Source organism: Hypomesus transpacificus, chromosome 18, assembly GCF_021917145.1.
Source record: "Hypomesus transpacificus isolate Combined female chromosome 18, fHypTra1, whole genome shotgun sequence".
NCBI classification, from domain to species: domain Eukaryota; kingdom Metazoa; phylum Chordata; class Actinopteri; order Osmeriformes; family Osmeridae; genus Hypomesus; species Hypomesus transpacificus.
Genome location: NC_061077.1, coordinates 1,079,331 through 1,221,781, shown reverse-complemented (window position 1 = coordinate 1,221,781; position 142,451 = coordinate 1,079,331). Strand labels below are relative to the sequence as shown.

General features: G+C 45.4%; 6 protein-coding genes across 12 annotated transcripts in view; 2 read left to right on the top strand and 4 right to left on the bottom strand.

Annotated features, from left to right (window-relative positions):
• Positions 1–30,249: 30,249 nt before the first annotated feature.
• On the bottom strand, positions 30,250–34,466 carry c18h1orf127 (chromosome 18 C1orf127 homolog). The gene is made up of 11 exons (XM_047040490.1): positions 34,410–34,466; positions 34,218–34,297; positions 33,910–34,011; positions 33,398–33,525; positions 33,153–33,296; positions 32,981–33,022; positions 32,588–32,725; positions 32,327–32,411; positions 32,011–32,207; positions 31,674–31,791; positions 30,250–31,553 (listed from the first exon to the last, which is right to left on the bottom strand). Exons 1-11 carry the CDS (start codon positions 34,457–34,459, stop codon positions 30,667–30,669), a joined length of 1,971 nt encoding a protein of 656 aa, XP_046896446.1. The 5' UTR covers positions 34,460–34,466; the 3' UTR covers positions 30,250–30,666.
• A 1,970-nt stretch (positions 34,467–36,436) lies between these two features.
• tardbpa (TAR DNA binding protein a) lies at positions 36,437–41,624 on the top strand. Of its 3 annotated transcripts, XR_006957579.1 has the most exons (7): positions 36,438–37,249; positions 37,357–37,538; positions 37,711–37,851; positions 38,189–38,359; positions 38,940–39,024; positions 39,988–40,134; positions 40,947–41,624. XR_006957579.1 is itself a non-coding variant. In XM_047040320.1 (6 exons), the coding sequence occupies exons 1-6, from the start codon at positions 37,009–37,011 to the stop codon at positions 40,080–40,082; spliced, it is 915 nt and encodes a 304-aa protein (XP_046896276.1). In that variant the 5' UTR covers positions 36,438–37,008; the 3' UTR covers positions 40,083–40,873. The 3 variants fall into 3 exon arrangements, 2 of the variants coding, with proteins under 2 accessions (XP_046896275.1, XP_046896276.1); XM_047040320.1 differs by lacking the exon at positions 40,947–41,624 and having other exon boundaries at positions 39,988–40,873; XM_047040319.1 differs by lacking the exon at positions 40,947–41,624 and having other exon boundaries at positions 36,437–37,249; positions 38,940–40,873.
• An 8,277-nt stretch (positions 41,625–49,901) lies between these two features.
• Positions 49,902–56,507, top strand: LOC124480588 (6-phosphogluconate dehydrogenase, decarboxylating-like). Its single transcript, XM_047040069.1, has 12 exons — positions 49,902–49,924; positions 52,133–52,208; positions 52,331–52,510; positions 52,775–52,840; positions 52,951–53,069; positions 53,312–53,516; positions 53,811–54,000; positions 54,293–54,423; positions 54,669–54,802; positions 55,327–55,426; positions 55,779–55,901; positions 56,368–56,507. The coding sequence occupies exons 1-12, from the start codon at positions 49,917–49,919 to the stop codon at positions 56,485–56,487; spliced, it is 1,452 nt and encodes a 483-aa protein (XP_046896025.1). The 5' UTR covers positions 49,902–49,916; the 3' UTR covers positions 56,488–56,507.
• Positions 56,508–59,322: 2,815 nt separating this feature from the next.
• On the bottom strand, positions 59,323–66,533 carry LOC124480934 (6-phosphogluconate dehydrogenase, decarboxylating). Its single transcript, XM_047040611.1, has 12 exons — positions 66,402–66,533; positions 65,863–65,938; positions 65,549–65,728; positions 65,219–65,284; positions 65,000–65,118; positions 64,394–64,598; positions 63,912–64,101; positions 62,136–62,266; positions 61,757–61,890; positions 60,810–60,909; positions 60,328–60,450; positions 59,323–59,945 (listed from the first exon to the last, which is right to left on the bottom strand). The coding sequence occupies exons 1-12, from the start codon at positions 66,407–66,409 to the stop codon at positions 59,826–59,828; spliced, it is 1,452 nt and encodes a 483-aa protein (XP_046896567.1). The 5' UTR covers positions 66,410–66,533; the 3' UTR covers positions 59,323–59,825.
• A 1,656-nt stretch (positions 66,534–68,189) lies between these two features.
• On the bottom strand, positions 68,190–134,488 carry kif1b (kinesin family member 1B). Of its 4 annotated transcripts, none has more exons than XM_047040323.1 (47): positions 134,121–134,480; positions 132,694–132,849; positions 115,355–115,431; positions 114,834–115,013; positions 114,492–114,557; positions 113,224–113,402; positions 112,088–112,199; positions 111,393–111,470; positions 111,131–111,196; positions 110,053–110,128; positions 109,193–109,271; positions 108,749–108,891; positions 104,968–105,101; positions 102,681–102,760; positions 101,424–101,499; positions 99,533–99,612; positions 98,817–98,923; positions 98,379–98,462; positions 98,034–98,214; positions 97,537–97,609; positions 89,583–89,685; positions 88,779–88,927; positions 87,295–87,473; positions 86,811–86,948; positions 85,453–85,704; positions 82,941–83,059; positions 82,297–82,382; positions 81,897–82,023; positions 80,764–80,917; positions 80,449–80,539; positions 80,191–80,309; positions 79,967–80,022; positions 77,811–77,919; positions 77,594–77,660; positions 77,254–77,338; positions 76,903–77,008; positions 74,388–74,502; positions 74,081–74,214; positions 73,887–73,948; positions 73,523–73,668; positions 72,835–73,119; positions 72,650–72,721; positions 72,246–72,367; positions 71,985–72,137; positions 71,564–71,756; positions 71,329–71,447; positions 68,190–71,033 (listed from the first exon to the last, which is right to left on the bottom strand). In XM_047040323.1, exons 2-47 carry the CDS (start codon positions 132,797–132,799, stop codon positions 70,991–70,993), a joined length of 5,361 nt encoding a protein of 1,786 aa, XP_046896279.1. In that variant the 5' UTR covers positions 132,800–132,849; positions 134,121–134,480; the 3' UTR covers positions 68,190–70,990. The 4 variants fall into 4 exon arrangements, with proteins under 4 accessions (XP_046896279.1, XP_046896278.1, XP_046896280.1 ...); XM_047040322.1 differs by having other exon boundaries at positions 81,897–82,026; positions 134,121–134,479; XM_047040324.1 differs by lacking the exon at positions 85,453–85,704 and having other exon boundaries at positions 81,897–82,026; positions 134,121–134,478.
• Positions 134,489–136,412: 1,924 nt separating this feature from the next.
• The window catches only part of ube4b (ubiquitination factor E4B, UFD2 homolog (S. cerevisiae)), a 21,172-nt gene continuing 15,133 nt past the window's right edge, over positions 136,413–142,451 (bottom strand). For both annotated transcript variants that reach the window (XM_047039858.1, XM_047039859.1), the window contains 7 exons: positions 142,372–142,451; positions 141,698–141,842; positions 141,338–141,472; positions 140,292–140,483; positions 139,757–139,931; positions 138,417–138,563; positions 136,413–137,655 (listed from right to left, as the gene is read on the bottom strand). The exon at positions 142,372–142,451 is cut by the window's right edge and continues 47 nt beyond it. In XM_047039858.1, coding sequence (XP_046895814.1) covers positions 137,588–137,655; positions 138,417–138,563; positions 139,757–139,931; positions 140,292–140,483; positions 141,338–141,472; positions 141,698–141,842; positions 142,372–142,451 — 942 coding nt within the window. In that variant the 3' untranslated portion in view covers positions 136,413–137,587. The remainder of the gene's footprint in view (positions 137,656–138,416; positions 138,564–139,756; positions 139,932–140,291; positions 140,484–141,337; positions 141,473–141,697; positions 141,843–142,371) is intronic.

Sequence of the window (142,451 nt, the reverse complement as noted above, 5' to 3'; positions counted from 1 at the left end):
AAACTACAGCTGCAAAGTGTGACGACTGTGTGACTAACCACTCTAACCCTATGCACACATACACCCTCAGACACACACATACAAAGACACACACCATTCTACCACTGGAATAAATAACTTCATGTCAAAACTTGAAGAACGAAAAAATAAGGTATTGCTCAAACTGTCTGGCAGAGCCCCCTCCTACAGCATCATGTGGCTTGTCGAAATAGCAAAGGAACGGGTGGAGCTCTACACTGCGTCATCCCGTGGGTTAGGTATTCATCACCTGATATGGATGTATCCTTGAAAGCCCAGTTGAATATCCCAAACTTCCCTGGTAGGGTCAGAACTCTACATGACTGTCCCGGATAGCCACACCTGCTGTGCTGGCACAGTGTTCTCGTTTAATATGCTGTCATACTTCAGAGAGTCGACCGTGCTGGCAGAATAAAGGAACAAAAAACACAGGCACTCAGACAAAAGGGCAACTTCATTCTTAAAACAACCCAACACATGCCACATGTTTGAGCTGACTTTGCCTTGCCAGCCTCGCCTGTGTTTCTACATAATATGGCACTAAATAGTTGATCCCTCCCCACTCCCCCTTTACCACTTCTACCCCCCCCCCCCCCCGCCCCCCCCCCGGCCCCCAACTATCTTTTCACCCCCTTGCCGCCCCCCCTTCCACACTATTGAGATAGCACCCACTGAAAGTGTTCAGTTTTAGGACACGGAGAGGTCACACCTGCTGTGGAACTTGATAGAAGGCTTATTTATAAACTTTCTGAGCTCTCGATTCCTCCTACACTGAAAACGCTGACATACAAGAGGGAGTGTAGTGGTGGTTAGGGGGCAGGGGGGGGTGGTATGGGGGGTTGGGTCATCTGAAATGCTTGTTTATGAACAGAGCAGCAACTGGAAAATCCATAAAACTCTGAAATGAGGAAATTAACAAGCCATCTGATCAGGTTGCTTGGGGGGCATTTGGGCTGAGGGTTGGGCTGGTTTGTGATTTGGAGTATCACATTAAGGGGCAAAGAGAGGGGGGGGGGGGGGTTCATCGCCAGGCAACAACAGTTCTGGTTCCCTCCGGTTATGACCACAACCATTATCTTGATATTATCTCATTTTGTGAGGTCTGAATTTAGAGGATCAGACAGGACACCACTACAAAGAAAGATGGAGAAAAAAAACTAATTGGTCAACTACAAGCAGCTGTCTCCAATGTGTTTCACCCCAAACCATTTTTTTCTAACTATTTATTTTTAACTACTTGTCTATTTCAAACTACATCAAACACTGAATTCCCAAACACCCCCTTCTGACAGCTGCATCGGCTGAACTACATACGTTTGTAAAAACACTCCTTAAATCATCAGTCCGTTGCGTAAGCAAAGTGACCTTAAACAACGACAGGAGCCGTTGTTGTAATTCGAAGAAAGAAATACACGGGGTGTCCTTCATTCCTCAACGGTTTAGATGCCGAGTTTAGCTCCCCAAAAAAAGGCAGAAGGGGTTGTGGGCAGGGGAGAGGACGAGAGAGGGTCTTAATATATTGCCTAAATTTAGGTACTGAGTTATAGCCCAGAGGGTATTTGGAAGGGGCCATGTGACATATGAAAAAGTTTTGGAAATGCTGAGTGGATTTGTGGTGTAAGTGGGAATATAGGGCAACAGTGGGGGAGTTCTTACGCGTGACTTGATGGCCGAACAGGTGCAGGAGGACACAGAGTTACAGATGAAGGTCCAGTTTAAAAATATAAAGTTGCTGACTTTTAAAGGCTTGCATGCATTGCTTTTTTTGTGACAGGAATGGGCAGGTACAAGAACATGTACTGTATTTAAGAACATGTACTGTATTCTTTTTGACCAGTTGTCAGGTTCATTGTGAGGATAATCTTCACTGTTTACCTGTATGTTTGAAGAGATCTACTTGTACCTGTCCCAATTCAGGAGTCGTACATGAAGCCTTTTAGTATAAATGGTCATTTTTGAAATGCTCATATCATGTTAAATCCACAGCAGTCCTATTACATGGGTCCAAGTTTGTCAATCCAAAACCATCAAAGTAGGAGCCATCAGTTTCAATTCCCCAGATCATGCTTTGGTAGAAGAATTAGCAGGAGCACTAATAGACACATCATCATATTCTGCTGAGCCTGTATCATGCAAGATGTAATGTTGTTCCTTTAACATTTGCCAGGGTTCAAATCATTCCACACCAGTCAGGAAGTTGTATGGACTAGATAGCCCTCAAGTAAGCAGATACTCCAAACTTTATTAAGGACATCTGGGTATAAAATTAGTCATCTCTGCCAATACACGCCAACCTAACAGGCGAACCATGCGACAAAACGCAATACCAGGCAAATCGATGGCACAAAACAGATTGCATTGCTAAGATTCTTCCGCTGACAGGCCAAAGAATTGTTTGGGCTTTAAAAAATAGCGACATCTTTTAAGGTGACCCTCCAGAGTGCTTCTTATAAAATTACAAGAGACAGAAATCCATTTGCCATTGTGCTATATCAGTGAGATTACATTGTTACTTTAGAGCCCAGGTGCCAATTAATTTGGGGTTTGTTTCATGCATTATATAAATGGATGGCAGTAGGAAAATTAAATCCAAGGATTGCACATTTCTATATATTGTTTGATTTCTATAGAGGGTGTTTTGGATCCCTGTGGTTGGGCATCATGGCATCCTCCCAGAGGGAAGAGCAATCAGCATGGACTGGTGTAGTCTTACACTGCACGCTTTCAAAAACTAAAGACGTTTGTTATCTTAAGGTATAGATCCTAATCTGAAGTGTGTGTCTGTTTTTTAAAATTTAAAAGGATCCTTACGTTTCGCCTACGTAACAAACTCACTTATACCAGGTATAAGTCCCAGGTGTTTGACACTTACATACAATCTGGGGGCCTCGTCTTCAGAAAACAACATGCAGACACACAATTAGCATTTTTCATCAGCTACTGATATGCACATGCAAGTCCCATGAGCCCTGGTTAGCGTGGGCAAACACGGTCTGCATTCAACTGATCAGCTTTGTATAACGTCATCCTCACAGAACTTCTTCATGCCACGAACAGATCTGCTTTGAACACTCTCTCGGTCACTCTGTCCCGTAAACCCAAGTCTCATCCAGTCCATTTGCTTCTTACTGCACTCCCAGCCTCTGCCATTGCGTGCTCCATGTTATTCTCCATCAGCACCGGTGGCCATCTTTGTTACGTGTACATCTCTATGGCTGTAGCCCAGTGGAACTGGGCTCAGAACCCTGGCACCTGACATAAGCTACACATATGGGAACCCTGTTCACTAAGTCACCAAGGGGGGGGGGGGTGATGAGGGTTGGGGTGGATTGCCAGGTATGAATATTGGAGCACTTCCTACCTCTGTCTGGGGACCCAGGGAGCCATGTGTCGACATGCATCGCACTGTTAGCTACATCGCCTGGTCATATTGGGGACAGGAAAGGAGTAGCGGAACAGAAGCGCTCCAGATGTTCCTCATCACTGGGCCCGCTGGGGAACTCTGGTGGCGAATGCGTTACAGACACCTGGCTCGGTGTGCTCTGTGTGCTGAGAGAGGCTGGAGGCACAGAGGCGCTTCACGGGGCGGCCTGGCTAGCTGAGCGTGGGATGGGCCTGGTGTCTGGTAGTATACACTGGGAACAGTCTGGGTCTGGTAGTATACACTGGGAACAGTCTGGGCCTGGTAGTATACACTGGGAACAGTCTGGGTCTGGTAGTATACACTGGGAACAGTCTGGGCCTGGTAGTATACATTTACATTTACATTTACATTTAGTCATTTAGCAGACGCTCTTATCCAGAGCGACTTACAGTAAGTACAGGGACATTCCCCCCGAGGCAAGTAGGGTGAAGTGCCTTACCCAAGGACACAGCTTAATTTTGCACGGCGGGAAATCGATCCGGCAACCTTCTGATTACTAGCCCGACTCCCTCACCGCTCAGCCCGACTCCCTATTTATGTAATACATTTTCCAGATAATTCCCACTGTTCCCAGTATACACTGGGAACAGTCTGGGTCTGGTAGTATACACTTGGAACAGTCTGGGCCTGGTAGTATACACTGGGAACAGTCTGGGTCTGACACTGGGAACAGTCTGGGTCTGGTCGAATACACTGGGAACAGTCTAGGCCTGGTAGTATACACTGGGAACAGTCTGGGCCTGGTAGTATACACTGGGAACAGTCTGGGCCTGGTAGTATACACTGGGAACAGTCTGGACCTGGAAGTATACATTTAAATTGACATTTACATAGATTCATTTAGCAGACGCTTTTATCCAAAGCGACTTCCAAAAGGGAGCTTTACAAAAGAGCATAGGTCACTGATCATAACGGCGAGATAGCCCCAAACATTGCGAGCAGCCAAAACATGAAGCTTACATTGTGAAAAACCAAACACGTGCCAAAGGGAAGAACCATAAGAGCATGCAGTTAAATAAGTTACAATTAAACAACATGAAACTCAAAAAGTGCAAGAGTGTACCTGTAGAAAAACAATCAACAGTAAAATAGGAGTCAGATGGCTAAGCGGTGAGGGAGTCGGGCTAGTAATCAAAAGGTTGCCGGATTGATTCCCCGCCGTGCCAAATGACATTGTGTCCTTGGCACTTCACCCTACTTGCCGGATTGATTCCCCGCCGTGCCAAATGACATTGTGTCCAAGGCACTTCACCCTACTTGCCTCGGGGGGAATGTCCCTGTACTTACTGTAAGTCACTCTGGATAAGAGCGTCTGTTAAATGACTAAATGTAAATGTAGAATAGTTCACAGCGAGTACAAGAATTTAAAACCGTTACAACTAACCAACAAGAGCAACAAGTCTCTAAATAAGAGTCATTGTGAACCTGGAGGAAACTAACCTCAGTTCCAGCCAAGCATTCCTAAGTACCCTTGTACTCCCGGAACAAGTTCGTCTTGATCCTTTTCTTGAAGATGGGGAGACAGTCAGTGTCTCTGATGGAGGTGGGGAGTTGATTTCACCATTGGGGGGCCAGACAGGAGAAGAGCTTGTGTTGGGACCAGGCGCTCTTGAGCGGTGGGACCACCAGACGGTTGTCAGAAGAAGACTGTAGGTGGCAGGGGGGGTGTAAAGCTGGAGGAGATACTTGATGTAGTCAGATGCAGTCCCGTTCACCGCTCGGAAGGTCCGTACCAGAGTCTTGAATCTGATACGGGCCGTGATGGGAAGCCAGTGGAGGGAGATGAGGAGCGGGGTAACATGGTAGCGTCTGGGTAGATTGAATGCCAGATGGACCGCCGTGTTCTGAATCCTCTGGAGAAGGCGAGTTGTGCATGCTGGGAGACCAGCGAGCAGCGAGTTGCAGTAGTCCAACTTTGAGAGGACAAGTGCATGGACTAGCAGCTGGGTGGAGTGCTCAGACAGGTATCTCCTGATCTTCCGGATGTTGTAGAGGTTGAATCTACATGACCGGGAGACCGCAGCAATGTGGGCTGTGTGGGAGAGCTCGTCATCCATGGTCACCCCAAGGTTCCTGGCAGAGGATGAAGGGGTCACCGTCGCAGATCCCAGGGTGACTGAGAGGTCGTGGGAGATGGAGGGTTTGGCCGGGATGATGAGGAGTTCCGTTTTGGCGAGGTTCAGCTGGAGGTGGTGCTCGGTCATTCAGGCACTGGGAGGGCAAAAGGGTGCTGTGTTGAACCCCTCTGAGGACACAGAACAATATTTGGAAGGAGGGTTCCATGTAGTACCCATTACAGAACCGTGAGGTGTTGGCTGGAACGCTTGTCGTTACTTTTCTAACCTGAAAGAGGTTCCGTATGGAACTAGTTTTACAATACAAACAATGTATTTGTACATTGTAGCCTTCATACCAGGGTTTGGGATAAGTAATAACATTATTTCCAACTCTTTAATTCTCCTCTGGGCCTTTAGCCATTGTTGGCCAACAAACGTTTCTTTCTACAAAAAATGTTTTTTTTTTATAGATCCGTGCACTCACAGTTTAGGCTATATCCTGTATTACAGTATCCTTCAGCAGATTTTTATAGCTTTTGTTCTATTGTGTTCGGGAAGTTCAGACGCGACAGTTTCTGTATGGTAGCCTAGCCTGCGGCTACCGGGGCCTGTCATGTATCCTATATGTGGTCATTCAAGAACGGGAGAAAAACGGTTGGTACAGACGACCACGGTGGTTAACAACGACTTGTTGATATCTATTGTTTCTGTCTTATGTTAGAAAAACGTAACATCTTACATATTTTGCGCCGTGGCCTAGACAACATATATTTGTTAAATACGGTTACTTTCGATTAATATTTAGCCTACATGAAGCTTCAAATGCGTCCAGGGCTTTGAGATTCAAGTAAGTTGACAGGACGAACCGCACGCGCACGACTCGAGTAGGTCAAAAAGAGACATCGCGCGCTCAATAACACCAATGTTAAATTCTCCTTGACCCGAGGGTCACCCACGAGCAACCCCAAATCGTTTCATATTTTCCCTGCAAGATCAATTGCAGCATAAATTTGGGTTCAATGACAAGAATAATTTAAACCCAATCTATAAACGATAGCATGCAATTCCCTCTGGTGAGTGATGCATAATTCCCTACATTGACTGAGCGATTCTTGCAAAGCTTAGCAAAGAAATCGCGAGTGGTGGGTGCGTTAAACATAATATCCATCAAATGTCTTTGCTGAACAGTAGCCCAAGCAAGAGCAATATGTTGTTGGATAGGCCTTTATCTGGAGAGTTCAAGTACATATCGAGGAATCGATCTTTTCTGAATTTCTTGCGGCATTTTGCCCAGATCAGCAAAGAGAGGAAGGGTAATTTGTTTAACGTAGTCTACTTGAATAAATAATTTTCAACGCCACGTCCCAAGGATCCCTTTCTCTTACCACCACATTCTCCCTCAGTCAAGTGAAGTGATGCTGCGTTCAAACAACATCACAGATGGACGTTATTGGCAAAGGTAGGCTTCTGTTGACAATGGGTTGTATTCACCTTTATGAAAATACAGTTCAGAAATCGATTGGCAAAGGACTGTAAGCTCTTGCGACAGGCTAACTTAAGCGCATTCTGGAGTTTTCCTTTTGCGTCTTGTGATGCAAACAGTAGGCATAGCCTACAGTCGAGATAAATAACATTTATGCAGGCTCTTGATGTAGCGTGACGCAGAATCTAAAACTTCTAACCTTTCAAATTACGGAGAAAACATTTTTGTGAGACACCATGCAAACCACGAAGTTCGTAGGCTACAACAAACAACTGTCATGGTCAAGAGCCAATGGTTTATGAAAGTGCACTCATCCCCCGTTTAAAAATTATGAAATAATAATTCTAATCATAAAAGAGGAATTAGGTGCATCAATAGCCTTTCCTGTCAGATCTTGGAGCATACTGGATGAAGACATGGGAGAACTCCCGATGCTACAGGGTTATCAGAAAAGGACACTGCCTACATCTTTTGGGAGCACAGGAAGCCAAGAACATTACCTTGATAGAGCCGTTAATGCCAAATATATGATCACTGTGGAAGCCATTTCCCTATGCTTAGAGGACAAGATTATTCTAGTTCACGCTAATACTGTTTTGCAAAGCATAAAAGCCTTTCACTGATAAATATTAATTTGAGCCGTCATGATGTATTTGAAAATTCCAGCTAAAATGTCACCACATGGAACATTAATGTAATATTTCAAGGCCTGAGAGCAATACTCATATTGATTGCATTTATTTGACTCTGGGGAGGAGAAATAATTCTTCAATGTGGAGACACATCTGGTTGCCAAAGATGCGAGGCCGGGAATGAGAAAATGCAAAATAACAATAAAAATAATAGGACTTGTATTTAAATGTATTACCCTGGTGTTGTATTGATAGCAATGGCTTAATACAGAATAGACAGATGCATCTCAGTCTTTTACTGGTATCTTTGAAAGGTTTCATTTTCTGTAAAGTGTTTAATACTAAACAAGGAGAATCCCCCCTCTGCCCCCTCCCTCCCTTCTCCTCCCTCCCTCCCTCCCTTCCCCTCCCTCCCTCCCTTCCCCTCCCTCCCTCCCTTCTCCTCCCTCCCTCCCTTCCCACCCCCTCCCCTCCCCCCTCCTCCCCCATCTTCCAATTTCAGGAGGCACACACTCACATTACACAGGTAAACTGCTAATGCAGAGTCCTTGAAGCTTACCTTTTTGTTATATTGATAAAGTACTGTATTCTTCTAGTGTGTATCAGCAGATTGCTGCAATTGCACACTCTCTACCTTTCTTGATTTCAGACTTAAAGCAGAGACAGACAACTTTAAGGATGTCTGTGTCCTAAAAGGATCCTTTCTTTGTCATTAACAATATTGACTATCATTAGGGCAGGCGTCCGTCTGGCTATGTGCGAATGAAACGAAATTCGAGTAACAACACTTTGACCCTGACTCAATATGTCACCATATGCGCCAGCTTATTAATTGTTTAAAAAGATTAGAGCAGCAGAGAGCAGGATTTACATAGAAATGGCCACATATGAAGACATATTTTTGTTAATCTAATTACTGTGCGTAACTCACAATAACCTTGCATACCCTTGCATACCCTAACCGGTTCATTAGAGTGGCCACACAAGCTGCCTCCCCTGCCATGGATGTGGTCTGTAAAGAAGACTGCGTTGCTATGCCATGGCACTCTGTGTCAGTAAGCTGTTGTTGTGTTTTAAAAAGATATCAAGGTTGCATCTCTTAGCCTTTAGTGCAATAAATTATGAAATTACAAATAGGTTTAAAATACTGCTGTGCTAGGCAATGACCCCTTGTAAGTTGTTTATAGTTGAAGCTGCTAAAGTTAGCCTAGCTTACTGAATGTCATACATCTGTAACTTTTAGTAGTACTTTGAAATAAATCAGTGCACTTTTCAGTAAAATATAATCCTACAGGCCAACATGGTTGGCAAATAACAAGTAGATTTGGTTAATTTGTTATTATGATATACACTTACATGTGGTAGAAATAAACCTTTCCTAACATGATATGGCTATGAGTTTAAGGTCCGATATGCATATTCTAGAAGTTGTTTTATCTTATAGGCTAAGAGCGCATGCCTTCCTACAGTCTAGTTTGAATACAGCACGGCTAAAGCGCCCCCTGCTGTTCAACACAAATACAGCAGCTCTCTTACCCTCTACAGTTGAACAGGCCTGTGTCATATTACTGGGCTTGTTCTAAGCTCTGCTTTATTAAAGTCATATTATAGATGTTGTTTCAGGTTCTGCTTTATTAAAATTATAATATAGGTATTGTTTAAGGCAGATAAACATTGATATCGTTACCTCGCGAAAGCTTAAAATGTATTTTGATGTCATTGTGGTTAAGACAAGAAATTTATATTTTTAGGAAATTGAATCAGAGATGTTTGACTCTTCACAAAACACTCACAAAGCATCATCACGAGGGGGCTGTTTACATTCTTAAAACCAAGAACCTGAGATCGTTTTTGAGAAAATTAAATATAATAGAAATCCTGCCAAGTATATCCTAAATAATACATTTAGGAAAACCCCAGGCAACACCTTCAAAAGGCAAATACCTTTTTATCACCATCTGTAGCAGACACCTGGGAAAGTGGTCTTTGTGTGTTCAGAGAGTGAGAAGGGAAATCAAGGTTTTGGCACAAACAATATGATCATTTAAATAAGAAATGGATCATGGCCCCACTGTTTACTTGACTTCACTTTTAATTCCCAGAACACCTCATGAAAGCGACTCAAAAAGAAGCGGAAAACAGAAAGCGAGAAGGTGTTTGTTCGGGGGTGGGAGACAATCACCTCAGGAAACGGCAGGTTTCAGACCATACGGGCTGGAGGGAGCTGGGACACCAGGAGGCCTGGGAGAGGAAGAATAGTCCACGCGCCGTTTGTGAAACTCCGTAGCTCAATGCTCTAGTGGTACGCCTGACACAACAGAGAAAACACACAAAACCACTAACAGACACGTATGGTATACACACATACACACATTCACCCAGACACAAATTCATTTACATCCTACACTGTTTGTAGCGTAACAAAAATCTGGAGTCCCCTTTGTTTTGTCTGTTCTTAACGGGATTACTCTCCTCTTTCATATCCAGCGTCTGAAAAAGAATTTAACACAGAAAAAATCACTGTGTAGTATCGAGTTTACTTCAGCGAGAAGTAACAGTTCACTCTTTTCCTGTAAAAGTTCACTCTGTCCCTGAATAAAACTCAATGACAGAAAATGTGGAGAGTATGGATGCATGAGCCAGTCTCTCACTGTACAAACCGCCAGGCAGCAAAGAGGTGGAACAGTGGCATTAGTATAGCTGCAGTGCTGTGGCAGGTGATTTAATGGTTGTCACAGCAGGAATAGAAGTGTTCAGAGACAGGTCTACCGTCCAAGCTAATATTTTGTGATAAATCACTGTCATACAGGGGGGAAATGTAACACTAATAGACAAGGGGAGATCTACTGTTAGCTGTTGTTTCGTTAATGAGCTTTTCAGTGGAGCTGTGTCCATGTATAGAGAGGGAGAGAAAGTAATTTTTGATAGGCTTCTTTAAATACTCCTCAGTCTGAAGTTTTAAGTTTCAAGATTAATCGCCATTTGTAACTTGTCTACAGTGTAAGGCCTACAGTGCGGTACATTGGATTTCTTGTGCTGTTCCCTCTCAACAGTTTTCACTTCTGGGAATTTAAATCTGAGTATATTCAAGATTGAAATCCCTGTCTTTATGGTAATGCTACTTACAGTAGCACCACTTTTTAATATCTGTCAAATCTTTTTTTATTGTATTTATTCCTGGTATTTCATAAAGTGAAAAAGGCCTCAGTGTGGGTTTATGGTTTTTATTTGATATTGTGTTTTTCAGGTCAGAAGATACAGATGTTCCAAAAATCAATTTTCCAGCAAACTCTTTATCCCTCCACTTACCAGCAGTCTCACAGCTGAACCAGGGAATAAGACAGCGATCCTGTTTGAATTCAGAGTGCTATTGCCAATGTAGATCTACAAATGTGCCTGTAAAAATGAGAGACCACAAAAAAAAAGAACAAGTCAATGATTTCACAATTACTTAGTCCCTTTGGCCGTCCACCCAGGCTTTGAGGCGTCTCTTGTGAGCTGGAAGAGTCTCTCTCCATTCAGGAAGAACGTGCCAAGACCACATGATGTTACTCAATCCATTGAGCGTTCACAGTTACAATGCGGCCCATTAACGCTGGCTGGAATGCTCCCGAAAACGTGGAACCCAATCAAAGTCTGATGGCCTAATTTGTCTTGCTGGGGGTCTCTCACGGTCCTTGGCGTCTGACTAAGACACCGTCCTCCCCCCCTCCCCCTCCCCTCACCCACCCCTCACCCACCCCCTCACCACCACACACACACCAAACACATTCAGCCCAAGTCCTCGATTGCTTGTTTAACTTGACACATAATTACCGTGGAGATATTTGTGTATTTTGTACGAGTGCCACGGTCTGCACCGTAGCCTGCTGCCAAGTCCTGGCTGTTCCCTCAGCTAGCCCCAGCGCCAGAACCCCTGATTAAAACAAGATGGTTTCATTTGGGCCAGCTTTGGAAGAAATCACTCCCAGAGATGCGCCTCTCACTGCCAAATCAAGCGCACTAGGGTCTAACTGTGCACAGCTAGAGTAACATAAAATACACCAAAAAATAAGCCTTTTTTTTTCCTCGCACGTCTCACTCAATTAAGGAAATGCCATCAAACAATTGATTTGCAAAAGGCTGCTGAACGACTCCACTGAGCTCTGCTGTTTGCAGAGAAACAAGCCAAATGAGACAAGGAAGGAGGCTTTCTGGGTGAACGGTGATATATCGCTCTCTCGGAATTCTTTGATAGTTAGTGACAGTTGTAATTAAAAGGAAAAAATGCTGGGTGAACTTCAGAGTCTCAGTGACAGGCTGTGATGTCACACTCGTGTGACAGAAATGAGGCCGTGTTTGGCCGGCTGAGAGCGCAGTTCCAGGTTTAGACAGTCAGCTTTGACTCACCCAAACAACAGCACTCTAGGGTGACTGGAACTAGGTCACACAGTCATGGTGTGTCCTAGATAACTAATCAGACTTCAGGTAAGAAATTGATCCTGACTGGGAACAAAACATTGAGTGTTTAAAGTTTTTATCTTATATCAAATACACCTGGTTATTGTAAAAGCAAAATGCCCACTGAAAATTGAAGTATAAGTTGTCTTTGCAATCGTGGAAAGTAAAAGTCACCAAAACATTTTTTATGGCTGCTGATGGTTGTGAATGTGAAAGTTTCTGAGCTCTGAACGACTAAAGTTTATAAAAGTGCAAAAGTCCTACCTTTTATGAGAAGCATCAGAATATATAACCCATGAATTTTAATTGCAACATTCTATTAACTCCACAGTGTAATTGTGCACAAAGCTTGGCATCTCCACTGACTACACATACAGCAAACGCGCATAATATTCCATTAATCATTGAAATTAATTAACTGGTTGGTGTACATGGTACTTCTGGAGTCTAAAGGGAGTGCTGAGGAGGTACAATCACCACAGGGGTGCAAGGAATTCTGGGAGTTATTTGGAGTATAACCTAGTTTATGGATGGATGAGATTGTGCTAACATCTTTTTTTTCTTTTTTCCTGTCTGAATCTAATGATATAATTTTATGGTATCATTAAACATTCGCAAACTCTTCGAACATATCTTCTGTATTTTATTTTTAAGGAATGTTTTTTTGTGTTTTCCTACTAGACGTGACATGTGGCCAAAAATAACCTTAATACTGTGCCAGCATTCAACATGACTTGTGAACTTTTTTTACCAATGAAAAAAAGAACAAAACGTAACTCAGTTTCTGACACTTCCCACATCACCATGTCAACAGCTTCAAACAGGGGGTTGACGTTGGGCACATGCACAGTGGTGCAAGACAGGAAGCACCCCGCCCCCCCCCCCCCCTCCCCACCCCAGGAAGGAATCCTCACGAGTGTTCTGAGAACTGCCCTGCTGGGTGGGGGCCACTAAGGGGCCTGGAAACCCCTCAGTCAAATAAAACAAAGTGGGCCTGCATTGATGCTCTGTCTTGTTTTATATGAAGGCTTGAAATAAATGAACTTTAGATGGAACCTTGGCAGGGACATGGGCTATTGATCGATCTGAGAAGGAGCTGAAGTTTAAGGGCATAGCTTTCCTGGGGCTGGGGCTGTAACTGGAGTAATGAAATTGATTGGGCATAGGGAGGGTGACAAGCCAGCGGAGTCAAGCCCTTGATGTAAGGAAATAGGAGTGCCATCTAATTGGGGTGTAATATAGGTCTTTAGAGGACATTAAGCACACTCACAGCACGAACGGAAGCCATCTCACCCGGTCGTCGCTGATGGTGTCGCCTGGTCATGATCGCTCTGTAACTTTAGTAACTGTGTCTGTGCTGAGGTCGGGGGTCTGGCTAGAGGGATCCACAACTGAAGGGGTCAGTTTTCCTAAACCTAAGCAGGAATGTTTGAGGGATTGTCCAGTGGAATTGTCACATAAACTAATTCCTCACTGAGTTTTTCAGAAGTCTCTGTTGTGGCGTTTTATGATTTTATCGGAAGGATTTTGTAATTGCGTCTTAGCGAGACTATGTGAAGTGTCCAGGTGAGGGCCATTAGTTGGTTCTGACAGACGTGCTCGTTTGGAAGCTATGATGCTTAGCCTGTTAGTGCTGGCATAAACACTGAAACTGAACTTTGGCTGACGGAATACATTGAAATGTTCCTGCTCGTTCTCCACAGTTTCGTTTTGAGAAGCCACACGTGTGCAAGCAGTCCCATGTCCTCTCCCCTACGCTCCCCCCCTTGCACCCCCCTCGCTCCCCGGTCCGTCCAGTCGCTACTTATCTCCTGGCCTGAACCGTCTCACTCAACGGGATGGCCAGAAGTTACGGTGCATTACAAGCACTTAGTGCAGTGATATCAAGGTTCACCTCTGATTTCCAATCTCGGGCCAGAACAGGGGGCTGGGGGCCCGTCATTAAAAAGCCATTACAAGCCCATATTTCATATTGCAGTCTCTTCCGTGTTTCAAGGTGTTAAAAGCTCAATGTATATTTCCTCTATGTTAAAGCTGTGGGATAGGGAAGTAACACAGGCACCTCACTAGCAGCCATTGACCTTGGCCCAGACAGCCTTCATTAGCTTTTAGACACTTATCAGTCATAACTGGGTTTGTCCTCTCCGCAACGCTTCCTCCTTCACTTCACTTAGGCTGGCAAATAATGGCTGAAATCCATTTATCTGCCATTTCCAACAAGTGCGTGACATTAACGAATTATCTGCTTTTCGCTAAGTAGGTCCGAGGTACCCTCTGAAGGATTCCTTCACTCTCTACGGTCCAAGGTCGGACCTTTTAGAAACAGATTTCTTTTATTATTTTTATTTTTACCTGAACAATTTAATTTCCTGTGAACTAAAATATTAATTTGTCTTTCTAATGCTTGGGTCACGCATCTTTTATTTTGTTTTCATCATTTTAGAGCCCCTCCGACATCAAAACTCACATCCTTAAACCAAGCATTGATCCAGGTGGAAATAAAACTAATTAGTATCCAGTTCCTCTGTACCTCTGTAGGATTAGTGATGAGTCTTGGCTAGTGATTGAATAGTTCTTAACAGTTCTTGAGTAAGCATCAAACTTTGGAATAGACAGTATCCTACTTGAACAAGCTTTCAGGCTGTCTATGTTCCAGTTTGCAGATCACACCAGACCCTCTATCACTGTTGTTTAAACAGTAAGTTAATTTAGCTGAAGCTTTTAAACAAAGCAGGACTACATGCGGGATTTGAACCTGTGACCTAACCTACAGTGAAATACTCCACCTTAAACATCTCTATTATAACACGGGCCCATTGTGACACAGAGTTCCATCTCCCGCCCTCCGACCTCAAATCTCAGCTGAGCTGAGAAGGAAGTGAAATCTCAGACATGCTCTGTCTGTCTCCCCAACAGAGACAACACGAGACGCGCAGATTTACCGTCAGAGGAGAGTCGTTTGAGCAGAGGAGAATCTTAGTTCTTGACACAGTAAAACTTGTGTTCTGTCTTGATCGGCAGAGGAAATGGAGGCCGGGGGGCGAAATGTGTGTCGTCTCGCGTTAGCCATGAGTCCTCTTCCCTGCGCGCCAGGACTTGTTCTCTGAATAGTGCTGCCTGCTTTGGATGTTAAGCATCCTCATTCAGGCATTTCTTACAAACCCGATCCTAAAATATTCTGTGTAGCTGATTTCTATTTAAAATGGTCATGATTATTTTATTTTGTAACATTAATGGAAGTACATTTGGGGTTGAAGAGGGGTGGGGAGACTGGGGGAGGGGGGGGGGAGGCATTTGCGATTCTTGTTCGCCTGCATGATTACATTAAGAGTGTGTTCTGTCATATTTGATTAATGTACCTTGTTTTCTTTAAAACCGGATTAAAATATAAAAACTGACAGAAATGAGGCTATTACAAAGAATTATCAATTTTTTATAATGTACTCAAGAAACTGAAAAGGAAGTGCAGTACAAAAGAACTGCTCAGAAATGCAGAGATCAGGATTCTGCAACATTACTAATCAGTGTTTGGCTACAGAAGCCAGCTTGAGCCTCTTTGTTTTAAGGCACTTCACAGGAACACAGACACAATTAGCATGAAAGCCTTTCCAAGCTATGCTTTCATGTCATGAAGCTGGAATGAGAAATGGTGTTGACCACTGTTGCCAGCTGTACGTGTTGCATTGTGTGTGCATGATACATTTGCGCTAATTGTCCACAAAACTACTCACAACAACGTCTTGGGCACCGCCTGTTTCTCTTCCTAAGAATCTGGCATCAGTGACTGCCTCGGTGTAAGAAAGGCGTGAGATAAAATGTTCATAACAGCGTCAATATTTGTTCACAACAGCCTTTAAAAACACATCTAGACGTGTGATTATGTTGCGTAACTTGTGTGAGTTTAATTTATTGAGCTCTCCTGGACTAATGTTTCCTTGTGGGGAATATTCTATTTGTCGACATCATTTAACCTTACGGGGGAGAAAAACTCCTGGAGAAAAAAACCTTGCCCAGACTCCTTTATCAATGTCAATAGCCATTTTTGGAACAAAGTGTATGTGTACTGGAATAAACGAAGGCCTCCAATTCCGCCATCAGCCATTTAGCCTGACCGTGGGTGACTGTGAATTAAAAAGAGGGCCTTTATGTGCGACCCTGCCGCACCAAAGGCTACAGCCATAACTTATGGAGACAGGGAGCCTATTAGCCGGCTGTGCCAGGCCACCTTTACATAATACCCACCGCTCTGATCACCGAGCGGCAAAGCCACACAAAGTCTACGAGCCCCATCACACGTAAGCAGCGCGTTGTAGAGACACGGCGGTAAAACGTAGATCCAACTGTGATCGTTTGTGATACACAAAGTGAAGTAAGTAAAATTAAAGTGTCGCTGTCTTGTTGATTACCTTACCGACGAGGAGTCGATTCCAGTATTGGTCACGCTCTAGCAAGCTCTCATCTAATAGGATCTGTTTGTGTACGTGTTGAAAAGACAGCCTATTTCTTATTTGAAATCACATCCACATGTTTGCAAAGGATGCTGGAACAAAAAAAAATATCTCTCAAACGCCAATTGTTAGTGCTGAACAAGGTAAAAATTTTTACCGGGGGCGAGTGAAGACGACAAAGTGTGATTTAGGAACAGTAACCACATGGGCTTGGTGAGAATGATGACGAGTCCTGCGGAAGCTCCAACAGGAAATGGTTGTCAGCTGTTCCCCTGGAAGCGGGTGAAGCCTGTGAGCCGTTGGTCTCTGTCTCGAGCCTGATGGGGCCCATATGCATGCCGGCTTGTGTTCCGCCATCCTCTGCTCCACCACCCAGAGTAGATACTGCTACTCTCTGACTGTGTCACATTTGTATAGGCTAATCCTAGTCTTACATTTGGAGGCCTACTACTGTATATGATATTGTTCATACTGTATTTTAATATGATCAAATAACAGACGTAAATTATGATATGTGTGAGGTTTTGAAATAAGGGGGGGGGGGGGGGGGGGGGGGGGGTAACAATTACCCCCCAAAAAACGCTAATTGTGCTGAAAAACAGACACGTTTTTAAATTGTTTCGCTAAACGATATGGACTTAATGACCTCCATATTACACGTCTCCCTAAAAGCCAAAGCCCAGACTGAATTATTGATGGCATCCTATGGATCTCACACACAGTTTCCTCAGACCTCTCAGAGTGTTCTGGTTCATTCATTCACACCAGCTTGAACTGCTGCCGGCCTGCCTTAAACTCTGCATCACTCTCCTTCATTTACTTTTATCCATTAGCTTTCAACTACAAGTAAACATCACAAGCATAAAAACAAACGGCTTCCAACCCAGGACCATGTATATTACACACAGCTGTGTTATAGGAACGTGTAGCTTGGTGAGGATTGTTAGCATAGCTTTAGGAGGGTCTGAGATCATGGTTTGATGGCTGTGATTTGACCTTTGAACCCTCTGGGGTGGGCCTCTGTTGTTTAGTCAGTGTGGCTGTATTTTCCCCGTTTCTACAGGGAATTTCTGGGGAAAGAATATGAGTTGGAAAAGAATACATGCTGGAGAAATGATTGCAGGAGGGTATATTTCGAAGTTTAAAAAACAGGAATCTACTAAGACTACCTCATACAAGGACTACAATATCTCTCAAATGATTTATTGCTGAATTCCAGTCATTTTCAATACACTATAGCTTCTAAATTGTGTTTAAATTGAGTGTAGAGGAGAAGAGGCCATTAGGAGATGCAGAAATGATGATTATATTTAAATATTCATGCACTGGGTACCTTATTATTGAATCTGTACACTAACAAAATCAATATTAAGTGCAGTTTGACATGAATTTATTTATGAATTTCGACTTTCTAAGTACTAGTGTTTTTTCACTCAAAAAGACGCGAGGATAATGTTGTAATGATATGAAAACAAAGTGTCAGGAAGCATTAGCCAGGCAGTTTAGGAACCGCACTGAAAAACTAGAGCGTCCTTACAGAACTGCTTACCGGGCAGAAATGTCGCTTTTTACAAACATCAGTCATTTTCCAGCCCTGTATCACTGGCTGTGGGGTGATAGTTAGAGAAGGATGGAGTCATCCTGTTTGTCCAAATGAGAGCTTCGCAATAAGCCCACTTGTATTAGGGTCTGCGAGCCGGAGCATGTAACATTTGATTAAAATGGATGTCTTTCTTTATCCCCTACCTGCCCCACTAACTTGTGTTCTTGCTTTTAGGCCATGTCCTTGTTTAGGGAGCAACACTGTGTCCCTGACAGTGTGAACAAAGCTGAAGAGATGAAGTTCACTGAGTTGGTTGTTGACAGTGTTTTTACTCTACAGGCCACTCTGTGTGTCTTAGTGTTTGCATTTATAACAGTTGTAAAACGAGAGGAATGTTAAAAATATCAATATTTGTGTGCAAGTTCTCTTCAATTGAGTCTTTGATTGTACTCGGCAGTCTTTAATCAATGTGTTCCTTTAAACACACATTTTGTATTTAAAAAAAAAAGAAAAAAGGGGGAAAAATCAAATGTGTTGCGTCCTCACTCATTCGTATCACGCACAATCGACTACACTCACTGTGTAAATATCTTGGAATCCTGTAAATGTGGAACTCATTTACATAAGTTCTTTTAACAGTTTTTTTGTCCTTTGTTTATAGAAAAGCAAGCAAATGTTAAAAGGCTCTTTATGGGGGTGGGTAAGGAGGGGGGGCGCGTCTCTGGATGCAAGACGATGCCGTAAAAACAGGAAGGGACCGAACGGCAAAGCATCAATCTGGAATAAAAGGGGGGAAGCAGTAAATCAGAGAATCACCCCCCACCTCCCTTCCTCCACCGCCCCCTGCCCACCCAACCCCACCGGAATACGCCTTTAAAATCATTTAAACAGATTCAGAAAGCCTGATTCCAAACTGGTCAGTCTGCAAGAGGCCCTTATAAAGCCTTTATGCATCCTAGATGCAGAGAATAAAACATCCAAACCTCATTGGGAGGTAGACAGGCAGGGCCCTGTTTTCTGAGAGCAGGATACCTAAAACACCGCTATCTTTATTGGGATCGCAATATGGAGATTGTTCATGAAGGATTGCACAGGATGTACATTAACTGGGTTTATGGTTGAACTAATGTGTTTAAAACTTTTTTAAACACACCGTTTTTCTCATAAGCCACCTACTGCACATCAGTATGAAGGTTTGGGCGACTGAGAGCTGTCTTGGTGCCATTGTCTAATGTGTAAGAGTTGTGTTTTCAGGGGGTGGGGTGAGGCGTGGGAGGGGGGGGAGGGAGGGAGGGAAAAGGGGGGATTCATCACTCACAATCTCAACCTCTCAACTCTGCCTGTGAGGGTGAAGTGGACGGAGATGTAACTCGGTGTGTCAGCTCGTCCCGTCACGCCTCGTCCCGTCATGGCCGACGCGGAGCAGACAGGGCCAGGGCTGTCCTCTGAAGACGCTGCATCCACACGGTCGTCAAGACAACAAAACCAGTCTCAGCTTGATCCGGGCAGAGACGGACAGACAGACTTTTTAAGGTTTTATCTTTGATTGTAATGACGACAACAATTGTATACAGTACCTAACATCATGTATTATTCAACAGCACCTGTTTTTTTTCTGTGTTGTAGCAGTATAAAGTGCAGGAGGAAATGACCTCCAGTTGCTTTCACATCCTGTCAGAGCTGCTAGCCACCTTGGTGGTGAAATCTCAGTATGTAGCCTGAGGGCAGGAGCACTTAGCAGTGAAGGTGTGTAGGGGCCCTGAGTTCTGATGCTCACACTGTCTCACCGACGGACATCTTCTGCTGCCGTGACAAAACACGTTACGTCAGAGCGAAAACGAAAATGCTGTGAAAAGGAGAAAGGAACGGAACAGTTTGTTCAAATAAAGTTTGAAATATTGGTGATAACAGCCCAAGATCTTGATTAAGATCATACCTTATGCATAGATGTCTTGTTTGTTTAACCTTTGCCATGATTACATTCTCCTCGGGGGAAATCATGAAATTATGTGTTCGACGATCAGGATTATGCTTCCAAAGAGCAATATTCTGAGGATTATGGTTAACTTGGCACTGATTTAGATTTTTTTTTTGCCTCAGATTCGATGCCCTTTGCCTTAGTTCAGTCACACTGCTCCCCTATCAAGCAGAATGTCTGGCAGCTAAATATTTAATGACTACATACTTGTATATGCACAACAGAAAACCTGGTCCTGAGACAGATTTGGTTTAAATACTACCTCAGGTTGACCAAGTTGGACCATCATTTAGAAACATTTTTAACATGATGCACCTTCAAATCGGCCCAGAAATTTGGAAATCACAGCTGTCCATGGAGCTTCGTAGCTGCAGAGAGCCATCCTGTGTTCCAGAAGGTTCCAGTGTTTTCCAAAGCGTCACCCGTCTCTGTACCCACTATGTGGCTCTCCTCCTCGATCCACCATCCCTGTTCACCGAAGCAATGAAATCATAAAAACTGCTCAAGCCAAATGAAAAAGAGCATCATAAAGCTGTGTCACATCAGAGTACACTCTTCTCTTCCCCTCTCCTCCCTCCATCCTTATCAACATCGCCGTTCGTCTCCTGGCCACATACCTCATCCTGGTCCTCTGGAAACAAAGCATAAAATAGATAGAAAGAGCCACAATCTGTCACTCCGGTAATATAAGATAAAAGTCTTTAAAAGCTAAAGGTCCGGACATTTTTCCTCCCTCAAGCCCGAGTCTTAAAGACTACTCCCCAGGATTAGCAATATAAAGAACTATATATTACTCTCAGAAGAGCTTAGCGAGCAGAATCCAGGGTCCTAAACATAAGTCAATTTATATTAGAATTTCCATACATGCATTTTCTTGTTACCGTCAATATGCAAAAATGGTGCTTACTAACAAATAATGCATAATGTGCTGAAGGCAGAGCATCAATAACAGCATTTGAGCTTTAAAAGAAAATGCAAAAAGGGGCGAGAGTAAAGATGGGCCATATAAATACACAACACATTAAACAGGAAAACGTCAAAAATATAAAGCTGGCTCTTTGCTCAGGAGACAGCCAGTCGTTTATCTCGGGTGGAGAGACTGTGGCTGAAAAGGAAATAAATAGTCTCTGGCCAGAGCTGTTCAGTATTTCACTGACTAACCAAGTCAGCCTTTACAGACCTCTCCCCTCCCTCAGACTGGCAGAGAGACACTCACTGAGAAAAGAGAGAGAGAGAGAGAGAGAGAGAGAGAGAGAGAGAGAGAGAGAGAGAGAGAGAGAGAGAGAGAGAGAGGAGGGAGGGAGAACCAGAGCGAGAAGAAAAGGGGTAAGAGAAAGGGAGACAGAGACACAGAAAGACAGAAAGAGTGAGAAAGAAAAATAGGAGAGAGAAGGAGAAGAAGAGAGAGCGAGCCACTACAGAACAAGTAAATTACAAGCCTTTAAATATTCCCTCCCTACAAAAATGAGAGGGAAACATAATTCTGAACAGCGAGAGGAACACGTCACGTAAAGAGTAGCAGGCTGAGACCTGAGGCCTTGCCGTGGTGCATGCTGGGATCCAGTCCATATCTTCTAACCCTTGCAGCGAAGTACGTTCAAAACTCTAAACCTTCTCACAATACACGCACCTCCTTTGGGTTCTCTGCCGCACACACCACATAACACATGTTCCTCTCTCTCCACTGGCTCTGAGGGGAGAGGATGTTGTGTACTTTGTGGTGAGGTGTACTGTTGCTTCTGCTGCGTTTGCTCCCACTGGTTTGACATTCAAGATCGCTCAATTATGTATGAACGGCAAGCAATACCCTTTACCATCAGGCCCTGCTGTAACATATTTCATCTCGGAAGGGGTTGCCGAGCACAATCATAGATACCCTCCGTGTAATTACGACTTATTAAAAATGATTCCCAACACTTTATCAGTGGATCTGTGGCTCGTTGTCTGGGTCCAAACACGGCGGGCTGGATCGGGGCTAGGGTCGTCAAGGCTGGAATGTATTCCTGTCTCAGAAGTGTGACTTGGCTAAATCGATTGAGGTCTTCCTTGATGAAAGCCACCTGGTGTTTCAAACCACCTCTGTCTTTAGCTCTGTTTAGTTTACACTTTCATTTCAGAGAACATACAACTTCAACTGGCTTTAGTGCATTCAACAGCAGCCTCACGCTCGTTGAGAAAGTAAAAACTTAAATATGAATCCCCTTGTCAAACTATTGACCACGTCTAGTATAATAATATAAAGAGACATCTTTTTACGGCATGAAACTTCTACCACTTAGCTTGTCACCACTTTTTCCTATAAGAAATGAGAGACTTTGGGGAAGGCATATTATCGAAAAGTCAAGTTCTGATGTAAGAATGTCTGTTTTGATGCACTTCTAGCTCGTTAGTGCTGCCAATATACATCCTTATAATGAGAAAAACAGCATTGAGCAAAGAAAATACATTTCCAACAGCATGTTTACCCCTCACACAACATGCAGGGATTAAATATGAATGTCTTCCATCCATTATTTCAACCTCCAAATGGAAAAATCTGTATAAAGCTCTTGAGTCTCCGTCTGGGTGAAAATAAATAAATCAAATCAGCACTTGAGCATTTCCTGGTCTTTTTCAGGCTAGGCCGACAAGATGCCGTGTTTGTTGAAGGAGCATCCTGTTCTTGAAACCGTGATGAGCTCTCGGAACATATATAAAGAAATGAGAAACTTTTCAATTAGTCTTCACATCTTTAGTGTTAATTCAAATGATTTTGTCACTTTTCCGGGGCGGCGCATGTAATATTTAGATACTTTCCTTGCTTTTCTCTCCCAGGTGACTGCTCTCTCTCTCTGAAATGCTCTCATTTGCCCACCAAGTGTTGTCAGATGTGGTTTCGGTGCGGAGTCTGTAATTACATGTCACATCAACGCAATGTGGAGGACAAAAGAAGAAGAAAAAACGTTAAAAATTTAGCATTGCAAGACAAATGGAAAAATGCGTGCTGAAACAAGGAAAAGAAGCGCTACATTCACAGTTTTTCAATTAATAATATATGATTTTCCTGACTAACAACACCGTTCCCCCTCTTTCTGATGCACTGGATGGCTCTCTGCAATGCTCCATTCTGTGATTTTTTGAGATTTGCTCAAATGGATGTGTTGTTGTTTTATGTTACTCCTCCGGCCCAGACGGGCCAGACGGGCTTGTGTGTTCACAACCACTCTGCTCTTTACCCCGAAAAGAACGATTGGGGGGTATTTCTCCACAGCTGTCCACTTAACATCATATAACACTTTGTTGGGCTCAAAGTACCCACACACTCTCCAGATTGTTCTCACATGGGTCTCCATGGAAATGCACGGCTAAAAAGAAGAAGAAGAATAAACCGTTAGATCATTTAGAGTGGATGCTGAAGTTGCATCGCTGGTAACTCTTTGCTCAGCTTCATGTGGTCACTCAACGCATTTCATAAATGTACTTTGCATTTCTACATGCACATATAATGCATGTTTATAAATCATACATGTGAATGTGCAGCTAAAACAAGCCATTACAAGGCATCCTCGCACTGTGAAGACGAGGAAGTGTGTCTCCTGTACATGTGCCACCTTACAAGATGAAAGCATGGTACTTAAGTAGAAACAGCATCGTGTACACCCTGTACACCTCTTGTGGTTGAATACAGCCAGGACTCTCTCTTGCGAGTGAGTGAACTCATATTTGAATCGTCTGATTCCTTTTCTTCATAACCCTTCCTCACAAAAATCCCCTTGGCTTCTTGAAACTACGGTTCTTAATTAGATTACTTGGTTGAAGAAAGACTGAGGAAAGCGTATCAACACAGCCACTCTGCCAGCATTCACTTTCAGTTGGTCATGCACACGGTTTATAGCAGTTAGTCCAGCCTTGTTGACACACAAATGGGATAAACAGGCCCTACTTGGACGAGCCCACAACTTTGCTTAGAAGAAAATTCTTGAATAATTTTTATCATGGCTCATGCTACTTAGTAATTACTCTTCAAATCATAATGTGTTTCTAAGTGTGTTGACCCCATGTAAACTTATATTTACTGTGTTAGAACCATTAATGAAATATCTTTTAATTAGTTCTCATCTTAAGGGTTGGAGATCTAAGGCTTCCCTGTTTTGTTTTGGCTTTGTGGGTGACTGAAGGGGGCGAATCCACTGTTGTGAGATAAAACATTAATATCTTAATTAAGATGTGCTAGGAGAGAGTTTGTAGCCAAACTGTAAACTTTTTTGGTAACTGCTATGCTTTGGATAACACCTGCAGCAAAGGAATATTCAACAATCAACTAATCAATGAAACAATATCATAATTGTCTTTCTTTTTTTTTATTTTTACCAAGGTTGTTTTTCAAGCTTGACTGATTAAAAGTGGTCTGGCTACTTAAGGTAACAGCTGTATGTCGTTTTTTCCTCTGCGTGTGTAAACGCAGACCGTGGCAGCCTCTCTCATTGTATTAAGTACATTAGTACAGAAAATATGCAGTAACTTAAAAATGCACAAGTGAAAAAACATGGAATGTATTAAATTAATGGCCTCTTTTGCCTCAGGGCGTGTAAGAAAAGGGTGCCCCCCTATGAGTTCATTTTTCACGGCTTTGGTTATGCATTCAACACTCTAATTGAATTTCAATGTAAGTTTTACAAAGTCTTTATTCCACTGCCTCTTGACGTAAATGATATGTGATATATTGGGGGACTTTCACCCATTAAGTAATTTATTTGTGAAATCTACTTTCGACGTACCTCATGCTTCTTGATTATTCCTCCTTATGTGGATTGTCAGAATTTTCTATTATTGGCACTGTTCACGGGGCCTGAGCAGACTACTGTGCCTGAGAAAAGGCAACATTCATGAGGACATCCTCCTTAAAGGAGCAATTCCTTGTCTCTCTGTCGCTAAGGACAGGGACAGAAGCAGGAAGCCTAAGTATCCCGGGGGGTGTGCACGCGTCGCTGAGGTTTCCAGGGCGTACACGGACATCTGCACAAGGAATATTTATCCTGGATTTCTTTGGTTATCACATTCTTCTGTTGGATGGGGGACAGAGAAAAATGATACCTTTAGGATGATGTCTTTGTAGAAGTTCGGATGCTATGATTTCGAACCCTGAATGTTTGAGTTCCAGAAGATAACGCACCTTTCTGTGTTTTCACACACTGTCCACGTCCATCTGAGCAGCTGTCCCAGAGCTTGTGTAGAGAAACAGGCCCGGTCAGGTTCATATTCAAACATATGCAAACATCTACATATTCCTCTGTGTTTTCCTTGGAGTTGCCTGCTGTGTGCCTTGTGTCTGGTGTACAGTGTTAGTCCATGTATTTACCTTATGCTGTCTGAGAGTTTATTACCTGACAGCTGTGGGGTTGAACTTGACGGAGACTGGACCCTCTGGCGTCACCTAGTGCTGCTGTTCATTATCTGCCGTGTCTGCCGTCAAACCGTGAGAAACGAACATTTCAGGAAAAGTTACACAAAGTTTAAAAACACAACTGGCTATGTAATACCTTTGGGTGATCTGTGTGTGTGTATTAGACCTATGTGTGTGTGTGTGTGCGTGTGTGTGTGTGTGGGTGGGTGTGTGTGTGTGTGTGTGTGGGTGTGTGTTCCAGCCCTGAGGCTGAATTGACCAGATCACAAGAGCGGTGGAAAGAGACTTGACCTGATATTTCCTCTGTTGTTTAGTCAGGAAAGGGACGTTATTGTAAAAGCACTGTAAGGATAAATAATCCTCCTGTTTCCATGGCAAAGTCACAAACAGAGAGCTGAGGACAAAAGACCAGAGGACAATAAATTCAACCACTGTCAATTTTGTTTAGTTTTCAGAGTGTTTTCGAGGGAAACAGGGTTTCAAAACAGGACTCTGACTCTATTTTTCCATGGAGAAGGGGAAATCAGAACACTTTTTGTTCTTTTTTAAGAACAGAACTGTTAACTGTTTACTGTTAAAAACAGGACCGTTTTATCTTTTCAAGTCTGTTCCAGTCTGTCCTGATAAGTAAGGGGATATTCTGATACGTTATTTTGTTTATTTGGTCAGGAACCTCCATCTACAGTTGTATATGTGCTTTTAATAGACCTTGAATGAAAGGGCATCGTCTCAATAGAGCCCAAGGCCCCTGAGGATTATGGTCCGTCTACCTTCAGAATGAAGGACGTCACAGGGTTCAGTTTATGTTGTGTGTACTGCAAGAAGTGTTGTTGAAGAGTTCAAAGCCCAATTCAGATGCATTACCTATAAGGCTAATGGACCAAACGTTTTTATGTAAAACATTTTTTTTTAGAAACAACACGCAGTGTCTGAGCGTGAGTTGACGACCTTACTCCCAGAAACACTTACCCTGTCAGACGGTTGGACCTTTTGATCTCCACACCGTCATGGCGGTAAACATCTCTCAGACAACTCTCTGCGAGACCCTCCTTCCTTTTTTCCTCAACTCCTCTCCGTCACTTCTATCACCGAATCACCCCTCCACCGCTAGGGGAAACGAGGCCCTCCGAAGCGAAGGCAGAGGCGGCGTTATCGCCCCTAATACGAGAGCAAACACCGAGGTCTTTACCGCACGTCACCTAGGCAAGCAGCGGAAAAAGAGATTACTGGCCTTTTTAAAAGCCCGGAGGCGCGACCCACGCCAAAGTAGTATTTTATCTCGACAGTTTGTGGTGCTTTGTTTGCCTCTCTGTGAAGCCCGGGGATAAAAGAGCAGCCGCGACGAGCTGAGTTTGATTAAGATCTAATTGTTAACATTCACTGTGCCTTTTATCAGCCTGTTGTTGCCATGCACGGAGCAGTCAGGGAGCCTTTTTAGTGTTGGCAAAGTGCTGTAAGAGACTCATCGCTACCTCACTCGTGAGGTACTGAAGTACTAGTTAGCACCGAGGTGGCAGGAGAGGAGCCCTCCGCTCGTCGTCGGCAACAACAACAACATCAACAAACAGGAATTGATGGCGAGCGTTTATTATCTGGTTTAATTGCTCGTCATCTGGAGGATCTGACAGTTGCGGTTAATGAGAGAGAGGAGAGGAACACGCTGATGGCAGCCCCGCTTCACACACAACCGTTTGTGGAGAGGAAGGGAGGGAGGAGGGGGAGCCGGGGGGAGCGAGGTCAGAGCGCATTCCAGCTCAACAGAAGCAACGCCGAACGCCAAATCATTTGTTTATCGAATTATCACAACAGACCCTAAGTTTGAAATTCGAGGGCTCCTCAAGCATCTTGTTAACCTGTGTGTTGTTCTCACACATCGCCACACACACTTTTCTTCTCTCACACACAGACTCTTAACATACACACACTGTCACACACCCAGACCCAAACATGCACTATCGCTGTCACACACAGACTTAAACACACAGTCGCTATCACACAAACACACTACCTCACTCTCACATGCAGACCCAAACACACACTCTCTGACCCCTGCTGGGTCCTATGGACATGGTCCAGTGTCACACACACACACACACACACACACACACACACACACACACACACAGGAAGGCTTCAACAGGACCCAAACAGGGTCTATACAGTACATCTCAAACTCATAGAGCTGTCACTCACTACTTTCCCCACATGTTCAATTCCCCCTACCCTCCCCCACCTCCTCAACCAAACACACACACCACAAATCCCCAGAAACACCGTTCCATTCACAAATCTCCCCATTCAGACGGACATCTCCTCCACAGGGCTCGTTCTCCCCCCACTGCTGGAGCTCTGCAGCCCCACATGGGAACCCTTCGACGGGATACGAGTTTGGCAAGAGTCCCTAGCAACCGGCCGCATCTGTTTTTATTTACCTTTTTTGCACTCGCGTTCAGCGACGCCACGTGCACATCTGCTACTGTGCAACGTAACCGTGGTTACATGCGTGGTTGACCCGTGATTCTGTAATTACCCTCCGAGAGAGATGAAAGGGTCCGGAGGTACAGCCAGAATCCCCCGCTTCCCTTTCCTCCCTCCCCCATCTTCCCCCCTGCACCCCTCTCACCCACTGGCTCCACCCCCCCCCCCCCCCCCCCCCCCCCCCCCCCCCCCCCCCCACTCTCTCCCCTTCTCTCTATCCTCAGCCCTTCCTTTCTCTCAACCCCTCATCCAACCTACCCCCTCTCACACACACTCACACACACCTCCTCCCACATTCCCCCCATCCCACACAGACCTCCCAGTCACACAGATCATCTCGTTCCCCCATCCAGCCCCGGCCCCAGCCCCAGCCCCGGCCCCAGCCCCTTCCCTGGCCCTCCTCATTGTGACAGACACAGCAGCTCTGGCAATATGGACAAGCAGATGGGCAGGTTCAAACAGCGCATGTGTTCACTACGGAAAGGGATGGGGGAGGGGAGGGGGAGGGGAGGGAGGGGTGGGTGGGGGAGGGGGAGCACTTTGGAGTTGTAGAGCTATAGGGGTCAAGCACTTCCAAAATGAAATGTTCAAGTTTTTAAAAAACAAGGACACGAAGACGAGCCATATGCTTCAGCCAGCCACAAACGAACGGAGGAGAGGAGATAAGCACCGTCTAATTTCCTGATTTGATCCTTATCTTCTTTCATTCAATTCACTTGAGATCTCGAGGCATATGGCTTGATCTGCAGAATCAATGGCATTGTTGTAAGGACTCATCTTGACATTAGACTACTTCCGAGGTCTGACAAGGAATGACATATCACTATTGCAGCCATGAATGGTGTCCTTTATGTATGGTCGTCCTTGTGTAGATGGTGTAGTGCTACTAACGTGTACATTAAGAGAACTGGGTCACTGTTTCCACACATTGTAGCTCAGTGCCTGAACAACCTTCAACAACAACAAAAAACATTTGAAAACAAGAGCAATCGGTTATGTTTGTACCCTCACATGTACAGCCACTGGTGTCTGGAAGATTTCTCCTCAGGATGACAGAAGACACTCTCACATTGTCTGAGCTCTCCCAGGGGCCTGAAGAAACAGGGCTGCCAGAACTAGCCACACCAGGGCAGGGAGACCGTTTACATTCTGGGGCCTTGGAGATAGTTTCAGGTGGTCTGGGTATCTTCATGAGACAACACTCTGAATACAGCCGAATGTGTCCACGGCTCCTTTATGATGATAGTGTGTGATTATGAGTGATTATGAGGTGTGGCAGTGTGTGTGTGTGTGGATCACTTCCCAGAGGCCTTGGGGGGGGGGGGGGGGGGGGGGGGGGGGGGGGCTGGGTTCCCTATGATAAGCATCTCCCAGATGTGTGAACCATATGCTTTGACTGAAATTAAAATGAGAGAGAGGAAAAAAAAGGGAAACGCTAAAAGACACATGAAAGAGATTTTCTTCTTACTTTGTGAAGGCAGTTAATATACTATACAGATAGAATAACCACTGGGAGAGGCCACATGAAAGGTCTGGTATGTTGGTGTACTTTGCGGCACTTAACTCTTGTTTCATGCTCGCGAGTTCACAGAGCAGATGGAGACCAAAAGCTCCAGGAAGTTTAGATGTTCCGCCTCGCGGCTCATTGTATATGATGCGTTTAACTGCGTAACAGTGCTTTGTCTTAATGCAGGAGTCTTTGGTGCATAAGAAGAGGGCATCACAAAGGTGAACAAAAACGGAGATTCAAGAATGGGGCTCTATTGAAAGACCATCCAGGCAGTCTGTAATTAAGTCAATAATTCGTTTCAGTATTATTTTTTCACCACTTGCATCTGTTAAATATAAGATTAGTTTATTATTCAACATTCTACATTCTACAATATAGTTTATGAAATTGAAAATCAAAATTCCCCTTCATTTGGTATCAAATACTATTACAGTTTGACCTTTTGGGTCATTGACAATTATTTGAAAAAATACTGTAGTGGATAAAGATACTAACCACGAAAATATAAGGATCTAATATTTAAGAAAAGCTACATTGTTAAATCCTAAACCGTGCCCATCGCATTTTGAGTGTCCTAATAAAACAAGAACAATTGCACCCTCTTCTGGCCAAAAAAGAAACTGCTGCAGCCGTTTGAGTTTAGTCCACACACACCCTGTTTTATTCTGTCTAGTCTGAACCCACTGGATTCAGTTTCCCACTCTCTTCTGTTCAATTATTATGACACAATGTGCCAACAACACAACAAAATATCACATGTTACGTTCTAGAAAATTCTCTTCAAAAGGAGACATTACAAAACTGTTCTTCATAAACAAGTTCATTACATTTTTTTTTCGTTCAGCGGATGGCAGAGGTTCACCTCAAATAATCTTTCCGTCCTTTCAGACGACAAACCGGTGTTATGACGATCTGCCAGGCTAGCAGTGGCCCGGGGGAGCATCAGTGCCTGACGGGAGCTCATCGCTCTCTCCCCCTCTCCTTCCTGCGGGCTGGCAGCAGACATGTTTACCAAAGCGGCTGGTTTGTATGTGTCTGGAGAGCATCGCCCCCAGGACATGGCTGGCAGAGATGGCTAGCAGAACCTATGCTTGTGTAATCAACTCCTCACCGAGATGACCAGCACCGTAACTTTCATGTGTGAAAAGCAGACGTCAGGCAGGTTCCATGCGCTCCGTGTCAGCATATCATCAAAACACCCAGGGCATGGGGTACGGGCTGTGCTCGCTAGGCTGGGCGGGGATCTGGTGAGCTGCAGCTGTGATGAATAGATCACTGGAATCCCACCTGGAACATGGCTTCCGTCACCGCTCTGTTGGATTCCGTTGTTCCAGAGTTGCTATGGAAATCCATGCCCTGTGTTCCATTTCCGACCTGGGGCGAGTGAGACTCAGTCTGGTTTAGATGGCGTGTGCCAGCCGACCCCGGGGTCACCCCCTGGGGCTCTCCGCCCTGGGCTCCAGCACCACCAACATCTGCTGCCTCCGTTGTGTTCCTTGTGGCCTCATTTCCATGCAGATCCAGGGGTGTCACATTGCTTGTGTAGGTGTTGGAATCGGAGGTGGTGGTGGCAGGGTCTGGGGGGTAGCTGGTGGAGATGTGTGTCCAGGTGACAGCCTCCACAGGTGGGTCTGGGCTGAGATGAAGGTGTGTGGATGTTCCTGGGGGCTTGGCAGGCGCTGTTGTGTAGACATCAGTGGAAGAGGACAGGGCAGCCTCTAAAGGGTTTGGGATGGAAATGGTGGTGAGGTCTACGGGAGCTGTTGCAATAGGCATGTCAGTCCCTGAACCTGTTCTGTAGGCCGTGAAGGCCTCACGTGTTGGAGTACTGAAGGGCAGGGTAGGCTTCGGAGTCCTTGTGATTTCATCACGGGTCACAGGAAGTCTTTGTTGATTGGTCACGGGAGCTGTAGTGTAGGCCTCAGGCATGGAGAGGGGGTAAGACAAGGTAGGCAGCCTTGTGGCAGTAGTTGTTGTGATCTGGTCATCGTCCAGGGTCATGAGGACGTCAGTGGATGAGGTAGGGTAAGACACAGTAGGCTTCAGAGTTGTACTTGGATCACCTGTTGTTTCTGAACCTGTTGTGTAGGCCTCAGCAGGTGAGGTACTGGAGGATAGGGTAGGCCTTAGAGTCGGAATGGGAGCGTTGGTCCCTGAAACTGAAAAAACGTTTCAAACAGGATTCAAACACGCTAAATCCGGCCCGAAATAAAAACAGACAACATTGAAAAAAGGAAATGTAAAGATTTGATATTGCACAGGTGAGCGCAAACACTCACCTGTGCATGGAAAGCTGTTCTCCATAATCCAGTACATTTGGTGGTTGGTCTCTTTAAAGGTGAGTTGAACTTTGACCCTGTAGAAGGGCTGCAGTAGCTCCTGGTCCGTGGTGCAGGGCTGGGAGACCAGACACAGTCAGACCCACACAACACTACATGAAGGCCTGTTTTTCACCAGCTTTACAGTAAATGTAAACGCTGAATAACAATTACTGCCAAGTAATGAGTCATAGTTATTTTATTAATAAGTAATAATAATAATTGGCATTAGGTCACGTCATATCAATCAGAAAAATTTGTTTTTCTGAAAAAAACGTGAAAAAAAAAAAATCCCAACCTTAGTTTGTAGGATTAGGGCAGTGGGGATGATCAGTTGAACGAAGTCTCTGTTTTCGTGTACCGTGAACACGTCTGTCTTGTCCACCGAGACGTTGCTCAGAGTAAAGGTGTCGCTCTCGAAGCTTCCTCTCTTCGTCAGGCCCATGCGACGCTTGAAAATGTGCAGCACTGTTTCCTCTGCTGAGATCTGGGATACTGGCAGCCATCATGATCGCAACACAGAACAGGGCGTGATCACTTCGGACACTTGGTGTCGTTAAGAGGGATTTTTTCCTTACGTTTCACAAGAATATTTGGGGATAACTGTTCCTTACCGTTAGGACAAGTAGCTTCCATGCTGTAGGCATACTGCCCACTGACCAGCTTCAAGGCTAGGAACTCCCCAATCTTTTCCAACACCTGGAATTTAAAATCATATTTAGTTAAAAACAGTCCAAAAATGTATGTAGTCAGAATCTTTGCCTCTCTTTGACAAACCTCGGTAAAGTATATGCAGTGCCTGATCCAGCCTTTGTGGAAATGCATTGCAATACTCCTTCTGGCCACAGGATGGCAGGGTGCTTGTTTAAACTTACTGTCACTGGACTCATGATCTCACTCCTCTTGCCCTGCAGGGTAAGACTGGTTCCAATCTTGTCGATGTTTAACTGGATCAGGCTTGCATCCTCAAGGGCCACAATCAGACTACCCCTCAAGGCAAGGGACCACTGAAGCTGTACACACACAGTGTCACACAGTCACACACACACACACACACTCACACAGAGTCACACAGAGGAACACAGTCACACACACACACACACACAGGTGCAGCCAGATACAAATAGAAACACAGAAAGACATACACCCAGAAAGACACAAACAACCACAGAAAATTTACGTTGTATAAGTTCACCTGTTTGTCAAATGCAGTCCTACAGAATAATTAACTAGTTATGTATGTCCCATACAGCATATTCTATAACTACCTCATTGTTCCAGCTGTCTTGTTGTGGAATTTGTCTTGTCACCTGTGGAATATAATTTACAAATTACGATGGCAACAACAATCTTTAGGTTAGACAGCATAAACAGTCACACACCTACACAGCAAACAGTGTACTGTGTATGTTTAGCCATTAAGGTGCCGTTTTAAATGACCTGGATGTAGTCTGAGTCACACTGAATGTGTTCTGTGTTGGACGGTGCAGAAACCAGAGGACACTTCATGATAAAGTTCTGAGTTCGGCCTCCAAACCGTTGTATTCCCTTTGCCAAATTTAGCACAAGGACGTTGTTTCCATACTAGAATAGAAATACACATTTAGACATACAAAACATGATCAACTTGGGCTCAAATTAGCATAGACATAAGATAAATGGCTCTCAATGGGGTTGTATAGTACCTGTTGTTGTACTAAACACCCGGTGTACATGACCCTAAAGATATAGTTCTTGTCAGGGTCATTGTGCAGTGCGAATCCACAAGCAGAGAGCTGGCTATTTAGACGGTCCAAGGAACCAAGGTTGACAACTGAGGATTATGGAAAAACAATGAAAACTGCGGTAAATAAAAACAGAGAAAACACTACGACTCCCATCAGCCATTTCATAACACACCTGACCCTCCACACACACCTGACCCTCCACACACACACACCTGAGCCTCCACACACACACACCTGAGCCTTCACACACACACACCTGAGCCTCCACACACACGCCTGACCCCCCTCCCCCCCACAAACACACACACAAACACACACACACTCATCCACCACACTAAGTCTTCTACCTGTATCACTCATTCATTCATTCATTATTAATTCCTTCATCAACTGTATTCCATCAGTTAAAACTACTAAACTTGTTCAGTCCTTGTTGTGGTCTCTGAGCTGGTGTAAATGGGAGCACTCACCTTGGATTCTCATGGCCCCTGAGAGCCACAGCCTTAGACCCTCAATCCTCATTCTGTGGATCCACATCTCCATGTAGTCTGAAAAGCACTCTAAATCACCTTCTAAAGAGTTCAAAACAGAGAGAAATTATATTTTTTATCAGTGATATCAATAATATTGATACTGATATTCTGGTATCGTGATTTGTTTTCTGTCTAGCACAGCATCACACCAATTTTAACTTTGCATTAAGTTCTGATGAAATATCTCTATTCACTCTCAATGGAGTGTGTATTTAGATATAAATGCTTAGACAGATGGGAAATACCTCTGAATGTCGCAGGTGAGTTATCCATCCAGTCTCTTCTATGACGTTTCAAGATGGCTTCAATGGGCAAGACCGAAATACTGTGGGAAAAAACAACAAATGAAGATTAAATCCGTTCAAATCAAGCAATTTATCTTGCTAACCGGTAAAAAATAAAGAGGTTTTATCCCCAATGCCATGCAGTATACTCACAGAGTTACAACAAAGAAGCTTTGAAAGATCCCAAATCTTGCCTTGGCCATGTTTGTCGTGGTTGTGAGGAAGCTTCTTAGTGAGCGGGTATTTATGTGTTGTCGGGTTTATTGGGCTGTGAAAGGAATCAGTTGTGTTTACTTGGAAATCTAACAAGCAGTAAGGAAAAAGTTGAAAAGAAAAGATCTGAGCTGTTTCAGCGTGCACGTGTGATCTCACCTCTTTCAGTTGAAGGAGGACGTAGTTGGCTATTGTGTACAAAGTGATAGTAATAATGACAATTAAATGGATAGGCTATATAAAATGCACCTGTGTTGATGCCATTTGAATTGGCTATATGCACACGACCGTCATAGGTATTTATGGAAAAAAATAGGCCAAGGTCTAGAACTTTCAGTGAAGTTACAAACGTGCCTTCTAATAATCAGAACAGGTTGATAACCATTAGCTAGTGGTCTCTTAAAAATCCTGTAAAGTGTAATTGAAAATGAATTGGAAGTTCATCACACCACAGAATAAGGTATTGTTAACTACCCATCCAAATTCGAATGAAAAAAACACAGACATGTAGGCTCTGTTAAATTTGGCTTTGAAATCGTGAGAAAATCATCAGTCTTCTCTGAGACATGGGGAGGCGTGCCGCCTTGAAGGAGCTGAAGCTCCAACCCCTAAAATTATTTAATTTAGCAACAACAGCAACACTAGCTAAATTAATTGCAAATATCAGACCTACCTGCAGTCTCTGAGTGTTTTATGTTTTAATTGCTTTGTCTTTGCATGTACCAGCTGAGCTGAGTAACAGAATGCACCCGTCTGTGATTTGACGTAGTTAGGTCGCTGTGACGTTGATCGGTCGGGGTTTGGCTCTAACCTGAGCTGAAAACGGAAGAGAAACTGTTCAACGGTCAAGTATTTGCGCTGTGCACATGCTTTCAGTAACTACTTTCACACCTATATAATGTACTGAGAAGCAAATCATGGAATTTGCTTTACAGGATCTTTAAGTCTACACTGATTGTGCAGCTTCCCGCTTTTTTTCATTGATCGGTAACAGGTAAGTCCTACACCAGCCAGGCAGCCACCAACTCCCTCGCGCTGTTCAGACCCCTAGCCCCCACTCGCCCAGCCGCCCCCACATCATCCCTATTCCTCTACTTCCATCCCGTCCCTAGCCGCACTCTGTGACCCATTTTGACCCAGGAAAAACCTTGAGTCTAAACCTTGCCTTTGTAATCTACGATGTAGCTCGAGACATACAATTTGAAACAATTCTCCCTCTTGCATGAAGAAGGGCAGCAACACAGAATCCCATGTACATCGTTACTTGTTATTTTGGGAAGATCACCCAAACTTAAAAACGGCATTTTGTGTGAGAACTGTTGCTAGCTACCGGAAATTGTTATCCTGGTTTATGCAATATCCGGAAAATAATTTATGTGTAAATGTATTGTCGATGTGGTCCATGTCTGTAACAAGCGTCCCTTTGAGAAACAAGATTAGGCCTATTTGAACCGTTCAAAGGGGATCATTGAAACGGTTTACTGGAGGGGACTTGGTTAAACCATAATATACCTATCTTATAATATCTAGCCTATCCTTATACATAAAAACAACACAAACGAAAACAAGTTCATAAAAAACTGTCCAAAGCACAATAATAAAGGTCCCCAGTCACGCTAAAGCCGCAAAACAACAAAACGCCATCTAGTGGCCGTTGGGCTCAATGGCCGTTGGACGTGAAGAAGGCTCGAGCAGGCCTGGATTTCTCAGTGCGCACTTTTGTTTGTACTGGCTCAGACTAAACTAAACGGGTATTTTTATACAATGAAGGTGTATTGTACGAAATATATAGAAACATATAGACGTGTATATTGTTAACTTATGTTTGATACAGGTATATCTTGCGTGCTGTTTTGAAATATTCCAATGTTTGATACTATTCATTGGGTTGGCTCGTCCCAATAGAATAATCCCTTTATAAACACCCCTATATGCCACTAATGGAACTTTCCAAACCAATGATGTCATTCAGACCAGGTGCCATTTTGTTGGATGACAAGTGATTAGCTAGCCAGCTACATAGGTCCTACTTTCTTGTGAATTTGAATTGTTGTTTTTTTCCGGTGATCTGAATACCAGGTATCTTTTGTTAAGTGCACTGCTTGGACGATATTATCTGTAATAGTAGGGAACTTCATATACAAATCATTCCAAGGCGCGTAAACTCGTGCTAGCTTGTAAATGTTATAGCTAGCAAGCTAGCATCTCATTCATTTTTTCTTGTGTGCGTATATAGAAGACGACAGTCTTCTGTTCTCATGGCCGCCAGCTATCGAATTTTGTAGCAACCGTAAGCAATCTGTAGTTATTTGCATCTTCGTGTTGTCGTAGCCTCTTAATCAATTTTCTCGACCAAATAGACCAGTGCGTTTCCTTTTTATTTATTTTTAACTGAAGCAGAAGTGATTTCAGCGCGTACTTATTTAGCCTGTGTATCTTACAGCTTCCAATCCCCGCGTGCAGCCACTAGCTTTGTGTTCGTGCAGTAGCAAGCTAACTAGTGAGTGACGTTGGCTAACCCCCTGCCAATCTAGACAGAATGGCAGAGTTATACATTCGCGTGGCCGAAGATGAAAACGAAGAACCCATGGAGATCCCATCTGAAGATGACGGGACAGTTTTGCTATCGACAGTAGCGGCGCAGTTCCCTGGTGCCTGCGGCCTACGTTACAGGAGCCCCGCGTCCCAGTGCATGCGAGGCGTTCGCCTTGTAGAGGGTGTTTTGCATGCTCCAGAGAGCGACTGGGGTAACTTGGTTTATGTCGTCAATTATCCCAAAGGTATGTTGGTTTTAATAGCTAAAATATTGCATTTCCGTTGATTTCGAGTACTGCAACGTTATCTAACTTGTCTGCCAGTTGTAAAATTGTAAGTATCTTCTGTTTAGTTGGTGTGATCCTGCCAGATAACAAAAGAAAGATGGATGAAATGGACGCAGCCTCTGCCGTTAAAATCAAGAGGGGTATCCAGAAAACATCAGACTTGATTGTCCTTGGGTTACCGTGGAAGACGTCAGAGCAGGACCTGAAAGACTACTTCAGCACTTTCGGCGAGGTCATCATGGTGCAGGTATCTTATGCCGCTGTTTAACTTTTCAGTTTATACGTATTATTTCATGCAGTCGAGTCTACGGTGCAGTTCTAATGGCACCTGTGAAGTTCTTTGTGACATTGCTTGTTAAAAGGGTTATAGAAATGCAATTGTATTTGAATATTTTTGTTTTCAACGCCGTTTTCTGCAGATTAAGAGGGATGTCAAGACTGGGAACTCAAAGGGCTTTGGATTCGTTCGTTTCACGGAGTACGAGACGCAGTCCAAAGTGATATCTCAGAGACACATGATTGATGGAAGATGGTGTGACTGCAAACTACCCAACTCTAAGGTATTCTAGAATTCCCTTTTTTCTTTGGGAGTCAGTGAAGTGGAAGCATTATTCAAATAAGACTCGTTTCTTAGCAGTCATTCTTGAGTCACTGACCATCACATATTTTTGGAACGGTAGTGAAGTTTATGGCTACTTACCAAAAGTGGCTTATTGAATGGATCCACACCAGCCAATGCTAACTTATAGCCTGGGTGTGATCAACCAACCAACCCTTTCTGATCTGATTACTACCTTTTTTAATTTTATCCATAGATTTTATTTTTCTGTCATACATTTTTACTCATTCTTGCTTGCGAGTTTTCTAACTCGTGGGTGTGTTTGTTTTGGTCCACAGGTGGGTCCCGACGAGCCCCAGCGCTGCCGCAAAATCTTTGTGGGCCGCTGCACTGAGGACATGACCACTGACGAGCTGAGGCAGTTCTTCATGCAGTACGGCGAGGTCACCGACGTGTTCATCCCCAAACCCTTCCGGGCGTTTGCCTTCGTCACCTTCGCCGATGACCAGGTAAGTCCTACACCAGCCACCAACTCCCTCACCCTGTTTAGACCCCAGCCCCCCCTCGCCCAGCCCCCCCTCGCCCAGCCCCCCCTCGCCCAGCCCCCCCTCGCCCAGCCCCCCCTCGCCCAGCCCCCCCTCCCCCAGCCCCCCCTCGCCCAGCCCCCCCTCGCCCAGCCCCCCCTCGCCCAGCCCCCCCTCGCCCAGCCCCCCCTCCCCCAGCCCCCCCTCGCCCAGCCCCTACCATCCCTACTCCTCTACATCCATCCCTTCCCTAGCCCCTCTTTCCAAGCCTTGTCTCATCCCTTCCACCTGTCCCTACAACCCCCACCTAGTCTCTGCCTCTCTACCTCCCTCCCCCCTCCCTTTCTCTACCTCCCTCGTTCCCCCCTCCCTTTCCCTACCTCCCTCGTTCCCCCTTCCCCATCTATACATCCCTCACTCCCCCCCCCTCACCCCTGCCCCCACACGGTCAACAGTCTGAGTGTGCAGCCAAGTGCAAACGACTGCCCCCTTGCTTGGTGTGTGTGTTTGTGTGTGTGGGGTATGTGTGTGTTGCGTCACCTCCTCCCCCCGCTTCTGTCCCCAGGTGGCCCAGGCCCTGTGCGGAGAGGACCTGATCATCAAGGGAGTCAGCGTCCACATCTCCAACGCCGAGCCTAAGCACAACAACAGTAGGCAAATGATGGAGCGTGGGCGGTTTGGGACAGGAGGGTTCGGGGCTCAGGGCTATGGGAGCAACCGGGGGGGGTTAGGCAGCAGTAGCAGTGGAGTGAACTTCGGGACACTCAGCCTCAACCCGGCCATGATGGCTGCCGCTCAGGCAGCGCTGCAGAGCAGCTGGGGCATGATGGGAATGCTGGCTAACCAGCAGGGGCAGACAACCACGGCAGGCACCACCACTGCCACCACCAGAGACCAGACCTATAGCTCCAATAGCGCCAGTTATAGTAGCCCCAATTCAGCTAGTCTTGGATGGGCTGCAGGCACCAACTCTGCCTCTAGCAGTGGGGGCTTCAGTTCTGGCTTTGGCACCTCTATGGAGTCTAAGACGTCTGGGTGGGGAATGTAGGAAGCTGTGGAGACGGGGTTGATACTGTTATTTGGGGGGGGGGGGGGGGTGTTCTTGGAAGTTTATCTAGACATTTTACTAGACTAGTTCTGGTAAGTATTGATAAAAAAATATATATAATTAAAATAAGGGACTGGGAGGACGATCCATATTTAGTCATCTTTTTATATATATATCTGTCTCCCAGCTATTTAAAAGCTTAAATTGCCTTTTGTTTTGTTAGACATTTAAACATGCATTTGTATGTGTGACTAATGCTATAGCGAATCAGTGCACAGTGGTTGAGGTGTTTAGTTTGTTAGTGGTTAAAGACTACACTACACATGTAGTACTTTTTCTGTTTGTTTCTTTTTTTTTCTTTCTTGATGTTATTTTGAATGCGTCGTGACTCAGCATGCGAAGTACGTATATCCGAACCATGCTAGAGTATGACAAGCACCGCCCCTCTGCAACCATGTGCAAATGCTGTAGAATTGGAAGTGATGTTTAATCTATGTGTGCAGTTGATTTGTAAATCTTTCTCTGCTGTTTTATGAACACGCCTTCATGAAAATCTCTTCTACAGTTCAACAACTCTTTTCCAATTTCCCGGGAAGAAGCCCATCGTTGGCAGCAATGTTCGACCGATCTCAATATCAGTACCCCTCTTCTCATGTCTAAATGCTTTGCCATCAAAGAACACAGCTTCACTCTGCATATACTGTGTTAGACGGTGGGTGTTGCCTTTTTCTCTCTCTCTCTCTTTCATGGATTACAAAAAAAAAAAAAAACGAAAAATAACTACAAAACAAAATATGATCGTACCGCTTTTGAAATCATTGAGTGGGGTTGTTGGTGGTGGTCGAAGAGTGAGAGACTGAAAGTGAGCGAGCGGAAGAGGGCAAAAGTGAAAGAAAGCAGGTGTGAAAAAGGACTGTTTGTGCTGAAGATGCCTGCGCGAGTGAAGACCACCTGTGGCTTTGGTGAGAGAGTGTGAGAGAGAGAGGAAGAAGCCGGTACGAGTGTGTCCCTTTTCACCATCACAAGGACGTTTTTTGCAGCATCTCGAGATCTTTAAGGTCTCCCTCTCTCTCCTTCCTCCCTGTTTTTCTATCAAGCTATAGTCTTTGCAACACAGTGAAATGTTAAGTGTTAAAAACAAAAAAAACAAAAAAAAAGTTTTTTCCTCGGATCCCTTTATCTTGCTGTCTGATTTGATGTGAATGCTGTGTGCTTTATTTACTCTTTGTTACGATAAACCCCTTTTTCGTGTGAATATGTGACTGTGCAGTCTGTATGGAGAGCAAGGGGGGAGGTGTGTGATGATGCAAGTGTACTCTTGTTGTTTAGGGGGTGATGTGGCGGGTGTTTGAAGAGTCCCTATTGGAAAGTTTGTTTGAAGTGTTTCTGAATGCATTTTATGTGTTTTTGTGACTCAAGGGAATTCTCAAATAAAACTAAATTTGACTAGGTATGATGCCTACTTGACATATTTTTGCTTGTTAACATTAATTGAACTGCCAACGCTTTAATTCGCATGTGTAGGGACCTTGGACATGGCTGGCCCAGGTTTTCACCAGATCCCAGAGAGAAGTCAATTTTGAAGACGCTGAAGATGGGAGTTTGGTGCACTGTTGGGTGGGCCAAGACAAGACCTCAGTGGAGAAGGATGGAGAATGCCTTACACCTGTCAAGGGACCCCTTCACCTCACTCGGAACAACCCCAAGGACCACCATGTTGAAATTTAGCACGGACCGTCTCCTACTGGGCCAAGGCGTCCGTTGCAGTCCCACGCGTTCAAAACAGGGCCAACATCCCCTTCCATCTGTTTCGTCATTGGTGATCTATTTTCTTTTTTTTTCCCCTCTCACTTTTGTTATTCCAACCTGATTTTTTTGATGTCACAAACTGGCTTTATAAATGTTTTTTTCCACTGCTATGTCCTAATAACCATTGATAACTGTAATTATTACTGGAAAGTTGATGAGTAAGTATTACATAGATATTATTTTCTTGTGGTTCAGATGTACGATTTCAGACAGACCAGATGTGTGATTTCTTTAAAGACTGTACAGGGACAGATTTATGATTGAAGTATATTTTTCAGGGTTTTGGAAAATTGCTGATTGAATATGACAGCAGGAATTCTCACTTGTACACTGAAATTGATCTCTTATTTTTAGTCCTATGGAGTATAAAATAAAGTTTTAAATTTTTCATCATTTGTTGTTTTCTCTATTTTGAAAAGGTTTTTGTTGCAGAGATCTTTTATTTTATGAAGTTAAAAAAATTCCACATCTGCTTTTGTCAATGTTAATATCTTAGCCTGATTTGTGAGGAGTGGTAAAAATGTTTAACTCTATTTCTGTAGTTAGTGTAAGAGGGGTGTTGTTAAGGATGTAGTCTTCTGTTAGCCTCCAGGTGGCGCCACTTTAACAGCATGAAATGAGTCTCCTTGTTGTCCACAGTATCTTCATTCAGTATGTGAAAATGCATGATCTGTTCAACAAGCAGGCTATGACTATTTGAGTTGTATATCAAGATGACAAACTGAGCTCTTTCTATTCATTTGTTCAATTATTTTTCCTGGTCTCAAGATAAGGTGTTTTAAAGTCCTCAGAGGAAGGGACCTGACATTCTTTGAGATCACCCACTCATTGTCACTCCACTCAGAAATCAAGGATAAAACTGGTTTAACTTTATCTGGTTGCTGTTTATTCATAAATTCACTTGTTGCTAAGTATGGACATTGATACTGGTGGTTGGGCTGGTCGATGTCACCGTAGCAACTGTCAGCAGATGGAGTAGGTCTTCCAAAAGAAGTTCTTACAGCGAAATCTGTGTCGGGGAGGTGCTCTGAGTGATCTCTCCTCCTGGTCCCTCTCCTGGTCTCTCTTCTCCTGGTTTCTCTCCTCCTGGTCTCTCTGCAGATGCAGCTGGTTGGAGTCTGGGTAGTCTGAGGACAGCTGCGCTAACATCTGCAGCAGCAAGCCCCTCTGCTCTGAAGCCCGGTCCTGGGCACAGAGTTCAACCCTCTTCATCACTCACAGCAATGTTGTCTCATCTCTCACGCCGCACTTTGTACTTTTTTTCAATGTTTTTTAATGGTTTAGTTTTTAACATTACAGGAATTATGTTCGGTATAAAATGGCAAAATACCCAACATGAACACTTCAACCCATGGGGGAGGGGTAACAAAGCAACTGACATTTGTTCGTCAGAAACACCACTATGCCACCGCTACAATATCAGTCTAACAAATTAAGTTCTGTTTTAGGTTTCTATCACTAACCTGATGTCTCTGTAGTCCTAGTCCTTCATCTAGAGGGAGCGCAGAAGTCTCCAGATCGTTCCACACCAGCAGGAGAAGAAGAACCAAACTCAAATGGACCCTCATGATGAGCAGTTTAGTCCTGCAACCTCTCCCCAGTATCCTACACCCTCCAGCTTTATAGACCCTCACAAGGGGCTGTCTGACGCAGTATAGAAGAGGCAATTAGTGAAATAAGACATTTCCACATCCTCAAACCACTCTGACCAATTTTGATGGTAAAAATGCTCCTAATTAGACACCGCAAGTGAGTGGAAGCTGTTTCCACTCCATTAATAGTTTTACATAAAAGAGCAGGCCATATTGAATCCGAATTTGAAAGGATAAAGTGCTGGTCTTGTTAAACATTAAGTTCCCTGTAATTGACTTCCATAGACAAGTGTGCAGGGCTTTAAAATACATTGATTGGTCACATATTTTGTCGAGAGTTTATGTGACCTCACTATTAAATGGCTGAAAACATGAACACACCAAACCATCTCAGGTTACATCTTTTATCTTTCAATTTTTGACCAAAATACCGACACCGATATGGTCAACAGCTGGACCTACTTCCTTGCATTCTCGATTTTTTGAATGAATGAAATGATGCCAATAAGCTCAGGGGTGGGCGTCGGCGAGAGCCAAGGTTTTCTCAACGCTTCCTTTGCAGAGCATCGTTTATTATTGAGAGATGCTGTTCTTTACTGCTAGCCTGTCGCTAGCTAGCTAGATCTACCTGTGTTTGTCTACCTGTCCCTAGCAACCTGTCCCAAGCAACCTGTCCCAAGCAACCTGTCCCAAGCAAACTGTTCCTAGCTAGCTGCCTTGAGCTACCTAGATATCTGTCTCTAGCAACCTGTTCCTAGCTAGCTGTCTCTAGAATATATTGTGCTTATTAAAGTTATGCATTGTGCTTATTAAAGTTATGTCTTATGAACTAAGAAGTTTGCTTAGGCTTAAACATTGTGTCACAGGGTGTTGGGAACAGGCTGTATTATGTTCTTAATCTCTTCATTTCAGAAGCAATCTTGAAACCGGTCTGAGACGGCACCCGAGCAGGTGGGACGCGCCAACAAGAACAACTCCCTGATGCATGAGAAAGCTCAATCCTCTTTTCATCTTTTTTTTTTATCTTACTGCACTCTGTAATATATGCTGGGGCAGGGACAGATATTTGGACTTCGTGAACCAGCTCAAACTCTGTTGCGGGTAAGGAAACCTAGACAATCCCAGAGCTCTGTACTTGTTGATTTCCAACTGCTGCATTGAAGCTGATATAATCGGACCTCTGCGACTCCAGACCACTCTTTCTAGACCACAGATGCAAGGGTCCAAGGCAGGGTCGGCTCCAATGCCCCCCCAAATGGAATACTGTGCCCCCTCAAAAAACTATTTTGTGAAAGTATAAATAAGAAATACTGGCATTGGCTATAAATTAAATATCAAGATTGCTACACTTTCCTGCAGAATATGCAGGTCTGCTCTTATTTTGACTGTCATACATGCTTTGTAAATGCGTGCCCCCCTTGTGAAAAAAAATGTCGTCCCCCCCCCCCCCCCCCCCCCCCCCCCCCCCATTTAATTCGTTCTGGAGCCGAGTCTGGTCCAAGGGTGGGCAGTATATCCAATGGGGGAACAGACCAGTCCAGGGTGGGACAGACCAGATGGTCTGATGACATCCAACAGCCAGAGGAGTTACATCCTCCACACCCAATGCATCTCTATATCTCCTGATGTTGAGACTTTTACTCTGCAGCGCTGAGGGGTCCACTGTACTGGCACCAGTCCCTGGGCTCTACCATACCATGTTGCCTCCCCTAGTCACCATGCTGACCTTCTGCATTTCTCTTCACACTAAAAGTCACATTCAGCATAACATGGTTCACTTTTCACAGACTTAAAAACATCCTGTTGCATAAGTTCATCTGTTCAAATTGAAGCATTGATTACATTTGGAATATATGTTCAGCATTGTCATTACACATTTAGTAGATCTGAGGTATTGATTGTTCTTCATTAACCAGAGACATAGAACATATATAATAGCAGCATAGATTAGCAGTATAGATTTAATTCCTCCACACTAGATAACTGTCCCTAGCAACGTCTGTAGTCTAGCAACCTGTCTCTAGCTAGCTGTCTTGCGCCATACCGTGAGTCTACAGTGGTCCATGTAACAAGTAGCGTAGGCGGCCTAGCAGATAATCAAGGATTTGAAGTGCATAATTCTAACAATATTTTACCGTGGGTTTGCATCAAGGGTAGTGCAATAGTAAAACATCAGTGTGTCCCTTCCTCTTACTGCTAATTGCTTGTCTTTGTTGCCTGTTTCTTGTTTGAACTCTACCTTATGTGAGTGGGTGATTCATCCCCTTCATCCGCCTGTACTGTCATTTAGAGTTATCCTAGCTTCTCCAGGTTTTTAGCAGAACCTCCAGAAGACATTAACAGTCATTAAAGACCAAATCTCAAACAGCCATTAATTGTAGAGATGTTCTATTAATTAGGCAAAGCACCAGTAGATAAATAACATATATTTTTCAAAATGGAGAGGTGTGTTAGCTGAAGTGTTTTGTCATAAAATAAGGATTTTGAAGTCTGGGAACATGAGGGTCTGCCTTCTATGCGACTGGCACGGATAAATTAATTTCCAGATGTTTTAAAACAAATATATAATATTCTAATTTTGGTGGAGAAGAATACACGGTTAAATGCCAGAACTAGTTCTTTGTAGTTTAATAAGAAATGATGCAAATAAAACAATCAATACAACACACCATGGTGTCTCAATGTTGATAGGCAATACCAGTCAATGTTACCAGTCTCACTTTATAGAGTAGAGTAGACAAAGGCCTTTGTGAGAGCAGTCTTGTCAGGAGTCTTAGAGAGAGTTCTGCCTGAGCCCAGCAGGGCACACAGGTCTTCTATCCCCACTGAGAGGGAGGGGTTTTGACAGATGATTGGTACACATGTAATAAAGTCAAAATACAGTTGATAAAATCAAAGTACAGGTTATAAAATCAAAGTACAGTTAATAAAATCAAAGTGCAGGTTATAAAATCAAAGTGCAGGTAATAAAGTCAAAATACAGTTGATAAAATCAAAGTACAGGTTATAAAATCAAAGTACAGTTAATAAAATCAAAGTGCAGGTTATAAAATCAAAGTGCAGGTTATAAAGTCAAAATACAGTTGATAAAATCAAAGTACAGGTTATAAAATCAAAGTACAGTTAATAAAATCAAAGTGCAGGTTATAAAATTAAAGTGCAGGTTATAAAGTCAAAATACAGTTGATAAAATCAAAGTACAGGTTATAAAATCAAAGTACAGTTAATAAAATCAAAGTGCAGGTTATAAAATCAAAGTGCAGGTTATAAAGTCAAAATACAGTTGATAAAATCAAAGTACAGGTTATAAAATCAAAGTACAGTTAATAAAATCAAAGTGCAGGTTATAAAATCAAAGTGCAGGTCATAAAGTCAAAATAAAGTTGATAAAATCAAAGTACAGGTTATAAAATCAAAGTACAGTTAATAAAATCAAAGTGCAGGTTATAAAATCAAAGTACAGTTAATAGAATCAAAGTACAGGTAATGTAATGAAAGAACAGGTAATAAAATCCAAGGACAGGTAATGAGCTCAAAGTACAGGTAATGAGACTATGCAGCGTTATAACCATGGGGTGGCTACCCCAAGGAAAACCCCAATGATGTTATAGGGAAAACCCGCCATCACTTCCACAGTGGTCATTTGACCCCCATGCACCCACAGCGGACCTCGGCCGTTTCTTTCTTAACTCTTGGGGTGTGATACTGGACCAGTCCCGGCATGAGACTGATCTTTCTCTCTTAACCCCTTCGAGTGTGATACTCCAGAGCCTCTGGTTCCCTTCACCACACACATACAATTGTAGCCAAGCATTTTAACAAAGAAAAATCATATAGAAAAATAATAAAACATATCCCAACACTTCCTCGCAATTATTCCAATCCCAAGCCTTCTTTGCTAGGTCTCCACAATTTGGCTCACCCTCATACCTCCCTCTCTTCAGCCTGTATTGTGGTCGCCATATTGGTTGGCCGTAAACCAGCCGTAGCCGTAGCCATGGTTCATCCGGCCTTGAGGACAGTTTCTGGCCCAATGAGTCAAATCGTGAAACATCCAGGCTGACTTCTTCTGTCCATGCCTCGAGCCAGGCCTCCTTGCCCAAAGCCTCCAGGGTGGCCTTGTTGGTAGGGCAGATAGGTTCCAGGTGCTGGATAGTTCTGGGGAAATACTTGTTGTTGTGCTAGTGGTGGCAGTGCCACCACCTGCTTGATTTTCTACAGGTACATTCTTGCACTTTTGAGGTTCATGTTGATTCATTTGTCATTTGTTGAACTACATGCTCATATGTTTCTTCCTCATGGCACTTATTTGCTTTTCACAATGTATGCTTCATGTTTTGGCTACCCACAATGATTTTGGGGCGTTATTTATGATCATTGACCTATGCTCTTTTGTAAAGCTCTCTTGGAAGTCGCTTTGGATAAAAGTGTCTGCTAAATGAATGAATACATGTAAATGTAAATAAATGTAAATGTGTTTGGCACCATACTGCTGAGCAAAAAGAAGAAAAAAAACAAAAAACATCTGCATTCCACATGAACGCTGGCCACGTCCGGACTAGCAGCTAGCTTAACTGTACATTTATAAAAGGATGTGGGAACAACTGCTGGCCTAAACATAACTTTGCATCGAGCTGGTGGGGGGTGGGGGGTGGGGGGGGGGGGGGGGGGGTTGAGGCTAGGAGTGAGAGCAGTGTGGGGTGGGGTGGTTGAGGCTAGGAGTGAGAGCAGTTGGACATTGCAAGGTGCATCTCTGGAAGCACACCTGAAAGGTTTTCTGGAAGCGCTCAAGAACAAGAAAAGGAATGAAAGTTTTACGTTGAAAGTTTTATTTTTGTTAGAACACTACAAAGATAGTAGATAAAAAATCAGGCACTCCTTTGCATTCAGATGAACCAACGACATACAGTACTTTAAAAACCTCAACCTTAGAATGTTTGACCTCCTAACCAATCAGGACGGCTTGCTGCAGGAGTGGCCACAGGTTGTCCGGCAGCACTTCTGCTCTCCTGGACACTGGCCGTCCTGGACAAAACTCCTCAGTTCAAGACAGGGAAGATGCAATGGTGCCCACAGCCGTTAGAACAGCATCTCTCGTTGTTGGGACAGTCACTGGAGCACAACTCCAAGCAAGGCCCTGCTCTGAACATCCTCAGGGAGGGTGAGCTCAGGGAGGTATTCCAGGAAGCAGGTTATGCAACATAAGCGGGTAAGTTAACCCACCAACTGATTCACAATGTTGCAGCAACCTACTGGCAATGTTGCTACAACACTGGGTGTCAGCTGGGGAGTTAACATACCCGGATATGTCACATAACCTGCTTTCTGGAATACCCCATTAACGCTTCATCTAGACTTTCAGAAAGACCTAGACCTAGACACAGACCTAGTTGGCTTTAGAGGGCTGTCAGTGGGGCATGGAAGCTCCTATTGGGTCAAACAAGATGTCAATCGAAAGGGCTGAGTGTAGCGGCCATTGTAAGACTATCCCCGCGTTTGTACTCGACCCACATCTCCCCCTATGAGCGATAGTGCGTGAGAGACTGAAATACAAATTATTGACAAAGGAAGAATGAAGCAACAAGATCGTGGCTATGTGTGGATATAATTCATTGTTTGGACAACTATTCGACATGGTTAGATACTTTGGACCCTTGGGAATGTAAGCAGATGAGATTTTGATATCCAAAATGCAATTCTTGATATCCATCAATAACATCAATGCGAGCGTACCCCAAAAAATTGCATTAATTCGAGCGCAAATATAGTTTTTTCGTGTAATATTGTTTTTATGTTTTAGTCTAAATAAAATGATCGGTAGTCCTATCATTAGAAACTATCTTTAGTTTTGTAATGTTTTCTTAGCGTACCTTAATTATGTTAGTTAACCTAGCTGATTCACAATGTTGCAGAAACCTAATGTTGCTACTAGGCTGGGTGTCAGCTGGGGAGTTAACGTACCCGGGTGTGTCACATAACCTGCTCTCTGGAATAACCCTGTGGGCTCAAAACGAGACCAAAAGTATTGCAAATGCGTCTAGGACGAACCACAAAAGTAAAACGTGTTTCGCAAATTTAGAACTTGTTTCCTAAATTTAAAACTTGTTTCGCGATTATAAAACTGGTTCCGCAAATGTAAATTGCTTTCCAATTAATGAACTGGATTAGGTTATTTGACAGAGCATCAAATGGCCACCGGCAAAAGCCATGAACAATGATCCAGTTATAATAATATTTTTAATGGAGCATGTTTTTTTCATGTATTGATAGACTTGCAGTGTTGAGTGAGAGACAGGGATGTTCTGCTACTCTGTTAATAAAAGATTAACAAAACATGTATTTGGATGTTTTTATTTGTTGAACTGACACATTGATCCCGATGTTATTACATGCAAACTGTTTCTACTACACTGATGCTTTGCAGTTTAAAAAAGACTATTGTAACAGCAATAATGGAACTATCACACTTCCAGGGGCGACGTTAGACCCTTTTTACTGGGGCACGTGCCCCAGTATAAATCGGTGGTGCCCCAGTAAAATATAAAGTTTAAGTTTTAACAATTTATTTAAAATTAACGCAGTATCCCAATCAACGCTTGTAAAAGTGTTTAAGCAAAAACCCAAACCTACATGCACGCAGAATTCCATGTCAGCACGCTCTTCTGAGCTTGCCCAGTAGCCACTGCAGCACCGACACAGACGTCCAGAGTGGTATTCCAGAAAGCAGGTTATGCAACATAACCAGTTCAGTTAACCCACCAGTTGCAATGTTGGGTGTCAGCTGGGGAGTTCACTTAGGCTAGGTAGACTATCAATATCAGCCTTTATGGGTTGATATTGATGCGACGCAATAAGATTTACGGGGGCCTTGTACCAATCACATGTTCGATATCTCTGATCAGTTTTTTTGTACCAATGAAATCTAGAGAAGCGCATGGGCTTGAGCTCATTTGACGTCACCTGATAGAAATCGCTTGTACTCGTGAACGGGATGTCTCCTCCTCTTTAAGTACCGCGGAAAGTACAAGAAAAGTGCATTGGTGTGCAGCTGCTTCTGTCTGTTGAAATGTCTACACCTAACCTTACCAAAACCATGGCTCAGTAAGTATTGCAATTTACTTATATTCTCTGCGAAACAGACTGTCTGTAAACGGGGGCCTTTCCTTGGGACCAGGGATTATATTTTAATGAACAACTCAATTTCTATGTCCTATTTGTTTTATTTGTTGATTGACAATGGATAATGGTAAACATTTACATACATTTGAGTAACTTAGTAGACATTTACAAACAATGCATGTAAAAATATTGTTACAGTACATGATTGTACAGTTAAGTACATGCTTGATTTATGATTGGATTTTTTTGTCTTTGGGTCATGTGATTTCAAAAATGTATTAATTCTAAACAATCACAGCCAGAACAGCAACTGCAAAAAAACTTTGTCGTTTAAAACAGTAAACTAGAAAAACCGCACCACTGATAATATATACTCATTTTAGCTCTGTATTGAAAGCAGAGGACTTAAAAAATCATTGATAGACGGAGGCATGAATATCGTAGAAACTTGCTTTAATTTCATAACACTTAATGTCAAGATTTAATGTATATACATTTTATACAGTTCTCTTCTACAAAATAGGTGGTTGTTTGAAATAGAGCCATTAAACAAAGTCTCTTAATTGTGTTTTTGTATGTAAGATGTAAGATAGCAGTGATACATTGGTGTAAGTGTTAAGAACATTGGAACACATTACCTTTATTTAAAAATCTAATTTAATACGTAGAAGTACAGAAACCAACTTGTCTGCTTTTAAGCGGTTCAGAAGTGTTTAACATATTTAAATATATTTTAGTAGTATTTTCCATGAATTAAAACTCCCCAAAAGTGTTTTTCCTTTGGCTGTTTTTAAGAGTAAAGAGTACTCTATTTTATTTAGGTTGAGAGCTGCACATCTCTTCTGGTGAGTGTGAAGAATAGCCACACTGTTAAGCCTCTGTGCTTTTGTAGTTGTTCTCAAGTAGTTCTTTAGTCGGCGTAGGTTGGAAAAAGATCTCTCAGCTGATGAAGAGGAGGAGAAATCACTAGAAACATTTGAATGAGTTTTACTACTTCAGAGTAGAGCCGGCTAACCACCCCCAAGCCTCTTATTTCTTTGATAATGTCATTTACAGTTGTGACATCCTTGCCTCCCATTTACTCTGGTAACACAGCAAGCTGATTTCTTAGTATGACAGAATTTACATCTGTGCCAAAGTGAGCAGTCACTAATGCAAGGTCCTTTGAGGGCTGGGTATCCCCCTTTGACGCAGCAAGGAGCACTGTCTCCATGGATTGGTATAGCTTGAAGCATTTTTGGTCGAACCTTGATTCAATTTTACAGAGTAGAGCATCAATAATCTCGTAAAAGCTCATTCTGAAGTATTCATCAGGTGCTTGGAAGCAGTGTAATGTGTAGGAAGCTGCACAGTTTTTTTTGTGTTGAATGACTGGCCCTTGGGAGTCGAGGCTCAGTGATATCAAGGCATTCCAGTTTTTGCAAGCAGTCTTGCCAAAGTTTGTCAAACTCTGTCTCGGACCGCAGGGAAGATAAAATCCCTCTAGTCCGAAAGGCTGCTGTTTTTGCCTCCGCAAGAGACAGTTGAGGTTGTTGTAAGATGACACTCAGTGTCTCTATTGGCTCCAAAATCTTCAGACACAAACTTAGACCAAAAAGAAACTTGAATGTTGACATAACTTCATAAAATCCTTGGGCCTTTGAACCAGAGTCTGTTGTGTCAGTTGATCCAATGTTGTAAAGGGCATAGCTAGGAGATCACTGTGACTGACAGGTGCATTCATTTTGTTGCAGTCGAAAGGGGTGGGGCGGAGCCATACCACTTTGAAAAGCGGTGGGGCAAATGCATGCCCGCCACAAGTGTGCCAGCGGCTCTGCTTCTTAGAGTTTTAGCTAGCTTCATCCCTAGCTATATCTGTCCCATTGGTCAAGCTAGATTGTGGTATAGTAGCTAGACAGTTTGTTGGCTAATGTAGTTGACATTTAGTGAACACGATATATTAATGGACCAATGTTTACCTCGAGTGGTCAGCCACACTACCTAGCCATCTGACATTTAATGGGTGTCTTGTGAAATCAACTGGCCTTGACTGGTACAGTTGACAGCACATTGTTGCAAAGCAGTGGGATCGCTGGGATATTCAGCGATATAACAAATCCCCCAGTATTTACTGGACGTAGTTACTTCCTCCTCAGTCTAAAACCAAATGTCCCTATGTGATTAGTCTCAAATATTATTAAATGTTTTCAGAGCAGACATTGCGTTGATTGGCTTGGGCGTAATGGGCCAGAACATCGTTCTGAACATGAACAACCATGGCTTTGTGGTGAGTCTTGCAGTGGACACACGTAGACCTTAAAAGTTCTAGTTTGTATCTTTACCCATTATTCACATTTCGATCTTCCTCACCACTTTCTGCCGGTAGCCTACAATTTATTGTTTACGCAGGTCTGCGCGTACAACCGGACCGTGTCTAAGGTGCACGACTTCCTGAAGAATGAGGCGAAAGGGACCAAGGTGATCGGAGCAGAGTCCCTGGAGGACATGGTGTCCAAACTGAAGAAGCCCAGAAGGATTATTCTGCTGGTCAAGGCTGGCCAGGCTGTAGATGACTTCATTGACAAGTTGGTGAGTAGCAGTTGTAGTAGTTAATGGTAGCATTTGTTATGGTAGCAGTACTTTTTGTAGTAGAAGTAGTGTTAGTGGTAGTATTATCATTATTAGAGGTAGTTGTTGTATTATTTCTTAGAAGTTGTAGACGTCGCATAAACAGCAATAGAAAACTGCATAGTCATGATGAGTTTGGTGAATGTACCCATAAAATCTATAGTGTTACTGACTTGGATGTGATTGAGGTTAAATGTAACTTTTTTTTTCTGTGTTATTTCACAGGTGCCTCTTCTTGAAGCTGGCGACATCATCATTGATGGTGGTAACTCTAAATACAGAGACACAAAAGTGGGTTCATTAAAGATTGGATGTTTGTGAGGACATGGTTAACTTCAGTTTCAGGAGAGTGTCCTCTAACACGAGTGTGTGTGTGTGTGTGTGTGTGTGTGTGTGTGTAGCGGAGATGCCAGAGCATGAAGGACAAGAAACTCCTGTTTGTGGGGAGTGGGGTCAGTGGAGGGGAGGAAGGGGCTCGCTACGGATCCTCCCTGACGCCCGGAGGACACAAAGACGCCTGGTGAGTTCTAGTACTCGAGGGACGAGTTCTAGAACCCTGGGGTTGAGTTCTAGAACCCTGGGGATGAGTTCTAGAACCCTAGGGATGAGCTCTTGAATTCTAGGGTCTTGTATGATATGGAGAAGTGCTGAGGCCTAGAGAATAGATACACTAAAACCAGACAGAGCTCCAATAGTCCTTACTAAGATTGTTTAGAACTGCCGTTAGGTCTTACCACTGTCTTGTTACATATCCTCATGCAGGCCACACATCAAGGACATCTTCCAGAGCATCGCGGCCAAGGTCGGAACCGGGGAGCCCTGCTGTGACTGGGTGGGAGACGAGGGCGCCGGCCACTTTGTGAAGATGGTCCACAACGGCATCGAGTACGGAGACATGCAGCTGATCTGTGAGGCCTACCACCTGATGAAGGATGTCCTGGGCATGGACCACGATGAGATGGCTCAGGTCAGTTTCCTCAACAACAGCCTGGTGGATTAGCTTTGTCTGTGAGGCTGTGGACTCAATCTGGCAGTCCAAAACAAGCTGGATTTCCATTCATTCAGGCTATAACTGAAACAGGGTGAATCATAAACACGCCTATGTTTGTGAATGACTAGCGCAGTATTCTTGTGACATCATAACCCATGATCGTACTATGCTAAGATTATTCCTAGATGAATCACCGTGCTCATTACCGGGATCGCTGGGATTTTCAGCAATCTAGCATTTCCCCTCGTTATTTCCTGGTTTCCCCCGCAGGCTTTCAACGAGTGGAACAAGACTGAGTTGGACTCCTTCCTGATCGAGATCACAGCCAACATTCTCAAGTTCAGAGACGCAGACGGAACACACCTGCTGCCCAAGATCCGGGACAGCGCCGGGCAGAAGGGGACGGGGAAGTGGACGGCCATCTCAGCCCTGGAGTTTGGCACGCCCGTCACTCTGATCGGTGAGATGGAGCGAGGCCACAGTAGGGCTGTACACTGGCTGGAGAGATACCTCTAGCAGGGTTGGAGTGTAACCCTACAGGAGGGTATCTCTCCAGGAGCAGGGTTGGAGTGTAACCCTACAGGAGGGTATCTCTCCAGGAGCAGGGTTGGAGTGTAACCCTACAGGAGGGTATCTCTCCAGGAGCAGGGTTGGCACTGGGGGGTGGGTGTAGCGCAGGGGGATTCTCTCTTTGTGTCTCCCTTCTCTCTTTTTGATTCTCCTTCCACCTCTTCCCCCGTCCCTCCTCCCAGGAGAGGCTGTCTTCGCCAGGTGTCTGTCCTCTCTGAAGGAGGAGAGGGTGGAGGCCAGCAGGACCCTCTCAGGGCCCCAGGGGACCAAGTTCAGCGGGAACAAAGCCAGCTTCCTGGAAGACATCAGAAAGGTAAGGCTGCTCATTCTGATTGGCCATGGAGAATATGTGGGGGACAAGCCACTGTCACTAGTCAAAATATAGGAGGAAATATATCAATATTTTGCTGAAACATGGTTTGTGCTTTCATTTTCCAGTTGAAAAATCTACAGCTTCCAGCTAAATCTACAGTTTGCGAGATGACGTGTTTATCAGAATGTCCTGTAAGACGGATGAAATGTTAGTGGTGAGCGTGCTCTCTCTCTGGTCCTGTCCAGGCGCTGTACGCCTCCAAGATCATCTCCTACGCCCAGGGCTTCATGCTGCTAAGGCAGGCTGCTAAGGAGTTCGGCTGGTCCCTGAACTACGGAGCCATCGCTCTGATGTGGAGAGTGGGCTCCATCATCCGCAGGTATGTACAACTGACCTACACTGTGACCTTGTCTGACCCCTGTGTGTGGGGGGGGGGGGCTTGTGTCTGACCCTGGATCCCCTGTGGCCTCGCCTCTGACCCTGGCCCCCCTTGTGTGTGTGCTTGCGTGTGTGGCTTTATGTCTGACCTTTGACCCTAGCCCCCGGTGCAGGTTTACAGAGCTTCAAAGTCAACAGCTGTTTGTCATGTATCTCTGTGATGATGAAACTGGGCGACTCAATTCTTAATCCCTTTACATGTCTAAACTCTCTGTCTGTCAGATGACAGAGGTTCTTAAACATGGCTTGGCTTCCTAAACATCTCCCCCATGGGCTCTGGATGTGTAGTACAACAATATTACCCAAATGCTGTCAAGACTAGGAGATTTTCTATTGTAGTACACTGTATGGGGAAGATTGTTTTTTTTCTTCTTCAAAATGTTTCTTTCTTCCAATGGATATGACTACATCCATGTCTGGTGTAACAGGCACGGACCCTCACTAACAGGCTGTGTTCCTTTGCAGTGTGTTTTTGGAGAAGATCAGGGAGGCCTTCGACAGAGACTCTGAGCTGCAGAGCTTGCTCCTGGACAGCTTCTTCAGCAACGCCGTACAGGACTGCCAGGTACAAGAAGTAGGAAGTGATGTCATGATACAGGAAGTAGGGAGTGATGCCAGGTAGCCTACAGGAAGTAGGGACTGATCTCAGGTGCAGTAAGGAGGAAGTTATATCATGATGTAGGAAGTGATGTCATGATGCAGGAAGTAGGAAGTGATGTCATGATGTAGGAAGTGATGCAGGCCCAACCCTCCCTGCCATGCTGCCGAGACAGCAGCAGGGCTCATATTGTTTTGTTACTTTGGCCTATGCTACAGTCTGACATAAAACATCAGAAGAAGTAGGCACTGGAGTGTATGCTTTGTGACTGTTGTCCAGTGTAGTATTATTCACCTGTGTGTGTGTGTTCCTGCTCCAGGACTCCTGGCGTAGGACGATCAGTACCGGGGTCCAGCAGGGCATCCCCATGCCTTGCTTCACCACCGCCCTCTCCTTCTATGATGGATACAGACACGGGATGCTCCCTGCCAACCTCCTGCAGGTACAGCACACTCTCACACACACACACACTCACACACACACACACTCTCACACACTCATTCATACACACTCACACACTCTTACTTGTAAAAGACTTGAACTTGAACTTACACTCTCATATATACACACATGCCTAAACTCACTCTCATACAGGTAAACACACACACGCTCTCACGCCCGTTGTAAAGGGTTTAAGGCTGACTCCTGTGAATATATGTCAAATTGCATGAGATTAAAGCAAACTGCACGTGTTCCGGGTCAGCTAAGGTAGGTGTGTGTGGTGAGGGGCTAGGAGTCCATAAGACTGAGAGCTGAGTGGAACTAACACCTTCAACAAGCACCCATGCTTTCCTCTCACCTTGGAAGAGATTCTTGAAGGAGATACCTATTAATAATACTGTGCAACTGTAACACTGAGGTATTAATAATACTATGCTAACACTGGTGTGTGTGTGTCTCTCTCTCAGGCCCAAAGAGACTACTTTGGAGCCCACACGTACGAGTTGCTGTCTAACCCTGGCACGCACATCCACACCAACTGGACAGGCCACGGGGGAAACGTGTCTTCCTCATCCTACAACGCTTAAGGAAGACACACACGCACGGCCAGTGATGCAACTACCTGCAGGATAAGATGTCTGTTCCACATTCCTTCTACACATACAAGCCTAAATACTGAAGACTACTGTACCCAGCCCACATCCCAACACAAACAAAAAAACAAGTGTTATTTTAATTTGTATTTATGGTGAAATGATCATAGTAGTGTTTTAGTGTTGTAACCCCCCCACTTTTATGAGGTAGTGGATATACGGTTGTTGGGCCTTTATCCACTGTCACAACAAACAGGTAAGCTGTGAGAGGCCCCGCCCTCAGAGCAGAGGCCCCGCCCTCACAACAGGGCCCACGAGACAACCGCCAGTTCCTCCAATCATGTTTGCTCCAGAGTTCAGAGTTAACCGTGGATTAAAGTTAACTATTGCACTGTACTGTATAACATTAACATTTATGCATTTTATTAGGCTAAATAAAGACTTCAATCAATTTTTTTAATGAGCTTTTGTGGTCCTTACTCCCCAGCGTCTCTGTAAACAGTATTCAGCTCTGTGTTTTGGTCTTAATATAACCCGTGGTTTGTATAAAGTAGCTGGTCACAAACCTGGTCTGAAATCAGGCAATGTCTGTTTTGTTGCAGAATCTCTACAGGGTCGGAAATTGCTTTCGATCGAATGTCATATCAATTTTTTACACTTTATAATAGCCAGAGATGGCAAAAGTACACACATCCTTCACTCAAGTAGAAGTACAGATACTCATGTTAAAAAAGATTCTGGTAATGGTTGAAGTACTGACTGAGTAAAAGTAAACGTTGTCAGAAAAATAAATAGTGAAGTTAAGTACTGATACCAGAAAATTCTACTTAAGTACAGTAACAAAATATTTGTACTTTGTTACTTACCATCTCTGCTACCAGAGGCATTGTTAGACATAACACTCTACTGGGATACAGGCCCCTAATTTATATCCCTTTTTTTCTTTCAAGCTTGCTATACACAATTCAACACCAGGCTGTAGAAACTCCCCTTGCTTAACCCCCTATACAACAGGTCAGGGACACAAGTTTGATATCAGCTTTGGCAGGGACATCAATAGTTAATTTAGTCAAAATAAGACGGAGTTATCAAATATCTCACGCCAAGGTTTTTTTTTAAAGTTGGCAACCCTGACACCCATCCAGGCCTACATGCATCAGCATTCCAGCTGTGGTGGCGCACACGGGCACATTCTGGTGGACCTGTCTGGATCAAAGTCCAGAACCTATTTTTACTCCCAGTCCGTCCCTGCCGCCCACAACAAGCATTAAACAATGTTTAATCAACAGGTAAGATGAAGCGAGCCATTCAAACAACAATTTCCTTTTACAAATGCAAACGTCCTCGCGAAACTACATTAGCCAGAGGCTCAGTTACTGATTGCTGTATGGGCTGCTAATAAAAAATTGCAAAATTAAGAGTATACCCACTTCTGTAAAGACCACTACACCACTACAAACTATATTATTTGGTGTAAATGAGTGTAAATGAGCAGCAACAAATGTAAACCTTTTCATCTATGTAATTTTCATAAATAATAAGTAGGCTAATACATACTTTTTAAAATTATTTACCCAAATAGGCATGACTTGTACAATTTAAGTAAAAAAAAAAGGCACCCATCTGCAACCGAAGCAAGCACACCCCACAATTTACACAGAAATGTTACCCTCTCTTGTTACATTGGTTGCGTTAATCAACCAATGCTTCCGACCTGACCCCTTTTGTCGGAACCACCTAAAATCAAAAGATATTAATTAACAATTTGAAAGGATGAAATCAAACAATCAACTTAGAGCATTTGTACAGTATAACAGTGTTCACAAGTCACAACATGTAACGGCACTTACATTACCAGTCTCGCTTCGTAGAGTAGAGAAGACGAAGGCCCTTGTGAGAACAGTCTTCTGACTTCCACACTCTCTGCAGCAAATCATATAACCCCGTGCACCCCTCCCTGTTAGGTCGCTGACTTATCGCAATTCTCTTCTCACGAAAGGAAACATTCTCTTGAGAATGACCCTCTTCTCTCTCAGCCACTGTCACGTCCTGGTGCACAATCATGTTTGGAATATAAATTCATCATTATCATTACTTATTTTATCTGAAGCATTGATTGTTTTTTTTATTAAACATAAGATGGATTATATTCATCATTTAACAGAAGCATAGATTATATTCATCATTTAACAGAAACATAGAACATTATGAAATAGCAGCATAGGTTTTACTCAACAACGAAAAAGAGAGTGCCAAGCAATAGTAGCAGAAAGTCAAAGACTTTTGCCAGTCACTAGATGAGATTTTTTGCTGCTAGGGAAGGTAACTGTAAACGTCTAAAATCCATTGATTGATTGCATCACTGATAGACTAGCGATGTAGTGCATCTGCGATTCAACCCATAATGTAGTTTAAGGCCATCTAGTGGACATGGGCAGTAACTAATGCCCCCAACTGATCCTGACATCAATGATTGAGCTAAAATCATGTTCAGGTCCAGTTACCAGCGTAACACTAAAACCAGTAGTAGTAATGGATACTTTTTACTTTAGTATATGTCAGAGCCCATACTTCTTTAACATCAGTGAGTTTAGTCAGCACTTCAACTGTTACTACATTGTTTGTCGTTATTACACTATTACACGGTTGCAGAAATGATGAGTAACAGAGTACAAATATTTTGTTACTGTACTTAAGTACATTTTCTGGTATCAGTACTTAACTTCACTATTTATTTTTCTGACAACTTTTTACTTTTACTCAGTCAGTACTTCATTCTGCTGAATACTGTTTACAGAGACACTGGGGAGTAAGGACCACAAAAGCTCATTAAAAAGGGATTGAAGTCTTTATTTAGCCTAATACAGTACAGTGCAATAGTTAACCTTAATCCACGGTTAACTCTGAACTCTGGAGCAAACATGATTGGAGGAACTGGCGGTTGTCTCGTGGGCCCTGTTGTGAGGGCGGGCCTCTGCTGTGAGGGCGGGGCCTTTCACAGCTTACCTGTTTGTTGTGACAGTGGATTAAGGCCCAACAACCGTATATCCACTACCTCATAAAAGTGGGGGGGGTTACAACACTAAAACACTACTATGATCACCATTTCACTTCACCATAAATACAAATTAAAATAACACTTAAGAAAAGTTTTTTTTTTTTTTTTCTCTCAATGTTTAAGATACATTATCGTTTTTGTTTTTTTGTTTGTGTTGGGATGTGGGCTGGGTACAGTAGTCTTCAGTATTTAGGCTTGTTTGTGTAGAAGGAATGTGGAACAGACATCTTATCCTGCAGGTAGTTGCATCACTGGCCATGCGTGTGTGACCTCCTTAAGCGTTGTAGGATGAGGAAGACACGTTTCCCCCGTGGCCTGTCCAGTTGGTGTGGATGTGCGTGCCAGGGTTAGACAGCAACTCGTACGTGTGGGCTCCAAAGTAGTCTCTTTGGGCCTGAGAGAGAGAGAGACACACACACACCAGTGTTAGCATAGTATTATTAATACCTCAGTGTTACAGTTGCACAGTATTATTAATAGGTATCTCCTTCAAGAATCTCTTCCAAGGTGAGAGGAAAGCATGGGTGCTTGTTGAAGGTGTTAGTTCCACTCAGCTCTCAGTCTTATGGACTCCTAGCCCCTCACCACACACACCTACCTTAGCTGACCCGGAACACGTGCAGTTTGCTTTAATCTCATGCACTTTACATATATTCACAGGAGTCAGCCTTAAACCCTTTACAACGGGCGTGAGAGCGTGTGTGTGTTTACCTGTATGAGAGTGAGTTTAGGCATGTGTATGAATGAGAGTGTGTGTGTGTGTGAGTGTGCTGTACCTGCAGGAGGTTGGCAGGGAGCATCCCGTGTCTGTATCCATCATAGAAGGAGAGGGCGGTGGTGAAGCAAGGCATGGGGATGCCCTGCTGGACCCCGGTACTGATCGTCCTACGCCAGGAGTCCTGGAGCAGGAACACACACACACAGGTGAATAATACTACACTGGACAACAGTCACAAAGCATACACTCCAGTGCCTACTTCTTCTGATGTTTTATGTCAGACTGCAGCATAGGCCAAAGTAACAAAACAATATGAGCCCTGCTGCTGTCTCGGCAGCCTGGCAGGGAGGGTTGAGCCTGCATCACTTCCTACTTCCTGTATCATGACATCACTTCCTACTTCCTGCATCATGACATCACTTCCTACATCATGATATAACTTCCTCCTTACTGCACCTGAGATCAGTCCCTACTTCCTGTAGGCTACCTGGCATCACTGCCTACTTCCTGTATCATGACATCACTTCCTACTTCCTGTACCTGGCAGTCCTGCACGGCGTTGCTGAAGAAGCTGTCCAGGAGCAAGCTCTGCAGCTCAGAGTCTCTGTCGAAGGCCTCCTTGATCTTCCCCAAAAACACACTGCAAAGGAACACAGCCTGTTAGTGAGGGTCCGTGCCTATTACACCAGAAATGGATGTAGTCATATCTATTGGAAGAAGGAAACATTTTGAAGAAGAATAAAAACAAATCTTCCCCATACAGCGTACTACAATAGAAAATCTCCTAGTCTTGACAGCATTTGGGTAATATTGTTGTACTACACATCCAGAGCCCAAGGGGGAGATGTTGAAGAAGCCAAGCCATGTTTAAGAACCTCTGTTTCATCTGACACAAGGGAACTCGGGTGCTGAATCAGAGCATTGAGGTATAACAGGTCATAACTTGCTCAACGTTCGTTTGAGAAAAGTCACGATGAAGTGACAATGTTTGCTGAAGGTTTATGCAACATTTCTCTCAAGGTTGCAACCGAGAGAAAACATTTCTTCATGCACTTCTCAGCCTGATTTCACAGTAAACCTTATCTTCTCTTCCCTGTGGCTTTGTGTTCCCCTGTGTCACAACGTCAGGTGGCACAACAGGCAAGGTCTGATAACAGACTCCAGCTGAATCAGATCAAATGACACCATCATCCATTGCTTATGATATCAAAAGACGAAAAATATTTGTCGTAACAAGACCTGTAGAAGAGTTTAGACATGTAAAGGTATTGAGGATTGAGTCGGCCATTTTCATCATCACAGACATACATGACAAACAGCTGTTGACTTTGAAGCTCTGTAAACCTGCACCAGGGGCTAGGGTCATAGGTCAGACATAAAGCCACACACGCACGCACACACACAGGGGATCCAGGGTCAGACACAATCCCCCCCCCACACACACACAGGGGTCAGACAAGATCACAGTGTAGGTCAGTTGTATATACCTGCGGATGATGCAGCCCCCTCTCCACATCAGAGCGATGGCTCCGTAGTTCAGGGACCAGCCGAACTCCTTAGCAGCCTGCCTTAGCAGCATGAAGCCCTGGGCGTAGGAGATGATCTTGGAGGCGTACAGCGCCTGGACAGGACCAGAGAGAGAGCACGCTCACCACTAACATTTCATCCGTCTTACAGGACATTCTGATAAACACGTCATCTCGCAAACTGTAGATTTAGCTGGAAGCTGTAGATTTTTCAACTGGAAAATGAAAGCACAAACCATGTTTCAGCAAAATATTGATATATTTCCTCCTATATTTTGACTAGTGACAGTGGCTTGTCCCCCACATATTCTCCATGGCCAATCAGAATGAGCAGCCTTACCTTTCTGATGTCTTCCAGGAAGCTGGCTTTGTTCCCGCTGAACTTGGTCCCCTGGGGCCCTGAGAGGGTCCTGCTGGCCTCCACCCTCTCCTCCTTCAGAGAGGACAGACACCTGGCGAAGACAGCCTCTCCTGGGAGGAGGGACGGGGGAAGAGGTGGAAGGAGAATCAAAAAGAGAGAAGGGAGGGAGAGAGGAGTGAGAGAGAGAGAGAAGAAGGGGAGAGGGAGAGAGAGTTAGCTTGTCATTAGCATGTCATTAAAATACACTAACAGCTGTTATCCCACAATTATATACAGTAAGCAGAGGAGATGAGAGTGAATTGGAGTAGACATTAGCAGTGGACTGAAACGTCTACATCTGCACTAGTCAGAGCAAGGCCGCATCAGTTTCCGGAAACACAAGGAACTCACAATCAGTGTGTCATCACTGTTCTAATGAACGTGTGCTTATGACTGTGAAACACCACAGCCACAATGACACAATGGTCAGGGTTCTGATGACTCAGCTGGGTTCACCTCTGTTGTAAAAGCAGGGCTTGCCAAGAGAAACTGTGCTCACATCCTGATGTGACAAGAGGTTGGGTAAGCATGACTTGCTAAATATCACCACACTAGCCAAGTGATGCAAGGTTGAGAAAGTGAGACATACAGAGATATAGAGAAAGAGAGACAGAACAAGAGAAAGAGACAAGAGAAAGAGACAGAGAGAGTTCACTGAACCAAGCGACAATAGGGATGTGGAATGTTGTTCTATTCAGGGTTGAAATCCAACCTCAACGTACAGGCCTGCTGCTCCACTATTACAAGGCCTTTTCACAATGAGGGCCATTGTACCGATGCCCGCTCCTACATACACACACACACACACACATTGAAACAGGAAGAACCGCTCAACTTCCTCATTGGTCTGACACTACTAGATTTCAATATCTTCAGACGTGTTGCCGTAGTGACAGGGAATAAGGCCTAGGACTTCACTCTCAGACAAAGTGACTGTAATACTTCTGTCTGTGTGTGTATGCGCACGGGTGTTTTTAGCTGGGTGAAGGTGTGTTTAGGTGTGTTCACTCTTGAGTCTTAAACTGCAGACAGCTTTGTCCTGGAATAACTCTACACCACCTGACTCTGGAGAGAGCTACAGCAGGGTGACTGATGACCCAGAGGCAAGTGCCAGAGCAGGAGAGAGCAGCCCTCAAAATCCCCCTTATGTCACTGAAGAAGAGGGGGAGGTGAAAAGCTCCTTATAGCGCAGGGCCTCACGTCCTCCACCACGATCACCTGAAGGGAGTTCACTCTACTGATGCTTGTGGCGATGCTAACATGGCTAACTTCCGTTTGTAGCTAACCCATGACTCATTTATTGATGAAATTAGCAGACACATTTATCCAAAGCAAGGTACAGAGGGGATTTGGGACTTCTTTATCTGTGGTCAAAATGCTCTGCCCCTGCGCTACACCCACCCCACTGTGCTACACCCACCCCCCAGCGCTACACCCACCTCCCTGTGCTACACCCACCCCCCAGCGCTACACACATCCCCCTGTGCTACACCCACCCCCCAGCGCTACACACTTCCCCCTGTGCTACACCCACCCCCCAGCGCTACACACATCCCCCTACACCAACCCTGCTCCTGGAGAGATACCCTCCTCTAGGGTTACACTTCAACCCTGCTAGAGGTATTTCTCCAGGAGCAGGGTTGGAGTGTAACCCTACAGGAGGGCATCTCTCCAGGGTTGCGTGTACAGCCCTACTGTGGCCTCGCTCCATCTCACCGATCAGAGTGACGGGCGTGCCGTACTCCAGGGCTGAGATGGCCGTCCACTTCCCCGTCCCCTTCTGCCCGGCGCTGTCCCGGATCTTGGGCAGCAGGTGTGTTCCGTCTGCGTCTCTGAACTTGAGAATGTTGGCTGTGATCTCGATCAGGAAGGAGTCCAACTCAGTCTTGTTCCACTCGTTGAAAGCCTGCGGGGGAAACCAGGAAATAACGAGGGGAAATGCTAGATTGCTGAAAATCCCAGCGATCCCGGTAATGAGTACGGTGATTCATCTAGGAATAATCTTAGCATAGTACAAGCATGGGTTATGATGTCACAAGAATACTGCGCTAGTCACTCACAAACATAGGCGTGTTTATGATTCACCCTGTTTCAGTTAGTCTGAATGAATGGAAATCCAGCTTGTTTTGGACTGCCAGGGTGAGTCCATAGCCTCATAGACAAAGCTAATCCACCAGGCTGTTGTTGAGGAAACTGACCTGAGCCATCTCATCGTGGTCCATGCCCAGGACATCCTTCATCAGGTGGTAGGCCTCACAGATCAGCTGCATGTCTCCGTACTCGATGCCGTTGTGGACCATCTTCACAAAGTGGCCGGCGCCCTCGTCTCCCACCCAGTCACAGCAGGGCTCCCCGGTTCCGACCTTGGCCGCGATGCTCTGGAAGATGTCCTTGATGTGTGGCCTGCATGAGGATATGTAACAAGACATGGTAAGACCTAACGGCAGTTCTAAACAATCTAAGTAAGGGGGAATGTCCCTGTACTTACTGTAAGTCGCTCTGGATGAGAGCGTCTGCCAAATGACTAAATGTAAATGAACTATTGGAGCTCTGTCTTGATAGAGTTTTAGTGTATCTATTCTCTAGGCCTCAGCAGTTCTCCATATCATACAAGACCCTAGAGTTCTAGAACTCGTCCCCAGGGTTCCGGAACTCATCCCCAGGGTTCTAGAACTCGTCCTCAGGGTTCTAGAACTCGTCCCCAGGGTTCTAGAACTCATCCCCAGAGTTCTAGAACTCGTCCTCAGGGTTCTAGAACTCTTCCTCAGGGTTCTAGAACTCGTCCCTCGAGTACTGGAACTTACCAGGCCTCTTTGTGTCCTCCGGGCATCAGGGAGGGTCCGTAGCGAGCCCCTTCCTCCCCTCCACTGACCCCACTGCCCACAAACAGGAGTTTCTTGTCCTTCATGCTCTGGCATCTCCGCTACACACACACACACACACACACACTCGTGTAAGAGGACACTCTCCTGAAACTGAAGTTAACCATGTCCTCACAAACATCCAATCTTCTATGAACTCACTGTTGTGTCTCTGTATTCAGAGTTACCACCATCAATGATGATGTCGCCAGCTTCAAGAAGAGGCACCTGTCAAATAATACAGAAGAAAAAAGTTACATTTTACCTCAATCACATCCAATTCAGTAGCATTTAAGATTTTATGGGTACATTCACCAAACTCATCATGACTATGCAGTTTTCTATTGCTGCTTATGCAATGTCTACCACTTCAAAAAAATGATACAACAACTACCACTAATAATGATAATACTACCACTAACACTACTTCTACTACAAAAAGTACTACTACCACAACAAATGCTACCATTAACTACTACAACTGCTACTCACCAACTTGTCAATGAAGTCATCTACAGCCTGGCCAGCCTTGACCAGCAGAATAATCCTTCTGGGCTTCTTCAGTTTGGACACCATGTCCTCCAGGGACTCTGCTCCGATCACCTTGGTCCCTTTCGCCTCATTCTTCAGGAAGTCGTGCACCTTAGACACGGTCCGGTTGTACGCGCAGACCTGCGTAAAAAATACCGGACATAAACAATTGTAGACTACCGGTGGTGGTGAGTGAGGAAGATCTAAATCTGATTAATGGGTAAAGATACAAACTAGAACTTTTAAGGTCTACGTGTGCCCACTGCAAGACTCACCACAAAGCCATGGTCGTTCATGTTCAGAACGATGTTCTGGCCCATTACGGCCAAGCCAATCAACGCAATGTCTGCTCTGAAAAAGGACATTTAATCATATTTGAAACTAATCACATTGGGACATCTGGTTTTAGACTGAGGAGGAAGTAACTACGTCCAGTAAATACTGGGGAATTTGTTATATCGCTGAATATCCCAGCGATCCCACTGCTTTGCAACAATGTGCTTTCAACTGTACCAGTCAAGGCCAGTTGATTTCACGAGACACCCATTCAATGTCAGATGGCTAGGTAGTGTGGCTGACCACTCGAGGCAACCATTGGTCCATTAATATATCGTGTTCACTAAATGTCAACCACTTTAGCCAACAAACCGGCTAGCTACACCACAATCTAGCTTGACCAATGGGACAGATATAGCTAGGGATGAAGCTAGCTAAAACTCTAAGAATTAACTGAGATTATCATCCATTTGGCAATGCATGGATCGATTACGGACAATTTCTTTCGCAGAGAATATAAGTAAATTGCAATACTTACTGAGCCATGGTTTTGGTAAGGTTAGGTGTAGATATTTCAACAGACAGAAGCAGCTGCACACCAATGCACTTTTCTTGTAATTTCCTCGGTACTTCCTCGTTCCCAACTTAAAGAGGAGGAGACCTCCCGTTCACGAGTACAAGCGCTTTCTATCAGGTGACGTCAATGAGCTCAAGCCCATGCGCTTCTCTAGATTTCATTGGTCCAAAAAAACTGAGCAGAGATATCGAACATGTGATTGGTACAAGGCCCCCGTCAATCTTATTGCGTCGTTACACACCCACAAAGGCTGCTTCCAAACATGTTGATGGATATTGATTGCTGTGAACGGTTGCTACATTTAGACTCAAACCCGAAGTTACACAGGAAACAACATGCTGATTGGTTCAGTTATTGTCATAATGACGGTCTGATATTCTTTAAATAACAAATGCAATTCTTGTTTAATATAGGTTCATTATACTTGCATAGCCCTTGATTTAAACAAAGGGGAATACAATATGATGACGTTTATCAACTTAAAAGTTATATGTAAAAAAATTTCTATAACTCATTATGTGGTAACAGTCGTGATTGATCATGTTATTTGGGTATAAGAAGTAATTGTTCAGACATTAATGCTGAAGGACCTGCACTTATATATTAATTGTATGAGATCGTAGTGTAGGATTATGATAAATTGAAAATAATTTTTCATATAAACCCCCTAAAAGGTCGTTGATCTCAAATTGTTCACTTCCAACGGTAGGCTATTAATATTGTAAAAAAGTAGCCAATAATTCTCTTTGAATCTGACTTCAAGGACCACCATGAAAGTCCTAAAACTAGTTGTGACAACTTCTTCAAATGATTGTAAATTACATTTCCCATCAAAAAACTACCTTTAACTGATTGAAAATGAATGTGTGTGTGCGTGTCTGTGTGTGGTAAAGGAGGGGCCAAGCGGACTGTTTATTCTGCTAATGCACGGGTCATACTTTATTGTTACCTCATTCACTAAACAGTTCAATGGTGCAAGATTACCATACACAGAATTAGGATATCTGCAGGACACATCTAAGCTATACAGCGAATGGATTATAATTATTACAAATACAGGAAACATATTTACATTTTAATTCAAGCCCCATTCAACACAGATATTTACAAAATAAGTATGAAAATGAAGCCAATCTGACAAATAATGTACAGTGTTAATGTCTTGGTTTGACTTTTTTTGTTTTTGTTTGAGCGAACAAAACCAGAGAGAACGTTAGTAAAGCGAATGTAGTCTTCTGAGAAGGGAAGATTTAACATGTCACGGCTAGTTCTGTTGAGAAGGCAGCGTGGGAAAGCATTGAGGTGAAGACATCCGCAGAAACAATGATATAACTAATTTGTGATGTCTTAGCGTATATAACTACTTTTTAAATATACTCCCTGATATTAGAAATGAAACAAAAGTAACTCAGAAAGTTCAACCGTAACAATCATTAATGATGATGTACGTCTGAAGGATAGCTATTATTGGTACTGAAGCCTACGTTTTGAGATTAAAAGCTAACCAAATTCAAACCACTCTCTATAAGAAGGAAGCTCTAAAGTAGTCCATTAACTGAGCAGCAGTATAACAGACTCGATTTTAGTTGTTTTTTTCCTCCTTTAAAATGATGTAAAAATTTTAACACAGCAAAATCCTGATCCTACATTCAACATTCTATTCAAACTTTCTCAGCTCACAAATGCTGCACGCCTTCATTTGGTTTCATTTGACTTTTTGTGAGAAACTGAAATATTGAGCAGACTTTATTTGATCAGTTAGTTATACCATTTTTTATTATGTGCAAAGAGCTGCAAACTAATATATACATTGCAAAGAATAAATACAACGATCCAAAATAACAGATTAGTGGTCAAGGGGAAAATCTCTGCTCTGACAGATAATCATACCAATACGTTAATATCAGTTCATACATGTCATTGTCCAATGCTGTAAAGTTAAAGCGAGGCAAACTTCGAACTTTGATCGCTGCATAGAAGCGGCTCTGTAATCTTGGAGAAGACTGGTTATCTGTTTACAGGGAATTCTAATAAGAAATCTTAAACTGCAACTTCTCTGGAAGGTAACAATCCAATTGCAAACGTTGAGTTAGTCCCTACAGGCAGATTGACCTGAGGACAGGGCATATCTAAGGTGCTCCCGTTTGCTCAAAGAGAAAGTTGCAAATCATGATATCTCCAAGCAAATCCCACCATGTCTACGGCAACAGTATCTTTTGACAAACCTCTTTAAAAGAGATTTTCCTTTTCTTTTTGTTTAAGAGGCAGTAAACAATTAGCCTCTAAACTCCCAAAGGGTTTAACCACCATGGTGCCCGTCTCTACACACCCAGGACATGTCCTTCTAATGCATTGTGGGCATTCTGCTGGTTGGTTGGCCAGAGTTTCCTAATGCCCAATTACATTTCTTCTTTCTTCACTATCAAACCAATCGTAGAGACAGAGCTACCTGTTGCCAGGCATTTTCTTTTTGGCTCTGGCTATATGACCACAGTTGACCCAATGATGTACACAGCAAATATTTTCCACAAATAATATTTAAAAAACCTCAGAGCATATTTTATCCCTTTCATTCTAGTCATATCAAGAAAACCTTAGCAGATACTCCCAAACGCCACACATATTAAGAACCAGTGTCTACGCTTTGAAAACACGTGCTTTCATATCAATACTATATTCTCATAATTCTAACCGAAGATGCTAACATCCGATCAATCATGAAGTCAGATGTCTGGTCTGCCCTAGCCTTGCTATAGTTATGTCTGTACCTGTGCAAATCAATGGTCAACTTAAACATTGCTGAATAAAACCGCAAAATAAAGGCCCTCGTTCCATTTCACATCAAGCTCCGCTGTATGATGACCGCATAGTATAAAATAATCAACAGTTATGGAAAAAAAAAAAATGAATAACTTATGTGAACAGTTAAGAGTTTAGAGGTTTAAATTCAAGAATGCAAAAAAAAAAAAACAACAAGGGTAATTCTGCCGTGCACCAGTCCCCTCTTGACTACAGTATTGAACTTGTAGATAGATAGTACCTGATGGTTTTTCATGAAAAAGGGGAATAGACCAGAAATAAGAGGCCTACAGCTAACACGCTGTAGCCTTCACCAAGCATCTGGACCAAGGTTGACTACTACCCTACTTCATTCCCTTGCTTCCTTCCCTTGGTTCCTTCTGTGTACAGTATGTTATGTCTTCAGTTCATTTACTTTTGGAAGGTGATGGCAGACACAAGGCCTGGTCCAGGCCGAGGTCCTCTGCAGATATGAGACGACCCCTAACGGGCCACGTGAGAATAGCACGAAGAGCTGACAGGAATGTCTTAAATCCTTAATGAGAGAAGCGCCTGACACTTATCTTGGAACATTATGTACAAACGACATCCTCTCCACAGTATTACTGTCTGTCATCCTTCTCCCTCTCTTCTGGTGACAAGGTCTTTTCTGCTCCATCCAATCAGAGACTGAGAGGAGCAGAACAGCTAAACTGGCAGAGGGATTCTTTTAAAATACATTTTTTTGTGAGAACCGCTCTGCTTTTCAGTACTGTATCGTGAAAGCGCATCTCCTGGGGAAAATTTTGCCTATTTTTCCGCCAAAACAGATTTCTGATATCAGAACGACCAATGGTGATGTGTAAATTTGGATTGGTGTATATACAGAGGTCATATACAGGGAAGTAAACACTATAATAATTGTGTTTCTCAAATGTCGCAACAAAGTGGTTTTTGAAAGGCAAGGGATCTTGACAGTCTGTTCTTGTTTTTGCGGTTTAGTATTTTACACTAGGAACGAGAGGGCCAAGAAGGCTGGACTGTTTCAGGGAAAGTTAAGTCGGCCCACTGGAAAATCTCGTAAAACGTAAAAACCTGTAATATTGCTAGCAGCAATAGTTTTAAAACCAGCCTAGCTTTCTGTAGGAGTTAATTGATATTTCACATGAGGTTTGGCGGCTTTTCCTTTCCTTGTGTAGCCTACTTGTCGTTTTTATTTTCGTAAGTTAGCAAAAACTTGGTCGTCTCCCGAGTCTGCTGCAGTTTTCATGCGGGCAAGTAAAAATCGAACTCCTCCCGTCAGACCGATAACACTGATATATAAGAGACAATCTTCACAGACGATAAGTGGGGGGGAAATCAAAAGACGAGTGGGTCAGAATGTGTTTCAGAAGAATCGTGCACACACAAGTAGACTATTACAACATGCTACTAGTTCAGGGAGAGTCTGGGAATGACAACGAAGCAATAACAGAGGATCAAACAGAAGTCTGAACGAAAACACGGAGGGCCAGGGGATAGAGATGTGGGGAGAGGGAGAGAGAGGGGGGGGGACATCTGGGGTGTAGCAGAGGGCCTACAGTGGGGGGGGGAAAGCAGGATTTCAGGGACTGAAACTTTTAGTTGCTGGAGCAGGAGACTTAAGCCACAGATCTACGTACAAGAGAAAACCATCAAGAATCACAATGGTTAATAAGTATTAACACTTGGTATGTTCGAAGGCTAGTCAGAAGAACAGGACAGAGGTTTCGCTGGTGACGCAGGTGAAGTCATCAGTTCTTCATCAGGCCCGAACGCCTCCTCGCCAACTTTGACCTGAGGGTACACACAAACAAACAACAAATAAACAAAAGTGAACGATGCGTATCTAAAAACCTCTATAATATCTGGATACTCTCTTAGCTAAAACTGTAATGTTGTTGTTGTTGTTGTTGCAAGAGCTTCATAAAAGGCTAAGTGACCCTACAGACATTAGACAACAAATCTCAAATCACGAATAACTACAAATCCACACACTTTCCTACTAAGCAAACAGTTTCCTAACGGTGACTAAGGAGTCCTAACTCTGATGTTCTAATATATCCAGGTGAAACCGTGTCCTCGTCTGTACCGTATGGTGCCGGCCAGCAGGGGGTTGAAGGCGTAGAGCCACTCGTTCATGTTCTTGTCGTTGTTGGCCTGCAGCAGGATTCCTCTGTGCTTCGTACACACAGCAAACGTGTTCGGGGTCTGGAGACACAACAGCAGCTCAACCCTCACATCGGATCAACCCGACTCCTTATCTTTCGTGTGTGTTTACGTGTGTGTGTGTGTGTGTACACGTGTGTGTATGTGTGAGCTCCCACCTTGAGCATGGCCTGCTGGTCCTCGCTGTACTCCACCTGGGCGGTGGACAGGTTCAGCACGCCCCTCTCTACTGGGTCGCGGTCGCTGTTGTAGATGAACACGTACGGGCGACGCACCACCACAAAGTGCTTCACCCACGAGTTGGAGCGGGGCTCCATGAAGCTCAGGAAGCCCTTCTTAGACACCACCGACCTGGGGTCAGGTCACCGGGAGCAGGTCACCAGGGGCAGGTCACCAGGAGCAGATCAGATGAATTCAGTTTAACATCAATGAAATGAGTGAGTTCACAAGGTTTAGCTGAATGATCTCATCTGCTCACAACATGAGCAGTGGGCAGATGGAGGGGGGTCTGTCAGAGGGTGATGGAGGGAGAGAGAGGAGGTGACAGGGAGAGAGAGAGCGAGAGGGAGATGGCCTTACCCTGTCCTCATCTCCTCGATGTCGGGCACCAGGTTGAGGAACTCGTTCTTGCCAGCGCGGGCCAGGTAGGAGGTCTCCAGGGTGGGCACCATGGGAAAGTTCTCGTAGTCCGAACAGGAGGGGCTGGAGGCGCGGGAGTTAGCATCAGGGGTCCTGGCAGAAAACACACAGTCTGGTCAGAACAGGACGAGACTGACGGAGATGGTGTGTGTGCCTGTATGCGTGTGTGTGAGGGTGTGTGTGTGACCAAGTGAGCCTCACTTCTGGTCCATGGAGCTGCAGCGGGAGTCAGCCAGGGAGGGGCAGGTGGAGCTGGGGGTGAGGGTGGCACTGCTGAAGCTGGTCACCGAGGAGTCACGACCCAGGGGAGAGATGTCTGACAGCTGGGGGGGGGGGGATGAGTGAGATGGAGAGAGTGAGAGAGGGGTAGAGTGAGGAAGAGAGAGAGACACACGAGGATAGAGAGAAAGACACGGCAAGACAGACAGACAAAGGAGGAGAAAGAGACGAAGGAGAGATGGAGAGCGATGGGGGGAGTGGGGAGAGACGGAGAGAGAGAGAGAAACGTTAACCATGTTGTGAATTCCCCAACTGAAACATCACACTGGGGAAGCCACAGAGGTTGAGAACGGTGGCGTCGTTTGTTTTCTACTCCAGGGTCTCACCTTGCAGTCGCTGATGCTGTTGCACACCTGGTTGTACTCACTGTTGAAGGTGTGAGTCAGGAGACGCAGGCACTAAGGGAGAACGACATAAGTAAACAAGCGCCTCTATTTGTTGTATTTATTTTGATGTCTAAGACTTTGCTCAGTCCTGTCCTGTGCTATTCCAGTGGGACGTCTATCCTCACCTTGGTGGCCAGCTCCTTTTCCCGGTCCACCAGGCTCTCGATGTCAGCAGAGTCGTAGCCGGAACTCTCGCTGGGGGTGATGGCGCTCTCAAAGGTGGTGCTGGAGATCTGGGAGGAGATGGAGGTGGAGGTGCTCAGGGTCCCACTGCTCATGCTCGGAGACAGAGACTCGCTCAGGGACTTGCTGCCCGGGCAACTTCCTGTCCCCGGACCACTTCCTGTTCCTGCGGGGGCGTTCTCCACCAGCTTCTCTCTCAGCAGAAGAAGGTGACGGGTCTTCTCCACCTGGGGGAGGGGGAGGGGGACGGGGGGAACGGGGGGAGTGGAGGAGGAGGGAGGGAAGGAGGGAGATTGAGTGTGGAAGGGGGAGAAAGGAAAGTATGGAGAGAGGAAGGGAAGGAGGGGGTGGGTGGGAGAGAGGGAGGGAGAAGTGGAGAAGGTAGGGAAAGAAGTGGATGTGGACAGAAGAAGGGAGAAGGGGGAGGAAAAGAGTAAAGGATGGAGGAGAAGAGAAAGAGAGGGGAAGGGAGGGAGGGAGGAAAGAAAATTATACTTTTATTCTGAGTTCCTAGATAGAAAAGATAAGGTAGACATCAAGTCAACATTTATTGTTACAGCACAATGCAGTCCAGTATATTTTTATAGTTCCAGACATTGGTGCAGTCAGGTCCCACTGCTCCAGACAAACCTCGTGCATCTGCTCGATCTTCTCCAGCTCCCACTGGTGCTCCAGGATGAGGCTGTCTCCCCGGGGCCTCCAGCCTGCCAGGTTCTCCTCGCCCCTCACGTACGCCACCGACGTGTCCAGGATCTTCCTCCTCCGCCGCTGCATTCCTGCTCACGCCACGCCGGGCAGAAAATGCGGAAACACACACACACACACATCCCCGGACACACACACACACAGAAAACGTCAGTACACTTTATCAGTAAATGTCCTCATTACTTATTCATCTGCATGCCTTAATGTTATTGATATTATGCCAGTCACTCTGGTTGCCATGGCAACCCGGTACGTCTTTAAAAAGAGCAAAGAAGCATGCGGTTCTGACCTGGACTTCCTGTGTCTGACATCTTACACAGGCTCAGCTCGTAGATCCCCGTCACTCGGTTACTGCAACAGAAACAAGAAGAATAAGAGGCAAGTCAGTCAAAGTTGAATTTTAGACACAAAATGGCTGACGGCTGCAAGTTTGAAACAGTCCATTGAGTTCTAAAGACACAAAATGGCCACCAGCTGCCTCACCAGTCAGGGGTCTTGGAGTAGCCGCTACCAAAGAAGTTCCTTAGCGAGCGGGGAGGCGAGATCTTCGCGTCTCGAGAGTAGAAGACCATGCAGATGTCTTTGGTAATGATGGCGGGCTGGATGCAGTGGTCAAGCTGCCAAATGAGGAAACAAAATGAGCTTGTGTAGCACTGCTCAATGGAGATTCAGCCACTTTGACCCAAAATGGCCACAGAACAGGTTGACCCAAAATGGCCACGGAACAGGTTGACCCAAAATGGCAGCCATGAGACGTGATTAAGTTTGAACCAAAATACATGCAACTGACCTCCAGGTATGCAGAAAGGGTCATGAATATCTTCTCTCCGTAGGGAGTCACCCGGTTGAGCAGGAGAGAGTTGTGCAGGGAGCTGTCCCACACTGCCTCGAAACGGTAGAAGGTCCTAGAAGAAGATACGACAACCTTTAGCTCTAGTCTCTGATGAGAATTCTCTATTTAGATTCAAAGGGAATTGCACTAGGTAAGAGGCTATTTCAAGCCATTTCTAGTTACAAAGTGCTATGCTTTATGTCACAATAGACACAAAGAGCTTAGAAAAATAAGCAATCTAGCTACAACTGTTGGGTTCGAAGTATTACAGTACCAAAGAAAATACTGAAAGTGATTAACTACAGTTTCATATGCAGTTGTGGGTAGGGGTTTTTAAAACATATAATTTACTGCCGTCATTCCACTTCCTGCTAAACGGATACGTTGACAAGACGACAAGTTCGCTGGACTGTGAACATGTCGCATCCATTAGTGAGTCAACAGACTTCTGTGAAGGGGGAACGCTGGATAGCAGTGAGGAGCGGGGGTGAGCGAGCATGCCGAGAAGAAATCTCGACGACAAACGACCGCAGCAGGTGTCACAATCATCAACCGTGTGTGAGAAGCAGCAGGTGAGAGAGTGCCACGTTACGTGTTCGACAGGAAGAGCTAGCAACAACCTCAAGACAAGGGCCCGTTCCTGTAGTTAATGTCAGTTACTTATTTTATTTTTGACGCTTTGTTGTTGTTGTTGCCACATTCCTGACACGGGCGAGAAGCAAGGTGGCTCAACTGACACCAGTCTTCGACATTCCATAACAGCCGCACACTATCTACCGAGTCTGTGATTATGTCCGTTAGTTTTTAAAGGAAGTTGAGCAATCGATGTGATTTCTCGGCGTCACGTCCAATTAGCTGAATAGTACATCGAGCTGACTTGGTGAAATAGTGGATTAGCACAGCGGCTACTACTACCACACCTGCTTCTCTGAGCCATCTGTCAATGACGGCCCCAGCTTTTTTAGATGACTCATCCTTGCAGTGCCGTTTCCAGCCAGCAGAGATCGCTCCTAACTGCAGGCTGCATCGGCTGTCAGTGACTCAGTGGCCGTGCATATTACCGAGGCTGTGCCATAATACAAGACTCACACTGTGTCAACGTTAACTCACACTGGTGTGTGTTAGCGAAAGAGAAAATGTATGTCATCGAGGTGCCACAGAACATCATAACCTGTGTTTTCATACAAGGTTTGAGGAATTTCCGATTGGGTGATATCAAAAGATAGAAGAAAACACACAAAAAGGGTAATATTTCATTACGGTTGCCTTTATAAAGGGTTTTCTTTAAGAAGGAGGTACTTCATGAATCATAGTGGCAGTTATGACTCAAGTCATTAAGTGTGAAAAACAGCCATTGCTTAGCAGGGCTGCACCACAAGCCGATGTCCTTCAAAGATTTTGTTATCTCTCAACAACCCTTTTATAAAGGCAACTACAACGTAATGTATTACCCCAAAAATTAAACTGGCAGAAATGAGAAGTTAGCACTATACTACTGTATATATACATCTGTGTCTATGGAGACTATAAGGAGATCCATAAAGCTCTTCCGTGTGGAAGGGTGTTTATGGTCGCTGGTACCTAGGAATATCCTTATCAAGACAAAGCCTGAGAGTTCCCAATATCCAGCGCAGCAGGAAAGAAGCACAGGAAAAGAGAGAAAGAGGAAGAGAGAGAGAGAGAGGAAGAGAGGTAGAGAGGAAGAGAGAGGAAATGAGAGAGAGAGAGAGAGAGAGAGAGGAAGAGACAGAGAGAGAGGAAAAGAGAGGGAGAGAGGAAGAGAGAGGAAAAGAGAGCGAGAGGAACAGAGAGACAGGGAGAGAGAGAGAGAGAGAGAAAGGGAGAGGAAGAGACAGAGAAAGAGGAAGAGAGAGCAAGAGAGAAAGTAGCAAAAGGAGTCAGGCAAAATAATTAATGGAGCAAAAAACAATAAAATGAACAAAGAATAAAATGATTAGTTTAATGATTAGAGTATGGATTCATACTGTTCCTACATGTACATGCAGTTTCACTCACGCATGAAAACACAAGCACACACTGTAAACAACAGTTGCTAGAAGGAAGGAATCGATGAATCGATTCAAGCTCTATGAAATTACTTTGACATACTTTCAAAGTTATCAGTTTCAGGATATATCTCCCCCATTTTACACTGTATATCTTGTATCTATCTGTGTGTGGATGTGTAGTGTACATCCTGTGTGGATGTGTAGTGTTCATCCTGTGTGGATGTGTAGTGTTCATCCTGTGTGGATGTGTAGTGTTCATCCTGTGTGGATGTGTAGCGTTCATCCTGTGTGGATGTGTAGTGTTCATCCTGTGTGGATGTGTAGCGTTCATCCTGTGTGGATGTGTAGTGTTCATCCTGTGTGGATGTGTAGCGTTCATCCTGTGTGGATGTGTAGTGTTCATCCTGTGTGGATGTGTAGTGTTCATCCTGTGTGGATGTGTAGTGTACATCCTGTATCTGTACCTGTTGGCGTTGTGGGACGACTTGATGTTTTTAGCAGAGATGATGTTGAGAGAGAGTACAGCGTCGGCTGCAGAGTCATCTACCTCAGGCTTGTTCCTGATGCGGCCTGATGGGGGCAGGGCAGGGGGATAGGGGGGGTGGACGGAGGAGAGGGGCAGGAGGGTACAAATTGTGTCAAGTGTTTGATGTACAGCAAATGTTTAAAAAAAAAATCCTCATACTATAAAACGATGGAGAAGTGTTCCTGTGTGACAGGAGGTTCCTGACAGGAAGGGATCTGTAGGAGAGTGTGCGTGTGCAGGAGGGAGAGTGTGTGCAGGCGTGTGTTTGTGTGCAGGCGTGTGGACTCACCTACTACCAACTCTCGTACGTCCTTCCAATGCAGCTCGCTGCCCTTCTCATGAATCAGAGTCACTGTGATCCTGCGCTGGATACCCTGCACACACACGCACACACACACGGTTGGTATGAGAACTACACACACAAACACCTACAAAATGAACCACGTGAACACAGCCTACTTAAAAAAAAACAGTTGGAGCTACACCCAACAGTATAACTCCCTTTCCAGTCTCATGTCTCGTTTGACCTGCAGGGCCGAGAGCTCGTTGAGATAATAAAGTGAATCTGACTTGGTCAGGAGCAGAGGTGAGGCAGAGGTGAGGCAGAGGTGAGGAGGGATGTTCAGTACCTGGTGCAGCAGGTAGGTCCCATGACAGGGTAGACCTCCACTGTGGTCCACCACAGCTGGGATGTACCTGGTGACAAGACGCACAACTATCAGTGTGAGTGTGTGTGCGTCAGTGAGAGAGAGGGAATGCATGTGTGATGTTAAGTGAAGAGAAAATGAGTGTTTGGATGTGTATGTGTGTGTGTACATGTATGTGCTTCCATGTGTGTAGACTCACTCTCCCGTTGGTTCCAGTTCGCTGATCTCAAACCACACCAGCAGGTCGTATTTGCTCACACACTGACCCAGGTTGGACTTGGTGATAGTGTTCAGCTTGGTGGCTGGGACTGGCAATCACACACACACACACACATACACAGAGAGAGAGAGAGAGAGAGAGAGAGAGAGAGAGAGAGAGAGAGAGAGAGAGAGAGTGAGAGTAGGATAAGCAACAAGTCGAGACACAAAGGTTGGTAGGGTCACAAGTAGAGTAGAGTTTTGAGAAAGTGAAGTAAGAAAAAATATGAAATCGAATTTTAAAATAATAATAATAATAGAAACATTTAAAATATTATATTTGTGGGGTTGAAAATAGGGATATAAAGTGAAAAGGAATAACATGGTTTGGCTATGAATACACTGGAGAACCGAATACCAGTGATGGTTTAACAGAGTTACAGTAGCAAGCTTGTGATATTAGCCCGCGTGAAAAGGGAGCTGCAACAGTTTCACCTCAGCAGACCTCAGAATGGGCTCAGGATCGGTTACCTTTCAATAGGCAGCACAAAGACCCCAACAGGGATCCCGTGAGAGAACAACACTATGAAAGAACATCCGCCTCAAAGCATCAGCGAGTTCAGAGCTGCGAGGCGCAAGGCCAGTAGGCTAAATCACAGATTACACATCGCCAGGATGGGCCCCATGCTGGGCTACCTGCAGCCACAGCAGGATCCCCTTCCCACAATGCAGCAGCTGTCTAATCTCTGAGTCATGCAGCAGGAGACTCTCTGTTCCCTCCAAGCAGACCGTCATGGTTGTCATGGAGACATGCGTCACTGTCTGGGCAGGGCCCAGTCAGGTTTAAAGGTTACAGTTTAATTCACGATAAATTAAGCTCTTTGTTGGGGTATAATCATTACTAAAACTAAAATAGTATTCGATCCCTCGGTCAGATAGTTTACTGTACATTGAAACTTTGCTGAGCAGACGGTTGTTCTGGAGGTGAATAGAGAGGGGTTTAGAACTCATCTCAGAACAGCTAGTAGCAGACTAGTTCAGCTTCTAACACACCACAACAGAAGCACATTAAATCACGCTGGACCAGGGAAAGCTAAGGTACAACCACCAGTCACAACAAGCACAGCAGAAGCACAGGGGAGGTCTACATCAGCATGTCTAGCCTGAGGAGTAGACTGTTACCCTGCTCCGGTGCTAGGCTACGTAGCCACCCTCCCTCCGCTGCAATGCTACGCTACGTCTCCTGCTCCGGTGCTAGGCTACGTAGCCACCCTCCCTCCGCTGCAATGCTACGCTACGTCTCCTGCTCCGGTGCTAGGCTACGTAGCCACCCTCCCTACGCTGCAAGGCTACGCTACGTCTCCTGCTCCGGTGCTAGGCTACGTAGCCACCCTCCCTACGCTGCAATGCTACGCTACGTCTCCTGCTCCGGTGCTAGGCTACGTAGCCACCCTCCCTACGCTGCAATGCTACGCTGCGTCTCCTGCTACGGGGCCGCGCGGCGGCGCCCGCTCTACCAACCGTGGTGCCTGGGCATGGGGAGTGCGAGGCCAAAAGGCACGGGGAGGAAGGGGAAGTGGGAGAGCTGGTCGGCTCCGTCCTCCAGGCTGGCCACGGCGGTGGAGGCCAGGGCGTTGGCGTGCTCAGACAGCGTGTCCAGCACCTGGCCGTGGACGTAGCCAGTCATCAGGTAGCGGAGCAGCTCGATCTTACGGGCGTGGTCTGGGAGGAGGAGGAGGGGGGGGGGGCGGGTGAGACCCAGGGGATTGTGGGGATTGGTGGAGAGGAGGGCGGAGGAGACCAGGGATTGTGGGGATTGACGGAGGGGGAAAAGGGTGGGCGGGGTCAGAGGTCATACGAGACCAGAAACGGTGGGGGTTGGTGGAGAGGAAGAGAGTTGTGTGGAAGGATGGAGGTAAAAAAAATCCAGAGAATGCAGGAAAGAAAAGGAAGAAGGGAAATGAGAGGCATGCACATGTGACCTAAAACACGACTGAGAACGCTGATGATGATGATGATGATGAAGCACCACAGGCTGACTGTAGTGCTGAGAGAGAGAGAGAGAGAGAGAGAGAGAGAGAGAGAGAGAGAGAGAGAGAGAGAGAGAGAGAGAGAGAGAGAAAGAAAGCGAGGAGAGAGAGTTGGTACTGTCCTCACCTGGCTTGGACAGAGGCATGGGGATAGGGTAGTACTTCCTGGATGGCTGTGGAGGACTACGAACAAAACAAACAATAAACATGAACACGGTATAATCACTTCTCTTGATGGTTGTAGTACTATCCCTCAGTACTAATCCTAGATTTCCAACTGTACATTCTCCATGCACCGTTTCTACATAACTCTTGATGAGAGCTAAATGACTAAAGCGTATGGTGAGTTACCTGATGAGGTCCTGGCCGTGCAGGTGCAGGGGGTGCTGCTGGTAGTGGCCGAACACCTCGAACACGATGGGCTTGGTCTTGATGTACTCTATAAAGGACTCTGTCACCTCCACCGATATCTGAACACGAAGTTGGACATAAGGTCATGCTACAGAAAAGGCTCTAGCCATGGTTGGTGTGTCTGTGTGTTAAAGTGTGTGTGTGTGTGTGTGTGTGGGGGGGGGGGGTAAGAGTGTGTGTGTGAGAGTGTCCCCTTACGTTCTGGACATGGTAAAAGCCCAGAGGAGATCCTTTTCCGGAGTTCTTCAGGGGCTCAGTGGAGAAGGCCTCGTCATGACGATGCAGGAAACTGAAGGGAGAACAGTCTAGGTCACTACAGGATAGACTTCAGGGTCTGGATTTGCTGTGCGTCTGCATGTGTTTCGGATGTATGTCTACGTTCAGTACGTGTGTGTGTGTATGTATCTGCGTACAGTACGTGTGTGTGTGTATGTATCTGCGTACAGTACGTGTGTGTGTGTATGTATCTGCGTACAGTAAGTGTGTGTGTGCGTCAGATCCAACAGGACTCACTTGAACTGGCAGAAGATGTCTGCGTACTCAGGCAGGATCCCGCTGGCCTGCAGGACGGTCACTCTGAAGGTGAAGATGCTGCCCACCTCCAGCCTTGCCGCCAGGCCTTCTCCAGGCCCCAGCTTGGACTCGCCCAAGTCTCCTAGCTTCAGATCTGCCCCCAAACACAAGTCACATTACCAGGGCGGCCTCGATCGCAGGACAAGTTCACCTGCAGTACCACGAGGACTTACAGCAGCGGCCTGGGTTCGAATCCGGTCCTTTTAAGGCTCTTTTTGCTGCCTGTCAACCCTCTCTCTCTTTCTCCAATTTCATTGTACATTTTTACAGAAAATCTGCTGCGAGTCCAACATTGCTTTGCAGACCGAAAGTAAATGACAAACAAAAGCATGCCAGGTGTCACTTTCTAAAGACTATCCCCTCTCTAAAGACTATCCCCTCTCTAAAGACTATCCCCTCTCTAAAGACTATCCCCTCTCTAAAGACAATCCCCTCTCCAAAGACCATCCCCTATCCAAAGACCATCCCCTCTCAAAAGACTATCCCCTTTCTAAAGACTATCCCCTCTCTAAAGACTATCCCCTCTCTAAAGATCATCCCCTCTCTAAAGACTATCCCCTATCTAAAGACCATCCCCTCTCAAAAGACTATCCCCTCTCTAAAGACCATCCCCTCTCTAAAGACCATCCCCTCTCTAAAGACTATCCCCTCTCTAAAGACTATCCCCTCTCTAAAGACCATCCCCTCTCTAAAGACTATCCCCTCTCTAAAGACTATCCCCTCTCTAAAGACTATCCCCTCTCTAAAGACCATCCCCTCTCTAAAGACCATCCCCTCTCTAAAGACTATCCCCTCTCTAAAGACCATCCCCTCTCCAAAGACTATCCCCTCTCTAAAGACCATCCCCTATCCAAAGACTATCCCCTCTCTAAAGACTATTCCCTCTCTAAAGACTATCCCCTCTCTAAAGACTTAAACCCATTTACTATTCCACTCCAGGGCATAAGCCGAAACACCTTAGGAACACCTGCTGCCATGTCATCCCCCAGCCTCTCTCCCTCTGTCGTGGGGGGGTGGGTCATGTTTACGAAGGGCGGGGTGAAGGGCCATGGGTGGGCGCTGCCTCTACTCACCCATGTCACTGATCCTGTGGAGCTCTTCCGAGGGGGCGCTGATCTCTGAACTCTGCCCCTGACCCTCCACGATCCGCAGCTCCTCCAGGGAGACGCCAGAGCGGGTCATGACCGTGCAGGGAAAGTCCTTCTGAACAAGGGAGGGATAGAGAGAGAGGAAGGAGAGAACAGGAATGAACATCTAGCATGTGGTAGATATGAAACACTCAAACAACCTATGAGTAAATCTTGAAGATAAAACCATCCTTTATTTTATATACTGCTACTTTAAATGTTATATAAACCAAAATATGATATTGTTATGTTGATTTATTATTGTAAATTATTATTATTTTTTTAATATATTTTGGGTTTTAACCTAGACAAAATCTAACCAGAGTAAATTGTTCTGGTTCTCTACCTTTCTAAAGTACTCGTCATCGAAGGAGATCTTGGCGGTTCCAGACTGTCTCACCCCGGAGCCGTAGTCAGGCGCCTCCTCATCAGCTGGGAAACGACGAGTTGTCGTTATGTCACACACGTTACATCACACACACTCACAACAATGTTTACAGACACACACTGTCCTCTGTCCCCGGGACTTCCAAGGAACCTAGATTCTTAGAAGTCTCAAAAACATTCAAACCTTTAGCTAAGTCAGGTCTCTGTTTCCAGGATGTGGAGTCTAGAACACTTCAATGTTTACATTAAAATGGGTGTGGAGAACCTATACTATAGGGTGATAATCTAGAGAATACTCTAGATAGGAGTATTCACTATCCTCACCCACAATAACCTGTACCCCCAGAGCAGGGTAGAGAGAGAAAGACAGAGAGACAGAGAGAGACAGAGAGAGAGAGAGAGAGAGAGAGACAGAGATAGAGAGACAGACACAGACAGACAGAGAGAGAGACAGAGAGAGAAGGAGAGACAGAGAGAGAAACAGAGAGAGACAGAGAGAGAGAAGGAGAGAGAGAGACAGAGAGAGAAGGAGAGAGAGAGAGACAGACAGAGAGACAGAGAGAGAGACAGACAGAGAGACATCGCAGTAGTTCTGGTCCTCACCAGCGATGGCCTGCACCCCCACGCGCAGGAAACCACGCACTTCGCCTTTCTCCGTCACTATGGCAACGCGGTGGACCAGGGGAACGGGGTACAGCAGGTTGCTCAGGTACACAAAGGCCCTGGGGGGGAGGAGGAGGAGGAAGAGAGGTGAAGATCTAGAGATGTTCATCAAAGCACATCGTCCTGGATATTCAAATCCCAAGTTAAAGTTCAAGCTTCGATGAGATAAAGAGCATATATGAACCGGATAATATATGCGTTTGTTACATTACTTATTTAAAATGTAAATGGATAAACTGCTATTGGAACTAGGCAGTGCGGAACCCTTAGTAAGTCTGCCTTCTTTCTTGTGACATCATTCCTACCCTTCACGTGGATGATGTCACAGGATTAGTGCAGCTCTGACCAGTTACAAGGAGGCAGCAGGATGAGTCATGTATGCGTACGCGTGTGCTGAACATGACTTTATCTTCCGTCCCACGTCCCACAATCACGCACAGTTAAGCAGAAGCGTACGTGGTTAGTCACGTCATCTGTGTTTTTTGTTACTAATGACACAAATCGGGGCCGATTAATATGTAAACAACACGAACAAAACAAGGTTGAATACCAAATGATGAAAAGAAACAAAAGGCCGTTTGTGAGCGAAGTTCAAGGAGCGGGAGGTTGGAGAGCAGAGCCCAGCAGGTAACAGACTGGCGTCGTGCTGAAGAGGTTCGTTCAGTCACAGTCACACCACGACGTGTCGTCTTGTGGGTGGTGATTTGCAGCATCCCCTTCCCCCTCCATCCTTTCCCTCCCTCCCCCCCCTCCCCCCCTCCACCCCACTTCTCTCCCTTCCCTCTCTCCATACTTCCTCTTTACCCTCCCTCTATCATTTTCTCTCCCCTCACTACTTTCCTCCATCCTTCCCCCCTTCTCTCCCTCTACTCACAACTTCCCCCCTCCTTTTCTCCCTCCCTCCCTCCCTCTCCCTCTCTATTCTTCTGCAGAGAGAAACCAAGGCTGACAAGAGAAATGTCAGGCAGACTGCTGAGGTCACAATGACGCAGGTAGTTGGAGAGAGCACTATAAAGATGACACCTCAGTCTGGCTGGGCCTGCATCAATCTGGCCTGATTGGTGGGCTGTGTTTACTTGGCTGAGCGTAGGGCTGATGCAATATGAATAAAGTGTGTCAGTATCACTGGTGCCATGGATACTGGACATCATTAATACGGTGGAAAGACTATATCATGTAGTCATTTAACAGATGCTTTTATCCAAAGAGATGTACTGTACAGAAGGGGGATTTTGAACCTGACAACTCCTGATCTGCAGTCAAATGCTGAGCTATACCCTCCCCTATTTAACTTTCATCTAATTTCATAGTTTATAACAAAATTATTTGTGATCAGTAACGGTAAGAATTAGAATCATTAAGATTCTACAATTCTACAATGTTAAACCTCATAGAAGAAAACACAAGTTGAACACATTTTACAAGGTCAATAAAAAAAACAAAATGAAAATAATAATAATAAACAAAGACAGATAAAACAGGGAACAAAGTAGAATCAGAGGTAATACAAGTAACCAGACAGATGATCGTGTCTCCACTACCGGACACCCCTCCAGAGGCAGGGTGGAAGTTAGTGTGGTCAGCAGTGAGATGGGGGTACCTGGGAGACGACAACACAAGCCTGGACTAGAGAGGAGAGTAGAGACGCTGGACACCCTGGTCTCTCTGCGCACAGATGCAGAGACACTTAAAACTTCATCAGGTTACATTAACTACCGTGGGACTGCAGAGCAACACCAACACCGAGAACATTTGCGATGTATTGGGACGGCAATAGTTACAGTTCATTGTGGTTTGGCACTAAAAGTTAGTATGAGGTTCAGTTGTTAAATAAATACATTATTAGTATTCTACACAGACATTTGACAGTTCTAACTCTTCTACTCTTGGAAGGGATTAACCAGAATCAGCTTTACTGGCCAAGTACGTCATTTGACTCTGGTTTTTGACGTTTCTCTGTTATGAATACAGACCCAGTGAGAGGAGGAACAGGGGAGTACCAAGGAGCGACGTCTCAAAACTAGGGCAGGACACTCAGACTAGGGGATCACATCTGCTCAGACGCCTTTGTCTGTTTAACTCTCCACATCAATAAGTGATGAAGCCATTTCTATCTCTGGCTGTGCCGCAGCCTGTTCTGAGAGACTGTTGCGTTTTAGATCCCACTACTTCAGGGCTGACTAAGTTAGCTTTGAGCGTTAACCAGATAACCCTCCGACTGCTCTGGAAGGTTAGGGGGGCTCGGTAAGTGACTTGGTGATCTTAAATATCAGAGTTTCACATGTCGAGGCAGTGCAGCCTAGCAGTCAACTAGCAGACGCTAATAAAGCTGTCATTGCATAAGCTACACAGAACAACAGTCCAGAGAATGACCCCTAGTCTCCCCTGGCCAGGCTTGTGAGGGGGGGGAGGGGGGGGAACCCCGGCTACACCGACATGGCTGGTCACCAACCTTCCCACCAGTATGAACCAGGGGGAGCGGTCGTAGAAGGGGTCCTGGCCGTCGCTGAAGATGTCTGAGCCCTCCTCGGTGCCGGCGTCGGAGCTGGTGTCGTCCACAAAGGCCTCATCATCCATCAGGTCTGACATCTCGCTCTGGCGCTCGTCCGCCAGCTCGGTGATGTCAGAGTCGGCCGTGGAGAAGGTGGGCGAGGGCGTGCGGTCCGCCAGGTGCTCGTTGACGCAGCCGTGGAATATGGGGGAGCTAGGGGAGGGGAGGTAGGGAGTAATGAAGGGGGGAGGGGAGGTAGGGAGTAATGAAGGGGGGGGGAGGGGATGTAGGGAGTAATGAAGGGGGGAGGGGAGGTAGGGAGTAATGAAGGGGGGAGGGGAGGTAGGGAGTAATGAAGGGGGGAGGGGAGGTAGGGAGTAATGAAGGAGAGGGGGGAGGTAGGGAGTAATGAAGGGGGGGGGAGGTAGGGAGTAATGAAGGGGGGGGGAGGAGTTAGGGAGTAATGAACGGGGGGGGGGGGGGGGGGGTAGGGGAAAGGGAGTAATGAAGGTGGAGTGAGGGAGGAATAGAGGGGGGAGGTATGGAGGGGGGGGGTGGTGGGGATGCGAGGAGGGGCAAGCAGCGAATGAAGGTAACAATGGAAAGTGTTATAGAACCAAACACAGTTCATAGAGTTTGAGTTTTCTCCTGAAGAGTGAAGAGTTGGAAGGTGTGGTTTGTATCAGTACTGAGTATATGATCAACGTACATCAGAATTGTAGAGAGAAAATCATCATTATTGCTTCATTCATTGTGTGAAATGTTTTTTTAAGAGCAAATATTGTCAAATCTGTTTCCAGAGAGGCTAAGACAAAGTCAAAATAAACTAAATAAGCTCTCACAAAATTATCACTTGAACAAAAGACACATCAACACAAAATGGTATAGATGCATAAAATGAAATGAAGTAAATACAAAGTGAAAATATCAAATGAAAAATGAAACCCTTATTGGTCAAACTGAGCAAAACAAACTGAAAAAACATGTTCAAACTCACGAGCAAGTGGAACGTAAAATGAATAAATCGAAATGCTCCAATGACAGAAAATGAATCAATCCAAAACCACAACCACATATAAACATAAATAATCGAATGGATGACAGTGTTAATGGAATGAAGTGTTCATATAAATCTCCTCAGCTGTACACACCAAACAAATACAACCACAGATGTCGGTGTCAATGTATAAAAACTAACAATACTGTTAAACCGACAGAAAAAAAAAAAAAATACAACGAAAACCGACAGACTGAACACAATACAAGTCGCTTCAAATTGCTGTGACACAGAACAGGATGCACAGAGCAGGCTTGCGTACCTTCCCACCAGTTTGAACCAATGAAAGCGGTCGTAGAACGGGTCATTTCCTGTCAGTGCGCCCTCGTTGTCGTCCTGAACGGACGAGGCCAGTTCTCCGGCACGGTCGTACATCTCCCTCATCTGCTCCAGCCTCTGCCTGCAGGGACGTGCCAAAACCACAAAGTATTATACTTCAAGTATACATTTAGACCTAGTTTCCCCAGACATAGATTAAGTCTCGTCCTAAAGTAAGAGAAATATTCAGTGAAAATCTCAATTGAAAATGTTTTTTGTCTAGGACAAGGCTTGATTGATGTCTGGTACACTGAGCCACAAAGTATCCTACAAGCATACATATTTTAAAAAAAATCTCCAAAAGTATGTAAACATACAAAATCACAACATTTTAACTTCCGATTGTGTGGGGAAAAAGTCAAACACAATGAAAATGTACAACACCATCTAAAATAAGTGGTGGTGGTTTGGGTCGGTACGGAGCGTACTTGAGCTTCTCCAGGGACCAGTAGTGCGTGGCCCCGTTCTTCAGGTCCTGCACCTCCACCGCCACCACGGTACGGGGGAAGGGCCTGGAGTCACGCTCCTTCTCCGGCTCAGGGGGCAGCAGGTCGGGGGGCAGCGGGGAGTAAAGGGTGTCCGTCAGCAGTACGAACTGGAACTGGACCTGAGAGAGGGAGGAGGAGGGTGAGGAGGGAGGGAGAGGTGGAAGGAGGGAGAGGTGGAGGGAAAGAGAGGAGGAGGGAGGGTGGGGGAGTTGGAAGGAGGGAGAGGTGGAGGGAAAGAGAGGAGGAGGGAGGGTGGGGGAGGTGGAAGGAGGGAGAGGTGGAGGGAAAGGAGGGAGGGAGAGGTGGAGGGTGAGGAGGGAGGGAGAGGTGGAGGGAAAGAGAGGAGGAGGGAGGGTGGGGGAGGTGGAAGGAGGGAGAGGAGGCAGAGAGAGGAGGGAGTAACAAATTCAAGTAGGTGGCGGAGAAAGAGAAAGGGATAGACAGAGCGACAGTGAAGGTTAGAGATAAAAAGAAAAAAGGAGAGGAGGGGAGGAGAAGGAAACAATAACAGAGATAGAAAACAGTCACAGGTCATTTAATAACCGTCCATTCTCCAGCTGTGTGATAAAAGGACCATGTCCATCCTTCTCACACACAGCCCTTACCTCCCCGGTGGACGTGACAAGGTTAAATAAATCATATCAATCCATACGTTCGTCCGTGGTCAGCCCTGTGCTACCAAGGCCTACTGAGATAATATCCATTCCAGCAAAAAGCAAACCAGGATATAAATAAGAGAGCAGAAACTGTAGATAAATAAAGGAGTCATGTCAAAGGCACATGTGTGACAGTGGACTCAACATTTATGACCCTGCTCCTACAGCTTGACATGTCTATAATCAGAGGATAAATCCAAGGTCTCTGGAGGGACCAGACAGACCATAATAAGACCCAAGAACAGTGGAGCCATCGCATGTTAGCTGTGATTTATACAATATCCCCGTGTTGGTCCCTGACATATAAATACCACCGCCGCCTGGATGATCTGAAAGGAGTCGAGCTCAGCCTTTTTCCTGACATCCCCTTAGGTCAAATGTTGTGTTGTTGTGGAGAATGTAGAGATCAATCAAGTCTCGTTGGAAATGTTCATCAAACTTGTGTTGTCCTTTTAGATAATACAACAGTATGCGGGTGTCAGGATTTACACCCTTCCTGCCTCCATCCCTCCTTCCTCCCCTCTCTCCCTCCTTCCTCCCCTCTCTCCCTCCATCCCTCCTTCCTCCCCTCTCTCCCTCCATCCCTCCTTCCTCCCCTCTCTCCCTCCATCCCTCCTTCCTTCCCTCTCTCCCTCCATCCCTCCTTCCTCCCCTCTCTCCCTCCTTCCTCCCCTCTCTCCCTCCATGCCACCATCCCTCCTTCCTCCCCTCTCTCCCTCCATCCCTCCTTCCTCCCCTCTCTCCCTCCATCCTTCCTCCCTCAGTTACCTTCTTCTTGAGCTCCACGCTGATGGCGTTGGCCTCCTTCAGGTACACGGCGTTGCCCCACAGCTGGTCTCTGAGGGAAGTGAACTGATGGTACCTCCACTTCCTGAATGCCCACTGGGCCAGCTCAAACTCATGCTGGGTCCAGGGCACTGGGGGTTTAGGGTTAGACTGTTTAGGAGCGACACACACTCAGATGCATGCAGGCCTAAGAACAGACACGCACACTATATCTCTACCACACACACACTCTTTCACATAAACACACAAACTCTCGGACACACAATGACTATCACAAACACAAACTCTCTTTCTCTCTCACACACACACACACACACACACACAAACCAAGCAGATTCTTCACAATTGTGACGTTAACTACTTGTTTGATTTGATACCATACTTTTTAGATTGTTGTGTTGTTCTGGATTGAGATTTTTTCCAAACAAATGACTCTTTTTAGGTGTTAGCATAATTGATGAAGGAATTAATAGTATGGATGTGATTCTCTAATTAGTGGACAACAAATATAATAAGAATTTCTTTAAGAATATTTATTTTATTTTGACTGTGAATTGCATGTAAATCTTAGTATTGTCGAAAATGAGCACTTGATGTTATTGAAATAGGCGATACGCACATCCCAAAAGATTCGGTTCTGTATAGAAAAAAAGGTGACAACACAATATAGTTTCACTTTTCAAGAACTCCCTGACACAAAATGTATTGTAGAGGGGCCTCAAATGCATTTGACTCCCTCCATGTTTTGGATGTTGGCACACACAGTAGCAAATGAATCTCACACACCTTCCTCCTCCTCCTCCTCCTCTTCTTCCTCGTCGGGCGTCTCCGCGGCCAGCGAGCGCGTCTCCACCTGTTTCTGGAGTTCCTGTAACTTGCTCTCATAGACCTGCACAGCACGGCAGAGGAGACAGTGGACACTGCCTGTCAACAGACAGGACTACAGAAGGAGTTAGCCTAGCCTAGCCTGAATCACCAGAAGGAGACAATGGACACTGTCTGTCAACAGACAGGACTACAGAAGGAGTTAGCCTAGCCTAGCCTGAATCACCAGAAGGAGACAATGGACACTTCCTGTCAACAAACAGGACTGCAGAAGGAGTTAGCCTAGCCTAGCCTGAATCACCAGAAGGAGACAGTGGACAATGCCTGTCAACAGACAGGACTACAGAAGGAGTTAGCCTAGTCTAGCCTGAATCACCAGAAGGAGACAATGGACACTTCCTGTCAACAAACAGGACTACAGGAGGGGTTAGCCTAGCCTAGCCTGAATCACCAGAACAACAACAACATCAGCCATTCAAGTTACTACTTCTGTACTAGGCTGAGTGTGACTGTGAGTGAGTGAGTGTGTGAGTGAGAGTGATTTCAATGGGAGTTCAGGGCACAGGGTCGCTTCCCTGACGTAGCCTATTAAATGTGCAAATTAGAAAATAAAAGTTATGAAACCGGTTAAAAAAAATAATAATTAAGAATCAACGAGGGCACAACCGTATCTAATCTTTCTAACCACGACACTGCTGATGTCCGCGCTGTCAAATAAACAACGACGTAAGTTGTCAAAACTATGTGACGGCTCATTCACCAGACTGGAGGGAGGTGACTGCAGAGCACTCCACTGAGGGGAGCTGTGAAAGCAGGACACTCACAGCAGACAGCGCTGCCAGTGACCTCATCCTGTTTGTTCAGGGTCTTCTGGAGGGACAATGCAGCCTTTCACATCATTAACTCCTTCCATCCCTCTGCCCTTTTGGCTCAGGGGAAACACAATCTTCATGTAGGAAGACAATCTCTTCACGGCTAAACTATACTAAAGTTTGTGGTAACTCAATCCAACGATGGGATGAAAATGAAATGATCAATGATGATGTTTATAAAATGACAGGCAATGCAGAATTGTTTTTTTCCCCTGTCTTTTTCAATAAGTTTGAATTAGATTCAGTCTACCATATTGAGAAACTAGAAAATGATAAAATATTTCAATCTTAAATAATTATTACTGGTTTAAATTGATAAACTTTAAGGAAAGGATATGATTTGAGGCATATATTTTTGTATCAAACAATGACATGGGTACCAGTTAAACCGCTGTAGCTGCATTTTGAACAAGTCATTTTTATTTCAGTCATACTTTGAAAATTGATTTCCAGCAACACAAAGTGATTCATTATATCCTAGATAAACCAGTAAACAACAAAAAGTTCATATATATTTGCACAAGGTGCTTGATTCAGCCACTCACAAGGCAACACAAGGTGGTTTACACAGCCTAGCAAGGCACAGGTTCCAGATATTAGACTGACACTGAAACACTCACTAAAGATCTTAGACCTGACATAAAATTCATATATATGTTATTTGTTTCTCAAAAGAACAGTATACTCTGTACATTGTCCATACATATAATTTTGCATATTTTTCCAGCTCTCCTGAAAGTAAAATGTGTAGTGGCACCAGTATATAGTTTAATTAACATTCTATACTGAAGCATGTACATATGGTCATAAGGCATGCAAAGATAGTCTTATAGGCACTAGCTGTTTAAAATGAAGCGAAATGCACAGATAGAAGATATTATATTCATGATTCTCATTTGGTTTATAACGCGGTAAAGCAGAACAGGCACTATACTATAAACTCTACATTCTAAGCACTGATTGTTATTCTTTTGATTAACTCTCCAATGTTCATAAGATACCGATATATTTTTCTCCAAACATTTAAATCATTCAGTTTTTGCACCTGAAACACTATCTTATAACTGTGCTGTTTTATAAGTCACAGGGTTTTGTTAAAGCTACAGTACTTGATGCAAGCAGCCAGGATCATAAGGCAGACACGACTTCCCACTTTGTTTGATGCAAAACAGCGAGGCAGTGTCTTCACATAAGTATAGTCCAGCTTTAAGGTTCAGAAACTGCTTACTCAATGATTAACACGAATGCTGGCACCAACAGATTCTTAAATCGACAGGAAGAATCGAACAACTATTGTAACGTCACTTCTAAAAAAAATTTGAATGGATAAATCACTTGATATATGCAAAGTCCTCAAATTCTCTGCTTTCCTTCCAAGGATTCTTTCGGGTGAGTCTTCTGAAACCATAGCAACACTCTGCTGGACTCTCTCCTCAGGAACTGTGTTTTGTGCACAAACTCGGTGAACCATGAAATAATAAATGCAATTCTAATAGATTCAGAGGACTCCCAAAGAGAAAGGCAACACCCCCGTGGGAACAGAGGGGCATTAAACTGTGTGCGGTAGTGTTAGAACAGAGGGGCATTAAACTGTGTGCGGTAGTGTTAGAACAGAGGGGCATTAAACTGTGTGCGGTAGTGTTAGAACAAAGAGGTTCGGAACAAGTGACGTCTACATTTTTCACATCCATGAGTAAACCACCTCCAAAGTTGCAGTTTGTCCACGAGAAGTTTGAAATCAGCTTATCCACAGACTTGAGGAAGTGCAGCACTGTTAAGGTCATAGGTGAGAGGGGGCATCTCTCTAGTCTTTTACATGTAAAAGTTTGAAATTACTGGCTAGGCAAGAACAATTCATATTTCATCCCATTTTTGCAGCTCCCCAAGATAATTTTGTTAGTTTCCATTAATGGCAGATTTTATGGTAATTTAGTTTTTTCAGTTAGCAGGCTCTCTGTAAGCAGGGGTTAGAAACCAGGTCAAAAGGGATTGAATGGAGAGAGACAGTGAGAGAGAGAGTGCGAGAGAGGGGAAAATAGAGAGAGAGAGAGAGAGAGAGAGAGAGAGAGAGAGAGAGAGAGAGAGAGAGAGAGAGAGTGTTTTTGTAGTCTGGGTGTAATTGTAGGGAAATGCTAATGTTGGGGAACCATTAAGACACTCTTGAAATCTGTACCAATCATTCAGTCTCTTTGCTTTCAAACGGCAATCAAGTCTGATCAATGGTTTTTAGGATAAATGAATATTCTAAATACATAAAGTCCTTTTTTCTGAAACTGACATGTTTTCCTATGGCAGGTAGTTATGATGAGATTGTTTTGTGCATTGTGTCACCATATTTCCAGATGTTATACCAATTCAGGCATATCCCACCTTAAAACTCAATAGTAAAATTGTTACACTTAAAACAAAATGTGAATGATAGTTTAGCACTTCATAGGTTTGTAAATAAAAACCACTGACTCTCATCCAAGAGTCATGGCAGATTAAACATTGTAAATGAGCCAATACTGCATGACCTAAAATGTAAACACAGGATGAAAAGCCACAATGAGGATCTGGCAAACAAACAAATGATGATCTGTGTAAAACGGTGAACAATGTGAATATGTGAAGATGTATGGACTTCTCCTCAGTCAATCCTTCCACCTTCAGTTGGCTTCAATGGCTTCCTGACAGCCTTCCCAAAGTGTTGACAAACAGTGCAACGCACCTGACACACTGGTATCAATCATACGGATGAGGAAATTCAACTGTTCTCTCCTTAATTACAAGTTTTGGATCAACCAACAACAAACCAAACACAATGTTCAACACAAGACCTCTCATTTCGAGCTGTTTTGACTCAATGTGGACCAAAATGATTCGGAGCTTGTTGTGATCTGTAATGTGTTTGTCTGATCCAAGTACATCCCCCCCACCCCACCCATTCCACAAGGTCCCAAATCTACACAGCCGTCTCTCTGCTAGCCTTCAGGTTAGGAGCGGACAGCTGTCTGCGCATTCTAGGTGGGGCCTGAAAGCTGGTTTGGTGGTTTGGATGGTCAGTTTGGTGGTACCGTTGCTGGTGACTTGAGAAGCCGGCATCTGGATAGGGCATGGTGTTGTAGTGGCAGGGTTGGTAGGGCTGGGGTTGGGGGTAAGGGTGGGGGTATGGGTGTGGCTGCGGAGCCTGGTTTTGGTAATGGCGGGGCGCATGGAAGCCCTGAGAATGCCTCCTGTTGTCAGGCTGCTGCAGAGACTCCATGGAGCCAGAGGATCTCTGGCGGTGGTTGAAAGAGTTGCTGCGTCCTCGCTCAAAAGGTTGTTGTTGCTGGTGGTTGTTGTTGTTCCTGTGGTTGTGTCTCTGGCCTTGGCCTTGGCCCTGCCTCTGGCCCTGCCTCAGACCCTGGCCTTGCTCTAGGTCTTTGCTCCGGCGTAGTACGACAGGGCTTGGCAACGGATGGGAAATCTGGACCACGGGAGCGGGCGGCCTCTCTCTAGACTCTCCACCCCCCTCCTCCGCCTGGTCCTGGCCGCCCTCCTCCTCATCCACGGCCTCTTTGGGCACCTTCAGCTCTATGACCTGCTGGTCGGTGATGATGATGTGTGTGCCGGGGCTCCAGGAGTTGCGGTGCGTGGGGTTGCTCCGGAAGGGGAAGCGGAGCTTGCGGTCCTCGGGGGGGATGAAGCGATGGGGGCCGTTCTGCCTGCGGAGCTGCTTGGAGATCTCCTGCTGCTGGAGGTTCTTCAGACGCACCTGCTCCTGACGCATCCACCGCATGTGGCCCCGACGCAGGGTGGAGCCCTCCTCCCCACCAGCCATCTGATGCTCTGGGTGCCCGCTCTCAGCTCCATCCACCAAGAGGGGCCTGCCCTCTCTGGGGCTGGGGGTCCGTGCGATGCTGCTGGGGGGGCTCACACCAGGGGACTTGGAGTCGGGGGCCTCCGAGGCAATGAGGGGAAGCACCTTCTCCATCTTGACCATCTTGTTTCTGAGGGCGCGGATTTCCACGTCCTTAATGTTGTTCTGCTTCTTCACCTCGTCCAGGATGTCCTCCAGCTTGTCGATGTGGACTTTGAGGTCGTCCATGTCGGCCACCCCTCCCCCCCCTCCCCCTCCCCCTCCACCCCCACGGGGCCCGCTGGGGACGACGTCCTCGATGCGTTCGTCCCCGACCCCGACGGTGTCCCAAACGTCCCGTGCGACCGCCCGCCACGAGTCGCGTTCGTTGGGGTCCTTCTTGCTATAGCTCTCGCAGAGCTCCTTCATCTTGACAATGGCCAGCGCTTCGATTTCCTGCCGTGACTGGCGGAAGTCGTTCAACGCCACCTCGTAGCAGATCTCCTTCACCGCCTGGATCTTCAGGTCGGAGATGGTGACCCACTTGGAGTCTTTGGTGATACGGCGACGCTGGGGGATCTGGTACATTTTGATTGGCTCTCGTCTTTTCCCGCTGCTGGGTAAACCGCACTTTTTGACTATGGTTTGCATCTTGCTGGGAGGCAGTTTTTCTCTCAGGGAGGTGATCAGTCTCCAGCTCTCCTCACAAGACCGCTTATCTGAGTCATCCCCACTATCAGAGTCTCCGTCCTTGATGGGGGGGAAAAAACAGGACACGAACCAAAAAGGTTCCCAACAAAATGGGAGAAATTAAAAGAGGAAGGATGGCTTTTTAAAAGGATGGATACAGGTATGAATATGCAACATGGGAACTGATATTCAAGCTTTGAATTATTGGGTGTTTCAATCGCGGCTAACTTAAGACTTCCAATTCATTTCTTTTTGGATACAACCATTTTATAGTAGTACAAAATTATGATAAAAACCATTTCTGGAACATATATCATTATTCTACATAATGATGTATGACGAACATGCAGTTTTGAATCCCACAAGTATAAATCCAAGGTGGAATTGAATCCTTGGAAAAAACATTAAATTAAATGATACTGACAGTGGCTTTCATTGACTTTCATTTTATGTTTTCTGATACCCTGACATTTACTGATGCTGTGTAAATGTGTGTTTAGTGCATGTTCCACTGATGCAAAAACTCTCATTTGATGATGTTCCTCATCATAAGTTAAAAATAATACAATCAACCAAATAGAGACATCTAGGCTGGTATTGTTCCAAATGTTGCATATTGATATTAAAAATGGTAAAGCATGACTATCATGATTAGAAACAAAATATAAACAGAAAAGGGGATAGGTGTTGATCTAGGTTCTTCTGACATATATCCCAATTCCTCCTCTTCATTAATTTTAAATCATTAGGGCACTTGATAGCTGGATCCCAAACATGGTGCGAGGCATGCAGAAAAGCAGCTGAATTTTGAAGCAATTTCCCACTCGAAGTCCGTGGAAAAGTATTTGTTTAGGAGTTGCTCTAGTATTAGCAGTAGGTTAGAAGGAGACAGAAGTGGTCTTGCAGTTTTAGAGGAAAGCCAGTAGACAGAGGTGACAGGCAGAAGGGAGGTTAAAGTGTTAATCCACTACACGAGAAAGATGTTAGAAGAAAATGCAGTTTCTCATTTTGGCAGACAAAGTACATTACAGATCACAACCAGTTGCAAAAGATGAAAGACTCTAAAGTGGACTGAGATGGTTCACTTGGTCGATGTCCATGGGGGTAAAAAAAAACAAAAATATTCCAACATCCCAAAGAAATTCTGCTTATTTTTTGCTTCGAAACGCAGACTTTCTAGAATGCTCTTCAGTATTCTGTTGTTCTACATCCTCTGGGAACAGAGTCTTCAAAAGGCATTGGATGACTGGATGTTTGTGAGTGAAATAGGGACATGAGGTGACATGCTTTTGTATGAGGTGAGTGAGAGTTTATCCTACATTTAAATCACCTGAGAATATAAAGCCTTTTGTGACTGACTGACTGACTGCACCAGGAGCAAATCCTGAGTGTGTGACATCAGCACAGGTGAGGCTAGCAGAGAGAGGTCGCCAAAGAAGTCAATGAGAAACCACATTGTCGCTATCCGTCGGGAAAAAATTAAAACTACGGCAAGGTATCTTAGTTATTACAATGCATTGTACATGACCAGCAACTGCATTGAAGAGCTGATTACTCAAGACACAACAGGGCAGGAAACTAGAGTCAGAATCTAAACCAAGCAAATCAACAGGCGCCACAACATTGACCATTTCAACAGAAAATCACGGTAACTTAGTCTGAGGCCTGCATTGAATGAGTTAAAAAAAATACATGCCAAACCATGCAAAAGCAGCAACCTTTCACCCCAAATAGAACCCCGACTGATTCAATTACTTTCTTTTTTTTATGACAAGCCAATTTTGTTGTCAGGACTTGGGAGTTGATAAAAGTGGATGAATTCAATCTGAAATCAACCTTTTATTTCACATTATGCTCTTACAAGTGCTGTTTTGCAGGGTTCAGTTACGTCTAGAAGGGAACGTGGGAACAGGGAAAATAGGAATTTAGAAGAGGGAGGAAGCTCACAATCTAGTTCTTTCTGATTCAAATCGTCAGAATCAGGAATAGGAAATCATGGGGTAAAATATCTTTCTCTATGTAGAACTGGGTGAAGAAGATTTCAAACCTCCATGCAAGAAAAACAGTCATGCGCTAAGAGTAAAAGTGCTTCTCACAAACAGACACACGCACACCTGTGAGAAATTAGTGCTAGTCAGACTTTAACGGAGCAAGCGAGAAACAAAGGTCCCTCAACACCTAAACTAGCTACTCTTGGTATGGAGGCTAGATCTAACCATTGGAGAACCATGCTTTAACATTTTGCATCCCAATACACAAAAACAACTTGAATGGCTGTTAACTTTAGGATATCAAAGTTCCTAAAATAATCAATAACACAAATGAACTGTCCCAAAAATAACCCCTAAGGTCAACCCTATAGTTCCAATCCTCTAAGACAAGTGTTGTGATTCTAGAATCTTAAGAGGGTGACTGAGGATTATTCTAAAATCTTAGGGGGTGTCAGTGGACTATTCTAGAATCTTAGAGGGTGGACTGTTCTAGAATCTTAAGGGGCAGACTATTCTATAATTCTAGATAAACGAGTACCTACCAGTCTTTGCTGCTCCAGAAGCTGGTCTGCTTCCTCCTTTTCTTTCTTGTACAAGATCTCCATCTCTGTCAGTCTAGACAAATGGCCCATAGAGGTTTGAATTAGATAGATGGATTGATGAACAGGAGAATGTGTCCCCTTTGCAAGGAAAGTAATACATTATATCCACTATCCAGGTATTTTATTTTTTCTGTTTTGTACAATATGTTTCAATGGAATTCATTACCAGAGTTTATTCAGAAGTCAGAATTTGACCAACTTTAACCTTAACTAATTTAACCTTCAAACTGACTCAAAAGTCAAACTTTCTTGTCTCTTGGGGTCTGTAGACCATCCACCTGACATCTGATATATAAAAAAAACAAAAAAAAAAACTGCCATTTTGTCCACAACACCCACCTATCCATTTGCATCACCGGGTCAGTCAAATTATTATATATATTTTTTATGTAATTTAATGTGACAGTGTGAAGGGCTCCAGCGTCAGAGACATCTACCTTTTCTCCATCTCCTGCTTCATGTCGATTCCCTGCTTCTCCAGAAGCTCTCGCTGGGCAAAGGTCCAGTCCACCGGCTCCACCGGGGTCTCGGCCGACGGGGTCTTCTCCCGCTCCGCGCGCGCCTGCTCCGGGTGGTTGAAGCGGAACACGTGGTTCTTCCCCATTATGATGCGATTTCCTGTGACGAGATAAAAAGCGGGAAAACCATTCAACAGGAGGATGGCGCAAAAGTAGGATTCACGGATGAAATTTGGATTTTAAACTAAACTAAAACACAACTAAACTCAAAGTTGACCTAAACTTGAAATATACTTTAAAAAGAACATCCGAAGGGATACACACCTGAACGCAGCTGAACCGAAGCCCCGACACGCTTGCCGTTAACGTAGGTCTCTGACCCCTCACAGGGCACCAACATGACGACGACTACGGCAACAAGGACGGACACACACACACACACACAAACATCCTTAAACTGAAGGAAAAAAACACCACTCTGGATTCATCCATGCCAACCAGCAAAACCCACTCCAATTCACAAAGTTCTAAAACATTGAATTAACTAAAGGACTACAGACTGACAGTTTATCGATCGAAAGGTATCTCCTGTAGAATCTACGGCATTAGGCCGATGCAGCAGCAAACGTTGCATTTCTGAGTGGATGGATGGAAGTGCTAAAGAGTTATTTACATCCTTGGCACCAAGCTCTTCATGGCGCATGCGCACGCATGCGACCACCAACGAGCGACCAAGCTCGTCTGGTTCACGGCGCTACTCACCATGACCGTTGGCGTTCCTCTCACTGCAGAAGATGCAGTGCTCCTCCTTGATGTGGGCTCCACTCAGGACGATGTCCTGACGCCTCTCAGCGTCCGCCTGGCCAACCCTGCAAGCACGGGGGAGGAAGCAATTTTAGAGAGGGCGAGAGAGAGAGAGAGAGGGCGAGAGAGAGAGGGCGAGAGAGAGAGGGCGAGAGAGAGAGAGAGAGAAGACCCTCCACTACCCTCGCCTCCTCATCTTGACGGCGGCCATTTTAGAGAGAGTGAAGATCCCCTTCCGACACTCTAGCCTTCTTGGCGGCCATTTTAGTCAAGTAGACAGGTCCTCCCTGAGGATCTGGCTGGGTGTTTTATACGCCCTGCTAGCCCCACTTCAGAGAACTCCCCCAGAGCAACACCTTTCATCTCAGCTCCTGCCTCTCATCGTCGTCACCTGCGGCCAATCAGGTAACTCAATACTTAACAGCAAGACGACACAGAAGGGACAGGGGAGGGCAGGCAGGGAAAGCAGCTCGATGTGAGAAGAAGAAACCCCCTAATGATCAAAGCCAGATGGTCTGCCACCTTTGCTTGACTTCATAAAGACCCTCTGGCAGGATATAAAAGGAGGAGGGTTTCTGTGAAGTGGGCTCCCTAACGAATTACTGGAAGTTTTTCTAGCACCTCCTAGACTATTGGAGAGAAGGGTGTCAGTGCTTCACGGCTACCACGGTTACCTGGTGATTCCGTCTTTGATGTAGTACAGCAGACATTCCGACATCAGGGGGTCCTCGTTAAGGTTCACCAGGTGAGGAGTCTAAACAAGATGGGGAAATCGAGAATATATATTTTTATTTTATTACAAGAATTCCGCTAAATCCATTGTTACGGCGTCCATAAACTCTCAGCTATCGTTTGTTTAATCAAATAAATCCTAGAGAAAGTGCCGGAAAGACATTTTAACACAATGACGTTCACTCATTAAGACATCAAGTTAATGAAAGGGTACTAAACTCTAAAACGGTCACATCACTAAACTCGTTACACATCTAATGTCTAAGTTCAAAACACTATCTGCCAAACAACCAACCTTCTTTGGTGAAAATACCCCATTTAAGTCTGCAAAGAGATCACATGGCCTCTCTACGAATAGCTAACCAATGGAGAGGCGGCAGAAGAAAGGAGAGAAAGTGAACGAAGGAAAAGGGAATGAGTGAAATGAGAGATCATGCAATGAAGGAAAAAAACCAGCAGTTGTGGAGGGAAGAGGGAAGCATTTAGAGGTTGGCTCAAAATTCCTAGTTCCTGAAGTTAACATCTTGACAGACAGCTAATCAGCTATATAGGGTGAATAATTGGTAAAGTGGGACACTTTCACAAGTTTTACTTGCGTCTTGAGCAATACACAGGCCGATTTTCAACTTCATAAGGTGCCTGATTCTCGAGATAATCAACATGCACACACACACAGAAAGACAGAGATTCTTGCCTTCATAGAAGTTTTAAGCGTAAGCACACTTTAACAATATTCACCCTAGTACATTTACAGAAGCCAGAAGTACTAAATGCCAAATTTCCCTCCTCCTCAGTCGTGGCTCGATCTGACAAGATCGTTTTGACGTAATTCTTGTTCTTTTGTATTCTTGGCGCTGTGATGCTGCTACTGCGGGGGAGGCTAATCAGGAAGGGGGGAGGGGGCGGGGGGGCACCCACTACAGTCCTTTTCAACTCTCTCTCTAGCTGTGGACTGGAGGGAGGAGGGAGCAGAAAAACAGGAAATTACACTGGAAGTCAGACCAGGGTCCACGAGGCGTTCTATGTCACAGCAACACTGTCTTTAACAGTCGTGTGAATGGCGGGATTTAATGGAAGCCACTGTAACTAGGTTACGGTGAAGGTGTGCTGTCATAAGACGTGACAATTGCTGTGGAGGTTCCGTTTGTCACGATTCAGTGTCGCTACGTCATATCTCCCTGCTGAGAGGATTGTCATGACAACACTCACGACTACGAGGAACTACGAAAACAAACAAGGCTCATTCCTAACGATTAACAAAACGGCTGGGTTTTGGGACCAAAAGGGGTCTTGTAGCTGCACTTGGGGTCATCTCAAAGTGGAGAGAGAGGAGGGGAGGGGGGGGATTCATCGCAATCCCCATGTGATTCAACAAACCTTCTTGGTTGGGAAACTATCGAACTGCTCGTCCAATAAGGACGCTGGCATGTCTGGTTGTAGCTGAGTGTAATCATGGAGAGGAAGTAGCAGACAGGTGGGGAGAGGGAAAGGAAATAAAAGGAAATACAATGTAAATGATTAAAAGTGTGTGGAGGACACAGACAGAATGCATGTCCCAGAGACTGAGCCTGCACAGGGTGGATGAGGAAACCATGGAGATGGCAGGAGAAGTCTAAACAGAAAGAGAGCACAGTGTGTGTGTGTGTGTGTGTGTGAGTGTGTATATGTGGGTGTGTGTGAGTATATGTGGGTGTGTGTGTGTGTGTGTGTGAGAGAGAGTATATGTGTTTGTGTGTGTGAGAGAGTATATGTGTGTGTGTGTGTGTGTGTGAGTATATGTGTGTGTGTGTGAGTGTTCGGGATGTTCCCCGTCTAAACTCTGCCAGGGTTTACCTTTTTAGGAGAGAAAACTCCCAGAGTGCCTCCGTCCTCGCGTATGGCCACGCCCATCTCCGCCAGCAGGGCTTCTCTGAGGAGGGAGAGCAAAAACATGTAGATTAGAGGCCCATTTAACGTAACCATAACACAGCCCTCTAGTCCCAGCACCGTGTCGTCGCTTCAAGCCCTCCGACACTAAACCTACCATTTACACCTGTGACAGCTCCCAGCTAAACAGTGAAGCGCAGACTAGGATAAGAGGGCAGGGCGTGATGTCCGGTGAGACTGTGGTGTCAGCTGCTATACTAAGGTGCCACAGCGTATCTGACGACAGGTAAAGACGAGGCTTCTGGCGGGAAAACAGACGTCACGTGGCGTGTAGCAGGGACTAAGACGGTCACCTGGCGTGTAGCAGGGACTCAGATGGTCACCTGGCGTGTAGCAGGGACTAATATGGTCACCTGGCGTGAAGCAGGGACTAAGATGGTCGACTGGCATGTAGAAAGGACTAAGATGGTCACCTGGGGTGTAGCAGGGACTAAGATGGTCACCTGGCGTGAAGCAGGGACTAAGATGGTCACCTGGCATGTAGAAGGGACTAAGATGGTCACCTGGCGTGAAGCAGGGACTAAGATGGTGTGACCAGCCCTGCTCCCGGAGAACAGACTCCCTTCTCACTTTTTTAGGGTGAGGAGGGCAATAGGATGATGCAGTAAGATGATGCAATAAGCTGTTAACTGAAGTAAAGACTACTCCTGTACTGCCAATGCACTTCAAATACAACCAAGATAACAAGATCATGTCTAGAGGTATGCTGCATGTGGTGATATTCACTGTCATGGAGGTACTGTGTATAGTATTATAGTGATATTCACTGTCACGGAGATACTGTATATAGTATTATAGTGATATTCACTGTCACGGAGGTACTGTATATAGTATTATAGTGATATTCACTGTCACGGAGATACTGTATATAGTATTATAGTGATATTCACTGTCACAGAGGTACTGTTTATAGTATTATAGTGATATTCACTGTCATGGAGGTACTGTGTATAGTATTAGGTACATGTACAGGTTCCTATGTAGATGGAATGATCCCGTACTGACCTCAACTTTGACATCCATACCGTGGCCTTCCATATTGACCCCTCAACTTTGACCCTGTACCCTAACCCTCCATACTGACCCCTCACCTTTGACCCCGTACCCTAACCCTCCATACTGACCCCTCACCTTTGACCCCGTACCCTAACCCTCTATACTGACCTCTCCATGCGAATCGCCTCAGTCTTCCTCAGCTTCTCCTCCCAGGTCTCATTGAGCTCTGCAATGATCTTCTCTGATTCCTGGAAAAAGACGTTTAATACAGTAAGTAAATGTCATAAATGCATAACTTCTTAAATGTCCTTATATATATATATATATATATATATATATATATACATACACACACACACGTCAATATTTATATTGCATTGAAAAAACAATGACATGTGCTAACAGGCCACAGTATCAACACTGAAGGAAACACCGGAAACAAGAGTATTGAGTGCGTTCCCTCCTCCTCTGATAATCTGACATCGTCCTGAAGCAGAGTGTCCTCTGCTGACCATCTGTCAGAGCATGCAGGAAGCGCAAGCACTAAGCTGTTCTCCTGGCCGAGTGAGGGGTTAACAATCTGTCCATCTGCTGTTCTGGATGTGGACGTCGTCTCTGACTTGAGGGGAAGATCGTGCTCACCACTGATGTCCTAATAAGAGTTGTGTTAGACTGGATTGATGTTGAAGTATGCAGGAGATATTGGATTAGTTCTTCTTAACTTGTTGTTATTGTGTTATACTGACAATAATGGTTAGCCTGACCCAAGTTTACATGAATACGACCCTGTTCGACCTGGGTCAGAGGATAGGAAGACCAGGAGATTTTACAGAAAATACCCTTTCCTCTCTGACAACACAAAATAAAGCATTACTTTGTTTGAGTGAAACACAACATTGAAAGTTCTCAACACTGCTGGTTGGATGAATGTAAATAATGGACAATGCATCAAAGAATTGTGTGTAAATGTAACTGCTGGGATTCAAACGGTGGTGCGTAACAGAGGATATTCTTAAGCCTTACGCTTAATAGCCACGGAGACAAGGTCTATTTTTGTTCAATTTCCTCCCTATCTGCGTCGATTCCTGACGTCATTGGATGACAAGATAAACTGGGCACCACGGTAGCCATGGAAACTGGCTGCGAGTTACCACCCTATGTGCTCCCTCATCAACAGCATGAGAGGATGTGTGTGTGTGTGTGTGTGTGAGAGAGAGAGAAACAGTGAGAAAGCATGCTAGTGATAATAATACAACGTAATAAAGACTGATAGTTTTGTAATAGTCTATTTTGATAGCATTAGATTAGGATATTCTGATAGCACAGCATCTAGATGCCAGAACAGAAACCCATTCACTTCCTTAAAAAAAAAAAAAAACATATATATATTATATAGATTACATTTTACATATCCTAACAGGAGCACTACCAGGGGTCGCAACTAACTATTTTCCTCACTGTCCCAGTACCGTCCCAAAGTGCAAATGAACCGTCCCAAACTGAACTTGACCTGTCCCAAAGTGTTTGTGCATATTGACATTCTGGCATGGGTCTAGGTTATTTGCAACACTATTTAAGTCATCCAGTTGTGGGGCTCAAATCAATTTCTGAATTTCAATGTGAATACATACACAATAGAATAGACCATTTTCATGCTTGTTTCACCAATTCTTGGTGTGGCTGTAGAAAAAAAAAAAGTTTCTAAAAGGTCAGATCATGGCTGAGCGGTTAGGGAGTCGGGCTATTAATCAGAAGGTTGTTGCTTCGATTTCCGGCTGTGCCAAATGACGTTGTGTCCTTGGGCAAGGCACTTCACCCTACTTGCCTCGGTGGAATGTCCCTGTACTTACTGTAAGTCGCTCTGGATAAGAGCGTCTGCTAAAATTACTAAATGTAAATGTTTTGTGAAGAAAGTATCTAAAGGTTGAAAATGTATTTTACATTTTAATGTAAAAAATGTAAACATGTTTAAAAACATGTAAAAAAAAAAAAAAAGGTTTGAAAAATATTTTCTACAAAACATTTTGAAAGGTTGAAAATCTATTTGCAATTTTTTTTCTTAAATAGGTTTGTATAATTGATGAGTACTTGATGAGGACTCGACTGTAATCTATTGTACTCAGCTTTACTCTACTCTGTTTTAGGCTTCTCAGTTCCCTCAAGTGGTGTATGAGAGTATTCTATAAGAGGTGGTATATGAGAGTATTCTATGAAAGGTGGTGTATGGGAGTATTCTAAAAGAGGTGGTGTATGAGAGTATTCTATAAGAGGTGGTGTATGAGAGTATTCTATAAGAGGTGGTGTATGAGAGGTGGTGTATTCTCCACTACGCCACCGATGCAATGTATTGCATCGACAAAGTTGTCTGAATCCGAACGTGAGAGTTCTTCAGGTCTCTGCGACTACACCGCTGGGCGGTCGCTGCCGCGGCAACTAATGGGTGACGTTCTCGTACCTTGAGTCTCTCGATGGCTTCTTCTCCTCCGGGCGTAGACATGATGCGCTCCTGGATGCTGGTGACAGACTGCAAGCCCACCTGGCTGCACAGTGAGCCAGAGGACGGGGAAGCAGTCAGGGAGCCAATAGGGGCTGTGGAGAAATGGCCAGGGCGTTGGTTCTCTGAGGATAGTAAGTATCTATGCTTATTGTTGTGTATGTCTTTTAGGTCTGAGCGAAGAGAAGAGAAGGGAGAGAAAAGGGGGGGGGGAGGGAGTGGAGGCAGGAGAAAAGGGAGATTGAGAAGGGAGGGGGTTGGGAACAAGGGAGAGGTAGAAGATGGAAGAAAGGAGGGGAGTAAAAGGACAACATAACGAAATAGGGAGGACAGAGATGGGGGGGGGGAGGGAAAGAGGAGGAAAGACTAGTGTAAGACACACGTTGCACATCAAAGGTTTACGACAAGAAACCACTCAAATGAACAGTTAAACACGGAAGGGCAGTTTTCACTACAGGCTTGTTTAAAATCGAAATACGTCTGTTTACAGAGTCGTCGAAGGTTTTTATCTTATACGGTATCTTTACCCTTCATATATTTGATAGAGTTCGGTCTATAACAGAAGGTAATATTAGGATTAGAAGTACCGTTTGAGCCATCTTTGATGGCCAAAATCCGTAAAATGGTTTCATATAAACTGAATGTATTCTTGGCCGGTGAGCTAAAGATACACAAAGGCCATACTTGGACATTAAATCCATGGGTGAAAACTGCTCTTATTGTAAGGACTGAGAGAAGGGAGAGAGGAGGCTAGGAGGCAGGCTAGGGAGGGTATTGGAGGCTAGGAGGCTAGAGGGATACCAAGAAGCTAGGAGGCAGCTAGGAGGAGGCCAGTAGGAGGGAAGAAGGAGGACAGGCAGCGTGAGGTGATGGAGACACATGCTGCCAGGGTTCAGCCACAATGAGTGAGACTTTGACTTAACCTTAAATACACGCTTATGAATGCTATGATGCACACACTCACTCAGAGCCATAGAAGCCTTCCTAAATGTTGGTTTCTTTTGAGAAAAATGGTAGTTTAGGTGAGGAGAGAGTGCTCTCTTAACCTTGAAAAACAGCCAAATTAAGCAGATCCTAAAAAAAACATATCTTGAGTAGTTACTAATGGAACATAAATTATTTGCAGAAATGATGACTGAATATTCCTAAAATCAGCAGAAGTCTGGATGCTTACATTTCCTTGAACTTCTACTGCTGGTCCTTTTTTAGTGATTTATAATTCATAAAAGTAAGGACACATCAGGGTAAGTCTCTAGGTTCATTTGGTTTTATGATAACAGATTCATTCAAAATCAGAGCCAAATGTGGCTTGGCAAATATTGACAGTCTCAGACCGAAAATGTGTAGTTACCAGGCAGCTTATGATAGGGTTTACAAACACCATGTAGAAGAGGAGGGGAAAGGTTTAGAGAGGATAGTGAAGGGACACCGCTAAAATAAACTCTAGCCACTTCATAACAACCAACAGCCACTCACTGCAAACCAACCGTCTAGATACCTATAGTCTAGGCTGGCTACTAAGAAATGTGAGGGCATGCACCTTTCCACTTGTTGCTCAAAGCTTCAGTTTGAAATAGTAGCTGCAATCTAAAGTCTTGAACATTGTCACCTGCAATTGATTATAAGTGAAAGAAAAACACCACAAGCTTCATTGTTAAGAAAAGAAGAGAGGTTTCAGAGAGACAGGTAAAGTACAAAGATGATGTGGTTGTAGAGGAGGAAGACAGACATATTATTCAGATGACTTAGGAGTTAAGGCCCGTTAACACCAAAGATAATAACTGTATTTGCGCCCACACCAACCTTGACTATCTGCTTCTCGTAACGTTGTCTACCATATCAAATGCGCGGTCGCTTTAAATTTGGATGGATTCTGATTGGTTGTCAGTGTTTATAGTTTCGTTTTGAAAGTGATACAAACAATATTGTTTCGCTATATAGTTCTCGTTATCGTCCTTAATGTGCACGGGCCTTTAGTTATAATATTCCAAGCAATTCCCAACCTTTTCAACTTCGCGGCCCACTTGCTCTAATATTTTTAGGGCCCCCAAACACAGTAGGCCTATCCGTTCACAAAAAAACCCCATATCTTTTATTTTTATTCTTTATCAACCGATAACAGATCGCCATCACGGACATCTCTCCAGTTTCCAGATTTTGTTTAGAAACTGAGAGAGACATGTTAGATTATCCATAGGAAACAAATATGACAGACCACTTATTTATGTGTTAACATTAACGACTGGCAAGCAATGTGACAATCAGATAATGAACGTACATTATAGTAGCTAGAAATGGTTAGCTAGCTAGCCTAGCTAGTTTAACGTTACTGCTCAAATCCGGCATTGGGTAGCTAGCCTAACAAGTAGCTAGTTGTGCTAGCTACTTTTACTGTGTGAGTCAGATAAACTTTAACTTCATAATTGTCGATGTAGCTCAAAACAATTTGAACCCTTTTTCCTTCTTGTTTGACGGGGAGCAACATAAAATCCTGTATACATCGCTAATTGTCATTATGGGAAGATAACCTGAACTCCTCGTAAAAAAATGTAGGATTTTGTGTGCAAGAACTAACGTAACTGCTAGCTACCAGAAGTTGTGGACATGGCTTGTGCAATATACGGAAGTGATGCGTCCATAGTGGGCGTATGCAAGTTAATGCGAAAATGGCTACCATCAACGTGCCAAGCGTAACTATCAACGTGCCAAGCATAACTAGTGGCGTTTCGGTCATTATGATTTTAAGGAAAAGTGTCGTTTTAAATTGTGTACGAATTTTGATAATAATTTACCAACAGTATATATAGGCCTACATTCATATTAGAGTTTTTATTAGTTTGGCGGCCCACCTGCATTACCCTTGCGGACCACTAGTGGGGCACGGCCCACAGGTTGGGAATCCTTTTTATGAGGATGTGAGCCTGCAAACGATTCTACCTCCCTGCCATCATTAAAATCAATAAGAAAACCAAGCTTCAAGCGCATGCTAGGCTAATGACATGCTAACTCGAATTAGCATTTTTCCATCTTTTAACGCGAGCATTTTGTTTGTGCATTTACATGCAATGCTGGGGAAGCTGATTCAAAGGACAGTATGGGGGAAAAAAGCAATGATTAGCTATGAGTAAGCGTAAAAGTGGTATTAAGCAATAGGTGATGCAAGGCCACAAATACACACATTTGCTTCCACTTCCTGGGCTATCATCTCCCATAGAGTCAACTGAGGGGAATCAGGAGAAGATTAGGAGGGTGAGAGGTCATTCTGTACCAGGAAAATGGTACAGGGAGGAACATTTTTACACGCATTTCTCACAACGCTAAAAGACAATGATGAGGATGCGACAAAATGACTGAAATTAGTGCAAGGTTATTAGATTCTAATTAGATAGAAGCATCAGCTAGGTAAATAGTGATTAATCGCACATTACGTTATTAATGTGACAATGACTTAAGCCTCTATCTTACTTAATGAGCAAATTAGGTGCTCATCTTCAATCTTAAGGTCATGCCATTCCAATTACACGGCATGTGTAAATTCAATACTCTGGTTGTCTGTTCATATTTTCTTTTGAACGTTTCCAATAAAGAGGTAATGGACAGACATGGGTGGATGAAAGAACGACAGAAGTAAGACAAGAAAGAGCGAAAGAGAGATTGCTTGTGGTGGGCACCAGGGAAGAGAACAAGTTTCCTGGAATGTGGACTCCGTGACAGCAGGGGGCGCTGTGGCGTGCTGACTTACTGTCCAGGATATCGCCCAGGCCCTGAGCTTGAAGCAGCTCCTTCAGTCGCTGCACCTCGTCCTTCAGATCGCGCACCAGCTTGTTGTTGGGGTCCTCGTTGATCACAGCGTTACACTTGATGTTCTTAGCCCGGTCAGCATAACTGCAGGTTAAACGAGGGGGCAGAAAATCATGTAGCTCAGTGGTTACAGTATTTGACTACAGATCAAGAGGTTGTAGGTTCACCCCCCCCTCCCCCCTTGGATAAAAGACTCTGCTGAATGACTCTGAATAAATACTATTATTAATACGATAAGCCAGCCACCCAGTTGACCTTTACTCAGGTGAGTTGACCTCTATTCAGGTGAGTTGACCTCTACTCAGCTGAGTTGACCTCTCCTCAGGTGAGTTGACCTCTATTCAGGTGAGTTGAGCTCTACTCAGGTGAGTTGACCTCTACTCACCGTAGCGTGCTGAGGGTTTCGTCATAGTTGATGTCGGCAGGACTGAGGGCCGCCACCATCGCCGTCCGGGAGTTGCCACCTGGGGAGACGCGGTCAGCGGAGGGTCATTCGTGTGACCCTGAGAGCGCTAAGGTCGCACGGTGGATCAATAAACAGGGCTTAACTGAGACAAAACGGCGTGCTTACAGAACAGGTCTCCGATTGGAATTTACTTCCGTGAAAGCCCCGAAACAAAAACAATTTCAAGCTGTGAGGCTTCGAGCGAGCAAACAGAGCATACACCGTTTGATCTAAGAGTTGATTCCGCAGAGTATGGGATTGTGTGTTTACAGTGATATAGCAGCAAGGGGAATTAATACATATATATGCACCAAGACCAATGGGATCCTCTCGACTTCAGAATCCCTGAGAGCCGAGATGAAGAAGGGATGGTCTCTCTTGTCTAGTTACTTTGATGTACGGCTGGCTGCCACAGCAGCATCTCTTAGTCTGGCAGTAACATCACTCCTGTTTCTCTCCTCCCATGGATGTTCTCGTCTTCACAGTCATTCAGGCGGACATATGTGGGGTGCCAAACCGTTCACATGTAAATGTGTGTCACCTGCATCCTAATGTCAGATGGCTGAGCGGTTAGGGAATTGGGCTATTAATCAAATGGTTGCCGGTTTGATTCCTGGTTGTGCCAATTCACGTTCTGTCCTTGGGCAAGGTACTTCACCCTACTTGGATCGGGGGGAATGTCCCTGTACTTACTGTAAGTCGCTCTGGATAAAAGCGTCTACTATATGACTACATGTACATTTAATGTTTTTCTCACAACAGACGCAGGAAAAGCATTTCTGTGAATCGGAGCGTCTTACCCAGGTTCTCCCTCAACAGCCAGGTCAGAACCGAGTCTCGGTACGGGATGAAGTCAGACTTCTTCTTCTTCTTGCTCTGCGACCGGCGGAGAACAGGCGTTAAGACCAGAACTTCAATCAATCAATCTTTATTTATAGAGCTAGCTTTAAAACAAACATGGTTGACCAAAGTACTGTACCAGAGGCGTAGCCACGGGTAGGCCTGGGTAGGCACAGCCTACCCAAAAAAGAAAATATCTCCAAAAGATTTTCGAAAAGTATATAAGTAAAAAAACTGAAAAGATGCCTATACATATTTTTCTAGGCCTACCCAAAAAGATTATTCTGGCTACGCTCCTGTGCTGTACAGGAAGCAAAATAACAGAAAACAAAGCAAACAATGGAGGTTTTAAAAGATTTACAGTAAATAAATAAAAAAGAGTAAACAATGGTTAAGAAATATTAAAAGCCAGAAAGAAGTGGTCAAGTCAGTCATAACTCATGAGAGCCGTAACACATCGGTAACCCATGTCGACAGCAGAGGAGATGTGGAATGAGACTGAATGGAATGTTTTCCTGCTTAAACAGTCGAGGCTTCATATTCTATGGAGAGTCTCTAAAAGATTTTTTTTCGTTTCATAAGTGTTTTTAATAAGCCTGATAAGAGTTGATGTCTTCTACGTCTCACGTAATATATGGAAGACTACAGCATGGAAGGGCGAAAGAAAAAAAAATGGTGACTTGAAAAAGATCAGTTTTGCGCTGTTCGGGCGGAGGCATGAAAGCCCTGGCTCTTCAAGTGGATTAGACGGTTATAGTTGATCTTCCAAAGAATTTACCTTGCTGGTACAGTTATCCTGGGTAGGCAAGCATTATCAGGAAGAGAGAAAGAGAGTGAGAGAGAGAACAGAAGGATAGACAACATTATGAATGCCCTGCTACAAACACACATTTCTTGAAAGGAGAGGGAGGGAGAAAACAGGAAGGGGAGGAGAGAAAGAGAGAGAAAAGAAACAGACAGTGGAGGGTTGCAGAGAAAGGGAGGGAGGAGGGACGAAAATTAGAGAGAATGAAGAAGCTGGAGATGAACAGTACTCACCACCTCGGCCAGGGCAGATATGACTTTCCCTAACGTGGTCAGAGACTTGTTGATGTTCGCTCCCTCCTGGAACCCAAAGAGAAAAAGGGTTTAGAGAGTGACAGATATTGGGATGTCCCCCAAAATGTATATGACTTTTTGAGAGAATAAAAAAATTAAATAAAAAAATAAAAAAATCTTAATCTCTACAGATATCCATTCCCAGTGTCTGGTGACCAAGTGGATCACCTGTTTGAACTTGGTTGCGGCACGGTCAACGTACCTTTAACCTGGTCCCTGTGGCCCCAGTGGAGTCGGCTCGCTCACTGCCTGCCAAGTCCACCAGGCTGATTTTGCTGACCTGAGACAAAACAAAGTAGAGACAGCATTAATATGAACCCCACAAACTCTGGTTGAGAACATGACTGATGACACTACTATCGATTCTCTTTATCTTTAGACTGCTTTAGCTCATAGCAGTTCCCAACATACATTTTTAGACGTGAACGTGAGTGACAGGGAGAGCAAACAAAAGAATGCTAAGCAATTTAAATACAAATTTCAACTGTTGAACAAAGGAATGTCTCCACTGTGAGATCGGATGTAGTATCGCACAACAATAGCCCTGTGTGAACAATAACAAGAGTTTTCTTTGTGTCTTCCCACAAGCAGAGGAAACTGAATCCTAAAAGACCTTTTCTTTCCCCAGACCTCAACCAGCCCAGAGCAACGTAGCAGACAGAAGCCTGGGCATGAGGAGGGGGTGCTGAAGGGATTAAACAACATGCAGGTCCGGCTGAATGTTATTTCTCACTGAAATTCTGTGAGAAATTCTCACTGAACGTGCAAAGACATTTATGTGTTATCGGTATCGTGGCCAACCAAGATGACTTTTTCTCTCTCTTGAATCAGGAGAGAGACGTGAAGCAAAGTGCCCAGCCTAAGTGGGACGCACACTTAAGTTTGGGTTCCACAAACCTTTTCTGTGGACACTTCCGTTTCATTGTCGTGTTTCTTCTGAGTGAAGACGATGGTGAACACAGCGTGGGACCTGCTGCTGGTCTCGTTCATGTTGGTGGCCGCCACCGTCCTGAACAGAGTTTACACACACACACACACGAAGATCGTAACCAAGTTTAATTTAAGAGGTGGGTTTTGCCTCCTGAATGACATAGGACTGAGGGAATATTGGTTATACTGGTTCAAATAATCTAGTCAAATGTGATAAACGCTTCAATGTCCCCCACAAACGTGATGTGTCTTAGCAATACGGCTATTTTTCCATTACCTGAATATACAACGCACACAATACTGGGGACAATAAATCAAATTGTGTAAAATAGCAAGGGGTTTCTTATAGCTTTCTTACCACAGCATATACAGCGCATTGACAGGAAATTCTCTGATTGACACTTCCACAACTAAGCCTTAGTGGTTGGAATGGAGGTGAGTGGCACAAAGACTAATATGAGGAGAGGTAGGCCATGCCGACAAGGGCACAACCACACAGGCGTACGGCCAGCCCAGGAGGATACACACTGGGGAGAGAGATGGGCCTTACACGCCAAGTTCCACAAATAAGCCTTCTGAGTCAGCACAGTCCAGCAGATTAAGGCAGAGTTCACTCCTTAGCATGAGACTGTGCACTCAGGTTTCGCACACCTAACTGACACACAGCAACTATACACACACATCCCAAAGGAAAACCCTCAATCTGTGTAGCTAAAATTAACCTTGGCCAAGCAGCCCTAATGACAACCAAACGGTTTGTAGTTCCACCAAACCAGCCATGCACCCTAAAGTAGGACTGAACCCATCAACAAACAAACTTAAGATGTCATTTTTCTGAACCAATCATTCTCCTTGACAATAGAGATCTTGTGGATGTCCTCATGCACTGGGGATTGGGATGGTTATAGAACACCCTTGAGCCAAAGAACCTTTCTCCTCTACCCTCCTCCCCCTCTCCTCTCCCCCCTCTCCTCTCCTCTCCTCTCCTCTCCTCTCCCCCCTCTCCTCTCCCCCCTCTCCTCTGCCTCCTCCCCTCTCTCCTCCCCCCTATCCCCTCTCCCTCCACTCCATCCCCTCATGAGTGGACCCTTCCAGAAGCTAACCTGGCCTTGTTCCCGGCGTCCATGAGGTCAGCGATGTCTGTGTAGGAGGTGACGGCCAGCTTGGACAGGTCCTCCACGTAGGGCCCCAGCAGGGGGTGCTCTCGCACCCGCAGGTTCCCTTTGTTCTTGGGGTTGAGTAAGTCCCTCACGCGCTCACAGTAGATCTCCATGTAGCTGACCTAGAAACAATCGCGTTAGGGCATCGGAGTGGACACTGGGGGAACAGCACACTGAATGGCTGAAAACGAACCCAGACAGGTGAACATTCTAGAACACTGACGGGTGTCCCTTCTAGAACACAGACAGGTGAACATTCTAGATCATTGACGGCCAGGATCAGGCTAGCATGGCTGGAGCTACACTGGTTAAGCTACGCCGGCATTGATTTAGTTTTTTAGGGAGGGGGATCGTATTTTGAGAAATGATGAAGTTCAAGTTCAAGTCTTTCATTGTCAGATGCACAGAACAACACAGAGTCAGACTGGGCACTGAAATTCTTAGGACAAGACAACGCAAAGCAACCTGGCATAACATAACATAGGTACACAGAACATAGATTACAATCTATGATAAGCAAAAATATAGTAAACCTCCTACTATAGAATAATATACCATATTCAATACAGTATACTAAACCTCTAAATACACATATTAACCTATACTAACTTTATAAACCTATACTAACCTAAGACAAGTGAAGTACAATAGCGCAATATTGCTGATAGTGCAACCAGTGCAACCAGTAGCTGAAATAACCTATACTAACCTTATAAACCTATGCTAACCTAAGACAAGTGATGCACATGCACACATTATGTTACCATCGTTATTTGAGCTGGAATGGGGGGGGGGGTGGGTGGGAGAAAGAGCCAGATCTAAACTGAAGAGCGACGTAGTTATGAAACCTCCGTGTGAGCCAACAGCCTCCTGCTGAATCTAAAACGGAATCACACCTACTCTGTTTGGTCTTCAGAGTTTCAGAGACTTTCATTTGAAGCCGCTTTAGGTAAACATGAGGGGACTAGCTGAGGTGTTCTTCTACTAGAACGTTGCTAGGGCCGCCCCTCCCCCTCCTCTTCCCTCTCCCCCGTCTTAGTCTGGCGACTAATGTGAAGATGATGGAGGGCTAATATTATCAGAGCACAGCGAGGCGCTGCGTTGCCAGGTCCTGGGATGACTCATCATCTGGATGTGTTTTAACGGGACTCCGAGGGTCGGTAGGAGGGGCGGAGGAGGAGTTAGAACCCAGGAGAGGACATGGCACTCACCTCCACGGAGTAGGAGAGATCCCCTTTGTTGCTGTCATTGATCTTCTCAAAGAGATCTTCACAGAGCTGAGAACACAGAGAGAGAGAGAGAGAGAGAGAGAGAGAGAGAGAGAGAGAGAGAGAGAGAGAGAGAGAGAGAGAGAGAGAGAGACATTGTTTTACAGTCAAGAAAGGAGAGAGAGACGAGAAGCAAACAGAAGTAGATCGGAAGGTAGATGACCCGTTTCTGAATGCTGTAAGCTCACTGACGTGTGAACATTCTAGAACAGAGACAGGTGAACAATCTAGAACACCAACAGTCGAACATTCTAGGGCCAATGCCGTGGTTCACAGAGGTCGTACCAGGGGAATGATTCCTTCCTGCCCGTCCTCCTGCTTGCCCATCATGGTGTAGGACTTGCCAGCTCCGGTCTGGCCGTAGGCAAAGATGCAGACATTGTAGCCTTCGAAGGCGTGCTGCAGCATCTCTTTACCGATGTCATTGAACACAAGCGTCTGTGAGGCGAAGCAGGGGTCTTCGGTCTGTAAGGAGCAATAAATAAATAAAAACAGTTTTACGATGTATCACACACACACACACACACACACATGTAGCCCTACAAATGGCTTGTTTTGGTTGTTAGTTCAAGAATCTAGCTTTGTCCAAAAGAAAATCGTGGCAAATGTTGTCAGCCATTTTGGGGAAAAGACAGAAAGCTAGGAGGAAGATATGCAGGCTTGTTTGTGTGAATTAAGGTAACAATATGAAATATTACCAAAGGAATTCTGTATACATGTCACCATGCAACAGAACAGAAAGAACTGCTCTTCCTTCCAGGAGGACCTACTGGGTGGGGGTGCGGGGGGGAGAGAGGGGGGCATACCGTAGTGTGTGACCAGTAAGAGTAGTCGAAACTGAAGTTCTTTGCTGGTTCCTTTGGGTTTTTGGGGTTGAGGATGGCTGTTGGGGAGAAGAAAAACACATTAATGTCACAGCTTTTCATTATTAAAATCCCAAACCAACAAAAGCACAGGGAATGGAAGAGAGTGATGACGCTCGCACCCACGTTCTCATGCTTTCACCTCAAATGCAACCACTAATTGACAGGGGTTGAAAAACAGCAGTCCCTTGTTTTGAAAGGAAAACATACAGTGTTTCGTCCAAGCAATGTTAGTTTAGCTCTGGTAGTCCCAACAATAACAACAACATCATCTTTCTGCACTGTGGATGTTTGGAAATGGTTGAGAAATCCCTCATATTTTAGTTTGCCTTTATGAATCAGAGCAGAGATAAAAACAGATATATTTAGAAACATCAGACATGCAGGCTGACTCTGAAAACCTCACGAGACTTTGAGCCGTTTAGCTTTTGTAGAACTGAAACTGACAGCCTGGGCTTTACAAATAAGGAAATGTACGAAATCTGTCTCAACCAATTCAGGGACCTCACTTGGGAGGAGAAACCCCTACCATTGTACTTGGTTTTTCTATGTATTAAACACCAGTTGGGGAGGACAGTCAGAATGCTGACAATGTAATGCACAACCCCCCCCCCCCCTCTCTCTCTATACACACACACACACGACCATCAGCTGTTGTTTCGGTGCATAAGGCTGGACAATGATGACACAACATTTCTCCCCCACCCACCCACCCACCCAGCAGGCCCTCCCCTCCCTCAGGCCACATTGACATTTCTTAATGGACAGGAATCTGCAGCCATGCCCGGCATGTCGTCCCTCTCAGCCATGCTAGCTAGTCCCACCGGTACAGATGTCCCAGCTTTGCACACAAACAGAAAGCTACGCCTCACGGCTGGCAGAGAGGGAAAGGGGGAGGGAGGGGGGGGACAGAGGAATGTACTGTAGGATATTTGTAGATATTAGCATTCCAGTTGTTGCTGAAAGCACCCACCACCTCCTCCATTCCCCCCCATACCCTCCCCCCTCACACGCCCCCCATGCCCTCCCCCCTCCCACGCCCCCCATACCCTCCCCCCTCCCACGCCCCCCATACCCTCCCCCCTCCCACCTCCCACGCCCCCCATACCCTCCCACCTCCCCCCATAACCCCACCACCCCTTGACAGATTGCACCCCAGTTGGCTTGAGCCGTCCTGTTCGAGTTCAGGCCAATCTACAGAGTTGGCAACGGCAGCGCAGACAAACGCATACCTCCGCCATCAGAGAGAGGAGTGGAGAGGGGGAGGGGTGGAGGACGAGAGGAGGGCAAGTGGAAAAAAGAGGGATAGACTGACTGGAGCAACGGGTGTGCTAGGCCTAGCAACGCTCCAAACACACCGGCAACAGCAACTGTGGTATGCTGGGGAAAAACCCATCCAGTCAGGTTGGATTCATGGATTCCATTGCGGGTTTAACATGTCCTGTTCAGGCATTAACGGCCCTTTCTTCATTCTGTATTATGTCCCCTAATCTGCGTGACACACCAATAATGAGCCCTTGTGCTTGGAAATGGCCAACATACAGTCAACTACCCAATTAGACCTCTGGTCAGGACTACTGCATCTGAGGGTGCTTGACAGGGCTTGGCATTCAGAGGTCTCCTGCAGGGTGTGTGTGTGTGGGAGTGTGATTAAGTGAGCGAACGTGTGTGTGTGAGTGTCTCTGAGTGTGAGAAAGTGTGTGTGTGTGTGTGAAGAAGTCTCTCTGCGCTGATCAATAATGCAGTTGGTAAGGAGGGGGGCTGCATATCCCCCTGCGCTTGCAGGTCACATGCTCGCAGGAAGGCACACAGTGTCCTGGAGAAGGAGGAGGAAATCGACTGCTGCCGTGGTGACTGCTGCCGTGGTGACTGTACTCTGTTGGGAAAGGAGGTTTCAATAAAGTTGCCGGTAAAATACAAATCCCTAACCCAGTATAGTGAGTTGGTCTGCATCATTGTGAGCAGACAGACAGCGTCGTTTTGGGGCAGGAGAGGGATGGGGGAGAGAAGATGGGTGTGGGAGATGAGGATGAGTGGGGGAGAGGAGGAGGGGGCTGGAGGAGATGAAGAGAGGGGTAAGGGGAGAAAGGATGGGGTGGGTGGGGGGCTAAATAAAGCACTGTCTCACCTCTGACCTGAGTCCAAAGGGAAACTGGAGCCCATGTGCGAGGAGAGTCCCGCGGGGATTTACGTTACCAGCGCCCTTATTCCCCCTTTCCTGGAACAATCTACAGGGGCTATTAAAGAGGCCGGCTGCCTGAGTTCCAACGCCACGCGGCCAGGCTCAGCAGTAAAAAACAAGCTGATGATGATGTGTCTGTGACAGAACCACTTTCCACACCCAGTTATGGGCATGAGGACAGGGGGACCGTTACGAGCTAGGTGGCTAACCGCTAGGCTGGCTCGCGCGTGTCCCTGTTGTCGCCTGCGTTCCCGAGTCACGTCTCGCGGTGACGTGGTTTATTACGTTACTGTTGATCATCTCTCCATCATCGTATAAAGCCCGCCCTGATCAAATTTGTGGGCGGGGTTAAGTTGGGCTGGCAGCTACAACGAAAGCAGAAAGTCGGTAGTTTTGTCGATAGATTCGATTTTTTGTCGCAGGGGAAGGTGAAAGGTTGTGCAAAACATTGGCAATACTGAGGGCCGCATGGGAAGGCTGGCAGAAAGGAGAGGGCAAAGGCGAAGAGGAGGATGGGGGAGGATAGACATCATTATGTGCTGTCTGGTAGTTGATGGTTTCAGGTTTCTGACAAAGATGGGGCTGGGGGAGAAGTAGCCTAAGTGGCAGTGTGCGTTTATCTTTTTCTCGGGTGGAAAAGGTTGTTCAATATACAGATGAGAGCCTTATCTGATGGGGTAATCAGCAACCTATTTTGAAGAGTCCTCTGGAGAAGATGTAAATTACTGAATGTAAATGAAGAGAAGGTCATGAAATGTTCAAGAGTGAAGTACCTTGACCTGAATTTTGTCTTTCACCTTTTATTTATAGTGTTCTTTTTTCCCCAGCCTACTCAGTGCTCAGTGTACAGGACAGTGACAGAGCATGCTCCATGTTCATGTAGCGTGGCTCACCTACCCTGCCCAGCTTTCGCAACGTTTCATCACTCACTCAGTTCAGGTGTGTGTGTGTGGGGGGGAGGGATCTTTTGCAAAATATCTTTGAAAATGAATTAGCATTCCTAGATTTGATGAGAAAAAGATAAACAAATGGATATCTACATATAAGGCCTTATCCACATACAAACCAATCTCCTGGTTTGCTTTTGACATCAAATGGTGACTGAATTTTTTTAATCAAAAGTCTCTGCCCCTTCTCAACCATGGCAACAGGTACAGGACCGGATTCCGGTTGCTATGACAACCCCTGACATAAGGCACAGGAGCTGTCTCTCTCGCTCTCTCGCTCACGCTCGCTCGCTCGCTCTCTCTCACTCGCTCTCACTCTGCACGGTAAAGAGATGATGGTTAATTTTTTCAACAAAACATTTTTTTTCGTGGACAATTACAACGCAATTAATGTTCAAGCTGTGTGCATTTATGCTCCAAATCCTGTTAGCACTGCTGCACAGGAAGGAGGCATACACAGTGAAAGTAGTAGGATTTGTAACTAAGACATTAAGCTACTTAACGTGACAGTCGGGGAAAACGAAATCCAATAAGTTGCTTTTTCATTAAAAAACGAACAGCCATAACATAACCTTAGGTGTCAGTCTACGATGAAAACACAACCCTTCCATGTTTAACCACTGAAATTCTAACTGGCCGCCAACTCTGGTCTCTAACACGTGAGAGAAGAAGCCCCCATGTGAACCCCCCAGTCCTCGTCCCTCAGGTACACTCCCCCCATCAGTCACCGAGATGGGAGAGCAGGGTGGGTCATCACGGCAGACATTCAGACCAGCGCTCCGCCATCTTGTAAGAGAAACAACCTCGGTGCCTCCGTGCTGTCGTCATCAGAACCCCCCCACTCCCCCCGTTTGGCCACGTACCTCTCTGTCTTATCAGGATCAAGTGAGGATGACTCAGTATTTCCACACTTTGGTTCTCTCAGCGGAAGAATTAAGAGAAGCCATCGGCGAGAGGGGCCGATTAGTAAATGTGTTTAATTTACCTCAGTTATAGGTGACCTGCTAGGCTAGCTCTTTAACGTGATGACTCAGAAGCGAGGCAAGTAGTGGGTGGCCACGGCTTATGTTTACGCTTTCCCATCGCCTCTGAGAGGATGTGGACCACTTACTCCTCCAAGACGTCCAAAAGGTATAGGGGCCTGCAAAAACGCGTTCTCTGTTTACAAAAAAACCCAGGGGATGAAATCGCACTTTATTCCATCCTCCTCCTTTCTGCTCGAACGTGGACCATTTTGTGCCCGGGTGTTTACCCCAACTTGGGGCTTTTATTATGAAGGACGGAGACAGTCACAGTCTTTGGACTGTAGGTTGTCTACGATCACCAGATGGCGACTAAAATCCCTCCCTCATTCACCTGAGAATCCTGTCCCAGACAAGCCGACCCTAAAATGGCTGCATGTTTCAGCTACTCTCCTTCAGTCACCCTCCAAGGACCTGCTAGCGGTTAGCCTTCAACGATCAATAGCTGATGGTGAAAGCAGCAACCCGGATGAAAAAACACTGAACACAGTTTCAGAACGAAACAAAGAAACAGACAAGAAGAGAAGGCTAAATGGCTTCGAGGACCCAGACATTCATTGAAATAAAGAATGAGAAAAACGTACAAAACTGCAATTACCACGTGCCTTTTCTACAAGGCTGGGGAAATTTTAATGGCTTCCCTGGGGCCTGTGTGCATATGGGCGGGAAGTGATGTAACAGTACTAATCTCTGAATACATTATTTCAGAGAATTCAGACTCCTTCTATCTGTGTTTCTCCCTCACCTCCTCTTTCCAGCTGTCAACACACCTGGGTCATGCTTGGGACAGCTAAAGAGTCACAGACTGAAGGTTCAGACAAAGCCTGCTTGAGGTTATAACACAGTCCCCCCCCCCCCCCCCCCCCCCCCGTTAAGAAAGAGGAAACGGAAAAGTGAACAACACACATTCTATCCTGACCGGTGACACACTCTGCATGCGGTTCTCAATCTGTTTGGCGGATGTGGGGTCACCGGGGCTGAAGGCACAGGTGCCACTCGCTGGCCGCCGCTGAATCCGACGGGAGCTAAAACGAGCTCAGGACCACTTTCCCCGTCAAGCAGCTGAGAGCGTCGCGGCCAAAACACAAGACGCACGTCTACAGAAACAGAAACTGTGACATGGGATCTGTGTTGGCTCCGTGGGGGCAGTACAGCAGCGCATGTTAACACCGAGCACGTTGAAAGCCCTTACAAACACGACTTGGCCAAGGCACTTGTATCGACTGGCTTTGTCTCAGGACAGAGTTTTACACCTCTGTGCCAGGTTTTCAAGATCATTCAATAGCCAGCTCATTTTGGATTATCCATTACTAAACGTATTTCAATTCCAGAAAACAACATGCAAAACTATGCAGATCACGCGCGGACAACAAAAGACGCTCTGAAAAGCCTTCACGCCCACTGTCTGGGTTTCAAGGCCTGGAGATTATCTAACCATTAGATCACGTCACACCGACCGCTCATATTTCTGATACTGTAAACTTCGTCTTTAGGGCAACATCCCAGACTATGGCCAACTTTAATCCCCTTAATGTTAATTGTACGCCGAGGTTCTAATTCATTAGGTGAGTCATTACTTCAGAGTAATGACTGCAACTCTAGGGGGAGGCATGGAGTTCACACGGCTCTGCAGCCACTTAGAAAACGACTCTCGTCATTCTCCCCTTACAGAGGGACACTATTCCTCCGTAAAATACTAAAATCTAAAGCCAAATGAGAATTAAATCCCATGATCACGACATAGGCTATAAATACTAGCATCAAGAGAATGTTTTATGTTACTTAATAAAAGGATCTGTACAGTTCACATTAGCTTAGCATTGTTTTTAAATGTAGAAAAGTTTTTGAAGATCAACTCGTAGGCCTAAGCTTGTACGTGTTAGATACAAATGGCAAACACACTTGACACTTCTGGGATATATGAGAGGAGAGAAGAGGAGGAAGGAAAAAAACAAAACACAGGAAAATCCAAGACAATGCATGGGGACAGAGAGCCAGGGGCACACTAAAGAGCCCACACAATACATGAGGTCATCTGTTATGACAAGCCTTTATGTGTCCTGTTCCCCTCTGCCATAGACAACAGCCTCTTTTCACTCCCAGCCTCGCAATAACCCCCTCGTTGCCGTTTGGCTTAGCCTCGTTCATCAATATAACGGGGACCTTTTTCTATGGCTCAGACTCTTTTGGGTTTGCAGGGCGACTGGGGTCAACGGAACTTGACCCTTCTTGAGCGTGCCGTGTTGGCGCAGTCTGTATAAACACGTAGATAACAGGCCAGGCAGGCGCTTCGAGTAGCATAAAGAGGATTTTATCTCTACCATGACGGTGAAAAGCTACAAACTTGACAATCTGATCATCCACGGATGCAATGACCTAAATAACTGTGACAACAACACAAAGGAAGTCGTGTGTTACAGAACGCCATGGCGTTTTGACCCAGACTTTCGTTTTAATCTGGTTGCACAGCTGTTAATGCATCGGCACAATTTTCCTCTGAAACCAGCCGTGGCCTTAAACACTGGTCATAGCAGCAGCTGGGAGAGAAGCCGTTTTCTGTGAGGGAACACTAAACTAAATTGGGTTGGGTTTTTTGGGGTGGGTGTGGGGTTGATAGTAGGTGTGGTTGTCTTTCCATTTGTCTGAAAACCCCTGGGGTAGTGAGTCCAAGTCTTGGTCTGCAAGCCAGCTGCTGAACCTTGAGTGCTGTCTATTTATACTGCAGCAGATGGCTGCTGGTCCTACCCATGTCAAAAGGAGAAGCACCACTGACAGACAGGAAGGAATGGGTGGAGTTCAGACAATCCAACCTTTCCGCTACACACCGCTGCACTTCAGGCCACAAAGAACTCCCAAAGACAGTCCCGTCTCCTGGCATTCCACAGACACTGCGTGAAGAAGCTAGCGCTACTGAAGCTAGCTTTACACAAGGTGCACTACACAAGAGAGCGCCATGAAGTTTACGCTACACATTGACAACAGTACAATCTAACGCGCTACACAACGGAGCGTATGTTCACAGGGTCCTATCATCCTCCAACTGACTTCGGGTCAAATCTAACCCGTTTAACCTTAAAATATTTCATGAATATTATCCATTATCAACCTGTTCATCCCGTAAAAAAAAGAAATCGAAACAAGGCTTCAAAACAGTTAACCCAAACCCACAGGACCGGCTCCCTACACATGGTAGAGTGGTACACTGGTTAGCGCCAGCGCTGGAGTGGGCTCTGCCATTGCAGCTTGGACAGACGGTCCTGGACCGTGACAGAGGTCGCGGAGAGGATTCTAGAAGCCAGCAGAGAGAGAACGTGCAGCGCCAGCAAGGTTACATTCACCAGCTCCATAGAAAACGACAATAGCGAGGGGTACACTCACTGACCTTGCAACTAAGGTACTGACATGCATGAATGCACCAACGCGTCCCATGGAAAAAAAGGACAACAGTAACATTTATAATTTTTTCAAGCTGACGTTGTGAAATATGACCATGAAACTGTATTTGCATAATTTCTAAATCACTAAGCGGGAGGGGGAGCAGACGTGAAGTGAAATCAAAGGGACAAGGAAGCCGTCTCGTAGGCCAACAACTTACTGGCTGTACCTTAACGGCATAGTGTTCAGGTGAGTTTACAGTAGGAAATATCGTTCCAACTGTATATATAGCTCCCGAGACACGCATTCTCATGTAGCAGGTCTCTCCCCTCCCTTCCTCCTTCATGCAGGTGCCTTGCCAAAGATCAAAGGTCTTTCCAAACCCCTCCCGTGTCGAGTGAGGGGGGCAGGGCATGCTCCTGCAATACCCTGACCATGTTACCAACTCTGGCATCACAGCCCGCAAAACTGCTAATGATGAAAGCATGTAATATAATTAAAAAAAAGAAGTCTATCAAAGGCATATTGAGATAAAAACCACAGACATTGTTTAAAAAACACATTTTTATTGAAGAACAGTCAGGGAAAGATGATTGTATTTTAGATATCTTTAAAAAAAAACACTTGCATCTTTATGAGATACAATCTTTGGTTTATCAAATGTTTTTACAAACTAGTGGTGGTCCTGGATAAACCATGGGACAGGCCTCAACCTCACTCAACAAGACATAGTGCACCTATTTACACTGAAGCTTGTCCCATTTTAAAATTAGCTACTTGTCCTGGAAAGCTTTCCAAACATCAGCCTGTGCAGGTTAAACTGTCCATCAGAGCCCAGCCAAGGCAAGAGGTCTCATTCCCAAAATGACTTTGGAAGGGCCAGTAAGTACAGTATGCCTACTGTGCAAAAGTCTTAGGCATAGATGCATTTGTTGAAAAAGTTAAGAAAAATTAATTAATCAAATAAAACATTATGTGTAACATTATGTGTATATTCTACCACTCAAATAATGAAGACAAATAAATATTTGCGTAAAAATGGGTGCAAGACTTGCACATGTTCTGCAGGGAAAGAATAAATCACACTTGCCGGTCTTCACTGCAATGTGGGAACACATCGCTTAGAATGGTTGAGAGATTTTACAGAATCATAAACTGGACTTACATCTCCATCCCATGGTTGACCTTGTTGCCATGGGCCACACGGATACGGAAGGTTTGGATGGCTAGTCGGACATGCTAACATAATAGTCTCTCAGCAGACATTCATTTTACAAACGAGAAGGGTGTTTACTCAGCTAGCTTCTACCGAGAGAAAATCTACCTCTCTTGAGCGCCTCTCAAGCGCCTTTGCTTGAAAAATGTATGTTCATAAACACAACAGTCTCTCACATGACAATATGGTAAATTCTTAAATTAAAAGAAAGTGCTAATAGTGTTTTTTTTAAACGAGTTAGAGAATAGTATACTCTCAGGAAGCCCAAATATGGACAACAGAAGTCTTATCGCCTGACTAGAACCTTTTATCTAGCGTTTATCTCCCCTGTGGCCGGCGGAAATGGCTAACTCAGTGTGTGTCCCCTGTGTGTGTCTCTGTGTGTGTTTGTGTGTGTGCGTCTGTGTGTGTGTGTGCGTGCATCCGTGTATGTGTGTGTGAGTGCGTCTGTGTGTGTGTGTGTGTGTAATCTCAATTAGCTGTAAGGTATTAGCCCAGCTGAGCAGCATGAGACGGCCGCATTTCCAAGGCAGAGGTTCCAGGGAACCAATCACCAGGAGGAAACTTCCACTTATTAATTAAAAATAATATACTTCCCCATCCCCCCCTTACCGACCACTTGCCTTCCCCATGTCCCTCTCTACCCTACCTTCCTTCCCATCACTCTTTACTTTCTCATTCTCGCTCTCCTTTCCACCCTCCCTCCTTGCTCTCCCCTTTGTCCCTCCTTCCCACCCAATCTCTTGTACTTTTCATTCTCTCTTCCTATTTTTCACCCTCTCTACCCTGCCTCCCCACCCTGCCTCCCCACCCTCCCTCCCTCCCTGTCTCAGGAATGATCCACAGAGAGCATGGTGTCCCACCAGCTGGTCGTGCCTGGACTACAAAGCTCTCCCGCTAGCCTCCCTCATTCAGCTCTCTGGGTCTGTGGGAGGCCAGGGAGACACCAGCCAGGGCCTGGGAGAAGAACAGCGCTGGGGCTGGGGCTCAGGACTAAACCCACATTCAGGTCTGGCTGTGGGAAAGTGCAGTGCTCGTTCCACCAGTCCTGGGTAGCAGGCCAGAACGGGAAGGGAGTAGGCAGGGTCCCGACCTCAAGTACAAAAACACCCCATTCTGAGGCCTGAGCTCCAGCTAAACAGCCCATTCTGAGGCCTTAGCTCCAGCTAGCGTCGTCAGGGAGCTGTGGGAGGAGGAGGATGGGTGAACCGACTCGCTGGAGGGTTTGTTACACATACCCATCTGGGAAGTCGTTCTTGGAGACTGTGGAAAGTTTGGAAAAAAAAAAATCACTAAATGACTAAATGTACTTGGCAGGTGATTGGATGAACCATCTATCCTCACCTATTATGGGCTAACTTGAACTATGCCTGTATCTGCCAGTAGTTCCTCACAGGACTGAGGAACCACTGTGGTTCGGGCACAGATGGATAACTTGGAGCTTGGCAAGATGGAACGTGTGCATGGTCTCATGAATCCAGCTGTCTTGCAAGGATAGAAGGATGGAGCTGGGAGAGAACTGTGAGTACAGAGACTCTACAGGAGAAACATGACAACACTTCTAATGGTGTTGTCTTAAATAGAACATTGAGCGTCGGATTGGAACATCAGATTGATATCGGAATGCAAACGATTCCAACAGTAAGCCACCTTCTCCATGCTGTTATAGCATGTAGAATGCTGTAAGTACATTAGAGAGTGTGCCCCACACAGCTCCCTTCACTACAGTTTCATCCTCACGCCAGTTTGGATCACGTTTGTTTTCGGACAAGCGCGTGCGTCTCCTAGCCATGCTCGTCTTTCCCATTACTCAAACTGCACGTCTGCGAGGACATAGGAGACATTCACACAATCGCACATATAAAACACACTTGTACAATCACACAAAACACACACAGACAGACGCGCACACACACTTTTCAGACTCGTGGTCCGTCTCATGCTAAACTCGATGAACCGTCCAGTCGGAGGAGATCGGAGATTTCACAGGACTCGTGTACTGTGCTGTATTAACATGAGCATGAGAGAGGGGGCTTCATCTCCAGTAATATTAATAAACCTAATGGATCTGTTTTGGCTGGAGGCCAGCAGCCAAAAGGATACCATCCTACTTGGAGAAGGAACTGTTAAACATCCATCTCTCCTCACCAGGGGAGAGAGAGAGGGAAGAGAGAGAGGTGGAAGAGAGAGAGGGGGAAGAGGCGCAGAGCCGACAAGACAACAACAACCTTCTCCAGAGGTCGGGTCAGCGAGTGAACATCATCTCTCTGTCTCGGTCTCTCCTGCACTCCTGAGCGTATTGTGAACGGGGAGGGGGGGAGAGCATACGCCGGCAAAAGCCTCATCTTTCCCAGTAGCTCAGCTGTGTCGCGTCCTCACACCCCCCCCCACACGTGACCGCCGCCCCTTCACCACTTTCACCGACTCTCTCCCGACGCTGCTACATGGTAGCTGCTTCCCCTCCCCCTCCTCTACTTTCTGCTCCTCCATCTCTCTCCTTCTCTCTCTGCTCCTCCATCTCCCTCCTCCCCACTCCCTCTATGCAGGAAGGAACACACAGCAAGCCACTTTATCAAAATGCACCCAACCCCACCAGTGGGAAGTGCTAGCATACTCAAAATACTGAGGTGGAAACTAAACTGCCACCAACCCATTATTGGAAAATAACCTCTAAAGGTGAACAATGAAATGATGGCTCTCCATCACCGTGCCAGTGTAGATGACAACGGATGCAATATTATGATGATAATCAATTTGTACGATTTTTTGTTGGTGTGCCAGCTAATATAGCGTAAGCAAAATGGTATCTTTATAATCGCATTATTGTGTGCCACTGAATTTGAACCTGGGACAGATAGGAGATTCCTATTAGCTGATTGTCCTGTGCATAGCCTCAGCTTAAGTAGCATCATAAATCTCAATTGATATTCATTTCTTTATAAACAGTTTACTCAATTTGCATGTCTGTTGTAGGCTTAAGTTTTAGTTTGAAGTTCTTGTTTCGTACAGTGTTGGTTTGGCACAGTCACTAAAACCAGAGAGATTTGGTTACGGTTTCCCTTTTGAACAAAAACACAAATATCATGGATGTCCAAGTGCAAGCAACTTCTATTTTTCTCTCAGGATAATACACACTGCGACTTTACTGATCCTTATTTTATTAGCGTCTTAAACTTCAGGACACATCTGCAACACATTACGAGATGTCATGATGTCAGTCAGAGAAATATGTAGCAAAAAATAAATAAATACTTGACTCATCGAGGTTTTGACTTTGGAAAAATAACTCAGAGGAGGGAGGGGCTTAGTGACGGTGGGTCTTGTTGGCTTAATAATCAAAACCAAAGTTTGTGTTACGGCTACAGCCTGTGGTCATTGTTAGGTTGAGGACAAGGTTCATGGAAACCGTTGTCTGAGGGACCATTTTCGGTTTTAACAAAGCACTGAGTCAAACTGAAACTGAAACGCAGTAGAAGGTAACACTGAGGTAGGAGGAGAGGTGACGAGGGTGAACACCTCAACTGGCAGACGTCCTTAGGAGGTGAAAAAGTGGTGTGCAGCAGTTTATTAATAGGCTTTTGTGTGCGGAAGATCATGTATCGTTACTCTGGGTAGTTTACTGCACGGCTTCTCTCACAAATACCACCCCTTCAACAAACTATTATCCAATACCAATGACAAAGCAAAACAAATACAATGTCAAGGTCCTTTTCTTCAGCAAGGTTTTAACATGAAGTGAATAGGCTAAAAACTAAGTGCTATTTCCTTAAAGCAGTTTCCCTGAAGCAGAATGTTTCGTCCAGTACAGAAGTATTGCGTGCTTGAGGTGTCCTCCATCATAAGAGTGAATGGCATACGATCACCAGGGACGGTGTAATGGCTTCCTAGGACTGTCGACAAGACAGAGTGTTATAGACTGAGACAGGCTTGCCTGGTTGCTAGGCAGGTATGCTGCATTTCTACAGTAGTCCTCAGTTAAATTCAGGAAATCCAGCTGAACAACAATGATTAAATGGTGTAAAAAAAAAAAACTTTAAACTCTGGTCACAGGTTTAATTACATTTACTGACAGACTGTCTGCCTGTCTGCCTGTCCGCTCACCTCATTAGGGGCCTGGTCTGGAACGTGTGTCTGCTCTTCAACTACTGCAAATGTGTGTCAGTCACACGTCTAAACAACGCCAGCGTGAGATCAGCGCGCGGCGGGAGGTGACGCCCAGAGAGGGTGTGCGCTGAGCACCTGTGAGGGGATTAGGCTTCAGAGCTGGGAAGACTTCGGGCCAGCTCCAGGATTAGCGGCCATAATCAGGTCAGCCGCCCACGTCTGTGGAAGACTCAGCGGTAGGATGACCATCCCTTAGCCCAAACCGTGGCACCGGAAATCACCCTGGCTTTTGTTGTCCTCCCTCTCCCTCTCTCTGCCTCTCTCTCTCTCTCTCCCTCTGCCTCTCTCTGCCTTTCTCTTCCTCCGCCTCTCTCTCTGTCCTTTAATCTCTGCCTCCCTTTTTTTCCTCTGTCTATCTACCTCTTTCAACAAACCGTCATCTAGCCTATATCAGTGGAGCTGGATTTGATTGACGTCTTGGTTATCTCAGTCAGTCCCTCTCCCTACCCCTCTCAGGCCTTTGTTCAGTCAGTCCCAGTGGAATTTGGGTTTCAGGGTTTTTTCCCCATCAAAAAGGTCGAAATCCATCCTGAACTCCGTTGAAGCACTCAGCAGAACGTTATCAACAGATAACGACAGAAGGGTTTCGACCGGAGTGGACCCTCTCCTACACATCTTCACACATTGCTGCCACAGATTCTAACCCTCAAGAGTTTCACTCAACAAAAATAATGTGTGAAGGCATGACTACAAACTCACCACTGACCAGTTTGTCAAATGCTTATAAGCATAACCATACAACCATTATTCATATAAATATAGAGCCATGGAGTTCAACACATTGACTCTCTAGATGATTGGACAGTGAAAGGAACCAAAGACGTGTGAATCAAACTAGACACAAAGAGGCTCTTGACATCCCAGTTAGCCTGCTAAGCCTGGTTAGCATGTTACGCTGACATAGAGACTCCTAACATCCCAGTTAGCCTCTTGCGCTAACATAGAGACTCCTAACATCCCAGTTAGCCTGGTTAGCCTCTTGCGCTAACATAGAGACTCCTAACATCCTAGTTAGCTTGGTTAGCCTCTCGCACTAACATAGAGACTCCTAACATCCCAGTTAACCTGGTTAGCCTCTCGCGTTAACATAGAGACTCCTAACATCCAAGTTAGCTTGGTTAGCCTCTCGCACTAACAGAGACTCCTAACATCCCAGTTAGCCTGGTTAGCCTCTCGCACTAACATAGAGACTCCTAACATCCCAGTTAGCCTGGTTAGCCTCTCGCACTAACATAGAGACTCCTAACATCCCAGTTAGCCTGGTTAGCCTCTCACACTAACATAGAGGCTCCTAACATCCCAGTTAGCCTGGTTAGCCTCTCACGCTAACACACACAAAGACTTGCTCAGCTGCTCAGCACGGCCATGACTACTTCATACATGAGCCTTATTCTCAGGTTCGGTTGAGTGGAGAAAAATAACACAGCAGGTTACGTAATGACCCAGAGGCCTGTGTGTACGTGTGTGTGCACAATTGTGAGTGTGTGTACCCTTGCTCAACACACCAGGATCATGCTGGAAGGAGGGCCAGTCTGTGGTCTGCAGCCAGAGCTCCCCGTCAAGAGAGAGGACGCTACATCCGGCAGCACCACTTAGACCCTCCCTCCATCTCCCTCTAATGACATTGGCTCTGGTATGCCATGAGGGGCTGCGCTGAGAGGCCTGTATCAGGTCCTCCGTGCTCTCAGAGAACCACGATTCATCCGCTGTTCGCTCAGTAATCAATTTACCGCCTCCTCAATCCCCATCGTTGAAAGGCTACCCCTCTCGGAGTAGAGGGTAAAGGGGGTTAGGGTGTAGCCGGGCCCCTCGCTAAACACACACACACACACACACACACACACACACACACTGCCCTTGGGCAAATGAAAACAATAAGGGGTGTGACACAACCCGGTTTAAACAGCTGTTCTAAGCAAGCTGACCAGGCATCTTTACAGACACGTAACATGAGGCTGACAACTCTCTCTGTTTCCTTTGAACAACAGAGGTTACTGTCATTTCTCACACACAGTAGCGACAACAAGATTCGAGAGGCTGATTAGTGACCAGTGACCAGGATAACAAGTGTCTCCAAATTATTTGATGGGGAAATTCCAGACAGTAAATCTGTCTTTTCAAAACACAGATGTGTCCTAAGTACAACAGCAGCTGTTTCCGTCTTCTGAGATAAGGTTTGATTTAGATCTATACAAATTTCCTGAACATGATAACAAATAAGATGAGCCCTGATACATACACATATGGGGATCTTACAGCAAGTAAGCACCAACTACTAGGGCAAAAGATCTCTGATGGCATACCAAAATAAATACATTTTTCACTGAAGCCACTCTAAGTACAGTTTATGACAGAGGTTTCCATAGAAACCAAAACATGGATGAATTCAAGTGAACAATCAAGCTTGCGAGTCCTTGACCTCATGTTGACGCTACCCTCCAACCCACGAAGAAGAAGACGACAACAGGAACAGGTGAACAGAGAGTGTTATGACTGAACACACCAGGGGGATGGTCATGGAGAATGGAAAATGCTCCAGTAGAGAAATGTAAATCAACTGAAGAATGACCTACAGAGAGGGCACCCTGTGTCACTGCTTATACATGTGTGTGTGTGTGAGGCGGGGGTGTGTACAGTGCGTGTGTGCATGCACTGTGTTTGTGGTATGTGCGTGTGTGTGTGACACAGGCTGCGATCTCTCAGCATCCTAATGAGACAGGCCTCGCAGCTATGGAAGCCTGATCAGACTGGGCAGAGTGCCAACTCCCCATTCTGCAACCTGCCCATGTGACGGGAGGTGAGGACCGTCTTACTGCAGCCTCACCACCCCCCCAGAAACACTGCGTATCCCTCCGCTGCTCTGCTACAAAGCACCGCGTCACACCAGCCACCCCCTGGGGTCAAGGCCGCAACAGAAATCCACAGAGACTCGAATCAAGAACACAGAATTTAATTTGTCTGCAAGATTGTCCGTTTTTTGTTTTTGATTGACACTGTACTGTAGCATGCGCGACCTTCCCGCATAAATTTCTTTTTTTCCTTCAACACAAACTCACATCAGCTGATGAGATTAGAGACAAGCAACCAAGGCCAATCAACTCCAAAACTGGTTCACAGAACAGGTTTCTAAAACGTTCTCTCTCATCAAACACGAGCGTCTTCAGGAAGCTGTCCTGACGTGTGTGACATTTACCTCATTGTTATGTTGTGCCCTTCAATGGCAGTTTCTTAAGGGAAACGTTTTTGTTTTTTTAAGGAGGACGTGAAGAATCACAGGCAGGCCGGATTCACAACTACATCCAGACAGCGTCTCTCCTGGGGAAACTGGTTTGTCTTTGACAAAGTCTTTTTGGAAGCATCCTTTCCTTCAGCTAGACTTGCCGTTGACTTCCAAACCACTTCAATAACTAAACTTTCACCCTGCCCCTAAAAGAGCCCCAGTACTGGTTTATCTCCATCCAACCACCAGTGGCTCAGTGCCACTAAGACACATGATGTTGGGTCCGAGTTTTGAGCAGAATATCAAGTGTGTCCAGTCCACACAACATCCATATTAATCACCAATCAGCATCGTGTGCTATTCGAAGGAGACCAATGACACAAGCTTACACAGTTACTGACTGCAAATGAAGGTTGTTGATCTTTAAAAAATCAGTTGCTAAAAGTCACAAGACAAAAGATGAGGATGAACAGCACTGACATCATCCACCAGGATTGTCACTCCGGGACGTAAACAGTGGTTAACCCCCTGCGGACAGCCTTCAGGACCAGGCATATTCAGCTCCAGTCATGTCTGGACCAGCTTAGCCTTTCTGACACCTTAGCCTGCCATCCATGCACCTCTGGCAGGGGAAGGGTTCCACACTGAGAGGCTGTTGTTTAGAATCCCTGTTCAAACTGCTGTGTCTACTGTTCTAACCTATCTGTTCTCAAGTTCTCACCCTACTGTTCTCCAGCTCCTGTTCTTATCCTACTGTTCTCACATTCTCAAATTCTCATCCTTCTGTTACCCTACTGTTCTCAAGTTCTCATCCTTCTGTTACCCTCCAATACTGTTCTCAAGTTCTCATCCTTCAGGTGCCCTCCATTACTGTTCTCAAGTTCTCATCCTTCTGGTGCCCTCCAATACTGTTCTCATGTTCTCATCCTTCTGGTGCCCTCCAAAACTGTTCTCAAGTTCTCATCCTTCTGTTCTCACCCTGTTCTCATTCTACAGTTTCTTACCCTATTGTTCTCAAGTTCTCCTCCTACTGTTCTCCTCCTCCGACTCACACCGTGACTGAGGATGAACAACACGGTGTGTGTGTGTGTGTGTGTGTGTGTGTGTGTGTGTGTGTGTGTGTGTGAGAGAACAAGAGTGTGTGAATATTACTTACTGGTGGAGTTGCCTTGCATCTGAATGATGCATTTGGAATCCTTTCCCATTTCCCTTGAGTTAAAGGGACGAACTCTGACAGCCACTTTCACTGAGGCCCCCGACATGGCGGTGGTTTAGGACTCTCTCCCCTAATACAGTTTCGAAGTTTTCCCTCCTGGGGAAAGAAAACAGCTACTTTATAGACACAAATTGGCTTGGAAATACACAAAAGTAGTGTGTGGTTACACTAAACAGTACAGATCTATCAGTTAATTCAAAATAAGCCCTGAAAAAATATGACGTATGCATGGTTGAAAATGATTTGTTTAACATCAAATGACACCGAAATGTAAATAAGACGCAATTCCCTTACATCAATCCCAAGCCTATAAAGGGAGCAAAAGCAACTGTATTGGCCAGGCCTTAGCCTGCGTAAATATGGCGACGCTCTAGTCTACACGGGAGGTAGGCTACAATGCTTAAACATAGTTAATAACATCCACAAATTATTCAATTAGGCCTTTTCTTAATGATTTTTGTTTAGATCAAATGTGTAGTGCCGATCCATCGCTTATAGACTAACAGACGCATCATAACTTAGGCCTTGCGTTTTTGCACTAACATAGGCATTTACGTTTTCAACACAGAAACATTTAATGTAATATTATTTCACTATTTAGCACTAACCGTAAAATACAAACCAATGTTTTCATCTTGTAGCCTAATTATAGTCAGCCAGCCTGCTCGCCAAAGCATACGCCCATGAAACTGTATCTACCATATTTAGTATGGCCTATGCCAGGACCAAGCCGCCAACGCTAGTTAAAATAATTTAAACGTTTTACTTTGTATAACGCTAAACAAAAATAACAGATGTTAATTACGTTTATATTTTAGTAGCCTACTATGATTACAATCCATTATCGATGCCGTTGCCTTTCGCGACATCGATTAGATTGTTTTGCAGGACGGGCCACAGTAGAGGAAATTGAAACAGTGTTTTCTAAAGTGATTCTAACTAACTTGTCACTAAAATCATACAGGCAGATGTTGAAATGTTATCGACTGTGCCTGTCATAAACCATCTATCGATTCGGCCTGACATCCTTTCCAGGCTGGCGATCTCAAGAGCCTTCCTACTACTTGTCCGGATTCTGGAACTTGCTTGACATTTGGTACAGATTACCTCGTGCAAATGCACTGAATGTTTCAGATAAACAACAATAAAAAGCATTAATGTTTTCGACATAATGCTTTTAATCCGCGACACATGCGTGATTAAAAAACAGCAAGTAAGGTTACACATGCCTCCAAGCCCAAAGCGATAGGCTATCGTCTACCAAAACATTATAAGAGACCATTGTGTGTAAATATGGTTCACCTCCATATTAAAGTAACCTATGTCCTAACCTAACCTATGAATTCAAGAAATGCCGTATTACTCACTTTTGAAGATCCACCGAAGACTACAACACTATACAAAAGCAGCGAAAAATACTAGGCGTTTAAATGATCGCTAATCTAGTTTATCAGAGAACGCTGGCAGAAATGTTTTCAAAAAGTCCACTTAAATAAAAAATACCCATCCTAGCTGTTTCAGTCGCCACCATATAGGTTTCCACTGCATTCGGTGCCTACTTGATAAGGTTATTTTCCTGTTCGGATGAAAGGCGGCCGGATATCTGCACACAAGCGAAAAAGAACGGATAGAATGCCTTGATTTACTGAAAAGATTACGTCAACTCCCTTTTGACCACACTGACTGCCAGTCTGATAAGCCAATCGAACGGGATTCGTCGATGAGCAATGTGTGGGAAAGCCAATCGTGATGGTGAGAAACGGAAAGGGAGTAGCTTTAGATCCTGACGCCATACTGCAGGATTTTCTACCGCTCCCCGTGCCGCTGTCACCGCACTACGAAGGTATAGACGGGAACCAAGAGTTGAATGGCGCCGCCTAGCATCAGTTTGCCAGAACTGGACTTGGATTCGCAAGATTCGCTGGTATAGAGAGATGAATAGGCCTACCGAAGAATCCAAATCAAAGAATTATCCATTTACCATAAGTTAATTATACTTAGGTTTACCTATATGAAATTGCGTTACGAGAAATTACGAGTGAAAGTAAAACAAGCACTGTAAACTGAACTGTTTGTCTTTCTCAGAAAATAACCATGTGCGGATCTTAATAGTTTTGGAGTTTAGAAAAATGAATAAAGTCGTTTATTATTAGCAGCGTTTTTAGGTCGAGAAAAATCTTCCGGTTTGAATGGCGGGTTGGCAAGTCTTTAAATACAGATTTCAAACAGACCTGTTCACTAAGTCTTATTACAGTCATTGCCTGCTACGACTCACACTCTTGCAGACCTTGGGTCTGATTGGTTGTCCCATCACCCCCCGACTTATACCACCGTCATTAGTTGGGCTGCTCTAGGAATTCACAGGTGAGACTTGCAGTAGCCATCTTCTTTCCCCAGTCCCCAACCCCACACCACCACGTACTCCCCACCCCACCATCATGCACCCCCCCACCCCACCATCATGTACCCCCCCACCCCACCATCATGTACCCCCCCACCATCATGCACCCCCCCACCCCACCATCATGTACCCCCCCACCCCACCATCATGTACCCCCCCCACCATCATGCACCCCCCCCACCCCACCATCATGCACCCCCCCCCACACACCACCATCATGTACCCCCCAACACCACCATCATGTACCCCCCCACCATCATGCACCCCCCCCCACACACCACCATCATGTACCCCCCCACCCCACCATCATGTACCCCCCCACCCCACCATCATGTACCCCACCCCACCATCATGCACCCCCCCCACACACCACCATCATGTACCCCCCCCACCCCACCATCATGTACCCCCCCACACCCCACCATCATGTACCCCACCCCACCATCATGCACCCCCCCCACACACCACCATCATGTACCCCCCCACCCCACCATCATGTACCCCCCCCACACCACCACCACCATGTACCCCCCCCTCTCCACCATCATGTACCCCACACCACCATCATGTACCCCCCCCCCCACACCACCATCATGTACCCCCCCACCCCACCATCATGTACCCCCCCCACCCCACCATCATGTACCCCCCCACCCCACCATCATGTACCCCACACCACCATCATATACCCCCCCCACCCCACCATCATGTACCCCCCCACCCCACCATCATGTACCCCCCACACCACCCCACCATCATGTACCCCCCCACACCACCCCACCATCATGCACCCCCCCCACCCCACCATCATGCACCCCCCCACCCCACCACCATGCACCCCCTCATCTTACTCCCAGGCTTCTGGCTGTGTACAAGTGTTTTTCTGACACGAGATCCTTGCTGATGCTCGGACCAGGGTTCCATCCTGTTTCTCTGTCCTGTTCGTCCTTCTCAGAAAGTTTCTGTACAATCTTTGTTGCTGATTTACAATTATTGTATTTATTGAAGCCCTCTGCAAAAATGGGGTATTCAAGTTTTCATTAGAATTTGCTGGTTTGCTGTAAGAATGTCACTTTTTTATTTATTTAAAACCTTTACCTTTTGCTCAAACTTTTTTTAATATAAACTGCAGCATATCAAAACATGATTAATACAAATCAACAATTGCCCCTTACCTAATCAAACACGTTTGTATCCACTGAATCCCAACCCATTTCTTAGAAAATCAACTCAACACCCTCAAAAAAACACTGTGAAGATGTGTGCATCAATGTTTATTTCAGTTCAAAAACCTGGCTTCCAAAATCAAGTATGTGTGAAAGGAAACGTTTTCCTGTACAGTTGAGGTGAAAAACCTGGTTAGGGAAATGTGCTCTCTCAGAGACCATCCTAAAGAGGGAGATGTCAGAGGGTTAAAGAACAAACCTTTCAGTTCTATCATTTTTTCTTTATTTCCTCCCTTTCTTTTCTGTCGTTTTGTTTTGTACTCCTACTGTGTTTCTGGTGGTCATGCTACAAAGATACTTGTACATTCTCTCCTAACCATCCAGAGCCGCCACAGGAAGGTGTTAAGTTCATGAGGCGCTTAGACGGTCCTGTACTTTAGGCCATGCACACGCACACACAAAAAAGGTTTAATTCACTCATCAAAGCCAACAGGGCGAAACCAACATGACCACAGAGATACTGGTAAACTTGTTTTGCCCTACTTCCACTGTACCCAAATAAAGCAGACATTTTTTTGTTTACAAGACAACCTAGCGAGTTTACTTTAAGCTACATATTTTTTTAATACATATTTCTCATTTTCCAAGCCTCGTCATCATACAAGCACTAGTTGGTCATGAGTTTGTAAACTGTATGGTAATTAGCGACAGTATTTTGTGGATGACTACAAATCTCTTCACTTTCAACAGCTTTTTCTTTTTTTTTTCTTTTCTGTTACTACTAAACCCCGTCAGTTTCCTAAGTTGCCAATCGTTAAATGCCCCCCCCCCTCCCCCACCACATAACTGGATTTCCTTAAAGAAGCCCACAAACAATCATACAAAACAGAGAAAAATAATCATAATCAATAGTCATAATCAATGAAGTGATTGAGCACACTCGCTGCTGGATCAGTAAGCTGTGAGAACGTATCCTTTCAGCTTCTTGTGCACCAACTCTGTTAAATATATGTATATATGTAGATATATATACACAAAAGTCATGAGGGGCTGGGAGAAAAACGTTTCAAAGTCGTAACTTTATTATGTTTCATCGTAGAGCCGAAGGCCCAAGAATAAAGGATAAAGGGGAGAGAAAAAAAAATCTAATCAGGTTTCTCTCTTTTTTCTTCTTCTTTGTTTTCCATTTTTCTGTTCTTGATGGTTCTGAATTCAGGCGTGTTGGTAACATCCCTTACTGGCGGTCAGTGGGGTGAAGGGTCAGGGGTCACAGTGCGTGACGACCTCCCTGCTTCTCCCTCATCCACGCCTGAATCCTCTCCTTCAGCTCAGGGACTAGGACAGAAACACACCAGGCGTTAGGACAGAAAAACACCAGGCGTTAGGACAGAAACACACCAGGCGTTAGGACAGAAACACACCAGGCGTTAGGACAGAAACACACCAGGCGTTAGGACAGAAACACACCAGGCGTTAGGACAGAAACACACCAGGCGTTAGGACAGAAACACACCAGGCGTTAGGACAGAAACACACCAGGCATTAGAACAGAAACACACCAGGCGTTTGGACAGAAACACAACAGGCGTTAGGACAGAAACACACCAGGCGTTAGGACAGACGGTGTTAGGCCTCGACCACCGCCAGGCCGAATATAAACAACAAGCCGACAAGCAGGAACAGAACAGTGTGATAAGATGGACTTGTTCTTACACCCAAGCAGAACACAGAGTAGGAGCCTTCATATGTACAGGTAGATATGTGGTGTGTGTGTCTCCCTATACACTTATGTTAGAAGATGACAAAGACTTAGATGTTCACTTGTTCTACGCAACTGTATGTTTCCGTCTCTGTGGGTAGAGGGTGTGCTGAATCACCCCCTCTCAACCCTGGTCCTCAGGACCTCCTGCCCAGCATGGTCAAGACGATTCCTTCTTCCAACACATCTGGCTCATATGAATATGTTAATACCTACAACCCGTTCACCTGAACCAGGTGTGTTGGAGCAGGGGAACATGTAGAACATGCAGGGCAGGGCCAGTCCCCCAGGAGCAGGGGAGAGAGCGGCCATGGTACCAGGCTGGTGGGACAGGTACCTGACTCCAGCATGCCCTCGGTGAGAGGCTGCCTGTTGAAGGGGTCTGTGGGAGAGTTGAGCAGGTGGCGCAGGATGATGGAGCGATCCATGATGTTCCCAGATGGCAGGATCACTGGGTCGGTCATCAGGGTGTCCATGAGAGGGTCTGGGGAGCACGCGCGCACACAAACACACACACAAACACACACACAAACACACACACAAACACACACACAAACACACACACAAACACACACACAAACACAGATATAGGCCAGGCACCCAGGCACACACGCACACGCACACACACACCCACACAAGCACAGACAGAGAGAGAGAGACACACACACACACACAGGTTACACAAAAGAATACTGACCAAATCACCATATTATAGTATCGTCTGCTTGACTTCATTCTATTCATTTTGATATCCTGCCTCTCCAATCCCATGTCTTGATTTATGCCCCTTCCCAGAACCACAGAACAGGAAGTAATGAAAGCCATCATTAAGATGATTCACTTGTGCAAAGTCCTATATTCAGTACGTCTCGAGGTTTCCACAGGAAGGTTTAATATGTTACACGTTTATAAATACGCCGTGCCTCGATGTTTTTAACCCTGGACGGCTAGCTGACACCTCCGACCCCGGCCAACGTGGGGGGCGGGGGGGGCCAATGTGGGGGGGGCCGGGGGGGGCCAATGTGGGGGGGGCGGGGGGGGGGCCAATGTGGGGGGGGGGGGGGGGGGGGGCCAATGTGGGGGGGGCGGGGGGGGGGGGGCCAATGTGGGGGGGGGCAGGGGGGGGGGGGCCAATGTGGGGGGGGCGGGGGGGGGGGGCGTGGGGGGCCAATGTGGGGGGGGGCCGGGGGTCGTATCTGGAAATCAAAGAAGGCCGACGAGCCACATTCCCCTCCTGGATCAGATTAAAGTCTGTGGTTCAGATATGTGACCCTTCCATTACACACAAATCCCTCGCGAAATATCTGGGATTCTACTGACAGATGGGCCCTGGGATTCTACTGCAGTAACAGGTGGGTCTGGTTGCAAGTGTGTCCACCTGGACAGGACCAGACACGTCAGTCACTGGCTTTTTCCACTCTCAGCCAAACCCCCTCACCCAGGACTTCATGGAAACATTCTGCTTCATCATGATATTCAGGCATTCAGTCAGAGGAGCTGTGTGATAAAGCATTGGAGATAGATATGTAACACGTAGGCCTGTGCTCTTGTGTTGAGGAAGTAAGGATGGAAGGAGGGAGAGAAGAGAGGGGTGAGAGGGAGAAAGGAGGCAGGGAGGGAGAGAGAAACATTCTGAGCTGTTGTTCAGGTCTAGGTTGCTTGGGGTCAAAGACTTGCCTTTGAACTCGTCGGGCGCATCGCTGTAGTCCATTTCGGACTGCGAGTTCCTGGCGACTATCTCCTCCACCTTCTCCGATAGCAGCTTGAATTTTTCAATGGCGATGGTGGACTTGATACCGGCCTTCTTCATCTTAGATATCACCTCCTCGAAGAGCTCTCGGCTGTACGACCGCTGGAGAGGGAGGGAGGGAGAGAAATGTACGTTTATTTGAGAAGGAAGCAGACGTGTGTGTGGGAGTGTGCGTGCGAAGAGAGCATTGCACCGACAGCGCCCGTCCTCATTCCTTCCTGTCACTCAAAACACGACGACGCAAAAGAAACCAGACGGCATCGTCTGCGTTACCGTGACAAAGACTCTGTTCATGCCGCCTTGGGAGCACCAAGAGCTCCACAAACGAAGCGTTCTCAGAAACGAACATCCCTGTTCCACACGGTGCGCATCACTCGTCTAAACCCGCACCTAATGAGACCGCCCGTATACAAGAGGACGTTCTGTGGTGGATCTGAAGGTGTGGGACACACACACGCTCACCTGGTCGTCTGCGATGGCCTTAGCGAAGCGGGCACAGTCCAGCTGCAGGTAGATGTCAGTGAGCTGGTCCAGGAGCTTCTTGGGCTCAAAGCCGTACTTCTCCGGGTTCTCCACCTTCAGGTCCCGACACTTGGGGCCGCACAGCTGCTGGAGGTTGAAATTCAACATGGCCGCCAGGCGAGGACCCAGCTCCTGGTACCACAGAAGAAGACGGAATTCAACAAGGATGTGTTTTTAACGCTGCTGGTCTGGGTGCAGGTGTAGATGTACACCTGGACTGGTGTGTGGCCAGGTGTGCGGCCAGGTGTGTGGCCAGGTGTGCGGCCAGGTGTGTGGCCAGGTGTGTGGCCAGGTGTGCGGCCAGGTGTGCGGCCAGGTATGCAGCCAGGTGTGTGGCCAGGTGTGTGGCCAGGTGTGTGGCCAGGTGTGCGGCCAGGTGTGTGGCCAGGTGTGCAGGTGTGCGGCCAGGTGTGTGGCCAGGTGTGTGGCCAGGTGTGTGGCCAGGTGTGCGGCCAGGTGTGCGGCCAGGTGTGTGGCCAGGTGTGCGGCCAGGTGTGCGGCCAGATGTGCAGCCAGGTGTGCAGACAGGTGTGTGGCCAGGTGTGCGGCCAGGTATGCAGCCAGGTGTGTGGCCAGGTATGCGGCCAGGTGTGTGGCCAGGTGTGCGGCCAGGTGTGTGGCCAGGTGTGTGGCCAGGTGTGCGGCCAGGTGTGCGGCCAGGTGTGTGGCCAGGTGTGCAGCCAGGTGTGTGGCCAGGTATGCGGCCAGGTGTGTGGCCAGGTGTGCGGCCAGGTATGCGGCCAGGTGTGCGGCCAGGTGTGCGGCCAGGTATGCGGCCAGGTGTGCGGCCAGGTATGCGGCCAGGTATGCGGCCAGGTGTGCGGCCAGGTATGCGGCCAGGTGTGCGGCCAGGTGTGTGGCCAGGTGTGCAGGTGTGCGGCCAGGTATGCGGCCAGGTGTGCGGCCAGGTGTGCGGCCAGGTGTGTGGCCAGGTGTGCGGCCAGGTGTGTGGCCAGGTGTGCAGGTGTGTGGCCAGCTGTACTCACAGGCCTGAGGAAGGGCTTCTGGACCTGCTTGGTGAGGATGTGGAACATGTCCACTGTCTCCGTGGCGAGGGCCAGGTAGGAGCGCGACACTCGCTCATCCTGCGTCAGCTGGGACTGCCGGCTCGTCTGCTGCTCCTGGAGGGGGGAAAAACAGACAAATGGTTTGATCTAAAAGGTACAATGGTTTGGTCCAAAATGTAGCAATGGTTTAGTCTAAAAGGTGTGCTCATTTCTCTGTGCGCACAAAAAACATGTGCACCTTATGGACCTAGTCATTGCTACCTATTTGGACTAACAGTTTCCAAATATGTACATTCTTCCACACATGGAGTTGAGCGTGTGGTGTGATTAGCTGCTGACCCTGGGCAGCTGCTCCCATTGGTCCCTGTTCTTCATCTCTTCCTGGATCTCGTGGATGCGCTTTAGTGATTCCAGGCTCTCGTCCAATAGGAAGGTGGTGTCATTGATCAGCATGTTGATGTAGCGCACAAACTGCTTCCCAGAACTGCACAGACACCAGACAGGATACTGCGTTCATTTAGCAGACACTTTCAAGCACATAGAAATCCATCGACACTGTAACTATTGTGTTCTAGAATGTACCAAGTGTGTTCTAGAACACGACTACCGTAACGTAGTACAAGCACTTTGTTACTGTACCTAAATCGATTTTTCTGGTATCGGTACTTTACTATACATTTTTGAGAATTGAACTGAGAATAGAGGCATTCCTGATCACCTATGGCCATATATGAGGGAGATGTTTGAAATTGTCAGCGTCAAAAAAAGTTTTCCTGGCAAATGCGTCTATACTGTCTTTTTGTATTAATGTTTTCATATGATGTGAGGTTCAACAGGTGGTAGTAATGGCTACTTTTTACTTAAGTATATATGTGAGAGCCCTCACCTCTTTAACTTGAGTGAAAAAGTGTAGTCAGTACTTCAACTTTTACCAGTCTTTTTAAACATGAGTATCAGTACTTCTACTTGAGTGAAGGATGTGTGTACTTTAGCCATGTCTGAACTGGACTCACTTGAACTCCTCGAGGAAGGTTCCGTGGTGCCCTATGTTCTGCCACAGGCTCTTGAAGATGGTACTGATATGGTAGCGGAT

Excerpts from the sequence above, each read along its gene's own strand:
- c18h1orf127 (XM_047040490.1), bottom strand. The coding sequence starts at position 34,459 with ATGGCCAAGGCAAGATTTGGGATCTTTCAAAGCTTCTTTGTTGTAACT. Across the intron at positions 33,526-33,909 it reads AGGGGCCATGAGAATCCAAG|TTGTCAACCTTGGTTCCTTG; the intron begins GTGAGTGCTCCC and ends CATAATCCTCAG. Across the intron at positions 31,554-31,673 it reads GAACAGCTTTCCATGCACAG|TTTCAGGGACCAACGCTCCC; the intron begins GTGAGTGTTTGC and ends ACGTTTTTTCAG.
- tardbpa (XM_047040319.1), top strand. The coding sequence starts at position 37,009 with ATGGCAGAGTTATACATTCGCGTGGCCGAAGATGAAAACGAAGAACCC. Across the intron at positions 37,539-37,710 it reads GCGAGGTCATCATGGTGCAG|ATTAAGAGGGATGTCAAGAC; the intron begins GTATCTTATGCC and ends CGTTTTCTGCAG. Across the intron at positions 37,852-38,188 it reads GCAAACTACCCAACTCTAAG|GTGGGTCCCGACGAGCCCCA; the intron begins GTATTCTAGAAT and ends TTTGGTCCACAG.
- LOC124480588 (XM_047040069.1), top strand. Across the intron at positions 53,070-53,311 it reads GGAGGACACAAAGACGCCTG|GCCACACATCAAGGACATCT; the intron begins GTGAGTTCTAGT and ends ATCCTCATGCAG. Across the intron at positions 55,902-56,367 it reads TCCCTGCCAACCTCCTGCAG|GCCCAAAGAGACTACTTTGG; the intron begins GTACAGCACACT and ends TCTCTCTCTCAG.
- LOC124480934 (XM_047040611.1), bottom strand. Across the intron at positions 65,285-65,548 it reads ATGACTTCATTGACAAGTTG|GTGCCTCTTCTTGAAGCTGG; the intron begins GTGAGTAGCAGT and ends ATTATTTGACAG. Across the intron at positions 64,599-64,999 it reads GGAGGACACAAAGAGGCCTG|GCCACACATCAAGGACATCT; the intron begins GTAAGTTCCAGT and ends ATCCTCATGCAG.
- kif1b (XM_047040322.1), bottom strand. The coding sequence starts at position 132,799 with ATGTCGGGGGCCTCAGTGAAAGTGGCTGTCAGAGTTCGTCCCTTTAAC. Across the intron at positions 86,949-87,294 it reads TGGTCCCTGGAGAAGCTCAA|GCAGAGGCTGGAGCAGATGA; the intron begins GTACGCTCCGTA and ends ACGTCCCTGCAG. Across the intron at positions 77,009-77,253 it reads CGTACGAGAGTTGGTAGTAG|GCCGCATCAGGAACAAGCCT; the intron begins GTGAGTCCACAC and ends TGCCCCCATCAG.